Source organism: Mytilus galloprovincialis, chromosome 2 (assembly GCF_965363235.1).
Source record: "Mytilus galloprovincialis chromosome 2, xbMytGall1.hap1.1, whole genome shotgun sequence".
NCBI lineage: Eukaryota > Metazoa > Mollusca > Bivalvia > Mytilida > Mytilidae > Mytilus > Mytilus galloprovincialis.
In genome coordinates, this window is record NC_134839.1 from 42,501,546 (window position 1) to 42,645,724 (window position 144,179).

At 33.0% G+C, this 144,179-nt stretch overlaps 2 protein-coding genes and 1 pseudogene across 3 annotated transcripts; all 3 read left to right on the plus strand.

Moving 5' to 3' along the window:
• The first annotated feature begins 2,933 nt into the window (after positions 1–2,933).
• On the plus strand, positions 2,934–111,505 carry LOC143063632 (glutamate decarboxylase 1-like). Of its 2 annotated transcripts, none has more exons than XM_076235879.1 (14): positions 2,934–3,161; positions 24,555–24,730; positions 31,561–31,797; positions 40,597–40,687; positions 41,150–41,256; positions 41,768–41,883; positions 43,189–43,268; positions 48,270–48,441; positions 51,241–51,305; positions 64,040–64,118; positions 73,024–73,173; positions 86,822–86,926; positions 105,914–106,003; positions 111,076–111,505. In XM_076235879.1, exons 2-14 carry the CDS (start codon positions 24,559–24,561, stop codon positions 111,247–111,249), a joined length of 1,638 nt encoding a protein of 545 aa, XP_076091994.1. In that variant the 5' UTR covers positions 2,934–3,161; positions 24,555–24,558; the 3' UTR covers positions 111,250–111,505. The 2 variants fall into 2 exon arrangements, with proteins under 2 accessions (XP_076091994.1, XP_076091993.1); XM_076235878.1 differs by having other exon boundaries at positions 2,934–3,151.
• A 10,110-nt stretch (positions 111,506–121,615) lies between these two features.
• On the plus strand, positions 121,616–126,171 carry LOC143063634 (uncharacterized). The gene has a single exon (XM_076235880.1). It carries the CDS (start codon positions 121,625–121,627, stop codon positions 124,370–124,372), a length of 2,748 nt encoding a protein of 915 aa, XP_076091995.1. The 5' UTR covers positions 121,616–121,624; the 3' UTR covers positions 124,373–126,171.
• Positions 126,172–133,012: 6,841 nt separating this feature from the next.
• On the plus strand, positions 133,013–135,311 carry LOC143062258 (uncharacterized; annotated as a pseudogene).
• The last annotated feature ends 8,868 nt before the right edge of the window (positions 135,312–144,179 follow it).

Genomic DNA, 144,179 nt, shown 5'->3' on the forward strand with positions numbered 1-144,179 from the left:
GTCCTGTCGATAAACCAAAAGTAAGCCATGACATCTAAATGTGTGTTTGGGAACGTGGCATGAAAATATACCAGCTAGAAATACAAACAAATACCTCAATAAAACTAGCAATAGTGTGTCCTATTCTTAATATGTACCAAATATTCCATGTTGATAGAATCAAAATCAGATATAGGCAGTCACTTCTATATAATTGTTAATGACTGTTAATGACTCCATTATAGTAAATCCATCAGATTTTGGGTGTGTATTGATTGCTATTTTAGTCTTAGATGCATGATTTTGTTTTTTAGTTGTTATTAGCTTTGAAATAGCTGTCAGTAACTGCAGCGAGTACCATCAGATCTATTCATAGTATCTTTTTGTTGTGGGGATGTCACGTCCACTCAGTTTTTTGTTAGATGCATTTCTTTTTGTATCCATCTGATGAGTTAAGCCCTTTTTAACTGTCCCAGTTTAAGAGGAGGGGTGGGGCCTTCAAACTAGTTTCCCCCATCACATTTATATGTGCCTGTTCCGAGTTGGGAGCCTGTAATTTAGTGGTTTGTGTGCATTGCTGTTTTTTATATTTGATAAGATAATTTTTTGTAGGTCTTGTGTTGTGCCGTTATGAATTGTCCCAGGTAAGGGGTTGAGAGCGTCACCAAACTAGTTAAACCGCACCAAATTCTGTACGTGCCTGTCCTTATTCAGTGGTTGTCGTTTGTGTTTAACGTATTCGGTTTTTCTTTATTTTGTACAAAAATTAGGACGTTAGTTTTCTCGTTTGAAATGTTTAACATTTGTCATTTCGGGGACTTTTAAAGCTGACTATGTGGTACGGGATTCGTTCATTGTTACAGTCCATACGGCTATATATAGTTACTTAGTCTTCTTACTTTTATAATTATGATGTGCTTCTTGTAAGTTATACTTTATATCAGAATTACTTTACCTTTGAATTACTAGTATTTTACAGCAACATTTGTTTCAAAATGTATGATGATCTATGATACTCAAACATATTGAACTATTGAGAACAATATGTTGTTCCTTTATTCTTATATTTTCTTTTCTTTTATCAAAAAGTTAAATATACAATTTTAATACCTATTAACGGTATATGTTGATATTTCTATATAATTACAAATCTTATTTTTATAAATAAATGTCGAACGTTATGCATCATAGAGTTCATTCAATAGCACTAATGAAAAAGTCAAAATTAATGTGGAAACACAAGCATGTAAAATGAATGGAAACAAACAAACAAACATAAAAATATATATTATATTAGATATCAGCGAATGCAGTTCAATGAGGGAAACACAATCTAGTAACTGATATTGACACGACTTGTCCATAATACGGTTTAACAGTTTAAGCTTCCAATGTGTACATGCATTCGACAGCTGTCAGTAGTCCATTGGTATCGTGTACGTACTTCAACATATGTTGGTTATTGATATTCGCGCGCAATTCAATCCTTTCAAGTGACATTCGTTTTAGAGGTAAGTTGTTAATGTGTATATTATAGTATTTATAGATAAGAATGTGATTTTATTTCGCATGAGTCTGTAAGCAGAAACAAGTTTGGTACCCAGTGTGTGCCGTAATGCAAATAAACTTTGGCCGGCTGAGTTTATTTTAAGATAAGCGAGTCTACACTTAAGCATGGTACAAGATGTAGAAGTGGATATGGTATCTACTTAACACCGTATCAGAGATAACAGAGACCAAATGGTATAATCTCCAACAACAAATTTTTTCGAATAAATGAATAAAAAATAAAACAACAGCCATAAATTCCTATTAAAGTTTGGGAAATTAGATATTATACTTGATAAATTAAGATTTTATTTAATTCTAATCATTCAAAGGATATATTTGGCACCATTGAGCTATTCAAGTGCAATTTTGTTTTCTTGACAATTATTTTATTATCTTTGATATTATTTTGATAAAATTTGATTACAAAGTTGGTTTATCTATAAAAGTTCAAGAAAAATACAAAAATGTTTTTTTTTTAAATAAAAGTATACTTATTCAAAGAAATTAATCTGAAAAATTAATTGTCACTTTTTGTCCTGTGACTTTTTGTCCTACATTCATGTAACCATGAGACCTATGTATTTTTTTCCGTTTTTTTCCCATGAATTTAGGAAAATTAGTTTAAAAAAACAACAACTGCCAAACAAGAAGTACTTAATATAAGATTTAAGTACCCTCAGTATAGGTGTGGCTTTTTGGGTAATTTTGTTTCTGAATTTAGTCCGAACTGTAAATTTAAGTTTTTTTAACCTAGATTAATTAAATTTCTAAATTTTACAGCAATACACCAAACCGACCCATATCGACCCATGATTCAGTAACATCAATATATTACGAAGATAGCTGTATGGTTTGATGAAAATCCAAGTTGATTTGTAAAAAAATGTAATAAAAAAAAACTAAAGTGTACTATCTGAATTTTGTCCGAACTGCAAATTCTTTTTACCTAGATTTATTTAATCCTTACATTGACAGCAATACACCAAACGACATAATGACTTGTGATACAGTAAGATCAATATATTATCAAAGTAACTGTATAGCTTGATGAAAATCCAAGTTGATTTGAAAAAGTTATAAAAAAAAACTAAAGTGTACCATCTGAAATTTGTCCGAACTGCAAATCCTAGATTTTTTTACCTAGATTAATTTAATTCTTAGATTTGACAGCAATACACCAAACTACATAACGACCTAGGATTCAATAGGATCATTATATTACTGAAAAAGCTGCATAGTTTAATGAAAATCCAAGTTGATTTGAAAAGTTTATAAAAATAATTAAAGATGCCTATCTGAATAACAGAATTTAATCTTTTTTTTTCTGACTATTAATTAAATTCTTTAATTTCACAGCAATGAACCAAACTTCCAAATAAACTGGAATTTTGTAAGATCTATATTTAATTTAGTTAGATCGGCTGATTTACACCAGTCAAGACTAAATTTGAAGGTCCAGACTAATCAAGAACTTGAGGTTGAGACTGGTTAAGACTGAGAAGAGACTAGTGGAGACAGGTCGAGACTGATCGAGCCTTGGTAGAGACCATTTCAGACTACACCAAGATCTTCAAATACTGAATCAGACTAATTAAGTCAAGTCGAGACCTAGTCGAGTACAGTTAAGTACAGTTAAGTACTGTCGAGACAATGTCGAGACTAGTCGAGTAAAATGTGTGCTCGACTTTACTAGTCGAGCACAAAAACTGGTTAATTCAGACTCTGAGCAGTTTATAGTGAAATACAGCTGTTTCTCAAACCATGCCTCTTTTTTGGAGATTTATAATATTCATAGATAACTTGATTTGTTAACATACTGGTTCCCGGATATGATCTCTATGTTTCATTTCATAACAAGACATAACTTGGGACTGTTACCAGTATAAAAACATATTGTTGCAGTGAAAACTGAATTCGGAAGTAGGCAAAAAGTGGAGGTAGGAGTAGTACAGAATTTTAGTATAAGTTTAATTCCTCACAAGGTCAGGGCATATAAATGTTGAAAATATGTCGCACAGCCATATATTTTGACCTTTGAATAAAATAGAAGTTCATACCACATTTCCATTCTCAGATATATTTTTTTACGAAACTTCATAGTAAGAAGTGGAAGTTTTAGCCGCAAAGGGAGTTCTTATGGGAAATGGCATTGTCTATATTTACAGAAATGCAACCTATGAAACCGTATTTTTTCAAAAGTGATGAATTTCTAAGGGTTGTTAAATATTTCGCGGTGGTGTCTTGCCATGGCTTTGTTTGGACTTGTTTATTTGCTTTTGGCCTTGAATGTTTGTACCTGATAATTTTATTAACTATGTATTTGCATTCAGGTTTCGCAGATCAAATTTATTCGTTCATATTGTGTTAATTTACGTTCTCGATTGAGTTAAGCCTTCCAATTATATTTTATCGTGTGTTTTTCTATGTTGTGATGTTATACTATTGTTTTAGAAACAGGGAGAAGGTTTGGTACCATTTAAACGTTTAATCCCGCTGCAAATGTTTGCACCTGTCCTAAGTCAAGAATCTGATGTACAGTAGTTGTCGTTTGTTTATGTAATTTATACGTGTTTCTCGTTTCTCGTTTTTTTATATAGATTAGACCGTTTGTTTTCCCGTTTGAATGGTTGTACACTAGTAATTTTGGGGCCCTTTATAGCTTATTGTTCGGTGTGAGCCAAGGCTCCGTGTTGAAGGCCGTACATAGACCTATAATGGTTTACTTTTATAAATTGTTATTTGGATGGAGAGTTGTCTCATTGGCACTCATACCACATCTTTCTGTATCTATATAATTAGTTGTTTGGTAAATTCTGTACTATTTTACTGAACAACTGGATAAATACATTCTCCGAATATTTTGCAAATGTTCACAACGAAAATAAATGTTTTGTTTTACAAAAAAACTCTATGAATAATATATTCACTACATACGTACTGCTTATTGAAATATTATGTATGTACGACACATTGAAAAAGTCTTGGAAGATGGAGGTGGCATATTTACAAGTAGGTTCTCTCAATATTTGATAAAAAGTGAAAAAAATCAATTAGATCGTAATTTTTAATCCGCTAACAAATGTTCAGAAGGTGTGTTCCCATTTCGCCTTAGCTGTAAATTCTAGGTAAAAAAAAAAGGTTAAAAAAACCAAATAGTCAATATGTGAATTGTACTAATGCAAAATGTGAATTTAGATGAAAAAATTAAATAAATAACTTAAACCTGTGTTTTTATAACAATAAAAAACAACATGTAATTAGAGATTTTTTTCTCCTGGATTATTATTTTTATATTTATTTATCAAAAGTGACACTTTTTATGATTTAAAAAATTGTGAAATCAGAAAAAATCTACAATAAAACATTAGTCCGTAGGAAAGTTGTTTCTTTTATGCTTAATTCAATAAAAGTTTCAATTTTATGTGTTTTATGCAATTAGAAAACTCTTAATAGTTCACATAATAATTTTTACATTGTACAACACAAAAATTAAGAAGAAAAGAAAAAAAAAAAGTTTTCCCGCAGGCTTGTTTACATATATAACAGCAATTTAAGTAAAATAAATAAAATAATATTTTTTTTTTAAATTGTGTTAATTATATATAATAAAAATAATACATGGTATACTATGACTTGACTTCTTCAAGCTTGGTCCAAATTACCAATGATTAGTTCATTAGTTAGCTTTGTCTACATAACTACTGAATGAAACTCATTAATTGGTTTGAGATAACTCTCATTTGTCACATCACATAAATTGATGGCTTGCACAATTCCTTATAATTAATAATGATAATCGAGAACTATTCACATTCTTCAATTAAATATAAAAAGTGAGTGTTTCTACTCAAAGCACTTAAATCAAGTTGTAATAATATTGTACAAAAAAAAGGAAATCACATTTTAAAAGTTGTTAAAGAAGTTCAATTTCTAGGAATTATTTTTGACAGACAACTCACATGGAATAATCATGTTCAGAATATTAATACAAGATGTACACAAATTTTCAACTGTATGAAACTATTAACTGGAACGAAATGGGGAGCAACAAGTTATACTCTAAGACAAATTTATAATTGCTTTAATAAGATCTAAAATTGACTATTGTTATGAGGTATATAATACAGTCTCTGCATCTATAAGGACAATACTAGATAAAATACAAACACAATCTTTACGTTAATGTACAGGTTCCATAAAGTCAGTCTCGTTAAAAGCATTACAGGTGGAAATGGGAGACCCTCCCTACGATATTAGAAGAAAAGCGTTTATCGTAAAATCATATTTAAATATTTGTACATTCGAAAACAACCATCCAGCTAAAAAAGCAATTCAAGATACAGCTATTTTTGAATTTTATAGTAAAAATGTTTAGTGCAAACCATTTACATTAATTTCAAAGGAGACTTTTAAAGAAAATTATTTCTCAGGCCACTGCTGGTGGACGTTTCGTAGTTGTCGTTTGTTTATGTAATTTATACGTGTTTTTCGTTTCTCGTTTTTTTTATATAGATTAGACCGTTGGTTTTCCCGTTTGAATGGTTTTACACTAGTAATTTTGGGGCCCTTTATAGCTTATTGCTCGGTGTGAGCAAGGCTCTGTGTTGAAGGCCGTACATTGACTTATAATGGTTTGGCCATTATTATATTATAGTTCGTTTCTATGTGTGTTACAATTTAACGTTGCGTCGTTTGTTTTCTCTTATTTTTGAGTGTAAATTGACATTGCGATAAGACGTGTCACGGTACTTGTCTATCCCAAATTCATGTATTTGGTTTTGATGTTATATTTGTTATTCTCGTGGGATTTTGTCTGATGCTTGGTCCGTTTCTGTGTGTGTTACATTGTAGTGTTGTGTCGTTGTTCTCTTATATTTATGCGTTTCCCTCAGTTTTAGTTTGTTACCCCGATTTTGTTTTTTGTCCATGGATTTATGAGTTTGAACAGCGGTATACTACTGTTGCCTTTATTTACTTTTATAAATTGTTATTTGGATGGAGAATTGTCTCATTGGCACTCATACCACATCTTCCTATGTCTATATAGTTAGTTGTTTTGGTAAATCTGTACGATTTTACTGAACAACTGGATAAATACATTCTCTGAATATTTTGCAAATGTTCACAACGAATATAAATGTTTTGTTTTACAAAAAAACTCTGTGAATAATATATTCACTATATTCGTACTGCTTAATAAAATATTATGTATGTACGACACATTGAAAAAGTCTTGGAAGATGGAGGTGGCATATTTACATGTAGGTTCTCTCAATATTTGATAAAACGTGAAAAAATCAATTAGATCGTAACATTTAATCCGCTAACAAATGTTCAGAAGGTGTGTTCCCATTTCGCATTAGCTGTCAATTCTAGGTTTAAAAAAAAGGTTAAAAAAAAACAAATAGTCAATATGTGAATTGTACTAAGGCGAAATGTAAATTTAGATGAAAAAAATAAATAAATAACTCAAACCTGTGTTTTTATAACAATATAAACAACATGTCATTAGGGATTTTTTCTCCTGGATGATTATTTTTTATATTTATTTATCAAAAGTGACACTTTTTATGATTTAAAAAATTGTGAAATCAGAAAAAATCTACAATAAAACATTAGTCCGTAGGAAAGTTGCTTCTTTTATGCTTAATTCAATAAAAGTTTCAATTTTATGTGTTTTATGCAATTAGAAAACTCTTAATAGTTCACATATTATTTTTTACATTGTACAACACAAAAATTAAAAAGAAAAGAAAAAAAAAAAGAGTTTTCCCGCAGGCTTGTTTACATATATAACAGCAATTTTAATAAAATAAATAAAATAATAATTTATTTTTTTTAAATTGTGTTAATTATATATAATAAAAATAATACATGTTATACTATGACTTGACTTCTTCAAGCTTGATCCAAATTACCAATGATTAGTTCATTAGTTAGCTTTGTCTACATAACTAATGATTCAAACTAATTAATTGGTTTGAGATATCTCTCATTTGTCACATCACAATTTATGGCTTGCACAATTCTTTATAATTAATAATGATAAATTGAGAACTATTCACATTCTTCAATTAAATGTAAAAAGTGAGTATATCCACTCAAAGCACTTAAATCAAGTTGTAATAATATTGTACTAAAAATAGGAAATCACATTTTAAAAGTTGTTAAAGAAGTTCAAATTCTAGGAATTATTTTTGTTAGACAACTCACATGGAATAATCATATTCAGAATATTAATACAAGATGTACACAAATTTTTAACTGTATGAAACTATTAACTGGAACGAAATGGGGAGCAACAAGTTATACTCTATTTAAAGAAACATTTATTATTGCTTTAATAAGATCTAAAATTGACAATGGTTATGAGGTATATAATACAGCCTCTGCATCTATAAGGACAACTAGATAAAATACAAACACTATCTTTACGTTTATGTACAGGTTCCATGAAGTCAGCCTCGTTAAAAGCATTACAGGTGGAAATGGGAGACCCTCCCTACGATATTAGAAGAAAAGCGTTAATCGTAAAATCATATTTAAATATGTCTACATTCGAAAACAACCATCCAGCTAAAAAAGCAATTCAAGATACAGCTATTTTTGAATTTTATAGTAAAAATGTTTAGTGCAAACCATTTACATTAATTTCAAAAGAGACTTTAAAAGAAAATAATTTCTCAGGAAATAATGTAGCAATATATAAAGGAAGTAAAATCCCCCATGGCATTTTACAGCACCTATAGTTAACATGTATTTCAAAGATATCATTTCTAAAAAAGATTGGTCGATGCCACTGCTGGTGGACGTTTCGTCGTCGATGGTATCACCAGCACTCCCGTGTTGACATGAATATCAATCATGTGGTAATTTTCATAAATTTCCAGTTTACAAAACTTTGAATTTTGGAAATACTATTTAAAAAAAAAACAATAAAGCCACTGACGACAAAAAATCAATAATACAAATAATTCTAGATTTGTATTCTGAGCTATATATTTTTGATGGCTTTAATGATCAAGATTTTGATGACTATTTAGGGAAAATAGACTTAGATAAACTCAACGAGAAAGATTGGTCAGTTTTAAACCAATTAATATAAGAAGAATATCCAAATAATGTTAAAGATTTCGAAAACAATAAATCACTAGGTATAGATGGATTAGGTAGATATTTTTTTTCTAAGATTTTGGAATATAATTGGAGATGAAGTTGTTGAAATTGTAAATAATATATATTTAAAGGGGAAATTAACCGAAACAATGAGAATGGGTATAATCACGCTAAATTATAAAAATAAAGGGGATGAAAAAGACCCAAAACTATGGAGACCTATTAGATTATTATGCTTTGATTATAAATTAATCACTAAAACTTTAGCTAAAAGATTATCTAAAGTTATTAATAAACTAGTTGATTTAAAACAAACAGGAGCCGGTGAAGAAAAAAATATTTTTGATAATATTATCTCGATTTCGGATATTTTCGAATATGAATTTGAACAGTGTAAAAAGTTTCTTAACAGAGTTTTACCAAGAAAAAGCATTTGACAAGAATAAACATGTATTTAATATTAAAGTGTTAAAGAAAATGAACCTTCCAGTAGAATTTATAAGGTGGATTAAGATACTATATAAAGATTTAAAAATTAAAATTCAAGTCAATGGTCCGTTCACAGAAGAAATTTAACTACAAGACCAGTTAGACAAGGCTTCCAGCTCTCCATGAATTAATATGATTTAGCTATTGATACACTGACAAGTTCAATAAGACCAAATAAAAACATAAAAGGCATTAAGATTCAAAATTTAAAAGATCCCATAAAACTTTTCCAACATGCTGATGACTATACAACAATTACAACAGATATTTTAAAGACTATTACATATTTACCAGCCCAGTATAGTCAATACTTCGGTGTTGACTTGAATATCAATAATGTGGTCATTTTGATAAATTTCCTGTTTACAAAACTTTGAATTAATCGAAAAACTAAGGATTTTCTTATCCAAGGCATAGATTACCTTAGCCGTATTTGGCACAATTTTTGGAAATTTTGGATCCTCAATGCTCTTCAACTTTGTACTTGTTTGGTTTTATAAATATTTTTATATGAGCGTCACTGATGAGTCTTATGTAGACGAAACGCGCGTCTGGCGTACTAAATTATAATCCTGGTACCTTTGATAACTATTTACACCACTGGGTCGATGCCACTGCTGGTGGACGTTTCGTCCCCGAGGGTATCACCAACCCAGTAGTCAATACTTCGGTGTTGACATGAATATCAATAATGTGGTCATTTTTATAAATTTCCTGTTTACAAAACTTTTAATTTATCGAAAAACTAAGGATTTTCTTATCCCAGGCATAGATTAACTTAGCCGTATTTGGCACAATTTTATGGAATTTTGGATCCTCAATACTCTTCAACTTTGTTCTTGTTTGGCTTTATAAATATTTTGATATGAGCGTCACTGATGAGTCTAATGTAGACGAAACGCGCGTCTGGCGTACTAAATTATAAGCCTTGTACTTTTGAAAACTATTATGAATGACTTCGAAAAATTTGGTAAAAAAAATAAATAAAAACAAAACTGAAATATTAAATATTTGTAATGCCCCAGCAGAAGACACTTGTTTAAAGCTTTTAACTAAGGGGAGCGTTAAAACACTAGGAATTTGGTTTGGTAAGGAAAGTAAAAGTAAAAGTTTGCTACCAATTATCCATAGTATAAAAATACAGTAGATAAATGGGAAAAAAGAAAGCTAAATTTTAAACATAAACTTATTGTTAAAAAATCTTATTTGTTGCTAGAGTTGTGTCCCTTTACCCGAATATATCACACAAATAAATAGATATATTTATACTTTTTTTTTGGGGGGGGAAGGTGTCATTCGGAATATATAAATAAAAAGTCTTTATCACAAATTTATAATAGAGGTGGACAACAAATACCACATATAAATCTGAAAATAGATGCCATGCTTCTTCAAAGAGTAACAATTTTCTGACAAGGAAATACATCTGTTTGGACATGTTTTATGATACATTACTTAGATTATACATTAAGGGAAAATAATTTAGAATTAGGAAATAATAATAACAAACACACGATGATCTTACCAAGAGTTTACACAAAATTAAAAGCTCTCTTAATGAATTATAAGATTAAAATTGACCTACATAGTTTAAACCCCAAAAAATATTTATAAGAAAATTGTTGAAAATGATAATCATAAACATAAAATTGAAATAAAGTACAGCTATGTCGATTTCACAGATATATGGTGTAATATTAGAAATGTCAAAAGCAATTACCAGCAAGATTTTATTTATAGAGTTGTGCAGAATGCTCTTCCTACTAAAGATAATAAAAAAAGCGAAATTATAGTAACGTTTCTCCGAAATGCAATGTCTGTAACTCGGACAACGAATAAACAAGAAGAGTTTGTTCTACCCCACATATATAGATATAATTCGGCAACTTCTTACGGTATTTACATATCCAAAATTATTCGCTATGATGTGTATGCGTGACGTTTTTAGATTTCAAAGAACGAAATCTATGTATTACTAGTTAATTATTTAGTCAAGGATTTCGTTAAACTACACAAACCATATATGCAATGCTAAAAAGCATTTAAAACATGATTTCAGTTTAGAAATAAAAGTGTATGTCCCCCATACGAAATTTTACGTATCTATTATATTTTAGTTGACACTGTTTTCTAACAAGGACGTTCTAGCACCCCCCTCCCATTAGACTTGGAATTTAGCGGTAGGTGCTACTAAAGCTGGTCAAGGCCACATTGAAAACATTGTATCGTCATTACAGCATAATATATAGTTAGACGACATTTAAGTCTTTGTTACATTGTGTATATCTGTATACCATTTTTTGTGGAACTTTCTGTATTTAAGACACCACTGATTTTTTTTTAGGTAAGTAATTAGATATTTGGACTGGACTTGAACATTTCATTCAAAATTGAGTAAAAAACAACTGGCTTTTTTTTTTAAAATAAAATTTTGAATTGTCTCCCTTGAGGTTGGATGTGGGATATTTTGCTCGGAGAATTTTCTTGTGTTTTTGAAGCTTTCTACAAGGAATTTCGTCAACATATTTGGTGAGAAAGAACAATTTCGTACAAACACTATATTTCCACCTTTCATGATAAGAAATACAACTTTAAAATTAATAGATCGACAACACAAACTTTGTCAATGTGTAAAGTAATGAGTAGTGAACTGTTTTAATCCACCCGTTAGATTGTCTATTCAAAATGAACGGTGACAAAAGTGTAAACAATGAACCAGACTTGATATACACTGAATTACAACCCTGTTCCCTACAATGCAGTCAAAATACTTATATACAAAATAACTTTGATACGGAAATTACATCAAATAGCTCACAAGACATCGTCAGACAATTTCTTGGTTCTCAAAGCGAGCATATGGCAAACCCGTTTGATTATACCCTGTCTACCAATATGTCTAACCAAGACCCTGATCCAAAGAAATTAGTATTACAGAGCATTGAAGATCAATGTAATGGCCTACCCAAAGACACTTTCGTTACCCGATTGGTTCAATTTTGTGACAATGATGCAATAGCTCTAGAGCAACTACGATTACAATATTTTGTCATGGCAAAGCAAAGACTGGACTTTCCGTTTGCATCCGCAATTTTGAAAAAACGCATGCAACCAAAAACAAAGAAAGGCGAGCCATTGGTAAATAAGCTTGGTCGTGATTGCTTTTCCCTCCGTCTTGCAACTAAAGGCGAATTTTGCGATGATTTAAAAGAAGCTCTAAGTATTAAACCATCGTTAAGGGACACTCCTTGTGTGAATGACTTAGTCACATCTACCCCGCAGCTGTATGTAGATAGTTCCATTAGAGACACTTTGATACATGTCGAAAGTTCAATCATTGAATTAAAGATTGCCCACGAAAACGACAAGTCTGCTTTACTGTGTAAAATTGATAGTTTACAAAAACAAAATGTAAAACTTAATGATGATTTCACTAAGCAAAAGGAACGCATGAATAACATTCAAAATCAATTAAACTTGGCTAGAACTGCAAATAATAAATTAAATGATAATTTAGCATGTGTTAAATCGGAACTTAAAAGTGTGTCACTAAAGCAAGTAGATTTAGCTAACGATAACTCGAATACCACGGCAACAATGCGCTCAGCAAACAACAAAATAAAAGAAATCGAACTTGTTATTGAAAACAACAAAACGGCTGTTTCGAAATGCGAAGCTAGAATCTTTAAAGTATCTGTTGTGGCAAATGAAACAAAAACCCGTTTGAATTCTGAAACATCACGCATCACAAACATAAGTGATATCCGCTCAACAGGAATTTGTAGTGTAAAAAGTAAGGTGCTTCTGTTAAGTGACCAAGTAAAGGACGTCAATACCGCTTGAGAGGATTTTCAGACAAAAATTAATTCATCTATGACATCCACTAGTGAATTACGAAGACGCGTAGTTAATGTCGAGAAGAACGTCCAAGCGAGTAAACGTGAAGTTATGACTTACGCAGCAGCCGCAGTTCAGACAGCAGATAAATCTGTATCTGTTGTACCATTGGATTCTCCGATTAGGTCCGAGACACCTCGCACTTCAACTTCATGTCCGACATTACCTGCACACGATCGAATTCATGTATCTCAAGAGACAATATCTAAAACGGATAATCAAATTAGAAACATGTCAACTTCATCCAAAACAACGGACATTCAAGCAAATGACACAAACAGTATTTCGGTACATTTTCCAAGATCAGTATGTAATCCAAAAACCTCGGATTTTAAAGGTTTCACTCGTAAAAGCAGACGTGTTAGTCGTTTCTATATCGGCGGGATCGATAAATCATGTAGTTCTGAAGATAATATGCGATATTTTCTTTCCGAGTGGAATATACGTGTGACATTTTTAAGATATTTCAATAGACCATCAAAACGTACTGCCGCCGCTCAACTCAATATTGTAGCAGATGATGAACATCTGATAACTCATCCAGAATTTTGGCCCCAAGGTATTTACATGAAAAAATGGTTACCGAGGGAGCAATTCGCCAGTGAACATTCTATAACCCCTTCATAAGGATTGTTGCTAAAGAAAAACTTAATTTAATGTGTTGGAATTGTAGAGGTGTTTTTTCGTGTATACCGTTCCTAGCTGAAAGTCTTCGGATGTATAATGTAAATGTATGCGCCTTATCAGAACATTGGATACGTACTTTTCAGTTACATGTTCTTGATTCGATTGATAAGAATTATATCTCAATTGCAAAAGGGACTGACGAATTTAATCCTGAATTACTCACCTGCAAAGGACGTTCCGGGGTTGCATTACTCATATCAAAAGACATTTATCCGTTTACATCTTTAATTGAGGTTAACAGCGACAGAATTATCGGTATTGAAATAAATATACCAAACAGTGAAAAGTATTATGTGTTCTCTTTATACTTACCTGCAGTAACTCAACCGTACGAATATTTCCGTAACGAAGTAGATTTGCTGTTCGAACTGTCTTCCGTCTACGAAGAATTTGGTTCTGTGATTTTAATGGGGGACTTCAATTCGAAAATAGGCGGCCCGAGTTGTAAAATAAAATACGACGAAAGAAGTAAACTTTGTAAAACTTTGATGTCAACTCACAATCTTTGTTCAGTAAATATGGAATTAATGTGTAAAGGTCCTGTTAATACGTTCCAATCTTACGAAGATGGTCCTTCGACTTGTATTGATCACATCTTAATTAACCGTACAAAATTGCAACACGTTAAACAAGCTAAGGTTATTGACAATCATTCATTTAGCACGTCCGATCATCACCCAATATTATGTACCTTAGAAACGGAATTTTATCTTCATCATCCACAAGAGACTAGTGACCCAACTGTATCTTGGGAACGCGCACGAAGTACAAACTCTATAGAGGATTACACTTTTGCAGTATCAACAAATCTATGGACGGTAAATTTTCCAACTACAGCCACACCCGATGTGATTGAATATTCTTGCATAGTCAGTGCTATAAAGAAAGCCGAAAAAGACACTTTACCGTATAAAAAGTTCAATCGCCACTCGAAACCGTATTGGAATCGGAACCTTACAGTTTTACGAGACTCGATGCGTAGTATTCGGAATGAATGGATAAACAATTGTCATTGTCATGATACAAACTGTGAGTTTTTTCAAAAATACAAGTCTGCAAAACGAGAATTTCGTACAGCTTTAAGAAAAGCATTTGATGAATATGAAAGTAATTTAGCAAAAACTATTGAAAGTAACCTTGATATCGATCAGAAAACGGTTTGGACAATCATAAATAATCGAAAAAAGAAATCAAGCGCTTGTAGTGCGTTAGTGAAAGATGGTGTGACTTATACCGATCCTAAAAAGATCAACGATATCTGGCTATCTCATTTCCAAAATGTATTTTCTCCGTCGACATATACCGACCCGAAGCGTGAAACTGAAATTACCGAAAAAGTGTCATCTATTCGCAAAATTGTCAACCGTGATCAGAACAACATTACATTTAAATTATCAGATGTAAGTGAAATTTGTTCAAAACTAAAGAACAACAAAGCGTGTGGCCACGACGGCTTGTTTTATGAGCACATACGGTATGGCGGTAAATTACTTATAAAACACTTACATCACCTCTTCAACTTGTGTATCAAATGTGCGTACATTCCGAACGACTGGAGAAAGAGTATGATAATACTTCTTTATAAAAATGGAAACAAGCCAAAAACAGATACAAACTCATACAGAGGCATCTCGTTAGTGCGAAGTATCACAAAGATCTTCGAGAAGATGGTCGACTTGCTACTTACCTTACTGCGTACTGACTTCCCGAATGTCCAACAGGTAGCTTACCAAAAACTCCTGTCTAGTTTAAATGCTTCATTCAACCTTAATGAAGTAACTTTTCATCACATAAAAAAGAACGGAACAGTTATAGTTGTTTTATTAGACAGCACTAAAGCATTTGACACAGTACCTCCTGATGGATTACGTATTAAACTTTTTGAATATGGTGCGACCGGAAAATTATGGCTACTATTAGATAACATGTACACAGATTTATCAAGTGCTATTCGGTTTGGTGGAAAACTTTCGAAATGGTTTAAACTGAACCGTGGTGTGCGTCAAGGTAGTGAGTTGTCTGCCAAGTTATATCTGATCTTTATTAACGATTTGATAAATGAACTTGAATCTAGCAACAAAGGAGCATTCTTATATGACATTAATAGTAGTTCTCCCGTCCAGGCCGATGACATTTCTCTCATTGCCACAAATCACGAATCTGCTCAGAAAATGGTATCAATATGTGAACAATATAGCGAATCATGGAGCTTCTCCTTTTCACCCACGAAAAGCAAACTTCTTCAATTCGGCAAAAAACTAACAGGTCCAGATATATTCCTATACAACGAACCTATTCTATCAGTTAAAAGTGCAACACATGTTGGTATTTCACTAGACACTTCGATGAAAACAATGGATCGTACATTAAAAGCGTGTCGAACATTAAGAGCAACCACTGCGTCTGTGATTCGCTCTGGTATTCATCCTGCTGTTCTCAACCCTATAGGATGTGCAAAAATTATTCGCCAAGTATGCTACCCAAAAGCTCTTTACGGATGCGAGATCTGGGGCAAGCTGTCTAAAACAGAAACACTTATGTTAGAACGAACGCATCACTATGTTTGCAAGTTCATTCAAGGATTACCTAGACGGACAAGAACTGATATGTGCCTTTCTCTCATTGGTTGGTTAAACCTAGACAGTTTTATTAATGAACGCAAGTTACTGTTCTTCGGACGAATTTGTAATTTACCACAAAGAGCAATTTCATTTCGTATTCTCGTACGTAAACTTTTTGAACTCAAGTATTTCAATCAAGAGTACACCAATTGTGCATCGGATTTTTCAAAGGACTGTGTGGATATACTCTACAAATACCATTTATCGGACTATTTAACAAAGTTCATGGATAGCGGACATTTTCCGTCTCAGCGTATATGGAAGCGAATAGTTCACAGATCTATTTTTGAATATGAACTTAAGGAATGGCAACAACGTATAAATATAGATAGTGACTTTAACATTTTCAAGAAGATACATAAAGTATTTCAGCCTCATCCTGCATGGACAGTTGCATTAGACTTTCCGTATTTGCGTAAACAGGCAAATTACATAGTATCCCTGTGTTGTTTGGTCCACAATACGAACAGTGATAGTATTTTATGTGATAAAGGTGGTAAACTTTTCACCGACCCGTGTATTCACGCAATTTCTTCGTGTGATTATTTATCCGACATTCGAGATGAATTCTGGTGCGAGCTACTATGCTTAAACCCAATAACTTTCAGTGCCTTTCTTGGTTCCTTAGATGATGAAGATTTCTGTTACATTTTACTCTCATGCGAAACTGAATTTGAACTAGACTGTGAGCAGAAAAAACGTTTTAAATTTTTATGCGTCAAATATGTTTACAGATTTTGCAAAACATTTTCTCATTCCTAATTAACAATATGAATTAAATTCAAAGTTTTTTCTCAATCCGAATTAACAATGTGAATTAAGTCGAAAGTACTTTCAATTATTATTATTTTTTTTTAATTTTTTTTTCTCCGTTCGTGTGTTGTTTTTTTTTTTTTTTTTTTGTGTATTCAAATTTGTACATATTGTGTTATGCAATAATATTGTATTGGTATCACTATCTCTCCTTAGGGAGGCTAATAAAGATATATATATTATATATTCTATCTATTGATAGTTGTCGAGAATACCGCGGGAGTCAAGACGTCGCGTTTTACCGTTATGTATCTAGGGTGTACGTCAGTGTGCGACGTCGCCTTGGCAGTTATAATATAATGAAGTAAACGTCAAACTGTATGGTTGTATGGTTTTCTGTATACGATATTAGAAGTTAGACTCGACATTTATGGTGCCGTGACCAAAAGGGAAAATGGATACAAAGCTGAAAGCCGTTCGTTCCGGACACAAAGGAGCAATTACAAGACTTTGGAAGAATTTTGGAGACATACGAGACACTTCCGAAATAGAAATTGAGGACGTCACAGCTATTTTTGATTCCGTGTTACAGAAAAGGGATATTCTTAAAGATCTGAATGATAAAATTGTGAACGCAAGCTCGGATGAAGACGTGGTGGATGAAATTCAACAAACAGATGAGTACATGTTCGATTTAGATTAAAAAATTCGTCAAATTAGAAAACTCATTAATCCCTCCCAGTCGAAAAGTCATAATTTACCCGTCAATACTACCGTTTTTCAAGCTAGTAACGTTACTCCCTCTGATACACCCATGCATACCTTGATTTCACCTACAGCAAATAGTGTACCCGCAAGCGACTCCTCTCAATTGAACCTGCACGCCAATTGTTTCACGTCGACATCTCATGTACAATCGAATGCAGCCTCGTTTTATACAGTTAACCCCGCTATATCAGAGATTATTCCTACTACGAACCCGTCTATGCATATTCCAAGTTTACATTCGTCTTCTAGCACAAATAATCAGTACCACAAATTACCAAAGTTGAACTTGCCTACTTTTAAAGGGAATATTCTAGATTGGCAATCCTTTTGGGATTCATATGAGACATATATTCACACAAATCCAACACTCAGCGATGTACAGAAGTTTAACTACTTAAAGTCACTACTACAGGGAGAAGCGTTTCAGACCATATCAGGTTTTTCTATGACAAACACTAATTACGGCAAAGCTATTTCGTTGTTACAAGAGAGGTATGGACAAATACATACTATAATACAAACATACATGCAAGCTCTACTTGAGATTTCGCCGCCGATTTATACTTTAGTAAGCCTCCGCAATTATTATGACAAAACTGAAACTTACGTACGAGGTCTAGAGTCACTCGGACAGACTACAGACACTTATGGTTCACTACTGGTACCCGTTATTCTGAACAAGTTGCCCGCAGAAATACGCCAAAACCTAGCAAGACAACACGGACCGTCAAGTTGGAATTTGAAAGATTTGAGGAAGAGTATACTTAACGAAATTCAGATCATGGAGGCGGGAAAAAATACAGGTACATATCTCGAGTCTTCAGAAAGTCACTTCACAACCGCATCTACATGTACATTTCATACAGGAATAGAATCACCGCGAGTACACACAGCATACAACGCGAAGAGCCAACCCCGGAATATTACGGAGAGACCATGTGTTTTTTGTAAAGAAATACATACGCCAACAAACTGTACCAATATTAGTGATAGCACAGCCCGAATGTCTATCGTAATTTCGTGATAATTTATGTTTTAACTGTTTAGGAAATCATCATGCTAATGAGTGTCAATCGAAACGAACGTGTCGACACTACAAGCAGAGACATCATTCCAGCTTATGTAGTGCGAGTAATAATGTTAACAGCGAAGGTTTAGCGTTCATTACAAGCAATACAAATAAACAGATTCAATCTACACCCGTCAATCTTATAAATGACACTGAAAACCAGGAAGATACTAAAGTTTTGCATTCATCGACACAGATGCGTACAAATGTGCTACTGAAAACGGCGGTAGCTCCTGTATGGGCAGGTAATATATCTATGGATACGAATGTTTTATTTGATGAGGGTGCACAAAGATCTTTTTTAACAGAGCATCTAGCGAAGAAATTGAATTTGAGATCTGAAGGAATTGAAGTTGTACACCTATCGGCATTTGGAGAGGACAACACGAGCACGAGAGAACTACGCACAACCACCGTATTTATCGAAACCGAAAATAGTCGTAAAATTCCGATTGAAGTCCTTATTGTTCCTACCATAGCAGTTCCAATACATAATCATATGCGGTACGTTAACCGAAATATGGATTATCTGAAAGGATTAAGACTCGCTCACCCAGTTACCAAAGACGATTATTTTGAGATATCATTACTTATTGGTGCCGACCACTATTGGGACTTTATCGAAGACAAAGTAATACGAGGAGATGGACCGATCGCGATGAAGTCAAAGCTTGGATATTTACTATCAGGACCCTTACAGCCGGGAAGGGTACTTTCGTCCACGACATCCAGCATCTTAAACGTACTGGTTTCGAATAAATCAGAGGAATTTGGCTTAGAAGAAATTATAAAGGAACAGACACGTTGCCAAATTATCGAGAGAGTTGAGGAAGCAGAAACGACAGGGAAAATATCAAAGGATGGACTGAATGATACGTATCTATTGAACTGTTGTGACTTATTATGGACTGTAACGAAAATATTTGATTTATTGACTTACTTTCAAAAACCTATAACATGATACAATTTCATTGAAAGAAGGAACAGGTACACAGAAAAAATGGATATACTGTGATTTGTGTATACGAAATAGACTCATTGGGATTTAACCGAAAGATAACTAGTCTGGAAGCTAGTGACTGTGCTAAAGTTTTAAGTTTAAGTTTTGAATTTGAGAGACAGTAATTTTAATTCATTTTTTTTTCTTGATTGTAATTTAATTTTGATATTTACTTTTCGCCGCCCGGAGAATGTCGAGAATACCGCGGGAGTCAAGACGTCGCGTTTTACCGTTATGTATCTAGGGTGTACGTCAGTGTGCGACGTCGCCTTGGCAGTTATAATATAATGAAGTAAACGTCAAACTGTATGGTTGTATTGTTTTCTGTATACGATATTAGAAGTTAGACTCGACAATAGTCATGTGATAAGACATAGGTATCACAAGTTCAATATTATAACTGTACAATTAAACCATTGTGGTGACGTCAGCCTCTTCATTTACCGTGGATTCTTTTTCTAAAATCAACGCTTCCTAAATCCGTCGCTGAAATGGACTCACCAGATTATATTCTATTATTTCCTTTGTGTATCTAATTTCATTAAGGTTGAATTGACTAATTTACTGATTTATGTTCACAAATGGAATTATTTTAAAAACTTACCTTTAATTTTTGTAATTTCTGTATGCCTTCACTTGGAATCGAACCCGTCCATGAATTCTGTTAAATGTTACTGACTTCAACATATCGATGAAACCTCTGGGCTACCAATTGGTTACGATTTATATGTTTATCTTATATATATAAATGAATATATATACATCGGTTCAACATACACACAGGGCTTGTACCTTTATATATTAATAATAGCCAAACGTACAATATAATTTGGTAGCCACGAGGTTTCATAGTTAAGATAAATGAGGTAAAGTTTAGGTCTTGTCTGTTTAGGTTCGAATCCCTGAATTCTCTTTGTTGTCCATAATGTCTGGTTTTCCAGTTTTTGTTCTTGTTTTGTATGTTATTGTGGATATTTTGTGTAATAAAAGCGAGTTTGGTCGTTTATAATCGGATTAATGTTGGCTATTCCACGTCCACTTGTATTTCTGTCCATCTGATGAGTTAAGCCTTTTTCAACTGGTTTTTATAGTTCGTTCTTATGTTGTACTGTTATACCACTGTCCCAGGTTAAGGGGATTGGGATCCCGCTAACATTTTTAACCCCGCCACATTCTGTATGTATTTGCCTGTCCCAAGTCAGGAGCCTAGCTGTAATTCAGTGGGGTTTTTTGTTCAAATTTTACATAAATAACCGTTAGTTTTCTCGTTTGAATTGTTTTACATTGTCATTTCGGGGCCTTTTATAGCTGACTATGCGGTATGGGCTTTGTTCATTGTTAAAGGCCGTACGGTGACCTATAGTCATTAATTTCGGTGTTATTTTGGTCTCATGTGAAGAGTTGTCTCATTGACAATCATACCACATCTTCTTTTTTTATATTCCACATGTTTGAAATAAAAATGATTACATTCTTTTTGTCCATTATTGTTTTATAAATTAAAATAATATGATTGCATCTGTTTTACTACATAATTTTACAAATGTTAATTTGCAAATTCCTATGCTAGAAAATCGTTATGTGCCTAGAATTAGGCTTCGTGTTAAAAAATTTCGGAAACACACTTATTATATGCACTATATGTATCTTATTTTTCGGGTAATTGTCCATTTGACACATTCTCTATTTCAATTTTCAATTTTAATAGAAATGAGTCCGAATGGAACTTATTTTGTATAAACAGATAATATTCAGATAGCTGATAATATGAAGATCTTAAAGGGCAGACGTGTTGTGTAATAATGTATTTGTATTTTTAAACATTTATTTGTGATATTTAATTTATTGTAATGAATCGTTTGACACAATAACATGGTTATTTAAACTCACTCCGGGCTCATGGTTTCTTTTTCAAGAATCAACGCTTATCCATTGTATCTATATCACGTAGTCAACACAATCTTACGGAGAACAGAATTTTAGATATAAATTATATGTAAACATACGAAAACTATCCTTACATACAAAACGATTGTCATAATATTAAGTAAATTCGGAATACCATTGTAGAATTCGATTTGAAAACTGTCTTTTCACGAGGTAATTGGGAAAAGGCACACAGAGAAATTATATAAAAGTCTGAAAAACGAATAAACAAGAAGAGTTTGTCCTACCCCACATATATAGATAGCATTTGGCTACTTCTTACGGTATTTACATATCCAAAATTATTCGCTATGATGTGTATGCGTGACGTTTTTAGATTTCAAAGAACGAAATCTATGTATTACTAGTAAATTATTTAGTCAAGGATTTCGTTAACAAAAATTTCTTAAATATTTACTAAATTCTTCCATAGATACAAGATTTAGTTCGGAAGTCTGCCTGTACTTGTAAAATTTATTCCATATGGGATAGAACTTGCTAATGTCTACAGTGATGCTGTTTACTGGGCCTGTAAATTTACATTCAATGAGAGTAAACTAATCAATGTTGTAAATACACTTATTGTGAAAGGTTACTTATTTAAATGTTTAAATATTATTTTCATCTGTATAAACATGGATTGGGTTATCAATAATTAGTATTGCAAAATGTCATGTTTTTCTCTTTGACTGTTAATGATGTCTTTATCCATGGGAAGTTGAAAGAGTCCTAATAAATATTTCAGTCTAAGACACATGTTGTGTTTTTTTTTATGTTAGTTGTTTTTACATCGCAATGACCGTGAGGGCATTCCAATGTATTGTTGCCGACAAGATTTCCACCTACGTAACTTTCGTGTTTGACTGGTAACCTATCTATAAACAGATCAATACGCGGACATAATGGCGTGCAAAATAACATTCCTAATCGCTTGTTATAAATTCATTTCTTCAAGGAGTACTGAAAAAATATTTTTGTTTAAAATATAAATTATTAATTTGAAAATGTTTTGTCGTTAGAAACATATATATAAGTAAAAATCATTAATAATATATATGCACACGTACCATACGTACCGAAAAAATTTGTTAACGCATGCGGAATAATATGTCAAGAACGTTTTGCAGCAATCTCCAATGCAGAGTTATCGGTCCTTCCTCTCTATCAGCACTTGCACTGCACTATTATTAGAATAGTAGAATAGAATGTTTACAAATTGATGAAAATTATATATACATGTAACAGTTATATCACTATAATATATAACAACAAACCAGTGTACTACAATACAATAGTTATTACGGTGAGGTTGAATTTCCTGTCATTTATATATCATCCACGCACAAAATTGTCCCAAAAAAAATATATATGTCTACTTTAACCTCAGTTTTCAGGTATAGAGATGTGAATTTTATCAAAAAAGTGCGTTTGACCATCCACAAGAACTTGCGGACATCTTATGTTCAATACTTCAAATTAAGCCTTGTATCTATGATGAGTTTATTTACAACCACTGGGTCGATGACACTGCTGGTGGAGTTTTAATTCCCCGAGGTATCACCAGCCCAGTAGTCAGCACTTCTGTGATGTACTGACATTAATTATCATTGATTTGGTCATATTTATAAATTCACTATTTACAAAACTTTCTAATTTATCCCAGTCTTTTAATTTCACCTTTCGGTATATTGATGATGTACTGTCCGTAATAATAATAGACTCAGTGGTCACTTACATTTAATATATCCAAGTGAACTTGAAATTAAAGATACTACCGACACAGATAAATCTGCTTCATATTTAGACCTTTTTCTCGAAATAACTACTGATGGTAGGTTGAATACCAAAATTTATGACAAACGCGATGATTTTAATTTTCCTATAGTCAACTTTCCATTTCTGTGTAGCAACATCCCAGCGGCACCAGCATATGGAGTATATGTGTCTCAATTGATACGTTACTCTAGAGCTAGCTCAAAGTACGTTTATTTTGTTGAACGAGGAATACAGCTTTCTCAAAAGTTGCTAAGACAGTGCTATGAACTAATCAAATTAAGGTCATCACTCAAGAATTTTACGGTCGCCATCATGAGCTGATTGGCCATTATGACAAAAGTGTGTCAGAAATCATATCTGATATTCTTCCTCAGTCATAAGAACCTTCCATCATTACCGAACTGAACAAAGAAATAACACGACGGGTGCCGTATACGGTGCAGGAAATGCTTACCCTTCCGGAGCACCTGATTTCACTTCCGGTTTTTTGTGGAGTTCGTGTTGTTTGTTAATTATTATTTATAACTGTTGATGTAAATGTCCTTTGGTTTTGTGAGTCTTTGTTTACTCCTTGGTTTTGATTGTTATTGTCCTTTTAAAATACTAAGGCCTTTCTACCTCAGAAATAAATTACCTTAGCTGTATTTAGCAAAACTTTTAGGAATTTTGGTCCTCAATGCTCTTCAACTTCGTACTTTTATTTGGTCTTTTTAAACGTTTTTGGATTCGCGCGTCACTGATGAGTTTTTTGTAGGTACGTCTGGCGTAAATACAAAATCAATTCTGGTATCTATGATGAGTTTATTCAGTACTTTGATTGGTATTGGCTATTGAAAAAGTATCTTTAGAATATCAAAGGTGTCAACTTATTATGTATGAGTCAGAAGAAAAAAAAAACACTATCAACAGTATCTTTTTCCAGGAATATGGCCTCAGATTTATGGGAAAAAGTAAAAAAAAGATTTCGTAACACAGTTATGGAAAACACAGAGACTGGGAATTTGGTCCAGTCAAAAGAAAGTCGGGAGAGAATAAACAGATCAAAAAGTTTTGAACAAAATATAGACTGGACAGATTTGGAAAAATACTTTGCAAAAGGTAATATTACTTAAAAACAGTGTATAGATAACCAAAGATCAACACATTTAGGTCGAAATTCCTACACCTTTTTATAAAAAAGAATGATTTAGTCACTGATTGCACGATCATCATTAGTATTCAAAAGATGATTTAATAATGTTCGACACCAAATCGCTTGATTTTCCTTATTTTATATAGTGTTCAATGAAACACTAAGTCTATAAAACTAAGTTTTATATAATATATGAATAAACAAAAAAGTAGAAACAAAATATGCCTGAAAACTCGAAATAGAGTTCTCTAGTTTTTTTTATATGAGCGTCACTGATGAGTCTTATGTAGACGAAACGCGCGTCTGGCGTACTAAATTATAATCCTGGTACCTTTGATAACTATTTACACCACTGGGTCGATGCCACTGCTGGTGGACGTTTCGTCCCCGAGGGTATCACCAGCCCAGTAGTCAACACTTCGGTGTTGACATGAATATTAATAATGTGGTCATTTTTACAAATTTCCTGTTAACAAAACTTTGAATTTTTCGAAAACTAAGGATTTTCTTATCCAAGGCATAGATTACCTTAGCCGTATTTGGCACAACTTTTTGGAATTTTGGATCCTCAATGCTCTTCAACTTTTTACTTGTTTGGCTTAATAAATATTTTGATATGAGCGTCACTGATGAGTCTTATGTAGACGAAACGCGCGTCTGGCGTACTAAATTATAATCCTGGTACCTTTGATAACTATTTTCTTATGTTTGTTTTGTCTATGTATTTGCCATGACCAAAATTGTTGTTGTCTGTTTTTCAAAAAAAGTATCTAAATTTTCAATAAAAACTCATCTTATTCAACTGAAATCTTGTTCCGATATGGAATATGCCCAAAACCATGAGTTACTCTATCCTTGATAACTGCTCGGATTTCCGTCACTGGCTCTGTTTTTTTATATCTTTGTTCGACTTCTAAATGACTCGTATGTATGTAGAGCACTTGCTCTATATATATATATATATATAATTTAGTACGCCAGACGCGCGTTTCGTCTACATAAGACTCATATATATATATATATATATATAATCTGTATGTTGAATACGATTTATCAATTGTTTTTAGTAAATGACTTACACTCTGAATCAGTTCTTTGACTATAGGATATAAATAAAAATCCATTATCGCACTAGCTTTTACTTAAAAATATACCTCTTTTCTAGCCATACATATTTTTTTACAATGATACAAAACAGTCAATAATAAATGGTAACGGGAATAAATCTTCGAAAAATGTTGATTCTTGCATGTATAATCTCATTTAAAATTTGAAATACAGTAATATAAAAAGCAAAAATTCATGAAGTTGTAAAAAATTAAAGTGGTCCGTTTTTCATGATTGTTTAGTTTGATTTTACTTTTGCTCCTTGCTTAAGCTCCTTGTAATCATTTAATGAATGGCTATTATCTATTTTGAATTTATTGAACCATAAAACTAATTTTTGACTCTTCACATTGAATAATCCGCGAAGCGGATTATGTAAAATGTGAAGAGTCAAAAATTAGTTTTATGGTTCAATAAAATCAAAATAAATTATTTCCATTCATTATAAATAAATTTCTATAAAAAATAAGGCTTAAAGAACTTTTTATATTATTTATATTAACAATAACAACGTACACACATGTTGGCGTATAAATACACAACGTCAGAGTGGGCGTGTCGCCATCAAAATTGACAACATTGAAAATAAAACTAATAATTTTAACCAATCAGAAGACAGTAAATACACCAAATTTATTTATACACAATTTAATTGAAATACAATATGATCGGTATGTAAATAACGGTGCGTTACGTTTGTGCAAATTCGTCTTACAGTTGCGCGAAAATAATCCACGTTTGCGCGACAAGAACGCATTACGTTTGTGCGAAATTTACCTGTTGAAAAGTAACTACATAAATTTATTAAATAAAATTTTAAAAAAATAGAAAATAATTTGAACTGCCATCTTACATATATATAAGAAGATATGGTACGAGTGCCAATGAGACAACCCCCCATCCAAGTCACAATTTTTAAGAGTAAACCACTATAGGTCAAAGTACGGTCTTCAACACAGTGCCTAGGCTCACACCGCAGAGCAAGCTATAAAAGGTCCAAAAATTACTAGTGTAAAATTATTCAAACGAGAAAACCAACTGTCTAATCTATTTAAAAAACGAGAAACCACATCAACAAACGATAACTACTGAACATCGTCGTCAGATTTCTGGTTAATGATTAAGCTGTACGTACCAATTGTTCACCCATATACAAGTTTCAAAGTCCACTAGCATATTGGACATTATTATCCCTGAGTCAGGTAGCAATACACAGTTAGGAAAAAAAACTTAAAATTGACACTCAAAATTTTTAAACACCCTCTTTCCCCTCCTGTCTAACAAAGAAGGCTTTATATGTGTGTTATGCATGTATATACTTATAGAAAGAGAATCCTCCATAGATTTGATTTCTAATGGTCATAAGGGTGAACTATAATCCCTCTTGGGTGTAACCATGGCAACAATCTGCATTTCTTAGATACAAAATATAGCAAAAAGGGGGGTGAACATGTCACAAAAGTCTCCAAAATTTGGTCTAAAGGAAAATTTCAATCAATTACAGTGATACCTTTCCTGAATCCATAGGTTTATATCTATCAAGTGGTCCCAAAAAAATCATATGCTTATCTGCTCGTTTTTCCATAAAATTGAATTGAAAAGATCGAGCGCAAAATCTTTGTTGATAAACACTACAATAATGTATGGACCTATGAACGGTACGGATAGGAAAATACGGACTGTCAATCATATAAATGGCCTATAAAACATGTTAAAAACAATCTTAATGTTCATATAAACCCACTAAGAAGGCTATATTATTCTTCAGTTATCTAAAAATCAATTTTATTGTACAAAAACTTTCATATTTAAAAAATTCACAGGGGCCATAATGCGAAACTAAACTTCTAACTGTGTATTGCTACCTTAAGGATTAACATTTTTTTCCCCAATTCCACTTTAAATGGATTTCTGTTTACTACTAGCTAAAACGAGCAAATTGGCCTGCTAGTTTTGAAAATCGGTTCCGAAATAAATATTTTATGAAGGTTAGCAGTTGACACTGAAATGCAACAAAAAAGTGATTTTATGAAACATGCCATGTCAAAGTGCATTCTCTCCTTTTTTTGTTAAATTTCTAAAACTATACCTTCTAAGCCTGTCTTTTCTTGTTTAAAAACTTAAATTAACCTTAACAGTAGACAAATTTTACAAGTTAAAGCTATTTTAAAGCTCTAGAATGTCAATTTTGTTGTGTATTACCATACCACAGCCTTGGTTAAAATTTAGTAAATACTGAATTCATTTATAATAGCGGGAAAAAATTTAGGCTTAATTCATGCTAAATTGTGACTTTATACTTGCTAAAATAATAAATTTGATTTAGTCGCATGAAAAAATATAAAGCGTTCCCTTCTAAGGTTTCTACATAACGCGCAATCTTCTTTTCCAAGGGGTAGCCAATAAAGTTTCAATTTATGACGGAACCAAGTCTTTGTGTCAAAATGTCTATATTGGTTGCTAAGGACAATAAACAACAAAACTAACATATATTGTCATTCTAAAGGTTGTTTCTCCCTCAGAATTGTATCTATAGCCTAGTTATCAATAGATTTGTGGTATGATTTGTCTAAAAAAAAGCAATTTTTTGCTTTGTCAAATGCCATAAGGATTAACATTTTTTTTCCCAATTCCACTTTAAATGGATTTCTGTTTTCTACTAGCTAAAACCAGCAAATTGGCCTGCTAGTTTTGAAAATCGGTTCAGAAATAAATATTTTATGAAGGTTAGCAGTTGACACTGAAATGCAACAAAAAAGTGATTTTATGAAACATGCCATGTCAAAGTGTATTTTCTCCTTTTTTTGTTAAATTTCTAAAACTATACCTTCTAAGCCTGTCTTTTCTTGTTTAAAAACTTAAATTAACCTTAACAGTAGACAAATTTTACAAGTTAAAGCTATTTTAAAGCTCTAGAATGTCAATTTTGTTGTGTATTACCATACCGAAGCCTTGGTTAAAATTTAGTAAATACTGAATTCATTTATAATAGCGGAAAAAAATTTAGGCTTAATTCATGCTAAATTGTGACTTTATACTTGCTAAAATAATAAATTTGATTTAGTCGCATGAAAAAATATAAAGCGTTCCCTTCTAAGGTTTCTACATAACGCGCAATCTTCTTTTCCAAGGGGTAGCCAATAAAGTTTCAATTTATGACGGAACCAAGTCTTTGTGTCAAAATGTCTATATTGGTTGCTAAGGACAATAAACAACAAAACTAACATATATTGTCATTCTAAAGGTTGTTTGTCCCTCAGAATTGTATCTATAACCTAGTTATCAATAGATTTGTGGTATGATTTGTCTAAAAAAAAGCAATTCTTTGCTTTGTCAAATGCCATAAGGTAGCAATACACAGTTAGGAAAAAAACTTAAAATTGACACTCAAAATTTTTAAACACCCTCTTCCCCCTCCTGTCTAACAAAGAAGGCTTTATATGTGTGTTATGCATGTATATACTTATAGAAAGAGAATCTTCCATAGATTTGATTTCTAATGGTCATAAGGGTGAAATATAATCCCTCTTGGGTGTAACCATGGCAACAATCTGCATTTCTTAGATACAAAATATAGCAAAAAAGGGGGGTGAACATGTCACAAAAGTCTCCAAAATTTGGTCTAAAGGAAAATTTCAATCAATTACAGTGATACCTTTCCTGAATCCATAGGTTTATATCTATCAAGTGGTCCCAAAAAATCATATGCTTATCTGCTCGTTTTTCCATAAAATTGAATTGAAAAGATCGAGCGCAAAATCTTTGTTGATAAACACTACAATAATGTATGGACCTATGAACGGTACGGATAGGAAAATACGGACTGTCAATCATATAAATGGCCTATAAAACATGTTAAAAACAATCTTAATGTTCATATAAACCCACTAAGAAGGCTATATTATTCTTCAATTATCTAAAAATCAATTTTATTGTACAAAAACTTTCATATTTAAAAAATTCACAGGGGCCATAATGCGAAACTAAACTTCTAACTGTGTATTGCTACCTCATATAAAGGGAAAAATCATTGATTCCTGATGGATTTACTTTCCGTATGTAATCTTAATTAAGGCATGGAGACATTTCCTGGAGATGCACACAAGAAATGAAGAAACAACGCGTTACAACAATGGGCTAGAGTTTTTCCACAGCCATTACAATGATCAAGTTCATCCAGCCATTTACACATTCGTTGAGATTAAAAGTTCAGGCGACTACTTGTATTAAAATTTAAAAATATAACCAACCCTTGTGAAACGTACAGACAAAGAGAAACTAACCATTCAACAATTTCTGAAATTTCAGACTGGTAAAATATATCTTAATTCTATCTATTTTTTTAAGGATACAAGTACCATACAAGAACTCATATGTAGATGATTCCCGAAATGATATATTTTGCATGTAAACTGCGTTTTATTCATAACTATATATACTTTGAATGTCCTTTTAGGTGAAATTCACTGTTATTTATTCAAAACTTTTATTTTACATAAATTAATTGCTGTTCAATGTTTATACAAACAAATGTAGATTTGTTTAATATATGTTTATCAATTTATGAAATAGGAAGATGTGACATGATCGCCAATTTATGTTCAAAACAATAATCGAAAAATCAAATTACAGGTAAAAAAAACTCCGGTAAACTACAGGTAAATTCGCGCAAGTGTTATTACGATTTCTCGGCACAAATGTAATGCTTGTCATTTTCAAATCCGTGCAAATGTAGGTCGCCCGTAAATAATATTGCAACTCTTGTTTTTTCCATGTGTTCTATCATAAGAAGCATATGGAAGCAACGTCTTATGCCCTCAAGGTGTATTTAATACTTTCACCAATATATCGTGAAATAATTTCATTAGATGTATGTTTCATCATAATACGTAATTCTGATTGGCTACTCTGCAATCTCGCGATATTCCTTAAGAAACTGCATTACACAATAAAACTTATCATTCATGATGACACGAGGTCCCACAATAAAATGCACAGGTAAATTAAATAAAAACTTTATAAAAATCGTGTTTTCATGATCCTAGCTAAAAAGTGTAATTATAAGTATTGAATGCTTCTTTTTTAACTTCATAGGGTTGTAAAAGCGTTGACCGTGTGCACATTTTTAAAATGTACTTCGGTCAACGCTTTTACACCCCAATGAAATTACAAAAAGAAGCATTCAATTCTTTTATATAACTGTTTATCGTGCTTTTCAGTAACATATGAATAGTTCGATGCCAGACTCCCTTATGAAAGTATACCATGCATTGACTATGCTATTATATTTGTGTAAATTATATACATCTATTCGGGCTAACGCCCTCAATGTGAATCTAATAATTGGAGACAAAACGCGTGTTTGGCGTTCATAATTTTAATCCTCGTGATTTTATTAATATAGAAGGTTATTATTATTACTAAGGGAAGGAAAAAGTCTAAGTTTCCATATTTCTATAACCAATCAATAATTATTTGTAATGTCCATATCTGCTTAAACAGCGTTGACAGTGTATATTTATAGTATTTACATGTAGACGATACCTAAGTAAAATATCTGAAGGGTCACATACATTTTGTGTAAGTAGCGAAAATTAGATAAAACTATTTCAACAAAAAGGTGGTATATATGATATAATAAAAGATTTCGAATATTCGTCTACAATCGTTCTTCTTTTGTTTGATTTAGATATTGAAGCAGACAAAACTGGAGAGTTACGCAATCGATTCCTAAATGAACTGGTCAGGTTGTTAGATAACTACTTACAGTTGGAACACAAACGTACTTCCAAAGTACTCGACTTTCATCATCCCCATCAGTTGAAAGAGATAATGGAGCATTGTCTGATAATTGACAAGGACCCAAAGAGTTTGGAGGAAGTACTAAGCGACTGTAAAGAAACTCTTAAATACTGTGTTAAAACGGGTAAATTATCATTTTTATTAGTGGTAGTAGTTTTATTGTTATCAATGGTTTCAATTGGGTTGTTGGTTACTAATATTTGGTTTATCCAGTACCTTTTGTACTTTACCATTACCTACTAAACACATCGGTAAAGTCCGTATTTTCCTAAAAAAAATTATCTTTAATTTATTCATTCAGGTTAATATTCATTTCCCTGGATGTAGTATCGTATATTAAGGAGGTGTTTTTGTCTGTGTTTTATTATTTGAGAGATAAAAAGTAAAATAACAAAAAAAAAACGAACTCTGAGGAAAATTCAAATCGGAAAGTCCCTTATCAAATGACAATATCAAAAACTCAAACATATTACCCGCCTGGATAACAACTGTCATATTCCTAAATTTGTACAGGCATTTTCGTTTATTGAACATAGTATATTAAACCTGGTTTTATAACTAGCCTCTTACTTGTATGAGAGTCGCATATAAATCCATAATATAGAAAAACAATGTGTGAACAAAACAAACATACATACTCAGTAAAAATGTCAGGAAAATAGGGATACAGCAGTCAACATTTTGTTATAAACTTGTTTTGTATAAAGATTAGACCGTTGGTTTTCCTGTTTGAATGGTTTAACACTAGTAATTTTTGAAGCCCTTTATAGCTTGATGTTCGATGTGAGCCTAGGCTCCGTGTTGAAGACCGTACTTTGACCTATAATGGTTTTTTTTCAAATTGTGATTTGGAAGGAAAGTGGGCTCATAGGCACTCATACCACATCTTCTTATACCTATATATTCAACTGTATTATAACCCCTATTGTATAGAAAGCAATGAAGGGTTATAAACTTCTTGAGCACTCTTGGTTGGCTCGTGGCCGAGTGGTCTTGATCGTTCTACTACTATAATCACTAACACTGATGTTGTGTGTTCGAACCTCGCCCTTTTGGGGACACTTGACTCCAACCTCGAAGGTCGGTGGTTTTCTCCAGGCATTCCAGCTCCCTTCACTAATAGACACTGGTCGTCACGAAATAGCCAAAATTTATTGCTTAAAATTGGCGTTAAAATGTCTTTTTGTACTTTTAATGCATTGGGTGATTCGGTAATGTCTTCGTGCTATTGCCCCATATCGATCCTTTTTCATACACATGTATCCGGTAAATAAAGGCAACAGTAGTATACTGCTGTTCAAAACTCATAAATCCATGGACAAAAAACAAAATCGGAGTAACAAACTAAAACTGAGGGAAACGCATTAAATATAAGAGGAGAACAACGACACAACATTAAAATGTAACACACACAGAAACGGACTAAGCATTAGACAAAATCCTATGAGAATAAATATGTATTCATAATCGTTATGACTTTATATATAGACAGCTAGATTGTCAACTGATCTTCCAAAGACAACAGACAAATGATAGCTAAAGCTCTCCTGGCCTATAAAGTAATCAGAAGTAAACTGACTTGGCTTAGAGTACATGTCTTGTACAAGTTGTGATTTTTGGTATATGTTTTAACATGTACAAAAGTATCCCAGGAAAACCTTAGTGGTTTTTGGTACCACTTTTTAGAATTTGGGTCATCGATGCTCTTCGGCTTTAAACTTTATTTTTCTTTCTTTGTTGTTTTGATCTTGGCGTCACTGGTGAGTCTTGTGTAGACTTAAAGCACGTGTGGTGTATTGGATTATAAGCCTAGTGCCTTTTGATGGCTATTGGCATGTCGACATGTACTATTGTGGTTCTTGATTGTTTGTGTCTCTGTCCTGGTTGTTCATGCGTTTGTTTTCACTGTGGTCCTGTCATGTAATGTTGTCATTTTGGTACTATATTTAACATTGTCATAAAAGCGCGAGGTTTGGCTAGCTGCAAAACCAGGTTCAACCCACCATTTTTCTCTTAAAATGTCCTGTACCAAGTCAGGAAAATGGCAGTTGTTATCTTATAGTTCGTTTCAGTGTGTGTTGCATAGTTGTTTTTGTGTTTTGTTGCAATTCATTGTTTCTGTTGTTTCGTTGTTTTCTTCTTATAGTTGATGTGTTTATCTCAGTTTTAGTTTGTTTTGTTTTCTCTCAATCGATTTATGACTTTCAAACAGCGGTATACTACTGTTGCCTTTATTTATAACATTTACAAATGTATTGTCCATGTTATAATTTGTTCAATGCAAAAATACAAGTTATAACATGTACAAAAGTACCCAGTGCATGTTAAAACATGTACAAATATTGCTGAAAAATAGGTTAAACTTGTACAAAATTTGAAAATAAATTCAAATAAAGCAGAGGATACGAAATTTATAGAATAGTAAAGAACAATAATCAAAAGCTAGGAAAGTTTTTCGCTTAGGGAGCTACCATTTGATTTTTATGGGGGGGCTAGGATGAAATTTGAAAAAAATAGGCAGGACAGGAGTTTTGAGTAAAAAAAAAAGGCAGGATGAGACACTTACAAAAAAAAAAAGTCAGGACGACAATTTAGGTAAAAAAAGTCAGGATAAACTAAAAAAAAAAAAGGCAGGACCGAACAGAGTGAAAAATAAAAAGGCAGGACAGAGATTACAGCTAAAAAAAAAATGCAGGACAAAATTTTTCATCCTAGCCCCCCCATAAAAATCAAATGGTAGCTCCCTTAGTGCACAATGATCAAAAAGTTTTCAGAAATAATTTCTTTGATTCACGGCTTATGTCGGGTGAATGCATGTTTTATGCAGTCTACCATTGCCTACAGCAGTGTCACGTTAATTTGTTGAATATTCTTAAAATGCGTTTCCCCTATGACACAAAGAAGTTAAGTGGTTCAACTGATATTTTTAAGAACAGTTCGCTAAAATGTTGGATTATACCCCCTTTTTTATCATGCAAAATTTAAAAGCACGGTATCCTATGCATACTCTATGATAAAAGCGAGAGAGAGAAAATTGTTTTAGTAGACCACGCTTAATTATAATTAACTTTGGAAATATTGAGTCTACTCTTCAACATATTTTTCCCTCTGGCATAACTGATGTAAGTTTTAGACATCAAAATTATCATGTTTGCATAATTAATAAGATCATTGCATGAGTCGAATATCATTGTGATGTTTTGAAAAATAAATAAATTATGAAAATATTATTGTGGTAAATGACTTGTGTTAGTAATAGAAAAATATCTTTATTATCAAATTTTGTACAAGTTAAAACCATTTTTACGTAATATTTTGTACGAGGTACTTATGTACTTGTATTTTTGAATGGTTCTAGTTATAACATGTACAAAATCGCAACTTGTACACGAATCAAATAAAGTAAACACATGGTAATTCAAGTAAAAAGATATTTTGAAACATAAACATCTATAATCAAAACGTCATGGAACTTTATTGACAATGCAAGAAGATGCGGAACTACATTGTATGTAAAAACAAATGATTTTAATAATTGCTGGACAAATATTTGTTTGTGATTTGCTATAAAAATGATGATCAGTGTTTCTAGTTATCGTCGGAACGGTTGGCGGAAACCCTCTCTTTCTAGAAACATTTACGAATGAAAGAAGTTAGACTTTTTTCTAACCTGCATTTGCGTTGATAATTCATAATTATTGATCAGGTTGAAAATGCTACCTAAAGACTTACAGCCCGTAACAGAGAAGTGATCGAATTGATGTTTCTATACCGTCAAAATTAGCTACGTTATCGACAAACTTAATTGAGTAGTGACCGAAGTATTGGTACTTTAACGTTAAAAAGATTGATAATGCTGACAAACTTTTATGTGTCGATAATCAAGTTTAATACCGATAATATTGAAAATAATTCTAATAATATGAAACAAAATATGTTCATGCACCATTTCGATTGGGCGAAAAGTAGTCATTTCTTCAAAGTCAGAACAGAAAAAAAAGATTTATGGAAGGACGTCTTGATAGTATTATTTCCTTTACAATTTTACCCAAAACTAAAAGAAATATACTGGTAAACAATTAAAAAGGTGTTTGAAAGGAATGAAGTCCTTTATTTTTTCGGACTACAATGTGTACCGTATGTGTAATGGATTTGAATTCAATCAATAACTTTGAAATGTTTTCTCATATGTATACACAAAAGGGAGGACTGGTATTTGTACTTCTGTTAGAATATATCTTCGTCCGTTTCACATGCCAAACTTTTTTCTAGTACAGTTTAAACGGGAAAATTTTGTTGACAATTTTTTTTTTCATATGACAAAATATTGAGGCAGCAGATTTTTTAAGTCAAAATCAGGGTCAGAATATTGTTTTCTAAAAACTACCAGGCCCCTTCCTCCATGAAAATTAAATGGTCCGTGGCAAAAATCAAAAAACTTCAAAATTTGACCAGATTCTATTCTTAACTGTCGGATAATATACTAGGATAACATAGAAAATGTACTGTATGGGACGATTCTGTACTCATACTTCACGCGTAGTTGAGTACAAGTGTCCTCGTAGTGAAAGCACCCGACTACGCGTGCAGTAAAAAGTGTACTCTTACGTCGGATACCGGGCAGTTTCTTTGTTATATCTGTACTTTATCAAATACATGTACATGTTAATATTTACTTAATATTAAATAGGTAAAAAATATTGCTGAAAGCCTGTTCAGGGTTTCTTTCTTGTGTATGATTATATAATTTTTCACATGCCTGAACTCATTGACGATAATGTAAGGTTCTCTATTAGAAAAAAATGGATTTCTAGTTCGGGTTTGAAAAAGAAATTTCGCCTTTTCTTGAACCTGCTTTGTACATTTAGTTTAACAGATATGATCCAATGGAAATTTTCACATGGAACCTTCGGTAAATAGAAAAATGAAAAGATATGGGGTAATTCACAGAGAGACCACACTCCATCCATGAGAAAAACGGAGGGAATTTAAAAATCTAGAGGTCTCCACAAGGCTTTCAACAAGGGTGGAATCTCACTCCTTCTGAAGAGCCCTAAATCGCCCAAACGTGTACATACGTTTGGTCATCAAGAGATTCTGGTTTCTCTTTTTGTGTGTCATAAACATTCAATTCGGATTTGAATTTAATTTACCGAAACATTTCCGTACATTAAATCTTAGGACGGTCAGCACATTTCAAGGACGCAACAGATCGAAGTACAATTTTAAGTAGTACATAGATGTGCAATAATTCAGCTTCCTGTACATGTTCATGAAGTTCTAAATTTTGAATGTTGATTTCTTTAAAAAAACACCATTTTTTTACAATAAAAAATCTCAAAATGTCCGTTAACAATGAAAAAGTTTGACCATGAAAAATCACATATCTAAGAAAAGCAGTCGTTTAATTGATTATAAGAAAGTTTCAGTATATCATGTCAAATTTTTTAAATTTGAGAGTTTTCCTTTAGTTACAAATGTAGCTTCATGTCTGATGGTGAAATAAAAATGAATGTCTCAGAAAGTGGTGAATTAGTTTCCATAAATTACAGATGAATCGGGCCAAGCTTAGTAACTTACAGTAAACAGACTACTGTAACATTGACGCACTCGTCAAACTGTTTAAAAGATTTGTGTTTATGACCAAAAATTTATATACAACTTCATTTATAAATTAATCTGAATTTCATAGCGCGTCGTCACAATAATGAAAGTTATAAAAATAAATCTATAACCAGCAGATCTATACTTCTATAAAGAAAGTATTCTTGTACAAAAGGGTATTTATTATAAAATGGTCCTAACTATAGAATAGATAGTTTACCACAGAAATCTTAAACGGAAGTTTCGACAATTTTTAAACAGAAGAGATTTGAAAATAAATTTAACTTTAAATAAACACAGAAATAATTTTAATACCTCGAAGGTGTAAAGAATAAACCAACAATCTCAATCTTTAAAAGTGTCTTCATTGCACTAACCGACGAGTTCATGTTAACAGTAGAAACAGTGGATGTGACTCCAATAAATTCATTAACGTCTTCTCGAAGACGTTATTAAGAATTGAACGGTGGACAGTCTGCGGGCTGAAGGCTTCTTACCACCTGATTGGAAGATATTACTGAGACGTGAATAATTAAAGTTCGTTGATTGGTTGGAACAATCCAAACCTAGTAAATGTCTTTCAATCCCGTAGAGTATCGGATTTGTCCTCTCTATTTTAGAAATTAGATTTTGCCTTGTCATAAATTATGCATATTGGTACACGGGTAACTTTTATCTATAAATAGCCAAATCTCCTGGAGTTTTGTAAACACACACAACATTAAACGATACTCTACTTCATAACGTGTGACCTCACGTATGTGGTAAAATTTGTTGATTGATATGCAAGGCTATTCTGAATGAATTAATCTACAAAGCGAGAACACTTTCCATTTTCATCAGCTAAGAGACGGCTAGCTTTTTTAAAAAAGCTTTTATCATTGTAGTCATGAATATTTATCGCTGATATTAAATTGATAAAGATTTTATCGAGGTCGCACCAACTGTTTCTACAGCTAAGATCAGTTACATGTAACATCGTCGATTCGCTCGACGAAGCCATTGTTTATGACAGAACACACATTCTAGATTATGTATTTTTGTTTCCGTCAGTTCGAAAGTATTTGATCATTTCAACTCCTTTGTATTTCATAATATGTGTCATGAACAAAGACATATGTTCGATTGAATAATGATTTCCTCGTAACAAATGGTAGAAATTTCGGAGATCCCGTATTTGATCCTTTACCATTAAAATTAAAATGCCAATGACAGAGGTTGATTATAAAAAATGTTTTACTGTGTTAAAAAAACTTCGACTTAAACAATGAAAACTTACACGTTGGACATGAAATATTTTGTCGATGAAGAAAATTAAATTATGTCACTTCTGAAATAAGTTTGTCGATAACGTAACTTATTCTGACGGTAAAGAAACGCGAATTCAATCACTACTCTGTTACGGGCTGTACCACTCGTGCCAAAAAAAGAGGTGTCGGGCATTTGTTTTTATCACACTGCTTTTATAATATTAAAGATGTCTGTTTCCGTTCGATTCGGAACGGAATAAAAAATTTAAAGTGTTTAAATCACAATCGATGTTTCTAATCATTGTCGGAAAGACGACGGGAGGTCTGTGATCTTAAATAATTATCATAATCAATGAAAGTAGTAAAACTATGTTCTCTGACTTGCAAATGCTTCAAATTTATGATGATTTATCAGGACATGAGTGTACATTTGCAGGATATATTTTTTTCCGATGTTATACATTATTTCACTTTTAAATGGATGTCTGTTTCCGTTCAATTCCGTTAAACACCAATTCATCAGAGCAACTATTACTTTGCGGAACGGAATAACAAAGTTAAAACCAGAATCAATGTGTCTAATCACCGTCGGAAAGGACGACGGGATGTCTTGTTTTCTTAGATATAATAACGAATGAAAGGAGTTATACTTTTTGTCTGACTTGCCTATTTCATATAAATTATTGATCCTGTTATTGAATGCATATCTAAAACACTTACCACTCAATTTTACAAAGATGTGTAAGACAAAATACTGAATCGTACTGTCTTTCACATAAATATATGTTGCATTCGATTCTGTTAAGTACCAATCCCTGCAGTTGGGAGCAATTGGAACTTTTAGAAACGGAACAGAACGAATCATTGTCGGATTGGACGACGGGAAGTCTGTCTTTTTCGATATCATAATGAATGAAAGGAGTAAGACTTGTTTTGTCTTGACCGGCAAATGCCTCACATTCATGATCATTTATCAAGACATGAATGTACATCTACAGAATATTTTCCGATGTTATACTCGTTTTACATGTGAAGATGAGATTTAGTATACAATGGTGCCATCTGTATATTGAAACCCGTAAACATAGAAATCTACAGGTTTTTTTTTTCTTTAAAAGATTTTTCGAAATTTTGATAGATGCTCCTTATGGATACCTTATTTATAAATAAAATTCCAGGCCGTTCCGTTCCGTAAATGACCAATAGCAATGTACAAGTACCGGGCCACGTCAAAGGTTTATTACCAAAAATAGATCAAACAGGAAAGGTAAAAATTTACAAAGACAAATAAAAGAACACTTTAACACGTTATTAAGATGATAAACATCGTATGTATCCAGAACATATTTTTCAAGACCATCGTGTACTATTTGTGAAGTTGACGGAATATTTATCAACAATGTATTGATATCTTCTGATGAACCGTTTTAGAAAAAGGACGAAACGTTCTTTGACATTACTCTGACTCATCAACATTTTGCTCAGACATTGGTGACGTTTTACAAAGTCTGAATACTGTGGATTCATTTATTATCGTACACGTAGGTTCCAATTTTGTTGGATTGAGTCAGACATGCATTTTCGTAAATATTTTTCAAATTCTTTTTTTTTTTGGCAAAGTCTTCATATATTCTCTCGGAAAATTTGTTATTCGTTGAACAAGAATTTCGTGGTTTCTCTGTACCCACGAAATCAATGAAAGTTGGTACCCAACGAATATCAATTAATCCACAGTTGCAGCTGCACGCTCTTGTATATCTTATGTCATATAAAGTTCAAGTCTAAAAATGAGGAAGTGTCTGTTGTTTCTTTAATTTTTAGTTCTTGAGGATTTACAAATGAAACCCAATCAGAAACTTTGGATTGTTAATCAAAATAAAATCATCACTATCTGTGAATGTGAAATAAAATGATAAATCTTCTTTGCTATTCTTAAATCTGACAAGTGTCTGAAAAAACTCTGAATCAAATGGAAAAAAGAAGAGGCCGACAAAGAAGGTCGCAAAGTTTTTTTCCCCCATAGAAATGTCGACAATTTGCATTTTAGCATGTACAATATTACTTTACAGGACATCCTCGGTTTCTTAACCAGCTGTCTACTGGATTAGATATTGTTGGTATAGCTGGAGATATGTTAACGTCGGTGGCTGACACGAACATGTATGTTGAATATAAAATCTTATATCTTTTAAAAAAAAAGCAGAAACGTTGAGTTATTATCCAATTCGTTCATTCTCGTTTTTGTTATCAAAATCATCATTACTGTTGTTGTTTGGGTTTTTATTGTAACGAACACTATATTTCAAAGTAGATACCCGAGATAGATGGCTACACCAAGGACACTGAAAAGTAAAGGTATAGATAACCTGTTCAGAGATATGAAATAATTTCTAGGATCTTCCTTTTGACTTTACGGACATTGTCATCAATTTTATAATTACTCACTTGAAAGAAATGTTGTCACATTAAATCATTGTTAAATACATTTTGTCATATATATTTACATATTTACGATTGTTTTATTATATAACTGTCTGGTCTTTGCAAAATATGGTTCTACGTGTTCACATAAAGCACATATCTGTAAAATTGCTATATTGATAAATACTGTTTTTTACTAAGGTTCACCTACGAAGTTGCTCCTGTATTCACCCTCATAGAGGATACTGTTCTAACGAAAATGTTAGGCTATATCGGTTGGTATGATGGGGAAGGAATGTTTGCTCCTGGTAAGAGAATCAGTGATATCAGTTTAAAAAGTATAAAAGAGGGTATTACAAATTATTTGTAAAAAAGGGATAGACAATCCATTTTTACAGACAAAAATATATTGTTAAAAATAAAACTCAGAGAAGAAATATTGAACAAAATTACACAGAGAATTACCGATTGCACGATTAAATTTAAAACCATTATAAAAACCAAGCAAATGTCCTGCATAAAAAATAGACCATTCTTTTCAAATCAGAAAAGTGTGTTTACTAATACAGGAGGTTGAAGATTTCACGAACTACAAATCTGATTATGTGCAAATAGAACCAGTACAAGTGCTATTGTTTTTCTTGCCTTTTTATGGTTTTGCAAATGAACAAAGTGCAAGGAAACTTCTTCCTCGATAAATAGTTTGTTTTGTGGTACGTCTTTGAATGTTTTCTTATTGCTTAAGTCTTTTGGGAGGAGCTATCTCTAATAATACGTCTTTGAATAAATTTTTATTTTTTTATTTTCAACGTATTTTAGGAGGTGCTATCTCTAACCTTTATGGTATGTTGACAGCTAGACACAAACGATTTCCAAGTGTAAAATATACAGGGATGTCAAGTAAAGGAGATATAGTTATTTTCACATCCGAACAGGTAAAAATAGGTTACCAAAGATACAAGTAAGGAATATAACTGTACGTCTTCATTCAACTCACACTGTAACTGCTTATAATCCATATTTCATTGTTAAAAGTAATTAAATCTTCAATGATTTTATGCCTCCGAAGCAATTTCCTAGAAAAACTTCTTTAAAAAAAAAAATTAGAATGAGGATTAAAAGAATCAAACATTTTCAATGCGCCGAATTAATTGAGACGAACAAGAATTTGTTCATTTATCAAAACACACAAGTGTGAATAATCAGTCCTGTGTTAATGTCTTTCTAACGACGTCAAATATTTTATTTTGACTTACATTACAGCTATCCATCACAATGTAATTCTAGCAAGGATAAAACTCAGCAATCAGATAGAAGTCAATCAGTAAATAATCTACTTTTCCAAGCTAACATTCTATATTAAATTAATTAATTAAACTATAATACATTTAAGACAAATATATGTTTACCATGAAAGATATGCCCTCATGGAAAGATATGCCCCCGTGGAAAGATATGCCCCCGTGGAAAGATAAGATAATAAATATAGTTAACTAATACTGCAAGGAGTATGTATCGCTAACCTGACATCTATGTATTGCATAAAAATTTCTTTCAAATATAAAAAAAACAGGTTTTGTAATAGACCATGCAATTCCAGATATATTGAATTTTCCTAACTACTGGTTAAACTAGTTAACAATTTAGTGGAAGTACAAAGGTTTATCCCTAACGACATAAAACATCTAAAAAAGGTATTGCATTCCGCAGTTTTAAACTGATTGGGATCCTCAAATTGGAGTTGATCTTTTTGAGTTCCGACTATAAGATAATAATGTTGACACAAAGTTTTAGAAAAGTTCAAAGTGGTTAACACTGTCAAAAAAAAAAATCTTGTCAGATGAATTTCTTATCGGACATCAAGTCCTGGTCACTCGAACTTTCGTTTGAAATAAATTTTAAAGTTGGAACAAAGCCGAAAACTGGTGTGTTTTGCTTGCAGCTCTTAACCTAATGGTAACAACTAAAACATTAGAAAGTCAACTGGATCAAAATCATATGGTACCTGTATTTACTAATTAAACATTTAAAACAAAGAATAGGCACAATAAGGTTGGCTTAAGATTGGCCACAAAATGTCGTGAAATATTTGGGAAGTGGAAGAAACTGTAATGATATCAAATAGTCAAGTAGTGTGTCCAGTCACTAATGTTTTTAGTTTTTATTGTAAAAAATAGACTTTTGGGACTTATTTTATCATTAATTATTTCGTTTTAAGTTTATTAATCAGTATTTTTCAGAGTCATTTTTCTATCAATAAAGCTGCCATGTTACTTGGAATTGGTCAGGACAACGTAATTGCAGTAGACTGTGAATCAAAGTAAGAGTTCCACACCTCTACATGCAAGAAACAACTTCCATAAAATTAAACGAATTAAAAGGACCAAAATGAATAAAATTTAAAGTAGAAAGAGATTTTTAAAAAATACGTTCCGTTGGAATGTTAACAAAATACTTTACAGTGCAACGAGTGTTTATATATACTGGTTCGCCATAAACGCCACTTATGATATAGCGATATCATAAACAAACGGGTTACTGTTACGTAATTTTTGAATATTTCTCATCGTGTACATTCGGAGCCAACAATCACTGGTGTTAAACTGATCATCGTAATTGCAGTGACGGTGATCCCAACATGGCGGAGGCTACATGTAAAGAGGTAAAATCGTCTGTTTGTAATTTCTCCGTGTGTGTACACGCGATGTTTTAAATAATTTCTCAGCCGCTAGGTTGGTATGTGCGGTATTGTTGTATGTGTGTGTTCTTAATATCATATGTGATTTTGTTACCGAGATAATAGCCATTGAAAACTTAAGGAAGATCATCGTAACTCCAAGAATTTTGTGTTTTATGATAGCCGTAACTTGATTATAAGATAGTCGTAACTTAGACATATTTAATTTTTCACATAGTAGGTACGGGTTATGTTCTTCTCATATATTTCATGATAGTATGATACTAAACCCCTAACGGGAGGGATTGTACCTGATATTCATATGATGAAGACATAATCTTTCAATCAGTTTATTTGAGGTCTGGAGCTGGCATGTCAGTTAACTGCTAGTAGTCTGTTGTTATTTATGTATTATTGTCATTTTATTTATTTTCTTTTGTTACATCTTCTGACATCGGACTCGGACTTCTCTTGAACTGAATTTAAATGTGCGTATTGTTATGCGTTTACTTTTTATTTTAATTTTAGTTTCTTGTGTATAATTCGGAGTTTAGTATGACGTCCATTATCACTGTACTAGTATACATATTTTTTAAGGGGCCAGCTGAAGGACACCTACGGGTGCGGGAGTTTCTCGCTACATTGAAGACCCATTGGTGGCCTTCGGCGGTTGTCTGCTCTATGGTCGGATTGTTGTCGCTTTGACACATTCCCCATTTCCTTTCTCAATTTTACAATTGAAGTATTATCAAACATGGAATATAATATGAAAGTCATAAAAATTTAGTCTTAAATGGATATTTTTTTTAATATGTTTAAATAGGATTTGAACTATAGCTGTCATGATCAGTAACAGTTTATACTCTCAGATCTGTACCTAATGTCTTTGTTGTGGTGATGTGTAAGTAGCCGTCCACTTTCACTTTGTGTTTTTGTTATATGTATTTCTGTGTGTACCCCTCCTGGTTTCCCCACTTTAAATCACATGCATATGTAAACATAGGGAGGATTGTTGTTTTAACAATTATAGTTTATTTCTGAATAACAGTTATATTTTTTACCTTTTATTTTACCTGTAAAATTTTATAAATGATACAATTTTCTGCTATTAGATCAAGAAAAACGGACAATTTTTGTTATATTTGATATAGTGTTAAGCAGGAAAATGAAGTCAATTAGACAAATATATATCTTTTATTTTACCAGGAAATTTTTTATACATTCTGCTATTAAATCAAGGAAACGTGCAAAGGTATATTTTTTATTTTATAAAATTTAAGTAGAAAATGTATTGCATTTTGATCAATATAAAAAAACAGACAAAAAGGTGAACAAAATGTTTATTATTTTTCAACTTATCAACCAATAGTTTTAATTGTTGGTACATTCTGAAAAAAGGTAAAAGAATGAATTAAAGATAGGTATATATATATTTTTTTAATTTTAATAAATACATTGTACTCAAATTGAATATGAAAAATATCCAAGTAATCCTAACAAATAGAATATAAATGAAACTGGTAGTCTCTTTGACATATTCCCCATTTCCATTCTCAATTTCAACTGTACAGTATCCATGCAAGCTTTACAAATGACACAATTTGAACAGTAATCTGCATCCAAGGTAGCATGTTCTTCTTTGAAAAGAAACCAACAGTTGAATAACGAGACATCGCTCACAATTTCACCCTGAAACAGTATTTATTGATAACGAGACAGCACCAACAACGCAGCACATACAGTGTTACAAGGGGTAACTGTGAAAGGCAGCTTTATATACTTTACCCAGTGCATCCCATCGTCTCCCAGAGTTCTCCAAATGTGGTGGTCTGAAGGTTTAGATCAACAATATGTGCAAAGGACCGGCACAATTTCAGTAATTTGCAAAAGAAATAATAGTGATTCTCAGCATATTTTCCTCAAGGACCACCAGGGGGGGGGGGGGGGGGGGGGGGAGATAAGAACTGCATAGGAATTTTGAAATCATGATTTTTTTAGTTTTCCTAAAAGTTAGATTGTATTTGACTTTTTTCTGTGTAAATTTGGGATATAATGCTAAAGATTAAACTTAAAAATCTTCTGTTGCAATTACTTCAAGGTTAGGGTCAAATTTATGCTAGATTGACTGGACTATAAGTATTGGTTAACTTTATTCATATCATGAAAATCATTCAGAAACTGAATAATTGTTTTGTTTTTGAGTTGTACATGCAAGTTACATGAATAGATTGAATTGATATCAACTTATTGACAGAGAAAAAATATTTGAATTATTAATTATTTTCTTTACAAATCAAAATGGAATCCCAAAATAAAAATACCTGAATATAGTAAGAAACACTGATATTAAAACTATATACCTAAGTTGGAACAGACTATACTATTTTATGCTCATTAAACCTTTTGTCTTTTTTTGTTGCTTTCTTTATTAATAGATAATTGGTATAATTAAAAGTGGACAAACCAGAAGTAAATCCCATCTGATGAGATAAACTAATTTTTATAGTTTATTTTATGTTTTACTGTTTCAACACTGTCCCTTTGGAGGGTTGAACATTCAAAAAGTTTAACCCCACCACATTCTGTACATTCTGCCTGCACCAAGTCAGGAGTCTGTAATTCAGTGGTTGTCGTTTGTTGCTGTGTAACATTTGTTTTTCATTCATTATTTTGTACATAAATTATGCCATTAGTTTTATCGTTTGAATTGTTTTACATTTGTCATTTTGGGGACTTTTATATCTATGCGGTATGGCCTTTGCTCATCATTGAAGGCATAATGGTGACCTATAGTTTTTAATTTCTGTGTCATTTTGGTCTCTCTGGGAGAGTTTTCTAATTGGTATTCATACTACATTTTCTTATTTTTTTATGGATGCTTGTTTTTTTCTTTATAGTTGATGAAGACTGTAAAAACAATGGGAATATTGGAAAAACAAACTTTGATAGCTATTCTTGAAAAGGGTGATCTGGCAAAATTCTAGACAGCAGCATTGTTATCAATAAAGAAAGTTGCTGGGTTTAGGTGAATCTGACGTTTAGTGTTAGCAGTTTTCAATAGTGCAGAGAATGTTGACCTCTGACTTCTCTAGTAAAATTGCAAATTCTATTGGAAACATCACTCCATCAACGAGTTACATGTACTGTAGAGTGTAGAATGTAAATGATTTTATACCTTCTGTTTGTCTTTTTTGCATGCATTATTTTTTATATTTTTTTAACACTTTACAGAGAAAAGGTAATTAAAATTACTGTTTGGACATTTCAAATTGTTTTATAAATAACGTAACATTGTAGATATATTTCGTATAATTTTTTATATCAGAAAAAAATGTTTTTTTTTAAGAAAAAAAACAAGTGCATTAATCTAACGATTTAAAAAACTTTTTTGTTTATACTTTTATAAAATTTACTCATATTAAGTGTGCAAAAATTAATTCTTGTTTATTTACTAATTTACCTTCAGCTTCGTAGATATAATCATAATTTACGGTAAATGTACATCATGATGACAAGAATGCAATCAATCATTTTCCATGTTCACACATTATGTTGAAAAAATATTTCGATCACAAAAGCTGTTTACGCGTTTGTTGTTATCTTTACACAACTTTTCTTAATTAAATATTCTGTTAGCAGAGGGTTCTGAAAAAATCAGTTACTATGATCATAGACATGTTTTATACAGTTTCGATTATCTTTTAAGTTATTTGTCCACAAGTTACGACTATCTTCTTTTGGAGTTACGATGATCTTCCGTAAATTTGCAATGGCTATTATTTCGGTAACAAGGTCAGATATGATATTTAGAACACACGCATACAACAATACCGTACATATCAACATTAGCGGCTGAGAAATTTTTTAAAACAAAGCGTGTACACGGAGAAATTTAAAAAAAACGATTTTACCTGCTTTGGGCTCTGCCATGTTGCGATCACCGTAACTGCAATCACGGTGACCATTGTAACACCAGTGAACAATTATATGACTGCTGATATCTGCAGCTCAAAATCCCACTAGACAGTATTGATGCGTCATAAATAAAGAAGTTATACTGGGTAAAACACCATAAACACAATTTATGAAACTATTGTCACAATACACATTCATGCTTGATACTTATTTAGGCTGAACAAAGATAAAAATTTAAGAGACTAAATACACATTAATCAGGACGCTCATGAAAATCCTAAACCGCAACAGAACATATTAAGCAGAATATCAAAGAATCGCATTGAGAGAAATAACGTTAAGCTTCGATATACTATATATCTTTAAATATTTACCAAAGGTACCGGGCTTATAATTCGATATGCCAGATGCGGGTTTCGTCTACATAAGACTCATCAGTGAAGCTCAGATCAAAATAGTGATATACACTTTTGTTAAACGTTAATGTAAATAGTAAAAGTATTAGGTTTTTCGTTTTAATATAGGAATACTGAGTACTAAGATAATGAACATACACCAAACGTATATATATTTCACTCTGGTGTCTTAACGATATTTGATCGGGTAAATTGTTATTGAATTAAATAAAAATTTTAACCTAAAGGAAATCACAAGGAATAATTGACAACAAATTCTTTTAAGAAACTATAATAAAGTTATGATATGTATGAACTATATTTGTACTTGAAGTGGTAAAATGAAGGCAGATATCTTGCGGACAAAAATAAAACACTCGATTGCAAACCAACAGATTCCTTTGATGGTAAATGCGACATGTGGAACAACAATTCTGGGAGCTTTCGACCCTCTGGATCAAATTGCCGATGTATGTGAAGAGTTTGGGATGTGGCTACATGTAGACGTACGTTCAAATAAAGACATGCAATCTAAACTATTATCAACTCCATTTTTAATCTATTGAATATATTAGACGTTTTTTTAACACTACTTTTTCACGTACAGATGATTACTTTTTTCCCCCTCAATTTTAAGAATTTGTCCGTGTGTGGTATGAAAGGTTTGAAAAACGTATCTTTCAAACTTTAACATTTTATAAACATTGAAAGTACAATTATTGATATCAAGATATTGAACATTCATCGAAATCTCAAAGATGGATATGCTTAGAAATATACCTTAATTTTGTTGTTGGTAGTAAATATAAGGATGTTATAAAACTTGAAAAACTTGATGAATATTATTGTGAATATTTAGAAAACAATAATATTATTCGTACAGGTTCGATGAAATGACAAATGTTGAGAGATACCACAAAAAATCGACTAGTTGCTAATTTGTTGTATTATATGTCTCTGGTTCCAATATTTAAGTGGTTTATAAAAATTAAAACCATTTGTTTTCAAAATCTGTTGATAGTTCACCTGGCTTTAAGGCTTATGTAATAAAGCTTTAATTTGTCATCTTCTTCGGTCGTGCGTCCGTCTCTCGTCTACGGAAGCCAGTTAGTGTCACCGTGGATTTTATTTTTAAATCATTATAACGACTTAGCTAACTTGTTATAACGACTTAACTAATTCAACTCGTTATAACAGCTTAGCCAACTTGTTTAAACAACTTAATTTACTCGTTAAAACGACTTAGCTGACTTCTTAAAAAGACTTAGCTAATTCGGTATAACGACTTCGCTAACTCGTTTAAACAACTGAGATATCTCGTTTAAACAAATTAGCTAACTTCTTAGAAAGACTTAGCTAATTCGGTATAACGTCTTAGCTAATTCGTTAAAACAACTTATCTAAAACGTTTAAACAACTTAATTTACTCAGTTAAACGGCTTAGCTAACTCGTTTCAACAACTTATCTCAAATGTTTAAACAAATTAGCCTACTCGTTTACAAGACTTAGCTTACTTTAGTTGTTATAACAAGTTAGATTAGCTAAGTCGTTATAACAAGTTATCTAAGTCGAGTAAACGAGTAAGCTAAGTTATTTAAACGTTTTAGATAAGTTGTTTAAACGAGTTAGCTTACTTGTTTAAACGAGTTTGCCAAGTCGTTTAAACGAGTCAACTAAGTTGTTAAAACGAGTTTGGTAAGTCTTTAAAACATGTATGACGAGTTAGATTAGCTTAATCGTTTAAACGAGTTAGCTAAGTTGTTTACACGACATGGCTAAGACGTTTTAATGAGTTATCTAAGTCATTTAAACGAGTTTGCTTAGTCGTTATAACGATTCAGATAAGCTTAGTCGTTATAAACAGTTAGATAAGTCGTTTAAACGAATAAGTTAAGTTGTCATACCGATTTAGATTAGCTAAGTCGTTATAACAAGTTATCTAAGTTGTTTAAACAAGTTAGCTAAGTCATTATAACAAGTTAGCAAAGTCGTTTTAACGACTTAAAAATAAAACTCCACCCTGACACTTACCGGCTTCCGTACTCGTCCATCCGTTTGTCATCCGTCGTCTTTTGTTTGTTTTTTGTCGCCCGTTGTCCTTCAATCAGTCATCCATTAACATTTTTTTCCAGGTTCATCAACCAACATTTCCGACATGTCTTGAAATAGGACTGCACTTTTGGCTTAAGTCTCTAAAACTGAAACAGTTAGCGAAAACTGACCGGATAAAAAATGGCCATCACAACAATTTCTATCCAACAAAAAAAAAATAAAAAATCTGTCTGCGGCCGTTATTACCTTTTATAATTATTTTGTATTCAACTTTTGCAGTTGTTGGCCGCCAATGTGAAAACTGTAGGAGCTAGACTGAAATACCTGTTATCGTGAAAAATACAGGAGCTAGGTTAAACGTGTAATTTACAAAAATGTGCAGCACGACAATTTCTAGCAATCCTGAAATATGCATTTATCCAATTTTAGTACTTTTTGCTGTTATTTTGAAACTATAATAAGAGCTATGTTAAAAGTTTAAACTGCAAATCTTATCAGCATATCAATGATTATCTACTTTGATTTTTACAACCTGTTTTGAACCCTGAAATGTTAGTTTATACTGTTGTTTTTTTGCAGTTATTGATGTTATTTAAGAACACGATAGAGAGCTTCCTTAAAGTAAACAATGCAAACAAAAAATACAAATACAAGTTTTATTTCGGGAAAAAAACCCAGACCAGAAGTTAGGAATAACATTAACGGTACCAATTTTCCTGCACCAGATGCGCATTTCGACAATACATGTCTCTTCAGTGATGCTCGTGGCCAAAATATTTGAAATCCAAAGCTTATATAAAAGATGAAGAGCTATAATCCAAAAGGTCCAAAAAGGATAGCCAAATCCGTGAAAGGAATCAGAGCTTTGCATGAGGGAGACACATTCCTTAATTTATAATAATTTCTAACACTTTGTAACAGCGATTTTAATAGCACAAACAAATCCGTATTTTCATGCCAGTACCGAAGTACTGGCTACTGGGCTGGTGATACCCTCGGAGACTAACAGTCCACCAGCAGAGACATCGACCCAGTGGTAGTAATAACATTAACGGTACCAGAAAACAAGAGGAAAAAAATTACCTGTATCGCTCACTTGGTGAAAAAATCGTCTGTTTTCTAGTTATGACCATTCCTAGTTACCCTTTGTGTCGCTGATCAGTTTTGCAATTATCTTTCAAAAGAATGTAAACACGTTGTTTAAATATTCGAAATTGCAATAGTTTCTGTTCAAATTATGTTTTCATTACAGGGAGCTTGGGGAGGTGGTGCATTATTGTCTGACAATCACCGCTACTTGTTGAAAGGAATCCATAGGTAAATTTACATTTAATTGTCACATATGTTCCTTTGCACTTTTTTTTATAACATTATTTTTTGGGAAACTAAATATAATCTCGCCTGGAAAGGACCATTCAAAAAATGTAAATAGAGAAATACTACTTCGCCTGTCTAAATTTAAATTTATTGAAAAATGTTAGGTTCTGATGCAGATTCTGTAAAACAATATAATGAAGCTTTCTTGTCGAACGAGCCAAGCAGTCCATTTTGTTTTACTTGACTAATGTTTACATCTAAATTGTTAGTTAAAAGATATTGCTATACGTTGTAATTTAGTATTTTCTAGATTCAAAACATGTTTAACCATGAGGTCCATTCAAACCAACCAGACAATGTCGGTTAAAGTTTGTATGACTTCACAAATCATTAGCCTGAAGTCCGCCTGTGGTAACAGTCGGTATCAGAAGCTTGTCACCAGTCATGTTTGTGAGACGAGCTTGGCAATGCCATTATATTCACGAGATACGCTAACCTGCGTTCGTTGAAATGTTGCTATCACTTATCGTTTACCAGAGATTTCCAATAAAATGACATTACTCGACATAACCAATCTATCTGAATGTATCTCGGCCGATTGCATTGAACATGACGGAATGATGTATAGACAGCATAAATGTTTTGACTCGTTCAATACACATTCTTTGTATGAAAAAGATGTTATTCAATAAAAAAAAATCTGCTATTCTTATTATTATTGTATGAATAAATTTCAAAATCATAAAAATCCTTATTATATCTAAGGCTTAATTCTTTTAAGTTACTTTCAATATATCAGTCGTGTTTAATATCAAATGAGAACATAAAGATGAAAGTATCTATATAATTATTGGTTTGTTAATGTAAGACATAAGACATAAGACATTTTATTTCACTGAAGCCCCCCCCCCCCCCCCCCCCACACACACACATTGGGTGTGTGGGTACAACATGTTTTAACAAACAATAAAAGTGTGAACATATTTACAATACAACAACATGGTAAACAAAGGTGCAATAATAGTAATATAATATAATATGTGACAGGAAGTACAAGTTATAGTAACATGATTAAGCACATGTATTAAAAGGTTTTAATAACATTTTTGCAAAACTTGCTATTCCAGTAGGTGTTAATACATCTCATGTATTCATTAGTTCTTTAAATTTTAAAACATTTGGGTTATTGCATATATTTAAAGGTACAAATTTAGCTGTTAAATTGTTGAAAAAGGTACATTTGAATAAGTAATGCAACTCATCACCAAGTTCATTAGCATTAAAGGTTGTACATGGAAAAGTAGGAAGATAATAGATGTCTCTCCTTGTACGTATCCACCTTATATTATGTTGGGGGAAAAATTGAAATAAAAGATAAAAAAAAAAAAGAAATGATCACTTAGATTTGATTAAATTCTGACAGCTGTTCTATATATAATAATCATTTATCCCGTTAACTGAGATAGCAAAATAGTATGTAAATTGTTTTTGTGTCGGGATGTATAAGTACCCGGCCAAGTCTACTTGTATTTTTGTCCATCTGATGAGTTAAGCCTTTTTCAACTGATTTTTATAGTTCGTTCTTATGTTGTACTGTTATACCACTGTCCCAGGTTAGGGGGAGGGTTGGGATCCCGCTAACATGTTTAACCCCGCCACATTATTTGTGTATGTGCCTGTCCCAAGTCAGGAGCCTGTAATTCAGTGGTTGTCGTTTGTTTATGTGTTACATATTTGTTTTCCGTTCATTTTTTTACATAAATAAGGCCGTTAGTTTTCTCGTTTGAATTGTTTTACATCGTCTTATGGGGGCCTATTATAGCTGACTATGCGGTATGGGCTTTGCTTATTGTTGAAGGCCGTACGGTGACCTATAGTTGTTAATGTCTGTGTCATTGTGGTCTTTTGTGGATAGTTGTCTCATTGGCAATCATACCACATCTTCTTTTTTTATACTTCAGCTAAATTTCGAGAAAAAAAAATATAATTAAAAATGTAAAGGTATACATGTAAAAATCTGACACTATTAGTGTTAATTTTGTGTTGTTTTCCTTTGTCACAATTGAAAATTTGGCATCTTGATTTTATTTGGGTTTATTATATTTACGTTTTTTAAAGGTAGCTTTGTCAGCATATAAAGTGGTTCTATTGTGTTAAAGTGAAATTGTTTATATCATCGTCTCATTTGTTCCTGTTCGAGTATTCTTACATGTATATTCTAGAAAGTGTTTTGTCTTGAGTTAGTTCCAAACGAAGCCATAATTGAAGCTTGTTTCAACAGCATTGATTCGCATTAAATATACTATATCCAAAGTGTATGCACTGTAAATGTTGATATGTAACCTCTCATACTTTTATATTTATATTAAAATTTACATTGCATACCAAAATAGAGTTTGACCCGGATTTAGTGGTTCACTAACTATGGAAATGTGATAATGTGAGAGGACACGGTGTCTAAAGGCCACATATTCTTTTTTTAGATATTTAGAATATACATATATGGGGCAATATGCGCAATTGATTTTCCATAGGCGGTAATGGTAACGTTTTCTTCTGTAGCTCAGTGGATATCGTAAACTTGGATATGTATGATGGCTCGTTTAAAAGCTAAGACATTTTTTTACATATTATGTAGTTCAATTTTCTGGGTACGAAGTGAGATTTGTATTTCAGTAAATTAACATACCCCGAACATCTTTTCTTGATGCGGCTCCTCGAGGTTAAAATATCCCTTCCTTCACAAGTCCTTTGAAAATGTTATACTTTGTATACATTTAATAGCTCCATAGTTTTTACACATTTATTCTATGGTCCTCTACTTTCCAAACTAACACAAATGGTTAAGCTTAGTCCCATGTTACAATAGAAACATGTTTGATATCGCTACACAGACATTTTTTGTTTACACAAAACTTTTAAGTTTTTCAATTTGAGGCGCATTGATAATATTGACCCATATAAATATATTTATAACCATCTCTTTGGTCTTTGATGCGCGCTCGCATCGACAGTAGCTTGAATTTTATTTCTAATGAGGCAAACGATTTGAATATAAGCAATCCAAGCCTTAACTTGTTGAAAACATTGCAATGCCAATGGACAATGGACGGGAAACAGCAAATCATAATCGCAAAATAGTTTTCAGCGTTCACAAATGCAAACCAAAGCGAATTTCAAATAGGTTTGATTTCTTGATTGATTGCTTTTGAAGAAAAAGTGCATGCATATTCTGGTTTAAGTAAAGCGAAATAATTAAATAATATAATACACTCGGTCGGCCAGGATAACAGCATTCATTTCAACCAAAACTAGAAAATGAGACCACGTAAGAAAGGGTCAAATATTTTCTTGTAGTAGTCCTCCCATGAAGACTTGTTTAAAATTGTTCTGTACGTGTAATAATAACTCTTCTCTAACATTTGATTAAACGTACCTATTTTGACTGGATGTAGCAGTGTATTAATACATCCAAGACAAACAAGCGGGCCACTGTTTTTAGCATAGGTTGTATTGTTTAATTGAAGATTTTTTTTTATAGAATACATATTGTTACATCCCGCAGATTTGTAGAATTGTATCATGCAATATTGATATTTTCCAGTGCGCAAAAATTACTGACGGAATTATATGTACGACCAAAATGAATTTTAAACAGATTTGGTGATATCAAAGTTTACAATCATCTATGTCTTTGAACTTTATTATACGTTTGGGTGGTTTTGACAAAATGCATGGACTATAATAAATTGGTGGACTATGCAGTATGTCTTACATTAATCAATGTCAGTAAGAAGTGAACATCAGTTTGTCCTATATGAATGCCAAGTAATTGTTGAAAATGACGTCCAAAACAGTAATTTGATTAAAGAAAGTTTGACTATGATTTTGTTTAATTGATCATAGGTAAGGAGTGTGTCAACGGTGTAAACGTTTTGAGCCGTTGTCGCTCTGCATTGTATAATATGAAAAGCACAGTAAATGCTTTCTCTTTATCTTACTTTTTCAATGGTAAAAAACTTGTTGAGGAATAACCTCATTGCTTCAATGGAATATACGCCACTGCTCAAGTGTGGCTAGTCCTGGGTTCGATCACTCCCCTAATGTGGTTATAGAACTATAACATGATCCACTTCTGCTGTTGATTATAGTTTAGGTCCTTTTTTCAAAATCCCAGATTTGCATCTATGATCATCTTTTATTGAAGACTTATAATCTTTGTCTATGATTCTTACCTTACAAATTGACTTCAATGATCTTTATAGTAAAAACCAATTCGGTAAATCTTATAAATTGTTTATCAATGAAATAGATAAAATATTATATCTATACTTTTTAAATCTAAAGACCGTTTTTTTGTTCAAGTAATAAACGTATAACCAAAGAAAGCTACAAGTCAAACTTATATAAAGGTATATATACTTGATAGGGTATACTGACAATTTCATCCTTTTACAGTGTACGTTGATTACTGTTTCACACAATAAGCAATTAGACAACCTAATTAGTTCCGGAACTATCATATGCGATTTCCTTTTAGTCATGTCATTATATATATGTAGGAATCAAATATATGGTGGGTTCCAAATCTATGGCTGATTCCTAATCTATGTTAGATTCCTAATCTATGGCAAATGTGACGTCATGCCGTCCCAAATCTATGGCGGATTTTTGTTGTTTCCAAATCTAGGGCAGATTTTTTTGCAAATATAGAACAAGGCAGTACATATACTATCAATGACTTATCATAAACAAGCGGAAATGAACGACAACGGGATTATGTCTATACAAATTTGTGAAAAAACATTCTGTTATTGTCAACCAAATCATGATGGCAAACAAAAACAAATTGTAAATGATGAATTCATATACCTTAATATAGACTTCAAGATTAAAACGATGTGTCCCGTAAAAGGTAAGCACTTTCTAATTGGTGCATGGTATCAGTACCTGTTTAACCCATTTATTAAACATAACTATTAAATCTCTTAACAATAAAGAAGCGGCAGTTTTTCTTTTTTTATCAAATATTGATTATAAATAAAAATGAATAGTTTGAATTTTGAAATGATATTTATTTCATTGTAAACACATCTTTTTTTATTTGATGACGATTTAAATTAAAAGGGTATCCGGTAATTTTATCTTTCACTTTATAAACTTTACCAGCCGTAGACAGTAAAATAATACTATAACTCCTTTTCTAAAACATTAGGGACTGGAAAAAAAGGGGTGCCCTTGTTCACCATGGGCTTTGGCCGGTGCAGAACATTGTGTGCCTCTTTCGGTTAATATAATATATTTCATTCCTTTAAACCATCCGCAAATTGTTATCGAGGGATCTACCTTTATTTGGAATGGTGTTCAAATCTATTGATTTCAGCATCGTTAGCAGCGGCGATGATGAAATATTGCGATATTCAATTGTGACTTATATGTTACTCTTTGCACGGCAAATTTCTCACATTAAAGATCTGCAATAGATTTGGAGAAAACAAAAATCTGCCATAGATTTGATTTGATTGACTTTTGTAACGTCACATTTGCCATAGATTAGGAATCTGCCATAGATTTGGAACCCGCCATAAATTTGAGTCCTACATATATTTGTCACATGTTACCTATTACCTTATCTGTACGTTCTGAATCTGTCAGGCGCACCACCAAACGGTGTATTTGGGACATGCTTTACACACGGGTCATAATCACAGGGTTGATACTACTAAATTCATCATTGTCACATTGTTTCCTATTGTAGTATTTTAATCAAGATGACTTTATAAAATGACAATACGAATACTAAAAATCTATACTTATAATAAGGCGAAGGAACAGTTTCCAATTTGTAAGCCGACATAACTTAAAATCAGCGAATCAAAGAATTCAACTTTTGCCATAGATTAGGAATCTGCCATAGATTTGTAACCCACCATATATTTGATTCCTACATATATATAGTGACATGACTGAAAGGAAATCGCATATGATAGTTCCGGAACTTATTAGTTTGTCTAATTGCTTATTGCTGAAACAGTAATCGATGTAAAAGTATGACATTTTCAGTATACCCTATCAAGTATGCATACCCTTATATAAGTTTGACTTGTAGCTTTCTTTGGTTATACGTTTATTAGGTGAACAAAAAAACGGTCTTAAGATTTAGTAGTATTATAGACAGGGCTATGAATCAATCAAATTAAGATCATCACTCAAGAAATTTTACGATCGCCATCATGAGCTGATTGGCCATTATGACAAAAGTGTGTCAGAAATCATTTCTGATATTCTTCCTCAGTCATAATAACCTTCCATCATTACCGAACGGAACAAAGATATAACACGGATGCCGTATACGGTGCAGGAAATGCTTACCCTTCCAGAGCACCTGATTTCACTCCCGGTTATTAGTGGAGTTCGTGTTGTTTCTTATTTATTATTTATAACTGTTGATGTGAATGTCCTTTGGTTTTTTGAATCTTTGTTTACTCCTTGGTTTTGATTGTTCTTGTCTTATTTATAACTAATATAGGACAATGCTGATGATTAAAAATTACTCCATCCCAAACCCTTTTGCCAAATAATTAATATTAGTACAAATAATTTAATATTTCCGGGTCAACGGGTTCAAACAGAAAGATTTTGAAAACAGAGAAAAACGTGCATTTTATAATCAGCACGACTTAATCAGATGACAATACCAATACTAAAAATCCAGGCTAAAATAAGGCTTACACGTAATAATTAGACACTGTTATTCAGTCACGGACACGCGATATCTCGGATGTGTTCTAGTAAGTAAATATACTTTAAGGAATATAAAATATTTTGTCTTTTGAGTTTGGACTCATATAGCATTCCCGTTATAAAACAAAACAACACAGAAAAAATCCGTAATCGAGCACACTTTTAAAATACAACCTATTTAGGGATTTCTTTATTTCTATGTTTTGAGATAAATGGAAAGTACTCAAGTAGCATTGTGACAAAAAAATACAATAGTAATCCATTGTTTAATACTTTATTAACTACCAGTTTGAGCAATACGTTAACGAAAACTTTATTGAAGACCGTCCCTTTATCATTGGTTGCTATGAGACCTGTTGTTGATAATTGCTCTCCTTTATCTCCACGCTATTGGTAAATGTAAGCACGCCGAAGAATTTTTCATTTGTTTATTGTCTGTTTGTGGATAAACATCAGATAAGGAATACCAGAAAACAAAGTAGTTAGAATTGGGCAGTTAGTAAACCAATAAGTTCAATTTCAAAGCTTGCGGTTATAAGCAACCAGTCTTTATAATAGTTGCAAGCTACCGGGTTGTTCCGAAACTATAATTTCCTACGAGATTTGTAGAAGTATACCTTGGTATTGCTAGGTGGCTTTGGTGTTTCGGAGAACTGGTGTCTCTGGGACTATGGGTTTCGGAAACCTGTGGTTTGGAAGCTTGGGTCTCAGCACTTAGTTTCTTAAAGGTTATCATCTAACAAATAAGTTAAGACATCCGTAGTCGTAAATAATACTGTTGTTTCTGTGTAGATTATATTAAAAATTAATAGGTTGGTCTCGTAGTTAATACTAGTAGTTCAACAATAAAGTTGTTACTGAATAGATCGATAGACAGATAAAACAAAAAAGAACGAACATCGAATTACGACATAAATAAGTATTTAAGATATAGAATAATGGAGCAAATCATATTGAAAAATGATTTGCATAATCAAAACCATGAAAGATATATAGATTGTAAGATAAGGGATACGCGTGTTTATACGTGATCGGTAAAAGTTATGGCGGGAATCAAGGGAACCACGTGAAAATGAATATGTTTGAGTTTTTTTTATTTTTAAACGCCCTCTGTCTGTCCGGCGTATCATGTCGCACCGTAACTCGACGGAACAAGTTATCAAAATTTAATGAAACTTTACATAGATGTTTCTTATGATGATCAAACGATCTGTATACTTTTTGGTGAAAATAAGATTAAAACTTTTTTTTCTTTATGCCACATAAATTTGATTAGCTTAGACGTTTTTCTTGTGTATATATTGCTCCAATCGATTCAAACGCACGTGTGATCAATCAATTTGTTAATTAAAGGTCAAAAATCGGAATGCTAACATGAAGTTTTGTATATAAACTCATCAAAGATACCTGGATTAAATTTTATAATTACGCCGACTAGCGTTTCGTCTACAAAAGACTCATCAGTGACGCTCGAATCCAAAAAAGTTAGAAAGGCCAAATAAAGTACGAAGTTGAAGAGCATAGAGGACCAAAATTCCTTAAAGTTTGCCAAAAGCAGCTAAGGTAATCTATTCCTGAGGTAGAAAGCCCTTAGTATTTCAAAAATTAAAAGTTTTGTAAATAGTTTATTCAGATCATTGCCGAGGAAAATTAGTTATTAAACATACAGTTATATGAAATGGGAGACAAAAATAAAACATCTTTCGTTAGATGACCACGATCTCATCAGTACTTGTTAGAGCTATTGTCATTCCCGATCATCGTTTCAACAGCCATAGTTCGAGATTAGTGTGGCGTGCAATAGCACGATTGGACGCTGTTGTCCGACGGCCCCAGCTTGTGTGGCAAAACACCCGTTGGACTCAGAGTAATCTCGGAATACAACAGACATAGATAGAGCTATATGTCTTGAATGAAATAAATATTAAATTCACATAAGTTTATAAAAAACGACAGATCTATCCTATTTTGATGTAGAGGAACATTGTTTAGCAAAGGAAATCGTGCAAATTGCAAAGTAACAAAGCAATTAAACACGTAATAATAATTGATATTTCATTATTGAATTTATGTGTGAAATGTATGTATAATTAAACGAACATGAATTATTGACAGTTGATCGGAACTGAAATACACATGGTTAATTTTCCGGCATTAAATGTCTTATCCCGGACGAGAAAAGTCTGTAATTCTTTTTCTCATTTAAGCCAAAAGCTGTTGCTGTATCTCAGCCTCATTATAATTCAACCAATCAGAATCTATATGTGATAAGTAATTTATTCAAGATGGCATGTATTTCGACTGAAACTAATAGCTCCGCACCGTGATGCGTGACAAGTGCTGTTGACCATCCACAAGAACTTGCGGTCCTCCAATGTTCAGTACTTCAGTACTTTGATTCTTAGAAGTAACACAGTTTAACATGTACATAAAATTCTAAATCGCAAAATAGAGCACCGCCTCAACAAAACTCATTTTCAGGAAATAAATTTTTAAAAAAATGGCTCGCTCGCCACATATTTTTTTGAGCTTTTGTCCGAAGAACTAAAAGTCAAATATGTGTGGCCTTACGGGACTTTGTAACGATCTATGATTAATGCTTAAAACTTTGCACACTTGGTTATATTAGTCTAAAGATCTGAATACTTTTTGATGATGATTCAAAATTTTATTTTAGAGTTATTGAGTTTTTTAGAAAAAAAAGGGGGGATTTTCACACGTCGCGCCGTATCTCAAAACATTTATGATTATTGCTTAAAAATTTACATACTTCGTAGTTATATTAATGTTTAGATCTGTATACTTTTTGGTGATGATTCAAAATTTAATTTAGAGTTCTTGATTTTTTTGTATAAAGAGGAGGATCCTCCCTCCGCCTGAATCCCGATTCCCTCACTCCGGAATATTCCAGACAGTCCGTATTATTCCGGAGTCGACATGAATCCCGATTCGGCATTCTTGTTCTTGAGTTTTTTGTATAAGGAGGGGGATTTTCACATGTCGCACTGTATCTCAAAAATATTTATGATTATTGCTTAAAACTTTACATACTTCGTAGTTATATTAATCTTAAGATCTGTGTATTTTTAATGATTATTCAAAATTTTATTTTAGAGTTATTGAGTTTTTGAGTTTTTTGTAAAAAAAGGTTATTTTTACATGTCGCGCCGTATTCCAGAAACTATTTATGATTATTGCATAAGACGTCACACACAAAACAAGACGACGAAAAATTATAGAGTCGAAACATCGAGTTACTTGCGTATGTCATTTTATTGGAAATCTTTACTATGATAATTTCGTGACGTATACATTCAATTTTGTTCTGCTGTATAGCGTTTACACGGCTGGTAATCTACACACGCAGAACATTTAGTTCTGCAATGAAAACCGTGAGAGGATTTTCCGGTTGTGCTTGAGTCGAGTAATTGTCACCGCTTCAAAAGGTATGTACATTTCTAAATCTCAATTTTCTTATTCAACTGACCAAAATATTGAAAATCAAAGAATGCTATGCTGTGGTGAATACTTTAACGAAGAGATACATGTATCATTTACTGTTGTACGTAGAGTTGAACTCCTACAAAACCAGTTGACCCACGAGAAATTGCTTTAAAAAGTGACATTTCAATTTTGAAATGGTTCTATTTACAAACCTACAAGTTCAAATTTTTTTTTTTTTTTTTAGGGCAATGGGTATGGATGTTGTTTTTGGCGGCGTGAACGCTGTCCGGTGTTGATAGACGTCTTAATAATTCCAAAAACTACATTTTTTCATTAATTCATGCGTGAGGGGATCGGTTCTGATTGAGGACATCGTGAATGCGTGAGGGGAAGTACAAATTATATCTTTATATTCAAGCTATGAGTGGTTGATCATTAAAAAACACATAATAATTATTATGTATTATTATGTGTGCTTAGAAAAATTTATGAGATTGAATTATGAAATAAATTGTGGGAACCTAGATTTAATAATATGTTTCACGAAGAATAAAAACAAAAAATGTTGTCAACGATAACCAAAAATACTGCAGAGATGTTGGGGAGTATCTCATTCGTCCTAAAAAAGGTAGAATGCAATGTTGTTTAAAGGAAAACGTCCACTCTGTACTAATGAAAAAAAAAGAAATTTTTTTTTCCTTTTCCCTACGTCTGAGAGTTTATCTAAAGCACTTTAAAAACTTTATATTCTTCCTCAAGGTCTTCCATCTGGTCTTTCTCGTGGTCTACTACGTGGTCTTCTTCTATGACTTCTTCGTTGTCTAATACATGATCTTCCTTATGGTCTTCCTCGAGATTATCTTGGCTTTCATCGATGTTCGTGAATAATGAATTCTGTATATCTGCCTTTTTTGTTTCGAAAATTTCGTGATTTTAGGTGAACAGATTACGTCTAATATATATAGGTGTTGAAGTTTTGATCGGCGATATTTTTTTCTTAAATATATGTGGTGATCTCTGTGACGTATATTTGACGACAGGACTACTCCCAGAGGGTGTAGTTCGCTTTGAGTGCTGGGATAACTTGTATCTCCAAGGCTATTTGTAGAGAGTTCTTTTCCTTCTTCCTTTGAACAATGGCATTTTCTGAAATTGAACAAACAATTAATAGTTTGATTTTATTGAATCAGTGATCAGTTTACATCTATTAAAGTAAAAGGATAAATCTGTGCTTTTTAATCAGCATTGATCACATTTATTGAGTCAACAAAAGTCACAAAGCCAAAGATTAAACAAATATTTGTCCTTCCCCTCACGCATTCACGATGTCCTCAATCAGAACCGATCCCCTCACGCAAGACGTAATGAAAAAATGTAGTTTTTGGAATTATTAAGACGTCGTTTGTTTTCTCTTATTTTTGAGTGTAAATTGACATTGCGATAAGACGTGTCACGGTACTTGTCTATCCCAAATTCATGTATTTGGTTTTGATGTTATATTTGTTATTCTCGTGGGATTTTGTCTGATGTTTGGTCCGTTTCTGTGTGTGTTAGTTACATTGTAGTGTTGTGTCGTTGTTCTCCTCTTATATTTATGCGTTTCCGTCAGTTTTAGTTTGTTACCCCGATTTTGTTTTTTGTCCATGGATTTATGAGTTTGAACAGTGGTGAACTACTGTTGCCTTTATCTATCAACACCGGACAGCGTACACGCCGCAAAACAAACAACATTCATACCCATTGCCCGAAAAAAAACTAAATGTGAACTTGTAGGTCTGTAAATAGAACCATTTCAAAATTGAAATGTCACTTTTTTAGGCAATTTCTCGTGGGGCAACTGATTTTGTAAGAGTTCAACTCTACGTACAACAGTGAATGATACATGTATCTCTTTGTTAAAGTATTCACCACATCATAGCATATTTTGATCAGTTGAATAAGAAAATTGAGATTTAGAAATGTACATACCTTTTGAAGAGGTGACAATTACTCCACTCAAGCACAACCGGAAAATCCTCTCACGGTTTTCTTTGCAGAACCAAATGTTCTGCGTGTGTAGATTACCAGCCGTGGTTTATAGTTTCTCCTTTGAACTTCGTGTTTTTCAATACAAATTCAGCTTTCTGCGGAAGAATGTTAAATAAAACAGCATCAACTATACCGCTGATTAATTTGAAATTCAGCTGACGCTTAAAAATGTGTAGATATTTCTCTAGTATAATGGTTCGTTAAGAACGTTCACCAAACATGTATTAGTATATAACCAAAGACAATTAAAACACGCAGTTTACAAGTAAAAATTACTACTTAAACTAAAGCAGATCGTTGTGAATAGTTATCAAAGGTACCAGGATTATAATTTAGTACGCCAGACGCGCGTTTCGTCTACATAAGACTCATCAGTGACGCTCATATCAAAATATTTATAAAGCCAAACAAGTACAAAGTTGAAGAGCATTGAGTATTGTTAAAATTGTGATACTGTAATAAAATTGAATATTCACCATATTAATAGCATTGTTGATATATAATACTTTTATTTGAAGGGCTGATTCTATGACATGGAATCCACACAAGATGATGGGTACGCCTTTGCAATGTTCAGCTATTTTGTTGAAGGAAAAGGTAAAACTGTACCAGATAATTTAACATTTCAATTGAGTATACTCAAACTTTTAGTTAGTTGTTTATGTGTATGTGTCTTCTCTATATCATAGTCCATCAATCAATAACCAGTTATAGTCATGAGATATAAAATAGCTTATTGAAATTACAGTGCTTAGTCTGCTTTTTTATTGTCCACAATGTCTGACAGGTGCTTTATAGAGTTTGGTTTAATTTGGAACATCTACTTACATTACAAACTCCGCGAATCTTACCCCGATAACGAGGATCGAGAACAACTCTTACCAACGTTTTCTCTTAAAACATTTTTTAATGATCTATTTTTGACCAGACTTTTAACTTTCCCTGGTCTTTTTTTTTAAACGGAGTAAATCTTAACATACACAAGAGGCTGTCGGATTGACAGCAAACCGGATTTGTCTGCATAAAAATGATATTTTGCAAATCTGGACCCCCAAACAGGACTAAATACACAAAATTAATGATTTTTTGCAGGATTCAGAACTGGAAAGGCCAAGTATCATTTTTCGCTACAATTCGTTTACAATTCAACAACGATAAAAACTAAAATCTCGAAAATCAAACATGACCTACTTTAGTCACAGGAAACAAATTTATAAATACGAAAAGATTTTGTCAAAGCGTTTCAAGTTTTTGCACGGACAACGCTTTAAGTATCGCTTTTCGCTACTAAAGAATGTTCGCTACTGTGTTTCAAAATAACAAGCTTTAAGAAAAAATTGTTATACATTGATAGTGTATTAATAAAGGAACTAAAAAAGCAGAAAAAGGTGAAGGTTCAGTGTTCTTGATTTCGAGATATAACCCATTGCCAATTTGGCGGGAAATAATTTTCACTAGACTCTTGCTACATTTAACATTGTCAATCGTTTTATTTTAAAAGAATTGTGAAAAAATAACAGGATTTTAAAGTAATTTCAAAAATGGCTTTTTAAACTATACGAAATAATGAATGGAAAAGTAGAGGTTAGCGTGGTTTTGTAATGGCAATACATGGATGAAACCAGAGGATTCCGACTATCCGGCAAAAATTCAAAAGCCATATCCTTAAAAGTCTTCAATTCAAAAACGATAAAAGCTGAAAATGTGAGAATCGAACTTGACCTTCATGAAGTCATGGGAAACAACATACATGTATTTAAATTTGAAAAGATATTTTTTAAGCGTTTTTAAGTTTTTGCACGAACACGGTTTGACAGCCTGCCTGCTCGGCCACCCAACCGACGTAAATCACTAAATTAATAACCGATAAGGCAGTTTTAATCCGGCGTTCACACAGTGCCGATTATTGCTCAAGTTTGCGATCAGACAGAGCTTAGACACGAAAAGTAAAAAAAACCAGATTACTAGCCTCAATGATCCGGAATGTCCTATTATTGCCTGAACGCTGTATTATACATTCGTAATGCAGCGTTCACACAGTTCTGATGATGGCTCCCGTTTGAGATCAGACAGCACTGAGACACGAAAAAGTTAAAAAGTCGGTATACTATCATCATTGATCTGGAATGTCCTAACATAGACTTAACGAAGTCGTATACGTTCGTAATAGATTCCTACGGATCGGAAGTGGTCCGGAGAGGTTGACCAAGCAACCCGACAATTAGGTGCGTCCCGTAACATTCGAGGAAAGTTAGTCCATTTCGTCTAGTCGAATAACAATCGTGACTATGTCGTGACAGATTCTGATGTATCGGATTAAAATCGTAACAATGGTCTGTGTTTCCTGGATAGTGTCCTGCGGAACGGGATGGAACATTGCTGTGTGTTTGCCGATTGATTTTGTAGATGATACTGTCATCGGCAAACAGTTTGAGCTTACTGGATGATAGGTATTCTGGTAGGTCATTGATGTATACGAAGAATAATACTGGGCCCATAACTGTTCCTTGAGGGACACCTGAGGTGACTGGAGCCAGGTCAGATGAATCTCCATCGAGGACAACTGTTTGTTATAATTAAGTATATTTGAGTGTTGTTGTTGTTATTTGCTGCAAGTTCTTGGATGAATGAAATGAGTTGTGTTTCACAAGATCTAGACTGACGGAAGCCATGCTGGAGGTCAATACAGTATATTGTTCTTTTCAAGATGGTTGATAATGTGCTTAGTGATGATATGCTCCATAAGTTTACAGGAAATACATGTCAGTGATATAGGGCGGTAATTTTCTGGTTTATATTTTCCCCCTTTTTTGAATACTGGTGCTACGTTGGCGTGTTTCCAGTCTGTTGGTGTAATGCCAGTTTAAGTGATTTTTTAAAGATAGCTGTTTGATCTTTGAGTTCTTTTAATATTCTGCCGCTGATGTTGTCTGCGCCAGTTGCCTTATGTAGGTTTATGTTATGTAGGAGTTTCTTGACACCAGGTAAAGATATTTCTAGTGGTGTTATCACGGGGTATGAGCTAGGACCTTTGTCTGGAATGGTGTTATTTGATTCAATTGTAAACACTTATTGGCTTTGTGTGCCTTTTACTTTGTATCTGCTATTAGCTGTCCTTCTTTTTTCAGTGGTGCTACACCGGTGTTCTCACAAGGACGGCAGTAAAATTTCGTTAATGTGTGACCTTAGCTTAATGTTTTTGCTCGACTGAAATCCAATCATTTCCCGATCAACGTTAACCTGTTCGATATGTGATCCAGATTATCTAGACCAATGTCCGATCGTTTCATGATCACTGCGACCACTACATTTTGTTCATCCCAGACCAACTCGACCAATACCCGATCTCTACGCGACCACATTCGACCTCTCTTCGATCTCTACTCGGCCATACACAAGTATACATTACTGCTACACGATTCTCTCAAAATGTGTGCAGCTCTGATTAACACTTATAATTTTGATTCTGCGAAAATATATTTTAACTATTTAACTTTTATCTTTACTCAAATTCCTCCATGTACAGTACGCGTCTGTAATTTTGCAAAGAGGTGTAAAATATTTAGAGACAAAAGAAACCAAAGGAACAATTGCACTTAAAGGTCGAAAACAAACCGACACAGTCATAGCGAAAACCGAAAGCCGACGAGAAGACAAACAACAGTCTACATAAAACAACATAGAAAACTAAAAACTTAGCAACACGAAACCCAATAAAACCTTGGATGATCTCAGGTGTTCCGGAAGGGAAGTAGATCTGTATTTTGGCCCAAGAAGGGTTTTCAAATATGCATGAAAGCAATTGTGCATAAAAATTCATTATTAGACAGCTGATGACTAATTTAGCCTTCAAAGTTAGTTTTTAAGAATATTAATATTATGTTTTACCTGTTTAATGGGTAATTTTTGTTTGATTGTCCGTATTTGTCGTATGTCCAGAATTTTTTGTAGTATAAAAATATAAAGATGTGGTATAAATGTCAATGAGACAACTCTCCACAGGACACCAAATGACACAGAAATTAACAACTATATTTCACCGTACAGTCGAATGTTTACAAACACTTTTTTTCATACGCTTATTGACGCAATATTTATAAAAAAAAAAAAAAGAGAGACGAAAGACAAATAACTTTTAGATAGATATATGTAAACATTTTCAGAAAAGATATTCTGTTTTTGGCCAAATTTTTTACCAAACTGCCCACACAGTAGTCGCCGTGTCAGCCCACTGCATCACCTAGATTTATCGGGGCTCTTTGCTGTCTACTATTTATTGTTTGTCTCCTACGCTCTCTTCAAGCTCCGTCACAGCTATTAACCGGTCTCTCTGAGCTCTAACCACTTTGCCAAATAATCCAACTGCTTCATTTCCATGTAGATCTTTTAAATGTATAATTTTACTCAGAAAATGCCCCAGCTTACATATAAGAGTCATTACCCAAGAATTGTAAAAGTGACGCACCATATGAGTATATATACTTGTTTGGTTATTAACGTGCCGGACGATATGAGTATTTGGACCATATAGGTATTTTTTTCGCATATGGTTCAAATACTCATATGGTCCGGAACATGTATACGTTTCATAAATTTGGTTGAGGCAAAATAAAATTCGAGAACGGAAACTTATTGTTAGGACGCACGTATACGTACATACACACGGACAAGGGTAACACTTAATCAGTGCCCCTCCGCTGCAGCGGGTCATATACAAAAAATCAGACGTTTTTTTACTGAAACTGTACATTCCCGACCAATGTCCGACTATCTATACGATCCTTATACCATCAAGTCGATCTTGTCAAGCCGTGATCAGGCTGAGATCGAGTATATTAGATTTGGTCAAGCAGTCGGGTAGAAGTCGTATACATGCCCGATCAAGAATTTTGTTACGTGGAAATTTGGACAATCGGGATCATCGAGTTGATCTAATCGGCAGTGTGAAACTATTTTTACATACTAAAACGTATATCCAAATTACATTTAGCCTGAAATTAACATTTAACAATGCATGTGCTCGATAATAGAATTTCGTATGTATTTCAGTGTAGACGCCATCTAATTAACTATCGAGATGTACTCCGTAATCTGCCGATGGTCAAATAACTTGATATATACATAAACATAAATATGAATAGATCGGCGACCTCGTGCAAATAGATTTTCTAGTTCTGTTTGATTTCATGTTATAGGTTAAAAACAAAAGATAACAGTCGTTTTTAACTGTAAAGAAATTGTTTTTTGTGGAGTCAGTCAATGAAATGGCTCACTTTATCCTAATTCAAGGTAGTATGTGTGCATGTGGTTGTTGATTTAGTATTGGAAATGAGGTATCTTTAGATATTGACTGATATAAAATGGAAGTCTTAGACTTGGAATATCAATTTTTTGTATATATATATTAAGATGAACTTTTCTGAAATTTTAAACTGGCTGTTCAATGTTTAGTTGTCAATGTGTTTTTGTGGAGTGTGGTTTTCTAGTTCTTTCACCTGGTCATTGACTTGCGATTTTGATTGCTAGTTCTCTATATAACTTATTTAGATTGATATGAATGTTTATATGTAATATTAGATATATGTTAGTTGAAACATATTTATTTATAGTGGATTGGGAAACAAGTTTTGCAACTTATATTAATCCCTTTCCACTTTGCGGGTGCAAGTGCTGCCTTGTAGCGGCATATTGATATATTAATATATTTAATTTCAGTGAAAATGATGTTGTTGTGCGTTTATACACCCATGCTTTTAAAGTTTAGTTCACTTTACTTGTTGAAAATTAAAACATTTACAAATGGACACGACTCTGGAGGTGTGCCTATATTGGCAGAAGTTATAAAATTCAAAATAAGCAAATAAACACGTATTAATAATTGATATTTCAATATTGAATTTCAGTGTCAGCATATGCATTATAAAACGAACACGAATTAATGACATTTGATCGTAACTGAAACACACATAGTTAATTGTCCGGCATTTGATGTTTTATCCTGAGACGAGAAAAGTCTGTATTTCTTTATTTAATTTAAGCCAATAGCTGTTGTTGTATCTCTGCCGCATCATAAAGCAACCAATCAGAATCTATATGTGATAATTCACTATTTCAAGATTGCGTGTTTATTGTCTGAAACTAATAGCTCCGCACTGTGATGCAAAGTAAACATCGATATATGATATTTTTTCATAATTTATTGCGGTATCTCCACATGGTGTCTTCTGGTTATTCCTACGTTTTGTATTTTACTATTCTGGCTATTCCTACATGGGAGATTAGTGGAAGAACAATACATGTTGTTATTGCAAGATATTATTTTGTTTTAGTCATTAGTGTCTTATTGGGTCAAAGGTAAGTTTACCTGTGGAAATTAAACAAAAAAATATTTGTTTAATGTAAAAATTTGGCTTTTTGAATTCATGCATTAAGTATTAAAATTAAGTGTTTTTAATATAGTGGAATTTCTAGAAAATAAAATTATTTAAAAGAAAAGGAGGTAAAAGCATTTAAATGTCTGGAAAAATATTTAAAAGAAAATTAATAAAAAAAAAATTATAACCCACACTTTCAACTTCAGCCTCAAAGAATTTATTAATTTCTTTATTTTGATAAATTTTGATTTTTTGAAATGATTTTTTGAATCGAATATGATATCAAAAGTAATGCTAAAAGATAAAATATAGATAAATGTTTAAATTGGCCAATTAACTTTGAACTGGTTTACAGTTTCCTACCCAATAAAGGATCAGCAGATACGAAGCCACTTCGGATCAATCTCCCCATAAAAGAAAACATTAAAGGTAGCTTTGTCCGACATTCACCAAATTGTTCGAAGAGCTGCAGTTTTGCCATTTTTACCACCCAATTTGGAAACAGGAGGACATCAGATGATGCAGAACACACCAACCCTTATCTTTACAGACTATGAAATCTACTTTCTGGAAGAGAACAACCAAAGCCTATATATATGGAACCAATAAGCACCAGAATGTCCTAAAACACAAAATGGGGCGCACTACGTTTGCGCGCATTTGGGGATTAAAATGTTTTACGTTTGCGCGCAACTTTCGATTACATTTGCGCACATTCATTTTACAGGTAAAAATATAAATAAAGATTAAATCAATTTGTAATTGACTATATATTATTTTTATTTTCATAATAAATATGACTATCAATTATTAATTTTGAAAATATTTCTAAATTCAAATTATATATTGTTCATATTGAATTCTAAAACCAATTATAAAGTGATCATTATAAACTCCGTAGTATAGCTTAAGGCATACATGTAACTTCATTGTGAATATTTTAGGATGAAAAGTGTTTCAAATAATAGTGTTCGTTTTTAAAATTAGTAAATAATTTAAATTAGTTTGTGAAGTTACACCAAGGTACAAACATAGTGTTTCGGCACGTACCGACATGTAAAGTAATGAATTTATCAATATTTGTACCTTTATTAAAGATTAGCTATGTTTAAACATTTTAACATTTTCATCTGTATATATTTCTAGAATGTAGTGCTTATGCATAATAAAGCGGACTTATCTTGCTCGAAATCCCACTAACACCTCATCGTTGGTGAGCAGGGGACTAAGACTAACGGAATGAGTACTTATTCTTGTAAATAATTGAACAAGTTATAAATAAATAAGTATTAATACCTGTATTTTACTTGAGTTTACCTGTCAAAAAATGCGCGCAATTGTAATCAAAAGCTGCGCGCAAACGTAATGATTTTTGCGCGCAAATGTAATGGTAATGCGCGCAAACGTAATGCACCGAACTATCTAGAAGGTTGGCATAGTAAACTAAAGAAGTTAGTAAAGGCACAACACCCAAAAATCTTCAGCATGGTAAAGTTGTTGAGACAAGAAGATGTCTGCCTTGCTCTCACACTTATGCAGGACAGAGCCGATGGGAAACGTGTTAAAAAAGAGAAAATACAGGGAAATAGATGACAGACTGCAAACACTAAAACAAGGTTACAGAATGAGCTTACTCCAGTCGAGTATGGAGATGCTGCTACTCATCTTCTGCACATTGATTATGACTTTGTATTTTCTTGTATGTTCAATTATGGGTAATGTATTACTGTGTGGGTGCTATGCTAAATGTCAATTTAGTGAACTTTTGGTGCAACACAAATTAGAATTAAATTTTATATTTGAATTGATATTATTTACTTGTACATATTAATGTTTGCACCGAAATAGTTGTAATAGCTTGTGAATTGCGAAGAACATTATGCCTATAAGTTCATAATTGTGCTTTTGAACATTATTTACACAAAATGAGCTATGAAATTAATAAATAAAATATTAAAATTAAATACAAACTATTCTTTTTCTTTATTTTCCAGAAGATTTACCTAGATTTAGATAGTTATCATAAAATTCCGGGATCTCCTACATAAAATTTTAATATTTTACCTATAAAATTCGGGCAGAATCAATTTGCGCCAATTGCAGTTTTGAAAAGGTATTTATTGCGCCACTCTCTTTTATTTTGTTGGTATTACTTGCGCCAATAAATGAAATGAAATTGCGACACTTTACCTGTGAATAATTTTTTACCTATATCATACATGTACTATAATTAACCTTTCCACTTTGAGATTTAACTGAACACTCATCAAATTTAAGAAAACTCACCAAAAAATAAATTGTTTTGTAATAGAATATTTTTTCACGAATCAAGATGTCTGATATACCATTCAAAAAAATAGTCTGATAGAGAAAAACCCGGTCATCATCATTGAAGAACACAAATTCCGTCAGGTATTTGTAAAGAAAACTGGAGAATAAGGTGGAAATGTACAGTTAAGTCGTGTTGTGCTAGGTTTTTATTCACAGATGAATCGTGTAAAATTAATTTGAATGGAGAATTAGATCATATTCATGAAACAAATGTCCAGAAATTTAAACGTTAAATTTTGAGAACTGTCTGCAAAAGAAAAGAAAACTGCATCCGGCTTTACTTAAAATTCAAGCAGAATTTCACAAATTATTGGATGAATTGTCGTTGTTACAAACAAAGATGATGACTTTGTATTGTGTAATCATTTAGTTGTTATATATAAATAAAAATAAATAAAATTGGCGCAATTAGATGACTATATTTTTGGCGCAAATGATACCTATAGTTTTGAAAAGAAGTATAGGCGCAATTAAGTTGTGACGCAAATGAGTTACTTTTTGGCGCAAAAAGATATCGCCCTAAAATTCAAAATGTAGGAATAGCCAGAATAAACCTGCCATACAAGTCGACATAAAATATATCGATAAGTGTGCAATAACGCAACAGGTCAATAGCAACAACAACATAAAAAGATACCTATACGTTCCGTTAAATAAGAAAGTTAATCAAAGAATTGAATAAAGAATATTTAATAACAGCCTATACCTTGATAATTAAGAATTATAACTGCAAATAAGGAGAAAATCTAAATTCCCATAGTGTGATATATGTTATTTTTGGTATAAAATCCTTTTAGGGTGTTTTACTGGACGTCAACCAAACTGGTGCAACTTACCTATATCACAAAGACAAACATTATGATACAGGCTTTGACACTGGTGACAAGTCTATACAATGTGGACGTCATAATGATGTTTTCAAGTTATGGTTAATGTGGAGATCAAAGGTAAATATTTCAAATGTGGATACAAAGTTTTCCATCCTCGAGGATACTTAACGATTTGGACATTGTTTTCAATGGTTGTTTCTATTTAAAAAAAAATGATAAACTTTTGTATTTCTTTCATCAAAGGAAGGGATATCAGAATTCGCCACAAGAAAATACCACATAGTACAACGAATCACTAACCATTTACACCCGACTAATCTTAAAAAAAGAAATAAAGAGTGCATTTTTTTCTAACACATACGATGCAAACGGCTAAGCTCGCACATGATTTGATCATTTGTTTCTAACGTACGCTTGCAAAGTTTACATAAACTTTGACAAACTATGCACTCGTTACAAATGCGTCTACAGTTTGTCGTTTGTTAGTACAAATGCTACATTTTGTTTTAACTTTAACCTGATTAAACGATGTATTTGTTTCTACGTTTGTAAAAAGTCTGTTTATCAACAACATGTGCATGAAATATTGAAAGTTCAAACAGGGTTAGTAAAATGTATTCGTTTCTACTTTTTAGTAGCGTTTAAAAAACAACAACAAACACCATACAACGTTTACAAAATTTTGGTTAGAAAGAAATGCACTCTAAATGTAAAATACAATGGATACGCATTGCTTTGTTTAAAAGATACCACGAACCTATTTGTACCATTGTGTTTGTAATACAAACTCGTGCTAAAAACGTCTTTTCAAAATAACAGTTCATTGATCATACTCCATTACTAGGGAGTTCTCATAACCACCTAATAATATTAATTGATTCACACTAAGAACTGTTACATTAGATATATGTGCTGTTTGGGGGTTGTAGACAGCTACCCCGTGTTTGATATGTATGCTCTTCTGTATCTTTAAAGCTATGGCTTATTTATTCTTGAGATAACTTCTTTGATGTGTGCCACATCATTCTGTCAATTCTTTGTCAGTTTGTGAACTGTAACGTATGGTGTGTCAAACGCTGCAATATTCACAGAAAATAAAATATATGTACATTAAATTAGATATTATTGCTTGTAAAAACGAGCATGATTGTGTTCATAAAAACAAAATATGTTTTTATAAATATAGATAAATGCATAACAGATAAATATTAAACCAAATAATTGTCCATAATAAACAAATAAGACAGTATTCATGAAAAAAGATACCATACCAGGACTGAGATTTTTTATTCGAAAAGTGTTTAGATTTACTACATGTAGCATAAGGTCCTCCTTTTTTGTACCCTACAGAGGGGAAAAAAGTTTTTAAAAAATTGCAATTTTGATATTGGATGATCTTGGATGTATTATAATATTATTTATTATACTTCACATTTAAATGCCAGATTATGATTGGCTATTACGAGGGAGACAATTTACTCTATTCAATGGCTGAGCGGGAGACAATATTTTGAATGTCACCCTCTCGTGCAGACCAATCAAAAGTCGATAATTTAAAAGCACAAGGAATTAAATTCACATCAAGTTATTAAAGACAATGTTTAATTCAAAGTTTTGGATCAGAAATTTTCATTGACTGTCAAAATGGAGAAAAAAAATCTTGATTTTTCAAATACCCGTAACACGTTTTTATGTACGTGAAGTTATAGTAAAATACTTTAAATTTAAGATTCAACAGTAAAATACAATAATAATCTGATATTCAGTATCATAAATTGAATAACACAAAAATGAGAGGGTGAGAGAGAATTGCCATGGCGGTCGAGTTACATCAAACTTTCTGGTCAGGCCGGGTATGTGGAAATAACGAATAATTCGAAAACAAAATAATCCAATAATTTGTAGTCTTCTTGTCAAATAAATATACACGTAAATTCACTAAACTATTTATTAAAATTCCATTCCAGGACACTATTTACATTATATACAGTTTTTTACAAACGGCACTCTGTATAAATTCGGCAACAGTGTCCAATACTGTTCACTCACAAAAACCAAACATAGTGTCCAATACTATGCGGACAAAACCACGCAACAGTGTCCAATACTGTGCGGACAAAACCACGCATCAGTGTCCAATACTGAGCGGACAAAACCACGCATCAGTGTCCAATACTGAGCGGACAAAAACCACGCAACAGTGTCCAATACTGTGCGGACAAAATATAAAGAAATAATAATAATTCCGAAGCTATCAGTAATCTGATAAGATGTATCTAGAAATTTAGTGTCTAGAATAACAATAAAAAAATGAGCCTAGCTTATATACACATTGCCACCAAAAATGCACCAACTATGCACCAATAATTTGACCTAAATACTACTTGTTTATCTGATCTAAATTGCCACCAAATATGCACCAAAAATGCACCAACCTATTCATACATAATAAAATACTACTTAAACTAACACATGCTAAAAGGCTATGACCTCTACGAAATCAGATACATTACAAACTACTGATAACTATACTAGCTATGATATAAAAATAAAATGTAAAAGAATGAAATAAATGACTTAAACAGATAAGAGAAATACTGACATATTTACACTCTATCATTATGTTGGTACACTTTTGTCTCGGAGTAACAGCTATGAGTTATTTAAGAAATAATTCATGGGTTGGCCCTTTATGCAAAATATTTTACCCTGAGCGATAGTTTGTTTACAATTTTTGGATAAAAAAATAATTTGTTTTTGACCCTGAGAAATAAAAAATGTTAGTTTACCCTCAGCTGCCATTAAATGAAATGCTAAAATTGAAAGAGAAGAATTGTTTTCACCAAAAAATTGATTGTTTTTCGCCAAAGGCGAAAAAAAATAGTTTGTCTGGAAAAAAATCCATAGCCCCATTTAATTTTGACTTGTGATCTAAAACATAATTGTTGACTTAGCCCCCAGAAACTGCTATGAAATACTTTTATATAAATATAAAAATGCATAGGTTTTTTTAGTGTTATTATTATTTTTTTCAAATAGAAGAAGAAAAATATTACTGAGTCTTTTTTGTTCTTATTTATTTTCAAGTTCATGGTTAGCACCATTTATTTATTGGTTTAGTGTTTTTTTTTTATAATTTGAGTCCATTCATTAGAACTAACTTGCATTGAATCAATAAGACAACATGTATTGTTATATTTAGTTTGTTCATACAAGGAATGCAAACTAATTTCCTTTTATTTAAAATAATGAAGATTTTACATTCAGAATACTTTCATTATGATCTCTTTTAAGTTTAAATGAAAAAGGTAGGACCAGGTATCAGTAATGAAAAGGAACTCCTGCTTTTTTATCATTTTAATCCTGTCTTGATCATCCACTCTTCGTGAATATTTTGACTACCCCTTGTATTAATTGAGTAAAAATTTATTTCTGCGTTATAATAATTTGGTTACAGCAGTAAAAATACTTACCAAAACATAAGTATTAGATAAACTCTTGGAATATTAAATTAGTATTAAATAATAATCCCTATTATGGCAAATAGGACACATAGGGCCTATTTCACCAATACTGAGTTCTGAAAAGTGATAAAATGTGTTTCTCTATTTTTTTTGCACATGTTTACAGTATCAAAATATATTTAATAAGATTATTTTAATAATATCCACATGTAAATAACAGCATATGGTGCTTGATATAACAATAGTTTGTGCATGATAGTGTCAAACAAAGGGACATAACTCGTGAATTACCGTCGGTTCCGCTTCGTCAGAAATATCGACACATCGAAGTGGCTCATTTGCGTATCTTAGCGTATCAAGTGGCACGAATTTGACATATCATAATCCAAGTTATGTCACATAACATAATTTAAATTCTGCATAGCTTCCCGAGAAGTGAAAGGGGCACTAGTTGTCAAATTCATGGTCACCGATTTGACTCAAATTCTCATATTTGATTTATAACAATGTAAAACATTTATCCAAACTATCAAAAGTCTAAAATAAACAGTTTACAAAGCATGGGGTAGATAATATATAGGTTCGTTTCGTGTGTATTTTAGTCCAGACGCCATCTAATTAACTATCGATTTGACCTCAGATGACCATATAAGCGATGTAAACATAAATAAAGATATGAATAGATTAAACCAACACGTACAATTGAATTTTTATAGGTCTGTTTGATTTTATTTTATAGATTAAAAATAGATGTTTCTCATTGTTTTTAACCGTATAAGAATGATTTTATGTGCATCGAACTAGTAATCAAATGATTTACCGTAGTTTCACTTCATTGTTGACATTCTTCTTCTTTAAATAACCAGTACACGTACAATGCATGCGTTGTCAATTTCTAGCTAGGGGTTAAATTGAAGTTCACATGAATACGGATTTAAAGAGGTCGACTCATTCACTTGCAAGTGAATAACTAATGTTTCTTAGCGTAATTTGACAAAATTGAACCTTTTTGGCTGCAAAAAGCGAATTGTTATTTCACTATTTCACTTTCATTATTGATTGAACAGAAAAAAATCAAACTTTAGATTTTTTATATATCTCGTAGCTAGTGCCCCTTTAATTACGATCGATAACCTTAAAATTAATCATGCATGCAATTTTAGCAGACTTAACAGGATCAGCGATAAGATATCAAACGTCTATTTATAGAACCGAGTGATGATAGATGCAGACAGAGATAAAAAAAAATGAGTTTAATCCATAACTGAGTTTAGTTATATATTTCTTATATACTCAAGAATGTTCACCTAAAAGGAAATTAGTTTTAATTCATGCAAAAAACTACAAATTCAAAAAAACGGGCTTCACTTTTTTTGGTAAAAAAATGCCCATATATGGTAATCACATGACTCCATTGTTGCTTTAAGAAATGGGGTCAAACCGGGGTCAGCTTTTCGATTGAAAACGTTTGAAGGACGTCATGTTAGAGGTAAATATAGTTACATAGTTTTAATCATATTCCTAGAAATGTTTAAGAGGTCAGATAAATATTCACTCTTACCCCGTATGGAATCTACTAACCATATACATTAGTAACAATTCCATCCGATTCTTCATGCCTTATATAGCATGTACTGTATTACGACGCTAGATTAAAACTGACGAGGAAAGGAAACACCGTGGCCACCGAAAGCTTTTTTTTTTCTAGAGCCTAGGTGGTCGAGTGGTCTAGCGCGTTGGGTATAGTGCATTGTTTTGTTCTTCTCTCGCCGGGATTCGAACTCATGCTTCTCTAATCATGGCACCAAATCGCATTGCACTAGACCAATACTAGTATGCTCTTACAAAAGAGCTTTCGATGGCCGGGTGTTACCTTTCCTCGTCAGTTTTAATCTAGCGTTGTAACATAGTACATGATGTATAAGGCATGCAGATGGAATTGTTACAGATCAGCCGAATTATCTATTGTAAAGGATCCTTCAAATTAATGTAAGTTGCAGTCACAGAAATAATGTTATTATAAGTACGTCTGAACCAGTGACGACTCTACACCAGATTTTATCCATCGGATCATTAGCAGTGAGGGTGATACAAGGTTGAGAATACATTCTGTATATATAATTCGTCTAAACATCAGCCCAAAAATGTTAGATCTATAAATTTGTGTAAGCATAATGTTTCATTGCATATTATAGGATAAAACGCCTTTTTAAAGGAATTTATTGGTGTATAAACTTAACCAATTTTATTCACCAACAAATAATTGTCCGAATGACTTTTGTGATATGTTTGAGAGTGACTTGGTTCAGTTTATACACCAAAAATTCCTGTAAAAAGGCGTTTATCCTTGTAATTCTTAAAATAGGAAATAAGGAATTTATTTTTCCCCAGACGTAAATTGTATATTTGTGTCATTGAATAGGCCTTGCGCATGAATACATTTGTTGGTTACCGCAAAAATATGTACTCCATGAAATTTGTTTTCTGATTTGAATTAACTACAAAAACTCTTTGTCATCATTCAAAATGAAAGTTTTGTGTTTATAATTTAATTTAACGATTAATGCGAAGTGAAAGTAAATATTCTTCTCAAGCGGATTGACGTTATTTTAAAAGAAACTAGAACACACCCGCGAAATCGCGGTCATATACAGCTTGTAAACTGTTGTAGGATGATTTTTTGTAAAATATATCATAACTGGAGAATTTCTTGTAAGGTATCAAAGCCCTCTCCCTTTTTTCCAAAGTCCGTTATGTGTTTCCTTTCTGTTAAATTCAATTATTTTTCGTGTTTCTGGCCCTATACCACAATTATTCTTCCCCTTTGCTACAATGCATTTTTTGGTAAAAGTCAAATTAAATTAAAAATTTGCACCGCTTCAAACATGAAATAAATGAAACTTATAGACCATTATTATTCTAATAAAATGTGCTTCTAGGACAATCCATCAGTGCTTTTCATTTTGAGAGCCCTATTAACATGCCAATGGTAGGATTTGAATCTCGTATAAATGACTACGGCTCATTTGAGGGGTGGTCTGAGGGCCCTGATACCGAAATCCCGGGCTTAAAAACATGAAATCCCGAGGTTCGTATTTTAACGAAATTCATATCCCGACATCCCGAAATTAAAAAAAAATATTCTCGATCCCGTAAAGATCAATCCCGAAATCCCGAGCTTAAAACACCCGATCCCGACGTCCCGAATAAGTTCCGCCTCCCTCTAATCTCTACCCTACTTTCATTTTGGCCAAATCACTACTTTCACTTTCAACAATAATTTTTATGCCCCATTTATGGGAATTATGTTTTCTAGTCTGTTCGTCCGTTCGTTCGTTTGTCCGTCCTTCTGTCCGGCTTCTGGCTAAAGTTTTCACTTTCAACAATAAATGCGTATGCCCCATTTATGGGAATTATGTTTTCTAGTCTGTTCGTCCGTTCGTTCGTTCGTGCGTCTTTCCCGCTTCAGGTTAAAGTTTTTGTCGAGGTAGTTTTTGATGAAGTTGAAGTTCAACCAACTCGAAACTTAGTAAATATGTTCCCTATGATATGATCTTTCTAATTTTAATGCCAGATTAGAGATTTTACCCCATTTCACGGTCCACTAAACATAGTAAATGATATTGCTGATGTGGCATCCGTATACTATTGACACATTCTTTTTATGCACCACCTACGATAGTAGAGGGGCATTATGTTTTCTGGTCTGTGCGTCCTTCCGTCTGTTCGTCCGTCTGTCTGTCCGTTCGTTCGTTTGTCCGTCCTTCTGTCCGGCTTCTGGCTAAAGTTTTCACTTTCAACAATAAATGCGTATGCCCCATTTATGGGAATTATGTTTTCTAGTCTGTTCGTCCGTTCGTTCGTTCGTGCGTCTTTCCCGCTTCAGGTTAAAGTTTTTGTCGAGGTAGTTTTTGATGAAGTTGAAGTTCAACCAACTCGAAACTTAGTAAATATGTTCCCTATGATATGATCTTTCTAATTTTAATGCCAAATTAGAGATTTTACCCCATTTCACGGTCCACTAAACATAGTAAATGATATTGCTGATGTGGCATCCGTATACTATTGACACATTCTTTTTATGCCCCACCTACGATAGTAGAGGGGCATTATGTTTTCTGGTCTGTGCGTCCTTCCGTCTGTTCGTCCGTCTGTCTGTCCGTCCGTTCGTCCCACTCCAGGTTTTTGGTCAAGGTAGTTTTTGATGTAGCTGAAGTCCAATCAACTTGAAACTTAGTACACATGTTCCTTATGATATGATCTTTCTTATTTTAAAACAAAATTAGACTTTTTGTCCAATTTGACTTTTGACCCCATTTCCATGGTCCACTGAACATAGATATTAAAATTACGAGTTTCAGGTTAAAGTTTTTGGTCAAGGTAGTTTATGATGAAGCTGAAGTCCAATCAACTTGAAACTTAGTACACATGTTCCTTATGATATGATCTTTCTTATTTTAAAACAAAATTAGACTTTTGACCCAATTTGCATGGTCCACTGAACATAGAAATTAAAAGTGTGAGTTTCAGGTTAAAGTTTTTGGTCAAGGTGGTTTTTGATGAAGTTAAAGTTCAATCAACTTGAAACTTAGTACACATGTTCCCTATTGCTTGATCTTTTTACTTTTAAGGCCAAATTAGATATTTTACCCAATTTCACGGTCCATTGAACATGGCAAATGATAATGCGAGTGGGGCATCCGTGTACTTTGGACACATTCTTGTTTCCACATGTTTTACTTATTTCAATATATATATGCAACTAGTATGACCCCTTAGATAGTAAATATTTCAGAAAAAAGTGGACAGAATACAACGAGTCTCTGTATATTATAGTAGTATAATCGTAGTTTACAGGTTGAAAAACGCAAAAACATAATTGACTTTAAGGAGGTATAATAGTTGTGGTTCTTGCGATCTAAAAACCATGATATGGAGAACGCTCTGATTGGCTTATTCATATATTTTTTGTAATCGTTGTTCTCATATCCAGAAATCAACGCCACTTTGCTTATTTGAATATTATACAAAAGAATCGGATACGGGTCACTGAAATTATGTTAAAATGATAGGGAATTTTGAAAAAATGTCTGTTTTAAATTTAATTTAAGTGATAGACAGGTTGCCGGGGCAGAAAATAAATATACACAACAATATACACCATTTAAACGAAACATAATGACTGTTGTTGTAAAAATCAAGGTTCCTGAGCTATTTTAAAAATCGAAGCGAGAGGCTTTTAACATTGCAGTGTAAAACACAGGCTAAAATGGCTGAAACGTCAAATTTGCAAACTTCGTGTTGAAAATTGGCATACAAGGTCATTAGAAAAACAGGTTGCCGGGGTGAAATTTGAAACTTGAATGTCCAAAGAATACGCAAGTCCAAACCTTGTATGTGTAGTCGTTGAACTCTAGGTTCCCACGTAAAGTTTAAATGTCCCTGTTTCAAGAAGAATAAACTCACGTAAACTCGAAAAATTCACTAAATTCGCGTTCATTGTTTTGATTTTGATCGCCTGACAACTTTACGGAAATATCAGAGTGATTGTAAATAAGGACTCTGTGACGGACAACTTATAATATCCGTGTTTTAAAGATTTTAATGATATCAAGTCTATCAAGCCAGTTCAGTTCAAACTATTATCACGTGGTACAATTCTCATTTACATATTATGAATATCAATTAGCAAAAGCACTACTCATTTCTGGCTATGTTATGTATGTTTAAAACCGGAAGTCTTATATATGACTAAAAGTCGGTCTGATAACGGAAACAATATCCGGACACCTATTATGTCGTTTTTCTCCCAAAATAACTCAATCTGAATAATCATAAGAATGGATGACAAATGCCACTATGCATGTTACCTAAAGAACACAGATCTATGCATGATGATTAATTTATTGTGGAAGGAAGAGAAGCGACACACTTTACAGGTTGATAAACGCGAAAACATAATTGACTCTAAGGAGGTATAATAGTTGTGGTTCTTGCGATCTAAAAACCATGATATGGAGAACGCTCTGATTGGCTTATTTATATATCTTTTTTGTAATCTATCATAGTTACGATTGGTTGTTCTTGTGTATGTTTAAAACCGGAAGTCGTATATATGACTAAAAGTCAGTCTGATAACGGAAACAATATCTGGACACCATTTTTGTCGATTTTCCTCCAAAATAACTCAATCTGAATAATCATAAGAATGTGCATGTTACCTAAAGAACACAGATGCGTGATGATTAATTTATTGTGGAAGGAAGAGAAGCGACACACAACATGAGGTATTCTCGTTTAATAGTATAGATGCTTCTAGATATGCCTTTACTACACCCTGATCCATAAATTGCCATCTGTTTCATTGCATATTGTAGAAGAACAACTGTGTGAGGTTTGCTTACTCTTTGTAGTGTTGGTATTTCATATGAAATCCATTATAGTAAATACTTTTGCGAGTACAGTCAATCACAATTTAAAACAAACAAAAATAAGATGTGGTATGATTGCCAATGAGACAACTCTCCACAAGAGACCAAATGACACAGAACTTAACTTAACAACTATAGGTCATCGTACGGCCTTCAACAATGAACAAAGCCCATACCGAATAGTCACTATAAGCATGTCACAATCAACCGAGTTCTGATAGAGCCCATTCTTTAAATTTTCCAGGTATATTTTTTTTTAAGTGCCTTTCACGTGTATGCTTATATCAAAACGAAGATGTCTATTACATGATAGTATGAAGTGTTCTAGATCTTCATTTTCCATATACAATCTTCAATTCACCTTAAATAAAATGGAAAATATATACATTTAATAAATACATTTATTTATGGGGGGAAAATAATAAAAATAAAAACTACAATGATGTAAAGTGTGTGACCTATTGGAATTTTTAAAACAAGAATAAAAAGTGATTTAAAACACTGTAAGTTGTCTAGCGGCTTTTAGGTTTAACTAGCTTTAAAACCAGGGTTTTCCGTTTTGAATTTTCCTCGGAGTTCAGAATTTTTGTGATTTTACTTCTTTTGTGGACAGTTGTCTCATTGGCATTCATACCACATCTTCTTTTTTATATTACACATCATATAATGATGTTTGCACTTCATATAATGAAGCTTGCACATAATATAAGGATATTTGCACATGATATGGTCCGAGTAATCAGTTATTTCGTAGTGCATTTCTTTTAGACAACTAATGAAAATTAAAAAAAATCCACCTGCGCTTTCTCATAAATATTTAAAATAATAGAAAACTTCATCGGCTCTAACTCAAAATATGGCCAATTTCATCTTAAGGGGTCTTGAAATATTTTGACAGCCTCCAAAGTGCTAATTTTAAACCTTTTTCAGCTGGACCAAATCACTACTTTACTTTAAAATCCATGACAGTGTAATTTCTTGCTATTTGGGCCATAAAACATGAAGAAATATATTTGGAAGAGGTATTAATAAATGGCAAGTAACATACGGTCCACACTAGGGACTATATTTGGACCATATAAGAATATTTGCACATCATATAAAGGTGTTTCCACATCATATAATGACAAATGCACATCATATAAAGGTTAATGCACAGCATATAATGAAAATGGGCATAGCAAGACAGTTTTGGCGTTCCATAAATATAGCGTATATTGAAGTGCATTAATGTAACAATAACGGAATATAACCGTAGATACAAATACAATGTATAATTGTAACATCCGTAATTAGTCGGTTCCTTACCCAATCCTGCAATCCGGCATCTAATCAACAATGTACAAAATGTAACAATGTAACTGTAGCCAGTGCCTTATAAATTTCATGAGTCTTCGAATAGTTCTTTTTTAAATTAAGATTTGACTATTGTAGTATCACACGGAGAACACTTTACCAAAATCGATTACACAAAATACGATTTTCGTTCCGTATCGTTAGTGCCCCCTTTAGACGGTGATGTTCCATGATCCCTTATATTCGTAACTCATTTGATATGCCCATGTCTGTAGTGACGTTTTGAAAAGATACAAACGAGACAATCAAAAAGCATACGAAGGAAAAAAACAGACATTACCATAACAAAACAAATTAAAACGATGGAAAGACAGACAACAGTCTAATAAACACTACGCAGAAAACTAAAGACTGAGTAAAACGAATGTCCGCATATATCACTGGTCACTTAATTTTCTGTATTATCTTTTGTGGAAAATGGTTTTATTTCAAATTGTTAACTTATAGCGTAGGAGACTTAACATGTTCTGATGTTTTATTTTCGGCTATGTCTTATGTATAGATCAAATCATAATTGACTTGGGAAAATCCCAAAACCGTACGTACAACGTCCGTTTTGAACTGCTTATCCTTCAAGAGCATATGTTTCGCTATTTCATTTTACTAACCGGGTTCGTGTTGCTCACGGTTATGTTGTGATCCGTTGTTTTTCTTTTCGTCTCTTTTATTTGCCATGTCTTTTTTTGTGTGTCTTTTTTCTTCTATTATAAGTTTGTTTTTATAACAAACTTTGTATTTCCATTCTCCAAATATTGACCCATGAATTTTATATGTTGTAGTGATACGATTAACTTAAAAAACATATAAAAACAATCCAGAATATACCAATCACAAACGTTGTTGCAAATTTGACTTTGTGACGTCAAACAATTTCCCAAAATGCAATTATTGCATATAAATTAAAAAAAAATATATACACCTGAATAAGAAAATATTGCATTAAATTGGCAAACTATACCAATTGAATAAAACAAAAATGCATTTGAATGACAAATCATATATATTGCATGAAAAATATTGCATTTGAATGACAACTTATACCATTTAATTAAATAAAAATTATTGCATATAAATTTTAAAAAATATATATATACACCTGAATAAAAAAATATTGCATTAAATTGGCAAACTATACCAATTTAATAAAATAAAAATGCATTTGAATGACAAATTATATTTTATTGCATGAAAAAATATTGCATTTGGATGACAACTTATACCATTTAAATAAAAATTATTGCATGTAAATGAAAAATATAACTTTTTTTGCAACCAATGTCATGCCATAGTGAACATATATTTGTATGTGAATATTACAACGGTTGACACACGATAGTTTCGGCCAGAATATAACTATTAAAATTCTGAATTTCCGATCCTAAGGTATTTTTAACATCTGGAATTCTTCTCTAAACTATTGCGGAATCCAAAACGTGATATTATATTAACTAAGCTTCCAAACTATTGTAATAACTATGATGTCTTATTTTTCACTCTACTCGGTCCTGTCTTTTTTTATTAGTTTATCCTGACTTTTTTTAAGCATAAATTGTCATCCTGACATTTTTTTTGCCAAGTTGCTCATCCAGCCTTTGTTTTATTCAAGACTCCTGGCCTGCTTTTTATTCAAATTTCATCCTAGCCCCAATATCACCCCTTTCCCCCTCAAATAAAAATCAAATTGAAGCTCCCTGAACGCAGATAAAAGTGTTATATGTAATCGAACAACTCAAAAGATCTTCTCAGAATACAAATTAATCATATTTCTGTATGTATAATTTGTTGTCTTTATTATTATTAAAAACTTTATACACAGTTACCTGTGAAACACTAAAAAAAAGTTTACATAAAGCACCTTTGATTATTATGATGATTCTGGAATTATAATACAAGACAAAAGGAAAGTTTTGAGCATCTATGATTGGTCCAGACTGAATTTTTCGGCGTAGTATTTGCTAAAATTAACGTTTTGGCTAATCTCTTTCACCTTCATGTTTGTATATTTTAACTGTACGATAGTAGAGGGGCATTATGTTTTCTTGTCTGTGCATCCGTTCGTTCGTTCGTTCGTTCGTTCTTCCGTCCGTCCGTCCGTCCGTTCGTCCGTCTGTCCCGCTTCGGGTTAAAGTTTTTGGTCAAGGTAGTTTTTGATGAAATTGAAGTCCAATCAACTTGAAACTTAGTACACATGTGCCCCATGGTATGATCTTTCTAATTTTAATGCCAAATTAGAGTTTTGACCCCAATTTCACGGTTCACTGAACATAGAAAATGATAGTGCAAATTTCAGGTTAAAGTTTTTAGTCAAGGTAGTTTTTGATGAAATTGAAGTCCAATCAACTTGAAACTTAGTATACATGTCCCCTATGATATGATCTTTCTAATTTAAATCCTAAATTAGAGTTTTACCCCCCCCCCCCCCCCCAATTTAACGGTCCACTAAACATAGAAAAGGATAGTGCGAGTGGGGCATCTGTGTACTATGGACACATTCTTGTTTGCATTCTATTTTAGGGTGATGCTGGTTTTAAAGATCAAATTGATTTGTTTTTCACATTGTCAAAATATCTTGTCGGTGAAATAAAGAAGAGACCACGTTTCCAGCTTGTTTTGGAAGAGGTAAGACAATAATCGCGATTGTGTACACATTATTTAATAAGTAACATGGAAAATGGTATATAAGTCACACGGAAAAGTAAATCATTTTAAGATACTGTAAATTTAATATTTTTCCTGAATACCTTTATCGCGTTTATCGTTTTCTATCCGAATTTACAGTGATTAATCATTCTACTCGCAGCTTTCTGATTTTGCTAATGTATCTATATGTTGTGTACAAGATTTTGTACATGTTATAACATATACAGAAATATTGTACATATTCTAATTTTTACAATGCAAAAATACAAATTATAACAAGTACCTCGTACATATTATAACATGTACAAACTATTGCTAAAAATTGGTTTTGTACAAAATTTGAAAATAAAGATAAAATTCTGATATTGTTATTAGACACAATAAATTTTCATATTTTTTATTTTATTTTACATTTATGTAAGTGGGGTTTGTCAATTTTGAACCAGGGGCCTGGGGCCGTGTCAATGAAAGTACCCTAAGATATGTCTTTATGACTTTATTTAGGATGGTCTTAGGACGTGTCTGAGACATGCCTTATGGTGTACAATCAAGCTATCGTAGGACAGTCCTAACTACCGTTGTCCTAAGACCATCCCAAACATTTGTTTAATCGATAAAAATATGTAGAGAACATTATAAAATTGACATGTATTTTTATTGTATTTCAGTAAATTTGTAAAGGGAGAGAGGTTGCATCTTTTATGAAAAAAATTAACACATTTTTTTTTCAAGTTATACTAATAGACTGGTTATTGTAGACTATGTAAAAAGTATAAATCCATTTCAACAGGCGATATTCGTGCTGCGATTTATCTATTTAAACCAAAGTTTTGTCCTATGGTCCACCCAATTTCATTACATGAACAGTATAAGCCTAAGTTAAAAAAGAAATCAAACTTTTCTGCAAATTCGAATTAAAATGTTTTCCACATTTTAATTATTATTGCACAATTTGGTAAGATGCAAACAATGTTGCTAATGATGATAGAATTATCGATCTTCCAAAAAGGCAGCACGAATTATCTTAAACGAGCGTAATAATATGACATCGGCAGACATACTTTTTGGAGAGCTACCATTGATGCCCATTTCATATGATTTTGTATAAAGAACAGCAGTTTAAGTTTTTGATGAACTTCACCAAATGAATCCGGAATAGCTCAAATCATTTATAAATATGCACCATGTAAGTTTTAGAACACCTAGACAGAATACAATTGAGAAAGGAAATGGGGAATGTGTCAACCCGACCATAGAGCAGACAACAGCCGAAGGTCACCAATGGGTCTTCAATGTAGCGAGAAACTCCCGCACCCGTAGGCGTCTTTCAGCTGGCCCCTTAAAAATATGTAAGACGTCGCGTCCGGTGTTGGTGTTAGTTTTGGTAACATTAATTTGACGTTATTTTTCATGCATTGTATAAATAACGTCGTACTGTACTTTGTCGTTAGAAGATAAATTTTGCTATGAAATGATTCATAATAAATACTGTAAATCTGTCCTAGGACTTAGGAAAACTGCATGTAATATTTCAGCCAAAACAGAACTGGGCAGATTTTCTATGGCTTCATTTATTAAACCACAAGTTATGCTATATTTCTGTAGATTTCATACCCATGATATTAATCCTCTGTTAAAAGAAGCCTATGAATTAAATAAGTCCCTGCATAATGATGGTTTTCATAGTTGGTATACATTTGCTCTAAATATTTTTAAAGAGACTGGATTAAATGCTGAAGATTTTGAAACTTATGATAAACCATACAATAAAATTAAATATTCCTTAAAGATGAAGTTTAAACAGATATCACATGAATTTTATACAAAAAAAGTCTTGAATAAACTTTCTTCTATAACAGACAGTTCGAAATTATTTCTATATAGTCAAATAAAAACTGAGATAAAAATTGAAAATTATTTATTAAAAGAATCAAATTTTAAAACCAGACAATTAATTTCTAAACTAAGGGTTAGTGACCATAACCTAGAAGTTGAAATGGGAAGATATAAAAATGTACCCAGAGATCAAAGGTTATGTAAACTTTGTAATAAAATTGATGATGAATACCATTTTTTTCTATATTGCAAACTAAACTCAACTTTAAGAGATTGCTTATTTTTAAAGATTAATAATATAAATCCTGATTTTACAAATTATCAACCACTTTTAAAGCTAAAACAACTTTTAAATCCTAAATCTGAGCTTTTGACAGAAATTGGTGACTTTATAAAGCAATCTTTAGAATTGCGAAAATGAGGTCCATGTCCATCAAAGGTTACATTAATTACCATTTATAACTATGTTTTTTTTTATGTTTATATTTGTAATTCTTCACTGTCTGTATTAAATGTTGTATTTGTGTTTGCTTGACCCATATGGGTGTATTTTTGCAAATAAAATTATTATTATTGTAAATTTAAGACGTCGCACGATACTGGTGTCACCTAACGTTGTACACACTCAAAGACGTAAGCCAAAATAAAAACGTTGGAATGCATGTTGTTCAGATGGCTTTTTACAAAAAATTTTAAAGGATTGATTTTTTTTTCCTAAGAAAGGATTAATTGTTTTTTCTTAGATAAAAGATGTTAAGCTTTAGTTTTACTAACAAATTAAAAATAAAAAAGTAACTTGAATTGAAACCATTTGTTTTATATACATTTTAATTATAAAGGCAATCGATTACTTTTTCTATGAATAAACTATGCACTGCAAATTCACTCATCTTTGCACTCCAGAATGTCAAGGCGAAAGGCCTACGGCTTATCTAGCATGTTAGTTCTGCACAAATATATGCAAGGGAATTAGCGGGAACAATTATTATTGCTGTTTTTTTTCTATTAATTTGTATTATAGCGGATCCGACTATTATAGTCCGGAAAACACTTCAGTTCCGCGAGAAAATCTCTCCCAACCCCTTCTTTATGAATCGGTAGAGCTTCCACATAAAACATTAATTTTAAAGTTTTCTTATTAATTATGCGGGGTTCACACATTGCCGATTATTACTCCCGTTTGAGATCAGACAGCGATACGACACGAAAAGTGAAAAAGTCGGATTAGTATCCTCAATTATCTGGAATGTCCTATTATTGTCTGAACGCAGTCGTTTTAGTTCGTAATAGATTCCTACTGGTCGGGAAGGGTCCGAATAGTTCGGCAAAGCACCCCGACAGTTAGGTGCGTCACGTAACATTCGGGGAAACTCAGCCGATTTTGTCTAGTCGTATTACAATCGTGCCTATGTCGTGACAGATTCTGCTGTATCGGATCGAATTCCTAACAATGTTCTGTGTATTCGGGACGGTGTCCTGTGGAACGGGAATGATCTGGAGAAATTTGTTCGAACGGATAACTTCCGTCAGCGTCGGTTCACTGTCTTGTCACTATCTGATCTCTGTCGGATTACATTCGGTAGAATCGGGACGCAGTCGTGACAGACTCGGTCGAATTTTACCTGGCGAAAGATACAAATCGGATTAGAAGCGGATTTAGAACGGGATTATCGGGATAAATTCGATTGGAAACGGTTGAATATCGACGCTTCCTGAACAATATCTGATTGTTGTCGTGATTAAATTTTTAAAGTTTGAATTTACATCCACGATTCATAGGATCTTGATCAGACTTTTGATAAATTTTAATCGGAAATGGTCCTGTCAAGGACGGCAGTAAAAATCGTGAATGTGTGACCCCAGCTTAAGCAACAAAATAAAATAGCCGTATTCCAAATCGTCTGTGAAAACCGCAATAATGACAATTAGACGGAACGTTAGAAGTATATTTTATTAAATAACGTCAAAATCGTATGTGGGGACATTGTATCGGACATTTTAGTTTTATCTGATATCTCGTATATTATATTTAATTTATGGGAATTTAATATCAAAATAGAGCTAATTTTTTGTACTTTTATCCATTATAATTTGTTTTATGTAGCGAATGGCACTGTATTAAATAAACATCATGAAAAAACAGAAAACGTAACCATACGTTTAATTTAGTTTGAAGGGGACAAAATGTCGGACATTGCTATTCAACTCGAATAATAAGAATTTATTTTAAAAAATCCTGATTATTGCATGAGGCGAAAGTGTGATCTTTGTACAAAATACTAGTATAAGAATTATTTACTTTCGACATGGGGATTACTCTGAAATTCCCTTTTTTGAGACAATTTAACAAAAATTACGGCAACCTTTCGTGCATGGGACAAATAATTTGTATCATCTTGATCCCTTTTTTTTATATATTTCCGTCTTTTCGAGAGAAAAAAATCGACATTAGGGAGCTACCATTTGATTTTTATGGGGGGGGGGCTAGGATGAAAAATTTTGTCCTGCATTTTTTTTAGCTGTAATCTCTGTCCTGCCTTTTTATTTTTCACTCTGTTCGGTCCTGCCTTTTTTTTTTAGTTTATCCTGACTTTTTTTACCTAAATTGTCGTCCTGACTTTTTTTTTTTGCAAGTGTCTCATCCTGCCTTTTTTTTTACTCAAAACTCCTGTCCTGCCTATTTTTTTCAAATTTCCTCGTAGCCCCCCCATAAAAATCAAATGGTAGCTCCCTTACGTCATCGCCCAATTATGAATTGCTTGTTCTAGACAAACTTTTATATCGTTTGGTAATAAAATTTATATGTTTTTACGGTATTCAGACTTTCACAAAACTAAAAGTGTAACGCGGGACAAGGAAATCATATTGCAAAATAAAGGTTTTATTGAGTTTTAATTAATGAAAATGGTCTGTTACATATACAAATTGCAATAATTTGAAAGAAGAGTTTAAAAGCTTTAAAATGATATACAACACTTTATAATATCAATTTTTATGTTTAAAAATTAATAAGATGAATGTGTCTTATCCGTGATTTTACCAAAGTAGCACCAGTAGCGTGCGACGTTTTTTCATTTCGTGCAGCTCACGGCATAATTTATATGAGCGGATTGCTTGACTTGTTACGTATGGAACCAAAAAGCAAAAGTAGCACATATTTCGTAGGGAGCAGTTAAATAAAAACAGATAATTAATTTATTAATATAGTATCCCCTTGGAGCAAAGATAGTTTCTCTTTCTTTTGATTGTAACTGTCTTTTTTGCTGCTTTCTTTTAGCCACTTTTGATAGTTTATGGATAAAAATGTAAGTTGAAGCGTTTGTTGCAATACCTGTGTTGATTGAGTATCAATTGTTGAAAGCAAATTTAAAATTTACAACAACAAAAATAATTTAATCTTATTTTCCAACTGCATATACGAAAGGAAATCTAATCTCAACAATGAACAAGTTAACCGATACAGTTATTAATCTTAATTAGTTTCGATGAAAATATGTTGAGAAATTGTATAAAAAAGATTCATAAAAAAAAGTTATGATTTTGCATGAGATATTTGCCACGCAGTGCACTCACTACATGTCAAATCATAGAGAACGTAACTTCAAAACGAGTAAAAAGTATGGTGTGACATTATGACTTGACAAAAGTAACCGCTGACTGTGTCGTGTATACTTTCGACATATAGTAGAAAATGGGTTCAAATAAATCCCTGGAATGTATTTTTTATAGTTATATTGTATTTTTTGTGCTACTATAATTTCAAAAATTTCCCCTCTAAAACTGTAGTATATGACTATATCCATATTTGTAACAAAATGTAAAAAAAAACCGCGGCGTTTTGTGACATTTTGACTAGACACAAACAAAAAGATCGCGTTTATTTTCTTTTTATTATTTTCCCTTGAAACTTCTACAAATTTTATTTTCATTCACTTAAAAAAACATCTTTACACGCTTAAACAAAATTTCAGATCGTAGAAAAGACCGCAAATGCCTATTGTTTTTCATAAGGCACTTAATTAAGAAATACGCCGAAACGTCAAAAGACAGCAAGTGTGACATTTAAACGGACTTGATAAAATTATCAATTTAGGACATAAATTATACAATATTTCCTAAAAGAAGACATAGAATATTTTATATTTATTGTACAATTTTGACAGAGGAAGAGTGGATATGTAAATTGTGATTTGGGTCTGCAGCATTCGTTCGAATTTTGAGGAGCTCTTTATAAAATGAGAGATTTGAGTTTTGTGACAGAAATTAAAAATTCCAATAATTATAAATTCTGCCACGATACTTTGAAATATTGTAACAACACTTTTTATTTTTTAACCTTCTTATATACGGAATAAAATGATGTCCTATTTTCGGAATAATCTATTTAAATTATCACTCTTAACTTCTCCCGTATCCATATCTTTTTACTATTTTCGACTTGGCCACAAAACAAAGTCACACCTGTCCAGTTAACGGTTACGTCATAAATAAAACAGACGCCATCACCGTGTATCATCGTACAGCGGATATAGGTACTAACCAAGCGGGCGTGAGCGATTTTGATCTTACACGGTAACGAAAAATCTTTGTTTTGTTCACATAATATCAATGTGCACTTCAATCTAAACATAATTGCTGTTTTAAGAAATGATTTGGTCGTAGGTTGATGATTAGAGATGTCTCATTATTTTCCCAAAACAAGAGGGATTACTAAAAGCATGTGCAAATACTTGTAAAAGAAGTTGACCCTCGTCTCATCCGATATAATTCTATACTCATTGCAACTCTTTTTCTGATAGAAGGTCAATGTGTGTGTGTGTGTAATAAGTATAGCTGTTTCAATAATTGGCATTGAAATCTTTCATACATATGTTATTTTTCGATATTTTATCCCTAAAGAAGCGTTGTGTACGGTGTTTAGCTGACCACATAAACCTACGGTGCATAGTTAAGTTGTTGTACACCGTACACAAAAACTTTATTTTCATACTCGTTTATTACCCAAAAGGTTTCAAGGAATGAGTAATCACAGGTAGGTTTATGATTGGTAACTATTAATGTTGCCCTGTATTAGGTTTCTTTCGGATAAAACATATAATTGTCTCAACAACTGTATCGAAATTGAAAGTTGGTGTTGACATTCACAACTATTTGCGCATGTACAAGTTAATTGTTCTTATTAGAATATCAAAGTTGTTTTATGAATAGGAAAAAAATCAATGCAAAAATTATTTGGGGGCAGGAATTTCAAATGTTGAGAAATGTACATTGAATATTGATAAAGCAAAACAAAGATTTTCGTTACCATGTAAGGTCAAAATCGATCATGCCCGCTTGGTTAGTACCTATATCCGGTGTACTGATGATACACGGTTGCCATGAGCTGCTTTTTTAGGGATATAACTTTTTTTATATAAATTTAAACACTGACAAGACTAGCTCCAAAGCAACGGGGGTCATTGTTTGCGGTGTTACTTGTCCACACGCGCAAAATCAGTTATTAGGGATCATTCGAGTTACAAAATGAAAATAGTGTATTTATTTAAAGGCATATTCCATGTATACTCTTAATAACGCACATGTTGATGTATACATGTATATAGTGATCAATTCCGAAACTTCGAACAAATGCAATAGAAGCGAACTGGAAATAAAACGTCGCATTATCACCAACACCGTACGCGACGTATATACTAGTACAGTGATAATGGACGTCATACTAAACTCCGAATTATACACAAGAAACTAAAATTAAAAATCTTACAAGACTAACAAAGGCTAGACGCTCCTGACTTGGAACAGGCGCAAAATTGCGGCTCGGTTAAACATGTTTATGAGATCTCAACCCTCCCCCTATACCTCTAGCCAATGTAGAAAAGTAAACGCATAACAATACGGACATTCAAATTCAAAGAGAAGTCCGAGTCCGATGTCAGAAGATGTAACAAAAGAAAATAAATACAAGAGGCTGTCACAACGACAGCAAACCGGATTTATTTACATTTATTTGTGTCCTGGCAATATCACAAGAACCATTACTGATGAATGGTGAAAGTGAAAATCATCAATATCAAATTTGACCTCCATTTTGTCATCAGTATCAACATTTTGAAATAATAATATTTGAAAAGCTTAGATTGAATGGTTCATGAGTAAATGCAACAACGTGAATGGAAACGCTATTTTACAATCTTTCAAGAACCATAACTCCTGAACAGTAAAAGTCAAAATCGTCATTATTGAACTTGACCTCCATTTTGTCATCAGTAACAGCATATTTAAATTTCGGAAGCTTTGGTAGAACAGTTCATGCATAAATGCACGGACACGACTGGAAACTCCATTTTTCAATCTATCAAGAACCATAACTCCTGAACGGTAAAAGTCAAAATCGTCATTATTGAACTTGACCTCCATTCTGTCATCAGTAACAACATATTAAAATTTGGGAAGCTTTAGTAGAACAGTTCATGAGAAAATGCACGGACACGACTGAAAACTCCATTTTTCAATCTTTCAAGAACCATAACTCCTGAACGGTAAAAGTCAAAATCGCCATTATTTAACTTGACCTCCATATAGTTGTCAGTAATAACATATTAAAATTTTAAAAGCTTTGGTTGACCGGTTCATGAGTTAATGCACGGACAACATTTGATTGCCGCCTTTCAAGAACCATAACTCCTGAACGGTAAAAGTCAAAATCGCCATTATTGAACTTGACCTTCGTATAGTTGTCAGTAATAACATATTAAAATTTTAAAAGCTTTGGTTGAACGGTTCATGAGTTAATGCACGGACAACATTTGATTGCCGCCCGCCCACCCGCCCGCCCGCCCGCCCGCCCGCCGTACATCCCCAAATCAATAACCGACATTTTTGTCACAAAAATCCGGTTAAAAATGACAATAATACATAAATAACAATAGACTACTTGCAGTTTTAAAACTGACATGTCAGCTCCAGACCTCAATTAATTTGATTGAAAGATTATGTCTTCATCATATGAATATCCGTGAGGCACAATCCCTCCCGTTAGGAGTTTAGTATCATACTTTCATAAAATATATGAGAAGAACATAACCCGTGTCATGCCTTGTTATATGCTTATTATTTTTTTAAATCAAATTGAATACTAGAAACGATACTTGTTGATATCTGGAAGTATTTGATGGATCAAATTTGTCTACAAACTTAAAAAAACGAAACAAAATTGAATATTTAACATGTATTGAAGATTTTTATTTTTTTTAATTAGTTTAATTGTACTTTCAGTATAATAGTGTAATATTGTATTGGTATTTTCATTAGTTGATTTTATTTCGATTAAGGACATCGTGACTATCCTAAGACACCTATTCAAATATCCTAAAATTAGGACCAAATTTAGGACAAATCATATTTTAGGAAACTTTTGTTAACTGACTTAGGACTAAGGCGTGTCCTAAGACCACCATAAGACACGTCCTAGTCATAAGACAGCTTCGTCGACAAGACCCCTGTTTTTTTAAAGTATCTTATGACTACGAAATGTCTTAAGATGGTCTTAAACAGAATAGTTTTCATAATTAATTAGTAGCTTTTGAAACACATATCCATGGATTTATGAGTTTTGATCAGCGGTATACTACTGTTGCCTTTATTTATGGGTCATTATAAAAAAAAGTGCAAATTTCGACGAGGTAACATTTTGAAAAATGATGTCATTGTTCAATACATTTAAATGTGTTCCGCTATTCTATAGTATGGTAGCAACGATATTCAGAAATATGCAATTAGAAAAATGAAGAGTTCCTTCAATTTTAACAATTTTAGGTCATGCTGACAGAATCGTGTCAATGGTGTTACCAATTTAAAGCATACATTTAGCTACTAAATATTATTGTTTAACATCAAACAACTGTTCCAATTTGTTGTTTAAGTTAAAATTACGACTTATTGACATTATTCATATAGCTGTGCATTCTATTCAAAAATAATTTCAGAATACATTGTTGTAAAAAAGTTGGCTGTCCTAATCATGGCCGTTGTAAATACTAAAATATGCACCTAAATGAATATATGTGAATTGTGAAATTAAATGATAATAATATACCTAATTATTCGTACACGACCTAAAAACACTTATATTTATGAATGAAAATTAAAAAAATGTCGCATTTTTATATAGTAACACCACTGACCCTTCAGTAACTCCAACCGGACACAAAAGTATCACCATTGACATCACATTTCAAATGTTACCTTTGTTAAGTTCTGAACACAGAGCCAAGAACACCGAGTAAAAGAAAAAGATAAAAAAAATAATTCTTAGGCTAAAATATCTCAAATTATATAACATACCATCAATAACTAAAAATGTCATAATGTTACTAAATAGTGTCATTAATGTTACCAGCATACATCAGTTTGTGAAAACTTTGTATATATGTAGTCAACACATATTATTCAGTATTCTCTCTTGAATTATAATTATGATTTTCCACTCAGAAGGCAATAGTACTAAAATACTTTCATGTAGTTGAGACTTAAAGATACAAGTGGATAGCCAGGATAGATTTTACAACGAAAAACAATGTAGAGGGAAAATTCCTCTATAAACAATACCCTATTTTCAAAGGAGACGATCGAAATTTAAAACTTCAAAATGACACTCAACTAATGAAATGATCTTAGTATTTATCTTTTAAAAGAAAAGAAGAAGATCTTATTTATTATAAAAAATAAAATCATCTAAGCTTACTCGTTTAAACGCCTTAGCTAACTCGTTAAAACTCTTCCGTACTAAGCTAACTCGTTTAAACGACATAGCTAACTTGTTTAAACGACTTAGCTTCCTCGTTTAAACAACTTAGCTAACTTTTTATGACGAGTTAGATTAGCTTAGTCAATGGGTCATTATCAAAAAAACATGCAAAACTATGTTATTTGCTCTTTTTCAGACACAGACATGAAAATATATAAAAAAACAACACTTGTATATGTTAGATATGAACATTTTGTGATACACTATATACAGTTTACAGAGTGAAATGTTATAAAAACATCCTTCATGTTTTCTTAAACCCTTGGATATAGCAACAATTAGCTGTTATTTTGTTTTATTATAAATCCTTTCAGACATGAAATAGGACTGTTATTCATATCATTTGTTATTAGTATTTATCACTTTTTATTGCATTTTGAAACATACAAACATTTTTTAACGATTTGGGAGGTGTATGTTGGTTTTATAATAAAAAAAAATCACCAAAAGGAAGTCTCATTTTTGAAGTCAATGGTGTAAGCAAAAAACAGATTGGTAGGGTAAGAGTTATCTTTCAAGATTTCAGCATTTACAATAGTTTCTCCCTTGGCAATATTACCTGTAAACATGTTATGCAAAAGAAAACAAACATTTATGTTGAAAATTTAGTGAAAAAATCTTCAAATTAAGTAGAAGCTATATCGTAATTGGAAATAGTGTCCATGGTGTACCCTTTATAAAAATCATTTTCCGAAAGATTTCCCGAAAACGCCAGACATACGCCAACATACGTTACTTGAACGCCCGATAAACGCTTAGGTACGCTTCTCGTACGTCCAATACACGCGTAAAGCTCGTTGTGCACACGATACAGATATGATTGACATTTTGAATGCATCCAAAATTACTAGCGTATTGGAAGCGTACATAAATTTTTAACATGCCCGGCGTACGTCGGAGCTATACGCTAATGTGTGACGCCGGTATTAGCAAAATTTTGTACATTTTTTGTTATAACATGTACGAGTTAGTTGGTTTACTTTTGTAGACGAAATGTGCGTCTTGCGTGCATATGAAATTCAATCCAGGGATCTATGATGAGTTTATTTACAACCACTGGGTCGATGCCAAGGCTGGTGGAGATTTATTTCCCCGAGGGTATCACCAGCCCAGTAGTCAGCACTTCTGTGTTGACTTGAGTTATCATTGATATGTTTCATAATTATAAATTTACTGGTAACAACATTTTGAATTTTTGAAATACTAAGGCTTTTCTACCTCAGGAATAGATTACCTTAGCTGTATTTGGCAAAACTTTTAGGAATTTTGGTCCTCAATACTCTTCAACTTCGTACTTTATTTGGCCTTTTTAACATTTTTTATTCGAGCGTCACTGATGAGTCTTTTGTAGACGAAACGCGCATCTGGCGTAAATATGAAATTTCAATCCTTGTATCTATCATAACGATGAGTTTATTTACAGTAAGCCGAACAGACGATGAGTATAACGGGTCACGAAACCGTCAGTCAGTCAGTTACTTTTCACATTTCGGGGGGATTTTTAAGGTAAAGAAATATATTGATACCTTATACTTCTACTAGTTGTGCGTGTTTGGAAACTTTAACAAACACAATGAGACAAATGTACTAGGTGTCCAAGTATGAAATCTCATTTTTGAATTTGGTTTTGCTTTTTTACCTTGAAACTGAGATCTAAAATTTATTCAGATCGTGGTTTGGTCGCGGTATGAGCGGCATTGAAATGTAAATTTTTGTTGTTTTCACGATGTTCAGTTAAGTATTTTTGTGATTTTACTTTCAGACGATCGCACCTGTGGAGGTTAAAAGTATGATATTTTCGCTAATATAAACAAACACGTCTGTTCAGCCATAACTTTTAATAACAACTCAAAGAGCCCACGGCGACGTCACTGAAGTCGCCAACGTCGCCAATGGTAATGTAAAAACTTAGGAACGTCGTAATCCCGCGGTAATCTCGACATACTGGGGGCCGCAAAAAGTGCAAATTATCTTAAATTTCACATTAACTGTCCATATTTGTAAATAAATCAAATTAAAAAAGTCTCTATCTCCATGAATGAACTAACTTGAATTAACTAAGTTCTTGTTCACATAAATGAAAAATTGAATTAACTTCGAAAGTCCTTTTCAAAATTGTTAACTAATCTTCTTCATCATGTTCGTCTATGATTGGTAATTCGTACGCTTCCGTATCTTTTTCCGGACCTTGGCACTTGCTAATCGTCTAGATTGAGTACTTCTGTGTGTTGTGTTTAGAGAGGTTTTTATATCGTGTTCCTCTGGTTTGTGCGAAACAAGAATGCTTAATATGTTGGTACATATCAATGCGTGTTCGCTTTTGTCCCTTATTGAACCGGAAAGTAAGAAACCTAACTTTGACTTTACGGCGGTTGGACCATTTCCTCTTACGACTTCATTCTCGACTAAGTCCCAGTAGTAGTCTGCTCTGATTAATAACGATATTTCGAAGGACTCTTCCTGTGTTACTGAATGTGCTAACTTAAGTCCCCGTAAATAATTCAGTCCTCTGTTGATGTGGCGAATATTGTTCTGCAAAGGTACGGCAATCATTGGTACAATTAGAACGTGTATCGGTATTTTCTGTCCTGCATTTGATTCTACGAACACTGTTGATTTATCTAAATGTCGTACGTTTTTGTTTCTATCTCCAAATGACGATAATTGTAGAATTTCAATTCCCTCTGTATGTAAATTAAGTTTTCTTGCTAAATCTTCGGTCACAAATGATCGCTGTGATCCCTCGTCAAAAAGTATATGGGTATCTATACATAAGTTGTCTGACCATACTGGTGCGACGGCAGTTTTCAAAAGTACATGCGTGCGTACGTCATTTGACGAGGAGTGTAGAATTGTAGTGTCCTCTTCTTTCTGATTTGTATCATTTACAATATTTACAGATGTCTGATTCAAATTTGGTGAGTTCTGTAAATGTCCATTGCTAATAGGAAAATTCGTATTATGTGGGCTGTCATTTGCATTTTGCTGGATATGTCTGCTGGTGTCATTATCATGGGCAATGTTGCTGTTAAATGGGTTATCGGTACACATACTTGTGTGATGTCTTTTATTGCAAATGTGGCAAAACTGATTTGAATAACATTCGTGTATACGGTGTGTACCTAGACAGTTGAAACACAATTGTTCGCGTTTTACAATATCAATGCGTGTTTCTAGATCAGATACATTCGTGCAATGCGCTGGTGCGTGTAAATCGTGACAGAATACACAAGGTTTATATTGCAAATTCTGGTGTGTATGTCTCGTATCTAGAGTTTGGTTTGGTGGTTTTATCCATTTTGTCCCGGTAAAGAAAGACGATGCACTTGGTAAATTGTTAGAAGTTTCAGTGTCTTGTCCCGCGTCAATTATGTTTATTTCATTGCAAATACTTTTCCGGAGGTCTCGTAATAACCAGTTTTCTGTTCCATGTTCACGGGCAAGGTTTTTTTTAATTTCTCCCGGTAATTTATTCAAAATAATTGGTACAAGTAGTGTTCCGTACGAGTCTTGTGATTGGCCTAAAGATTCTAGCCCTCTTACATAAGTTTCCATTTGATCATAGAATTGTGTCAAACTGACAAGATGGTTTCGTGGTGATGGAATTTCTAATAATGCTTGAATGTATGCTTGCGTGATTTTGTGTGTTTGTCCGAATCTCTCCTTCAATAAAATAATGGCGTCTGCGTAGTTTGCATTAGTAAGTGCAAAAACAGCTATGGTGCGTAATGCTTCATTCTGTAACTGCGCTTTGAGGTAATTAAATTTCTGGACATCGGTCAATGAAGGGTTTATATGTATGGCGCATTCATACGAATCCCAGAAAGTTTGCCACTCTAATATATTCCCTGTGAATATCGGAAGTGAGAGTTTGGGTAAGTAGTGATTCTGACTGCTTGAGGATGTATACGAATTTATATTAGTACTCACTGTGTTACTAGCTTGAGAGAACGGATTTTGTGACGACTGCGTGCATGAGTTTTCGGTGAGGTTTGCTGAGACGAACGGATGAGAGTCAACATTTAATATTTGCGATGAAGTATCACTCTGACGTGTCTTTGATGTGGTATGAGTATCTTGAATAAAATTTCTTATGTGTCTTATTTTTGTTTCTAACGTAATACAATACTCATCTGAGTCTAGAATTTCACTTTCAATATCTTCTGCTTCCGCTAGGTTGAGTATCTGCTCATTCAAATTGTTCAGTATCTTTTGCTTCTGAAGAAGGTTTTCAAATGTTGCGTTCAATTCTTCTGGATCGAAATCTGTATCTTGCTTCGCTGCATCTATCTTCCGAATAAGTTTTGTAACAGCACTTCTGTTCCCTGATCTTATCGACTTGAGCTTGCTTAAATCCATTGGTCACGGTACCATAAATGTGGAGGTTAAAAGTATGATATTTTCGCTAATATAAACAAACACGTCTGTTCAGCCATAACTTTTAATAACAACTCAAAGAGCCCACGGCGACGTCACTGAAGTCGCCAACGTCGCCAATGGTAATGTACAAACTTAGGAACGTCGTAATCCCGCGGTAATATTGACAGCCCCATGCTCTAAAAAAAATTCAGATCGTGGTGAGGTCGCGGTATCAGCGGCATGAAAATGTAAATTTTCGTTGGTTTCACGATGATAATACGTCCTCATTACGCTTCTACAACGTTCTCACCACGCTTTTACTACGAGTATCATGATCTTACCACGCTCATCACGTTCTCACTACGACTATACCACGAGTTATCCGATTCCAACACGATCTTACCACGCTTCTACTGCGATTATATCGTGTTCCATATCAATACTGTTCCATTCCTTCTATTTCTGAAGGTAGAAGTAGAGGCAGATGGAGCTCTGATAGTAGCGAATCCTGATCCAACTGAGAAGTCGGACCGACCAATACAACCTAAATTACCACCTATTGCTGGTCCCTCAAGCTCAAATGACGATATTTTAGTAAACGATAGCAACACAATCGTCAAAATTTGCATTTTTATCACAGATCGTAGTGCGATCGGGGCCTAGTGGGACTGAGGTATTACGTCCTCATTACGCTTCTACAACGATCCCGCTACATTTTTACCACGTTCTCACCACGCTTATTATGCGACCTCACTACCATTATCACGATCTTACTACGTACATCACGTTTCACTACGACCATATCCGATTGCAACACGATCTGACCACGCTTCTACTGCGATTATAGCACGCTCTTGTGCCACGATCATACTACGATCATACCACGTTCAAACCGCGATTTTACCGTAGCTTTCAGCAATAACGTCAACATCGTGTTCGATATAAATACTGATCTATTCCATCTATTTCTCAGAATTCATGGAAACAACATATTCATGCCACCAAAATCTACCAGAAGTCGTGGGTGTGGTGGTAGGGGTAGAGGTAGAGAAAGAGGGGACTCTGATACGAATTCTGATCCAGTAGAAATGTTGGACCGACCAATCCAACCTGAATCATATGTGTATATTGCTATTTTTCTTCTTAACCACAAGTCAGAATGCTCTAAGTATACCCAGATAAATCCTTTTATATTCCGATATAAATCCCTTAACCTTTTTCACTTAAATATAAACCATATTTTACCAAAATTTGCTGAAATACAATACTTAATTTCGGAATCCAAATCAAACACGCACATTTTATGTTTGAGTTAAACATTTTTGTAAAATAGTGTCAAAAATAAAGAGATTAATATTCTAGGGTACAATTTACACAGAAAAGTCAGAATTGATAAATATGGGGGTGGGCTTTTAATTTATACTTCAAAACAAATAAATACGCTTCGAAGGAATGATTTGGAAATGCAAGAAATTGAGTCAATGTGGATAGAACTTAATAATGATAATCAAAAGCATATTTTACTAGTTTATGTATATAGACCACCTAACAGCCATGCTGACTGGGTTACTAAGTTTGAAACCATGTTGGTAAAAGTTGACACTGAAGATAATGAAACTATTATTATGGGAGATTTTAATATGGATGTAATGTCAAGCAAAAAAAACATCCTAAGTGGACACACATCAAAAATATTTTCTACATGAGTCAGATTGTTACAGACCGTGCTATACTGTGAGATCGCACCATGATCGTCAAAATTTGCATTTTTATCACATATCGTAGTGCGATCGTGTCCTAATGGGACTGAGGTATTACGTCCTCATTACGCTTCTACAACGAAAGATTTAGAGATTTTTTATCAAGTGTCCCAAACAAGTCCTTAGGTGCTACTTCTCTAAATATCTTAAGACATTTTATTTCCAGGAGACCATGTTTGTGAACCTCTACTGGATCAGTAACAAGTCCATCAGGAATACATCCTAGTTCTGGCCAAAAATTGTTAACCCAAAATCCAGTTTTTTCAACTTCAATGTATGGGGTTTTAAGTTTCATATAGAAGGTGTAGTCTGACCTTGCCTGGTCTTCATTCTCTACTCCATACATCATATCTGGTGAGCTATACTGATTTATTCCCCATATTGACTTACGAATAAAGGCTTAAAATCTTTTCATGTTTACCTCATCATCACCAGGATAATTCAACAGATTTCCCAGATTGTTGACCTGTTTGGCTGTGGGCGCAGTTATCCTAAACCATCGACTGTTCATGCCATTCATTAGATTCAGCTTGTGATTCTGTATTAGTTATCATATATAAACAAGCCGATTGATAATGGACGTTTTCCCTTTTTATGTTGTTGAAAAGATCTACTTGGGAACTTAAAATTCCCTCTCTTTCTTTGGAAATTTCATAGTCTTGGTATGATGTTTTCAGTAAACTTTCCCACATTGAACTCTTTCCTCTACTTATGCCAGAATATTTCAGATTTGTTACAAAACAGTTGAGATTCTCATCATTTGCACTCCTCATTGACTCTGGCCTGGGATCAAAATCTGAAAGTTTTATTTCTTTTGATTGATATGAAGTATATGCTGCTTCACTGACGGGGTCCTGTGACTACGTTTTCCACTCACAGGGTTTACTGGTCACATACTTGTGCATCATTCACATATTCCTTGCAGTGTTTATCGACCAAAAGAAGAACTGCAGCAACATGATTGCAACGGCCTAATGCAGAACTTGCACATGTACAGCTTGCAGCCAATACAGCACTTTTCAAGTACGACCTGACGACGTTCATACTACGTTTTGAGTTCTACCCATGCTCATTGCCATTGTCACATCATTTATATAACTTCTCTCCGGGTTTGTTTGTCTGTATGTAATTTGGACCTCATTTCCCTAATTTCCAACAACTCAACCATTGTTAACTTATCTGTATCATTCCCACTATTGTTCAATAAATTATCTTCATTTGATCTTGATGGATCAGCAATACGTGTGATTCCGGTTGGATTGGTTGATCCGACATCTTCACTGGATCAGGATTCCTATGTAAGACCGCTGTGATTCCAACTATACCGCTACCACCATTCCCACGACTTCTGGTAGATTTTGGTGGCATGAATCTGTTGTTTCCATGAAATCTACGTATTAATGAGAAATTGTATAGCCGTTTTGTCACAACGTTAGCAACACGTAATTGATATCATGGTCGGGTTTTTAATTTTATATCATACTTACTTGTTTCCAGTTTAATTCGAATGAAAATAAAAATATAAGTTATAATATGATCAATGTATGAAAAGGGAAAAAATTAAGTTTAAATTCAAATGCTGAACAAATGAGATTGATATAAAAAATATCGGGAGTTTTTGTAAGCATATTTGTTTTATTTAAGGAACGTTGTCTATCTGCAAGTTTTAAATCGTCAAAAGTAGCATATCTTTTACACATTGTGAATTATGAATTTAATGCTCACTATTTTCAAACCAATAATGGATAAGCTTTCAAATAAAGCATAATTCCATCCTGCATCATCCAATCAGGAGCCTCAAAGTTTTTTATTCTGAGTACAATCTGGGGGTAAACAAAAAATGCGCTCTTGTAACCATCTGGCCTTGTCTTACTTAAGTCTTTTTTTTTTGTATCCTTGTCTTTTTTGCTGGGAAAATAATTTAATCAAAAACTATAAGGCCAAATGCAAAGATCCGAGAAGAGAAAAAGATAAAAACGCATGTACGATTAGTGTATAAGGTTTGCCAATAAATGGATACCACATCATTAAGTGGTCAACTTTGAACAAACTATAAACCTTATAACTCATGTCATTTTCTGTAAATGTGAGAACACACGATCATGATTGACGTACTTAAAACAATTTGTAAGTTATCGTAGACTAGATTCTTCCGTCTTAAACCTGCAGGTTTTTTTTAAATAATAGTCTATTTTTAATTTTCAGATAGAAGGGCCAAATGTATGTTTCTGGTATATACCTTCGAGTATTGTCATAACAGACGAACACGATGAAGGAAAAACACACCTGAACAAGGTCATTAGTTAAACTGTTTACAAATATTTTGTAACTATCTTTTTCCCTTATTTTGTCATCATCTTTTTATTTTCTCTTACTGAGCATGCCTTTTGTTAATATATTAATCAAAGTGTTAATAGAAAATATCCAATTTTTCATTGTTGTTAAAAATGCATTTTCACACTCTTAGTATTTCTTCTTGAGGTTTATGACACAGGCACTTGTTTCCATCCATACGAAGGTCGACTATCCATATAAATAGAAGAAGGTGGCTAACGACTTTTTTTAGGTCACGACAGTCTCCGTTTCGGACGCTTTTAGTACCCTTTAAATTTTAAAATGCAAAAAATCCCTACCTTATATGAATCGATTCAGTGAATATTTTCCGTTGACACTTACATGTAACTAATTTTATATCCCCCACAGTGTTCCTCTGCACGGTAATCTAAATAAATCATAATTCACTAGACCATGGCGATAATTTAAACAACCAACTTTTCAATGTATCTACTTCTGGTCTCGGTCAGAATGTTATCTTCTTAAAAAAGAAATCATTCTGTAAAATAACAGGGTTATTATTTTCATTATCAATATATTTTTAAAGATGATACATCGCCGAAATAAATACGTTTATCGTTGTAATTAAAATAATCAGAAAGTCAGAAAAAAAATTGAATGAACTCGATAATACTAGAGAATGCCGAATGAATATGGTAACTGTAGAGAATTTCATCGATCTTTTATTTTGGAGATAAAAAACACATTGAGATTCATAAGAATAAGGGGAGAGAAACCCAATGGAAAAAAAAATAATTCACTGCGATGTCATTCGGAAGTAGATAAATTAAAAAGTTGGTAGTTCAAATTTTCGCCATGGTTTAGTGAACTATGATTAGATTACCGTAAAGAGGAACACTGTGGGGATCTAAAATTAGTTTAATGTTAACGGAAAATATTCACTAAATTGATTCATGTAAGGTAGGGATTTTTTGCATTAATTTATAAAGGGTACAAAAAGCGTCCGGAACGGAGACGGTCGTGACCTAAAATAAAATTCGTTGGCCACTTTCTTCTATTTATATGGAAAGTCGAACTTCGTATGGATAGAAAAAGTGCCCGTGGTTTATGATCCTTCTGTAGCCATGAAATTACGAAATTGTCAAACTGCAATAGTATCAAAACAGCAAAAATGTTAAATAATACAGATGGACCATTTTGAACATAAACTCAGGGGAAACTTCTTGCAAAGCACTATAGTCCAGTCAAACTAAGATTAAACCTCAAACTAATTGCAACAGCAAATGTTTTAGTTCTAATCTATAGCATTATGCCCTTTGTTTACACAGAAAAAAGTCCTATAAAATCTAATATGAGGAAAACTCAAAATCAGCCTTTTTAATTTCCTATGGAAATTAACATTGGAAGGGGAGATAACTTTTGCAAAAATGAGTCTTTTTTGGTCAGTTTGTGGTTGTTTTTCTTGAAATTTATGTAAAGTATGATACTTTGATGGGGTTATAAGTTTGCATTTGACTAAATTATATAATCTTCTGCTCATGAAATGTACAAAACCGAAGTGCTATGGGTATTTTTTTTTTCGTGCATTTTTCATTAAAGAAATTGCAAATTTGAAGCTTTGTGACCATTTTGAAAAAATAATGTGAAAATTTGGTATTTTTTATTTCTGTATATTATATTTTTTCAGCAACTTACTTATCTAAAAAAACTATACATGTTTAATTATTTTTATTACATTTGAGATTCTTTACCTTGACATGTTGAAAAATTCAATAAATGGTCAACTAATAAATTACAAAATCTAGATTATAGCTAGATAAAAAATATGAAAACACCTTTAGAGTTGTTTGTTATACTCTAAAGACGGCAAAAAAATAAAAAATCAATACATTTTGATGAATAGAAGCGGTAAAGTTATAATTTTGTATCAATTTTTATTGATATTTCTGCCTTTTTTGCAAGAGTTATCTCCCTTTTCAATGCAAATCTCCATAGGAATTTTAAATTGTGATTTTTTTTAGTCTTCCTCAAGTTAGATATTAAGGGAATTTTTTCTGTGTATATTTGGGGTATAATGCTAAAGGTTAAAACTTAAAATCTTCTGTTGCAATTACTTTTGGGTTAGGGTCAAATTTATGCTAGATTGACTGGACTACTTTTATTTATTGTTTTATTGCGTTTAATATAAAAAGGTGATTTTGTGGCAAATATAACAAGAGTTTTGTAGAAAATCCACAGACTTTAAAAAAGACAGTTTTGTTATAAAATTCTAAACATAGATTACTCACTTGTTTTTTCTATGATGTGCTAGCATTTTTTGTTTACAAAAGGTCCTTAACAACCTTCAAATTCCAAAAAAATCTTGCTGAGTCAACAAAGTCAACCACACCCTAGAAGATGTATTTGAATTGGTCCATATTTATATTTGTTTTATCTCAAGTCATATCTTAATTTATAAACTTGTCTAAAAGAACTCATGGCTAGCACCGAATTGCCAAATATGAGAGTACAAGGGAAAAGAATGTGGATTTTCTATAAAATTTCCATATGTTTAGCAGTGAATCAACACAAGGATACATAATCCGTCTGTCTTTTCATCTTGTAAACATATTAATTCATGAACACTTTTGCTACATATTCCGTTTTGGAAGCCAATTTCTACTTGAAATTTAATACCAATTCGTTATGATCATCCAGGGTAAGTGGAAATGTGACTTACAGTTAAAGATATGTGGGGGGGAGGGACGTGCGTGTGTGAGTGCGTGTTCGGCAAATTATTAAAAAATTACAATTCTTTTGGAATGCGTTTCTATATATGCAATTTGCCATATGCCTAGGTCACACATTCACGGATTTGAGGCCGGATTAGCTACGGATACTATCCGGCATCATTCGTGGCAATCTGTATTAGTCCGTAGATATCCGTGTTGTTGTCGTAGTCATACGTAGTAGATCGTAGTAGTACTTGTATATCCTTGACAATTTTTGAACATGCGCAAAATTTGACCACGGATCAAACGACAGTAGTTACTCCGTACTAAACCTTACAAGACCGTACTTATCCGTTTTAGTCCCTATCAAAACTGTATTGATCCGTACTTATTCGTAGGCCCAAATGATGCGACGGTTAGTTTAGGAGAACTACGTATACTATTACGGTTACACCACGTATTGGTAAGGATACAATACGATTTGTTACGAATGTGCCACGTAACGGCTGGTTTTTATTACGTTCTAATACGGATAGCTAGGTATCAGCCAGGGTTCTAAGAGTCTATTACGGTTTACTACTTTACAACACGACAAAATACGGAAAACTGTTGATTCTTTTATTTTCGTTGGTACCAATGTTCGTGGATTGTGGAAACCTCGAATTTTCGTGGATATTTGATGTCAAGGTTATGCCAAAGTCTGGATAAAACTTTATAGAAATTTGTTTTTCGTTGAACATTAAAATTCGTTGTTCACCTGTACCCACGAAACCCACAAAACCCACGAATATTTGTTCCAACGAATAATAATGAATCCACAGTATTAAGTCTGTAACGTGGACGGCAGACTGACATAAGGTTAGCTTCTGTATAAATACTTCATACCTATAGGGTCCTATTGCTACTTATTCTGTGTCTGGACGTTGAGGTATACATTATACATAATAATTATCCAACACGAATAATCAACAACTCCTGCTTGCAAATAATTGGCTGGAATTGGATATTATGGCACAAAATGATAGGGCAGGGTCGAGATACTTGATGACAGACGTAGAGGTGACAGGAGGCAGAGTAGATGGTAGCCTAGTAAAGACGGACAGATAAATGATTTATTTAACAATATCGAAAAATAATCTCAATTAACTGCCATATAGATATGATGAATAACAAGTAAATTATAGAAATATGACGGTTCGTGCTATTCCGTTTCAGACCGTTCTCATTCGTACTAACCCTTACTTATACCGAAGTAAACCGTTGTTTATCCGCAGCACATACGTCACGACACGTGTCGTTGCGTACTAAACCGTGTAATTTCCATATTTTACCGTGTCTTACCGTAAGAACCCGTATCACTCATGTCGCCAAAATCAACCCCGTCCTTCATTATCCGTGGTAGTAACGTCAAAACCCGTAGTCATACCGTTGTGCATCCGTATATGATCCGTATCAGACTACGGAAACTCCATTTCCGGGATTATCCTTGAGCATTAATCCGTAGCGGATCCGGCGAGGTGATCTGTGAATGTGTGACCTAGGCAATACACCCATATCGTCCGTTCATTCTGCTAAAAGTCGATTCTTTCGTACTTGTACGACGTGCATTCGCAATCATTTTTGCTTTTGAGAGTCCACCAGTCATAGACCTAGTTGTTTTTTAAAGCTAAGATTCTGTTCACCTAAAAATAAAAAATGTTGAAAGGTAATCATTCACTCGGGGGTCTGCTTCTCTAAATGTTTCTCTGTGATGCCAACTACCCATGAGAGATAGTTTGAATGAGCACATGTTCCTGTCCAATATGAACTTTTTTGCAATTAATATAAACCAATGCATATGTTAACTAATGCAGATGTCCAAAACTTCTGCCAGAAAATTGGGAAAATATGTTTCGCAAATGTAATTTTATGATAACAAAAATGCAAAGTTCACAAATTTCATAATTTTCAATTACATGTCTTTCTACCAATTGTTTATAATTATTGTTAAACGATGATGACTGATGTACCCATATTTTGACTATTATATTTATTGTGTCTGTTTATTTAACGCATCAATGTAAAAATATCGGAAATTGATGAGACTGTCATTAAAGTGAGAGGGTTAGCGCTATAGAACCAGGTTTAATCCACCATTTTCTACATTTGAAAATGCCTGTACCAAGTCAGGAATATGACAGTTTTTGTCCATTCGTTTTTGATGCATTTTGTTATTTGATTTTGCCATGTGATTATGGACTTTCCCAATTGATCTTCCTCTAAGTTCAGTATTTTTGTGATTTTACTTTTTTTTTATAAAGGTTTTTTTTTTTTATTCATGATTGTTTTTTTTTTTCTTTATTTTTCACTTTTTTTCTACAGGTTGCACCGAGTTTGAAAGCCCTTATGATGGAAAAGGGTACAATTATGGTCACTTACCAGCCTCTTGGAGATCTACCAAACTTCTTCCGCATAGCTATTTCAAACCCAGCAATACAAAAAGAAGACCTCGATTTTGTTTTAAATGAAATCGAAGAACTAGCTAAATGTTTATAAAGATATCCCAAATAGAATTGCGATTAATGATACTGTCACTTAGTATTGACAGACAGATTGTTGTCATGATACAAAGAAGTGTTAAGAATATACATGGCCTACTTTTTTAAACTTAAAATCTGAAATGATTGTTTAGAACCATTTTATTTCGATTGTTGTATTTTATCTAAAAGTCATATGAAACTTCATATTAAAAAGAAAATATGCATATGTTATTATAACTAAGTGCTAGTTTTTATTAAAAAAAAAATGAATATATACATATACTTTTTTCCCAAGAAAATTCTATAATTTGTCAAAATTAAGAATATATTTACTTTTTTTAATTGTTTGCTTCCAGTCAACAATTCGCCAATAGGTTTTCCGTATGCAGTGAATTCAGCGTGACCCTTTTCTTTAAAATCCGGTGATCGCAATACGCATGGACCTGCCATTAAAATAAACTATTATATTATTGTACATGTTATATGCTCAATATCCATGCTCCTTTTTTGATTGTTTACTAAGGTGACAATCGGGCTTCATAACAGACCGAGAGAATTTTCTTGTTGACGATTATACGATATGAATGCGTAAAACAAAATCGTGCACAGAAGCACGGCCGTCACTCGGCTAACCGAGAGATTGGTCGATTAATCTATATTTAGTATGCGGCTATATGGGCGGTTGGTCTGTTAATCGGGTTGACTAAGTCAGTAAATCAGGTATCAAACAGAAAGATTTTGAAAGTAGAGAAAACTGTGCATCTTATAATCAGCATGACTTTATCAGATGACAATATCAATACTAAATATCCTGACTGAAATAAGGCTTACACATAGTTATATACTTTAATTCAGTCACGGACCAGCGATTTCACGGGTGTGTTCTAGTACAATGTATCCTTAAAATCAAAATCAAAATCAATAACATTGCTTTATTGATAAATAATATGAGTCAAAAATTATATATTATGAGTCGAATATTTTTCTTTTCAAAGAAAGATTAATAAAGTTTTTATTAATAGAACACATATCAGTATAATTGAACTATAGCACATTATGTCATGACTCATTTGCATAATCCCTTAATGCAGGCAATTTATAACTTGAAGTTTATTGTTTTCTTTTGTTTTTATATTAAATCTAGAAATAATCCAAAGAATTGTTAGCTATAGATGGGTAAAGCAATAAATTTAGAGTTCTCTTTCTTAGAACCATATCATGCTACTTGTATGTGAATTTGCACTATTATTTTGAATATGAACAACTTATCTATAGGATCTGGAAATGTTGATGTTTTTGAAGAAAAGTATAGATATGATCAATTCATGTCTTGTCTAAAGTATGTTATTAATACTCTCATAGAGACTTGGAAAGGTGTTGATGATACTTCAACCTCAATTTCAGAAATAATTTTCTTGGTCACTATAAACAATGTAAAAAGTTAATAAAAAGAAAGTAAAATCAATTTAAAAGGAAATATTTAGTAAGCTTTCAGCCCTTAGAGATACAGACCCTAAACAATATTGGAAATGATTAAAATCATTAAGACATGAGAACACTAATAATAGAGTTGAGCTATAAAAAAAAAAGCTTTTGAAATACACATTTAGTCAATAAACCGGCATTATGCGGTATATTCTCTGACCTGGTATTCAAACAGAAAAAGATCTAGAAGCTATATTTGAAGCCGCATAATGCCGGTTTATTGACTAAATGTGTATTTCAAAAGCCTTTTTTTTTTTAAAGTATTATAGGTAATTATTAAAACTATTTAACTGTATTCAATAATTCAGATAGTGAAGACCCTTTTACCGAAACAGTCTGAGAACTTTACCGACACTGAAACTGACAAAGCAATGTTTTAGACTGATATTATTACTGGCACAAATACCAAAACTGATGTTGAATTGAATGGTTATGATTCAGCCGACAAGAATGAACAAACCATTGGGTTAGAAACAGAAACAATGGTACTTGAATTAATTTAAGTGATGTTAACATGGCTAATGAAGCAAGTTTGACCATGACCACTATGGATCATCGTCACCGGGAATTGGGTACTAACGAAGCGGAAAGAAAAAATAAATTAACAAGTCTAGAATTTCTTTAATTTAGTTCATTTCTAGCGGTTTGGTGAGGGTATTGCTTCTGAAACGATTTACTGATATATAAAGCTTAACTTTTTAAACCAATACGTAGCAAATAAATACAAAATTTTGTGTTATACTCCAAAACGGTGCACTTCGTACCAGAATTTTTCGAGATCAATCGTCCTCCGTCCCATCGTGCTACTGTTCACGTATTTACAGTACGGCAACTTGTTTTCCAACTGTATGTCAACTTGATAGTTTTATTATATGTTTATGCCGTCCTTTTCAAGACTTATAACATTATTTTTTTTTTAAAAGGACCGCATATACATATAATAAAACTAAAAAGTTAAATAATTTAATTATAAAAACAAATATAAATATAACTCGCCTAACAGCATTGTAGATCATAGTACACGTATCATACACAATGTTTTGAAGGTTTCAATCATATCCCCTTATATTCTCCTATATGATAGTGAAGGTAAGGCTAGTTTTTTTTCAGTCTCTCTGGATAACTTGTGTCATTGAGACCTGGTAGTTGTTTTTTTACCCTTCTGTGGACTCCTTTTATTTTATCAATATTGTTTTTCTTGTATGGAGACCATACTGAACTAGCATAGTCCAAATGAGTTCTGATCATGGTTTTATACAATGCTATGAATGTCTCAGTACCCAAGTATTTGAAAGTTCTTTTGCGAACTTCAAAAATGAAGTTGGCCTTATTCAAGTTTTCACTCTTTAACCTTTGCTATTGTATGGTTTAGTAGACTGTGATTTGTTGAGTGGTCAGTGTTATTTGATTTCTTACATATTTTGATGTATTTACATTTTTCAGGGTGAAACGTTAGTAGCCATTTGTCAATTTTCTTCTTTTGATTATTGTCCTTTATTATTTAATAGATTTCAATCTTGCATGTATATTCTGCTTTATTACAATTTTCAAATTTTGTACAGGTTAAAACCATTTTTAAGCAGTATTTTGTACATGTTATAACATGTACGAGGTACTTTTGTACATGTTATAACTTGTATTTTGGCATTGTACAGGTTATAACATGTACAATATTTTTGTACGTATTATAACCTGTACAAAATTCCAACTTGTACACGACATATATACATATATTATTAATATTAACTTGACTTGTTTAAATTATTTCTCATGTATTATCGCTATTTTGTGCATTTTTCCTTTGATCTTTTTTTTGTGATAATTTTTCATATCATGCTCCTCGCTTTTGATGAAAAATTATCACTACAAACTAAGGAGACACGTGGCGTTGCTAATTAAAATGGACATGAAATTGACAAAATCGTCATAGGTAAAATAGCGATAAACAGATTATCATTGGTCATCTCAACTCGATTGCTTTTCTCGTTGAGATGATCATCGATATTCTCTTTAGTTTACATTTGCAGCTCATCAAAATTCAAAAAGAACACCTGAGCTCTAAACTGGAACCAATTAAGGAACCGGTCCGTTTGGTACATTCAAAGAAGACCAAAAATAAATTGGGTGTGAACACAAAAGAGAACCCCAAATATAAGCTAGCGTACAATGTGAGGACAATGTTCCATTTTCATCTTGCCATATCGCACCAAATAAATTAGGCATACCCACTTACTGCCAAAAAATCCCCACCCCGAAACCCCATTGAAACGTATCTTGTAAAACTGTTTACGTTACTTATTTTGTGTTAGCACGCTTTGATTCGTATGTCCCATCATTTCTATATACATTGCTTTCTGTAGCACATCTAATATTAAAGTGCATTACAGTGTAAATACTTTATTTTAATATCATATAAATCATGTACAGATTTGTTTTATACATATTTGTTAATACTTGGAATCACTGATGCTCAGTGGCAAGAATTGTTTTATACTTGCAATCGCTGTCAGTCTGATGCTCAGTGCTAGTTTTTTTGTTTTATACTTGGAATCACTTATGCTCTGTGCTAAGTTCCTCGGAGGTTTTCAAACTTTCAAGCTTTATGCCGATACCAATTCATAAAAATCTGGAATCAGCATTTTGGAATATATTTAGTAGAATCAGGTAAGGCATCCACTATGATACTAGTATACTATAATTTATTAAGAGAATACATTTCGAAGTGGAAAAACTAAATTTCTAACATGGGATATAACTCAAAATTGACTTTTGTCGTTTTAAACATTTTATTTGCTTCATTTACACAAACAGGGGAATATCCTAAAAAGTGTATAACTGGTAAACATTACCTGTATTTGCAGTCTCCAATAGGGTTGTTTCCAGATCACCTAAAACATTCATGTTCAAATTTGAATGCTGCCCCATAAGAACACCTGCCTAAATTGTAACCCTTGTATGGTTCTGAGAATCTTTGTACATGTTTAGATTCATTATTGACAATATTTTGGACAAACTTTGATCCCTTTTGATCCGCCAACTGCATGATTAGTATCTGAGTTAACAGATCTCTGAGGAGTATAGACGTACAATACCCACAGCTCCATGTCAAGCTCTGCCAAAAGACGAGTGAGGACATCTTACGAAGGCGATATTGTTCAGCATATATGCCATAATATGGACCAACCTGAGCCATCCCATCTTGATGAAGCTAGTCAAACGTTGTACATATATTTCAGGAACTCTTGCCCTTCATTAGTCCATTTTTCTAGCATTATATCCATAAAATTGATGAAAGCAGATGTCCATACGTGTAAACTTATGATAGTGCTATGTTTTTGTGGAGTTCTAGTTAATAGCCCACCTTTTACTGAAAGATCGACATTTAAAAAGGCTAAACTCTTTTACAGATTTAAGTAAATCTTGTAAATCCAAGATATTCTCTGGCCCACATTTTCTCCTTAATTCTTACCGGTTTATATGCACCTATAGGGTAAAACACTGGATGTGTACACTGGCGTTACATTTTCGTGTACGATGTCGAAAGTAAGACCCTGTGAATTACCTCTGTTACAATCACTTAAACGTATTGTATTGTTAAACATACCGGTAGAAACTATATCATATATGTTGTCAATTTTTGGTCAATTCTTGACATCTCAGGTTGGTCACTGTCACTGGCCAAAGAAATACTGTCTGCCTAGAGCCGCCTGAAATGGTACCGTCTCCTTGTGCGTGCTTCCCGATTGTTCTGGTAGGGTCATTCCTCCTTTCCGTTCTGTTGGCTCTGTTGTATGGTCTGACAGATCCTCTCTCCTATTTTGGTATAACGTGTCTTCTTTGTTGGTTTAATAGATACTGCCCTGTTTTCTTCTTTTCATTTGGTGATTTTCCTGTAGTCCCCCTTGGTTTTCTTTGTCTTTTTGGTGGCTTCATGTTTGTCAGCGAATAATTCTACTTCAATTTTAGTTAACTAGGTTGGCAGATTTGCACTTGTTTGATAACGCATGAATGACGTCACGAAATGACGTACTATGGATGTGATTAAATAAGGAAACAACTAGGATTGATTCCGGAAAAACGGAGTTAAAAAATTTATTAAAACAGTTTATCCTAATATGATAAACTTAAATTATCAAAGATCAAACCTGCTTCATATTATATACATGTCTCATGGGCAATCAACCAATTTTTGCTTTCGTTTTAATTAATTATGTCTCATGTGCGATCAAACCCTTTTTCGTACCATAATAGTAAGTGTGAAATGTGAAAAGTGTTGTATGATAAACTTAATTAATGAGTTATATCACCGTATGCATATTTTTCAATTACAAGGGGAGAAAACTCTAATATATTATGTAAGTGTACCCTTTAACCCAAAATGTATGTGTAACGACATGTCGCAACTAACAATTTAGTAAAAATATGTTGTCGATAACTTTTGTACAATTGAAAGAAGTGAGAAAAAGCCAAAATCAAAATTTAGAATATGACCTTAACCTTTGAGCTTGACCTAATTTTCTTATTTTTTTATGGACCGAGTACATCGAATATATATAAGACCCTAGGTCTCTATCACTTATGGTTTACCAGTTACAAATGCATAAGAGGAAATAACTCACCTATGGCCGGGATTCGAACTCATGCTTCTGCTCAGATATCCTGGCACCGAATCGCATTGCACTATACCCGACGCGCTAGACCACTCTACCACCTAGGCTTGGTTATTTATATCAGCGAAATTCTTTTGAAACAATTATTCATTTGCATCGTGTGTCTTGTGAAATGTAATCTTTATAGTTAACGTAATTAAAATGTAATTGGTAACTGCAGATGCAATTACTTCTAAATGTGGATGCCACACAAAGATAATTTCACACAACATCCCTAATTAATTTTGTTTTCTCTTGTAGAACATGCTTATGCATGGATAATTATGTTTACACAATTAACTTTGGGTTTAACTCTCAAATGCTTTTATTTGTCTTCCGTCAACAATTGATTGATGGATTATTTGTGTTTTAACGCCACTTTTAAGCGCCACTTTTTGGACTATTTTTAGTGGCGGCCAGTTTTTATTAGTGGAGGTAGACGGAGTGCACGGAGAGACCACCGACCTTCGAAAGGAAAACTGATAATCCTAGTCAATTAAGATTAGAGTCGAGTACACCCGCACATGCGAGGTTCGAACTCACAACCTCAGTATTGAATGGCTAGTGATAACAGTAGTAGAACTACTTGGCCACCAAGGCCTCCGTCAACAATTGATTAACTGAAAGTAGTAGCCTTAAGAAAAAGTAAACGGACTTCAAGAAAAAAAACGTGTATACATTACAAAAATGCACACTGTTTAAACTAATAAAAAAATGGCCGTTCCGAAAAGAGTGAAAAATAAAAATACAGGACAAAATTTTATATGCCCCCACCCCCCTTATAAAAAATCATCTAGTAGCTCCCTTATTGAAATGTCGAAGTAATGATTAACGTGAAAGTAATCAAAAAGTAAAAACAAAAATTTTGATTCTCACACATCTCTTCAGTGATAAAGATTTATCTTCATTAGATTCTTTTATCTGATTTTTTATCATGAAACCATCACCCCTGTCGTAAACATCAGATTAAGCTGTTAATTCTGCATCGAACAAGACGAATCTGCATACCTGTGGAAATGAATGAAACGTCATTATAAATTGTCTTTGCATTGACTGCATGCACTTTGTGTAGAAATTAAAGATTAGCAGATAAACAGATAGCTTGTAATTAGCATCATTTTATAAAAAAAAAAAGCAGCACTTAACAGTCTGGGTGGTAAATATATGCGAAACTCTTACTTTGCAACGCTTTTAATTCAAGAATAGTTTTTAAATTGCAGGGTTTTTTCATGACTATATGATCTAATCACTATTCTATTGAATATTTAAGGGAATGAATATGAAACTGTTTGTATACATATAGTATCTGGTTTATGATTTTTTTTATTATTAATTTGGCTTTTAACTAGCTTTTAGTTACTACGAGTACTCTCAAATCATACTTTCGTGTTAATTTGACCTGTTGATACTATTTGTAATGCATTCTTGTTATCTAATGTTTACTTATTCAGTGTTATATCTTGTCTCAATATTTTTTTTCTAAAATATTTAACACTTTTGATAAGTGTTTGGTACGACGATAAATATTCATTTCTGTTCTCGTACTATGAACAACAAAATTATTTATTTTGTACAACAAAACAACCGTACGGGCAAATCTAACTACAACATTATTTTTATTTACCTGTGTACGTTATTTTATTTGGCGGCATTGTGTTAAGGTTAATATGATTGTCTGCTTGAATTTTTTTTCATATACCCTCCTGTTTGATTAATTTCGTATTTACATTGTGTCACAGATCAAATTTACTTATTGTGATTTACACTATTGTTTCACGGTAGGGTGAAGGTTGGCGCCTTTTAAAACGTTCAAACCCGCTGCATTTGTTTGCACCTGTTCAAAGTCTGAAACCTAATGTTCAATGGTTGTGTGTTTCATAATTTTTGTTATTTAGATATATATGTATCTAAGTACGTCTCAGCCAGTGACAACTCTGACAACCCAACAATGTTAGATCTGTAAATTTGCTTTCTTTAGATCGTCTAAACATCAACCGAGTTATATATATATATAAATATAAGTGCCTATAAATAGCAGCACATGACATACAAATCTAAGGGAGTGTGGATTAATCAGTACAGAGATTAATTCAATTACACAAATAAAATTATAGATTGCCTAACAATGTAATTTTAACACACTATTTAGTATGTAAATATAAGAATGTTTAAAATATTTACAAAATGATGAAAATAAACGCAATATTTCGCTAGACCAACTAAACTGGACCCCTGTTGTGTTCACTTATCGCTACACTGACAACAGGTATGGCCTAAATCCCGTGGTCAGAATTCTGACCACGGGATTTGATAATTCGACGAGACTAGTGCATCATGTGCTATGTTTATTATGTGTTATACTGATAGGAAATAAAACAAGAAATTAGCACATTTATAACCCTACTGAGTTCTTAGCTTAAGGGAATAAAAGATACCGGCTCAGTTTGTCAAGAACATGTTAACACTCTTGTTTGTCATTTATCTGCGCTACTACCATGGGGTTAATTAACAGATACTTATTTATTTTGCGGCATCACAGTATTAACATTTGAGGTCAATTTCCTATCACTATAATTGGTCAATTTTATTAGCGAATCGTTGAATTTGTAAAACTCGTCCAATTAATGCCAATGTGACAATGGCACCAACCCGTTCCTTCGGTGCAAAGCTATAGATAGAACGGCGGACCAGTTTATAGACCAACTAGCTTTATCAAGCGTGCATCTATCCAGGTGAAATGTAGATATATATAGGATCCTACAAATTATCTACATGATCATCTACATTTCACCTGGATAGATGCACGCTTGATAAAGCTAGTTGGTCTAGCGAAATATTGCGTTTATTTTCATCATTTTGTAAATATTTTAAACATTCTTATATTTACATACTAAATAGTGTGTTAAAATTACATTGTTAGGCAATCTATATATATATATATATATATATATATATATATATATATATAACTCGTCTAAACATCAACCCAACAATATTAGATCTGTAAATTTGCTTTCGCAAATTTTTGGTTCTTACCTCGCCGGGATTCGAACCCATGCTACTGTGATATCGTGACACCAAATCGCCTGCACTGCAGCCGTCCCGCTAGACCACACGACCACCTGGGCTCTTAAAATAGAGCTTTCGCTGGCCGTGTGTTACCTTTCCACGTCAGTTTTAATCTAGCGGCGTACTTCAGTACTTGATATATAAGGCATGAAGATGTTATTGTTACAGATCAGCTAAATTATCTATAGTAAAGGATCCTACAAATTAATGTAAGATACAGTCACAGAAAATAATATATATATATATATATATATATATATATATATATATATATATATATATATATATATATATAAGTGCCTATAAATAGCAGCACATGACATACAAATCTATGGGAGTGTGGATTAATCAGTACAGAGATTAATTCAATTACACAAATAAAATTATAGATTGCCTAACAATGTAATTTTAACACACTATTTAGTATGTAAATATAAGAATGTTTAAAATATTTACAAAATGATGAAAATAAACGTAATATTTCGCTAGACCAACTAGCTTTATCAAGCGTGCATCTATCCAGGTGAAATCGGATGTAGATGATAAGAAACTTTTGCAGCTCAACGTCTATGTTGCACTTAACTGCCTTTAAAATAAGAAAATTTTGCAGCTCAATGTCTATGAGCACTTGAATTTAGCTGCTTTGAAAATAAGAAAATTTTGCAGCTCAATGTATATGTTGCACTTGGATTTAGCTAACTTAAAAATACATAATTGGTAGTTGAAGTTAGCAACGTCCATTGGCCAATATTACGGGATAAAAAGGACGATGCTTTGTTTTAAATTATTCTTTATCTTTCCTGTATCTTTTTTCGTCTTTTTCGTTAAGACCATCAGGTTCTAAAGTGTGGAGTTGGTGGATCCAAAAGTTTTCTCTTCTCCTTCTCGCCGTGGTGTCCCACTCGGTGTTGACTTCTATAATTTGGAAAGTAACATTATCAAAAGGATGTTTCCACTGGGTCTGTGTACACAATATTTTGTTATGTAACTTGCAAAACCCAGAATGTTAGTATTTTCCCGCGTTTCGATCAGTATAGCGGGAAAATGTTGTATTCTCGATATGGGAATCGTCAATTTTCGGTAGGCCGAAGAAAATCTATCCAATCAGAGGACTGAGTTGTGGTCATATATACGGTGTTTTTTCTGTGGTAGCTTCACTTCTAGCCGTCGTATTGACCGTGTAAACCAATGGAAGCCGAATTACAGCAAGTTATCCAGACAGAAGTACAGAATGCCGTTCAATCCACACAGGACCAGATGTTGAACAGTATGACGACGTTACTGGATTCACGTTTAGAAGGGTTCCAAAGAAGGATACAGGACAACCAGAAAGTGCTGTCGGACACACAGATAGCTAGGATGGACGAATCACTGACCGACAGTTATAAATTCCGAAAGAGGGGGAACGAAGAACAACACAAACATAACCAGAGAGTGTACGCCAAAATCAGACATGCAGAATTTGAGACGGACAACTTGACGCAGTCCAATATCAACAGTGCAAAAAGAAAAATTTCAGAAGGTATGGACTTGATAAAAAATCGACAAAAGCTTATCAAACTTGCCGATTCTTCAGACGCGGGTTGGCGCGTGGTAGAAGAATACGTTACCAACCCACTCGCTGAAGATTCCGAGGACGAGAAGAAGATGTACAAAGCGCAGAGTAGAGCAGAAAGCAAGCTGAAAAAGGAAAAGTTAAAAAGACGCCCAGACCGCAAGAGCGTGCCATACACACAACAGGCCCCAGCAAAAACAGCAAATTCGATCCCTGTGAACGTTAGTGGTGGATCCAGGTCTGATGTACGACCCGGTAGATGTTTCTATTGTAATGAGTACGGGCACTGGATTAGGAATTGTCCAAAGTCTGCTGCTGAGCAAAAACATAAGATAAGTATTGATACTACTATATGTAAAATTGATAAAGTAGAAATGTATACTCACCCAAAAACAGATCTAGCATCGGGTGAACTCTATTCAATGAGGAATGTTAATTCAATAACACAGACATCACGTGATGTCCAGTCAATGAGCAATACACATACTACTACTATAGTAAACTATAACGGTACAGGTGTAGGTCATTTAAAAGAGAGCTTGAGCGAATGGAAGAGAATAGGTGCCACGGATTTTGTATTAGATATTATAGCAAACGGGTATAAAATTCCTTTCAGCACCATTCCATGCATGGTTGAATTACAAAATAACAAATCAGCAAGAGACAATCCCGAATTTGTTAAGAGCGAGATTGAAAAATTGCTAGAAAAAGGATGTATTACTCAAGTGTCTCGTAAGCCATATGTAGTTAATCCTCTAACTGTAGCTCATAATAGAGGTTCAAAACTCAGATTAGTATTAGATGCAAGACATATCAATCCACATGTAGTTAAATTTAAACACAAATATGAAGATGCAAAAACTGCTAGACAATTATATGATCAAGGAGATTTTGTATTTTCTTACGATTTAAAAAGTGCATATCATCATATAAGCATTTTTGAAACAGATACTACATATTTAGGTTTTAAATGGGAGCATGAATATTATGTGTATAATGTGTTACCTTTTGGGTTGTCAACCAGCGGATATATTTTTACAAAGGTAGTCAGGGAAGTTATAAAATATTGGAGAAGTACGGGTCTAAAAATTGTCATGTATCTAGACGATGGTCTCGGCGGGGGCAAAAACATGAAAGAGGCTATGTTAGCGAGTGAAAAAATCCATTCCGATTTGGAGAAATTTGGGTTTGTTCTTGCATCAGAGAAGTGCAATTGGGTTCCTATTCAAGGTCTAGACAGGTTAGGTTTTCATTGGGATATGATAGAAGGGGTTATAAGAATTACAGAAAAAAGAATAGAGAAGCTTTTAAGAATTTTGGAAGTTTTCAAGATACAATTTCACTACGGAATTAGGCTTTTCCGGGTGAAATTTATTGCAAGTCTTGTAGGACAGATCATATCAATGCAGCCTGTATTAGGAGATCAGGCACGTTTAAGAACAAGGTATTTGTACCAATGTATATTGCAAAGGGCAAGTTGGAACGCCAAAGTACTAGTTAGTACGGACGCATTCGAGGAGTGCATTTTTTGGGAACATAAAGTTGAAAGCTTTAACGAGATAGGATCTCGGTTAAGTCAGTTGACTTATAATGTACCACAAGATTATTATGTGTTCAGTGATGCATCTGGAACAGGTTTCGGTGGTTTTGTTACCACTGGTTCAGAGGACGAACCTTTGGAAATGTTTGGTAGTTGGTCAATGGCGGAACAGGCCGAAAGTTCGACCTGGAGAGAGCTCGAGGCTGTAAAAAGATTATTGATAAATTTTGTCAATATCCTCTGTGGTAAGACTATCAGAGTTTTCACAGATAATCTGAATATCACACATATACTTAATATTGGTAGTAGGAAGATGGTTTTGCACAAGAACGCTTTGTTCGTTGATAAATTTTGCAGAGAGAATGCAATTAAGTTGAGCTTGGTTTGGTTACCAAGAGAATCAAACCAGAACGCAGACACTTTAAGTAGGGTAACAGATTCTGATGACTGGGAAATACAAGATGAGATTTTTCTGTATCTAAATCACGTTTGGGGTCCACATGACATAGATAGGTTCGCACATAATTACAATGCCAAGTGCAAGCATTTTAACTCAAAGTTTTGGTGCCCCGGGACTGCTGGGATAGACTCGTTTACATTAGTATGGGGTGGACATAATAATTGGATAGTTCCACCACCAAGTTTGATTCCAAAGGTTATTAATAAGATTAGAATAGAAAAATGCAATGGCACTTTAGTCATCCCAGAATGGACATCGGCACCATTTTGGCCTATGTTGGTGGATCGATTTGGAAATTTTAAGGATTTCATAGTTGACAGAAAGTTTTTTCAAGGGGAAAATCTGACTAAAAGAGGCAGAGGGCAGTGCGGAGTATTTTGACAACAGTGTTTCAAATTTAGATTGATTGCTTTAAGAATAGAATTTTAGTTTTCAATATACTTATGACGTTATTTATTTCAACAGGGATTACATTAGACAACACAGTGAAGGAGGCCGTCCAGGACAGTGGTATAGAAGTTGGCAGTTATATGTACGAGCTTTATCCGAAGATGTGTGAACTGTTGATAAACTCTAAAAGTGACAATACCGTTAAATCATATTTTAATTCTTACAAACGATGGGAACGTTTCATTACTTTACAAGGACACAAATCTTTGCCAGCTCATGTTGCACTGTATTTAACACATTTATTGAACAATAATTCTACTTGTCACCCTATTTCGAACGCAGTGTATGGTATAAAATGGGCACATGAGATAAATGGTCTAAACGATCCTACATCAAACACTTTTGTAACATCAATTCTTGAAGCATCTAAAAGAGTAGCACCAAAAAAGACAAATAAGAAAGATCCAATTACTCCGGAAACTTTAATCGAACTTTGTGATACGTTTAAAAATTCTTTAGATTTACTTGTTATAAGGGATTTGGCAATGATGATTTTGAGTTTTTCAGGATTTCTTAGATATGATGAGATCAGTTCGTTACGCTTTTGTGATGTAAAAGTACACGAATCTCATTTAAATTTTGTGTATCGAAAAAAGCAAAACAGACCAATATAGGCAAAGTTCCGAAATCTTGATTTCCAAGGGTAATTCATCTGCTTGTCCTTACACTATGTTTTTAAGGTACACTAGGTTAGCAGGTTTCAGTGATTCTTGCCAGCAAAATTTTTATTTGTTTCGGCCTATTTATAGATCTCGTAATACATGTAAGCTTATTACTAAAGATAAAAAGCTAAGTTACACGGCGGCTAGAGAGTCCATTCTTGAGAGAATTCGAATAATTTGTCCAGAGGGAAACATAGGTCTTCATTCATTCAGATCCGGTGGGGCCACAATGGCGGCAAACGCCGATGTTAGTGACAGATGCTTAAAGAAGCATGGTAGATGGAAGTCTGACTCTAGTAAAGACGGTTACATAGTAGATTCCACTGAGAAACGTTTGAAGATATCTAAGGTATTAGGCCTATAGATTACCCCTTTCTTTGGTTTTCTATCACGTACGACGGGCTGTCGGCAAATTTGAATTTGTGTTTGAGTTTCATTTCTTTTACTGCCATGTGTACAAAGAATGTGTTGTTGGTGTGCTGTCAATGGCAGAAAAGGGTGTCATTTGTGTGTCTGTCGTCTGTAGTATAGAGAATACTAGTATTTTCCCGCGTTTCGATCAGTATAGCGGGAAAATGTTGTATTCTCGATATGGGAATCGTCAATTTTCGGTAGGCCGAAGAAAATCTATCCAATCGGAGGACTAAGTTGTGGTCATATATAAGGTGTTTTTTCTGTGGTAGCTTCACTTCTAGCCGTCGTATTGACCGTGTAAACTACATTTTTCTAAATGATGATATTTATCTGTTGTACATTATAACAAAAATCTTGATTTTCGAAAACAGTTTTTTAAAATGACGAGGTCCGACGTCATTATCCTGAGATAGGCTCGAGCATTGATTCGGGCACAGGTTTCCGTAATACGGTTTTTCCTGGTCGGCCTTGGCTATCAATGAGGGGTAATTTTATTAAACGCACAGTATACAATATTTTGCTGTGGTTGTACATAATGAAATGATTGGTAAATAAAATGCAATTTGATTACTGATTTATATGTCATAATTATAGATGTATTATACAATTATATCTGGCGTCCATCACGTACGACGGGCTGTCGGCAAATTTGAATTTGTGTTTGAGTTTTATTTCTTTTACTGCCATGTGTACAAAGAATGTGTTGTTGGTGTGCTGTCAATGGCAGAAAAGAGTGTCATTTGTGTGTCTGTCGTCTGTAGTATAGAGAATATTGTATGCATTCTTCAGTGTCGATGTGGCATGCAGTATGTTGGCGAGACAGAACAGCCATTCAACAACGCATGAATGGTCATCGTAGTGACTACATCTGCAAGCCCGTCATTTGAGATCACCTAGGTACGCCCAAGCTGATCTAAAAAAAACTTACAATCACCATCATAGATCACAACGAGGATTGGTCAAAGGCCGACAGACTTGCTCGGAAAGATTTTGGATAAGAAAGCTCAGGACAGTTTCCCCAGAGAGCATTAATTAAAAAACATAGAAGAGTCACTTATTTTCCCTGCCATCACTAATTTTCCTGCCATCAATTGTGTCCAGTAACTCCGGCTTCCGTACTGTATTCTTACACTTTTCAGGAATTTTTGTATTATACTAGTTTTAATTACAGTTGGCAGGGATGTGTAAATACGCAGCCACGTTCAATTACTTACCCTTAGTTAAATTTATTACTCATTTTTCTTATCATCAAATTACTATATATTTGGGATGTTTAAATACGCAGTCTCTGTTGCGATTGCTCTACCGTTGTCATATTTTGAATATTATACCAGCTTAGGTCGGCCAGGACTGTTTATTTGAACTGTATTTCCACGCAGTTATTTTAACATTTCAACTGTCACCACTTTTGGAAATTTAGAGTTGTGCCAGTTCACATCGCAAATAACTATTTTTAAACGGTCGTGAATAAGAAAAAATACTACCGTGGTTCAATTCACAAGGGTTCTTAATCCTTGCATCTCACAAAAAAAACGTGATTGATATTTAACAATAATTTAATTTTGGATGTAACCCGTCTTCTGATTGGATGACGTTGTTATGTTTATCAGCTAATAGACATAATTTTGTCATGTGATCGTGACATCATCAACGTTTTTTCATGGTTTACTCTGGTTTAAAATGGATTTTAAAATTAAATTATAAGAAAAAGTGTGCACCACATTTTTGATGTTATGTCTTCGTAGACAGAAAAAATATTACATGTAGTCATTCCTTAAATAATATCATAACAAAGTTAATTACTATCATAATGCCAATTATTTTACACTGTTTTAGTAAGTCTCTGCGTGGTATGATAAATCTAGTAAAATGTACAGACTGTTATTACTAGATTTATTTCACTTGACTGGGCGGAGTTTAACCGGTTCGCTCATAATAAACCAGTCCATCTATAGATAGGTGTTATAGGATAAACTCATTAATGAAGTGTCCAGTCATTGTTTTGTAAATTCTTTTGATGACACTGATAGGGAATTAGAAATCAGTAATAATTATAACGGCAATCATCCTTATCACACACATCTTCAAATAGACTGTCCTTATACAAAATAAAACGTAAGCTCCGCCCGATCAGTTAAAATAAAATTGGTAATAAGCCCAGTCACACTGTCACGTTTCAGCTATCCCGTTTTGCTACGTTTTCAAAACGTAGCGTAACAGCAATATACAAAGGGAATCTTATCAATCCGTACTTAAAACAGCTATATACGTAGCTACGCGTGGATTGATACGTGATCGGTCCCGTTTGTAATGGTCTGCACACTACGAACGTGACTAAACGTAAAAACGTAGTAGAAACGTAAAAAAACGCAGTAAAACAATAGGACGTAGAAATACGAAGTAGAAACGTACCCGATACGTACTAAAACGTATTTGATTCTAATCACTAGGTGTTATTACGGTTAAGTACGTATCTGCCATGTTTCATAAGGTTTTTGTACGGTATATTACGCTTCATGGTATGCAGTACTAGGTTTCATGACGTTTTTCTAGGCATGACTACGTGTATTTGCGTATTACTACGTATGTTTATCTTCTTCTACGTGTAATCAAACCAGGTGTATCCATATTTCCGGCCAATTGCTAAAATATTCTTCAATCTAAAAGCAAGATGAACAGACAAAGGATGGAATTGACAAATTGTGGATAATTGTTACAGTTATTTCAATAAACCGTTGTCAAATCTATCCCAGCACCCCGACTCCATAGATCTTAAGGTGTTTCGGTCATTTCCATCGCCAAGACCCCAAGCCACTGCATGGTGACACTTGTTAAAAAATACTATAATATTTTAAGGGACTTGACAACTCGTGATTTATTTGACTAATACATTTCTATACTTTTCTTTCTGTTTTTCATGTCTATCAATTTCACAAACACAGTATAATTGCAACATGTTACTTGACCAGAGTACTGTGTCTTTCAAGTTTTTATGCCTAAGGAAAGCGAAAAAGAGGTCTTTTGATCAATTTTTTTTTCTTTTTCGTCATCTTTTAATTTATACTAGTGTTTTAAAATATTGTTCTTCATGTGTGTTTTCTCTCTTGCAAACACTGTGGAGAATACCAAGGAAATCGATTTGGGTTTAACCATTAATGTGTCAATTCTTTGATGTACCGTCACTTCCTGCATAACAGTTTTAATTTCATTTTTTTAATATCCCTTTAATAAGGCGTTCAGAAAATATTGCATATTGTGTTTGCAAATCTACTGGAAGCTTTTCTCCATGACTTTTTGGAATTATACTTTTCTCCCTCTCTGTATCTCTGTTTTTTATGAATTTTAATAATTAATGACGCCGTTGCATAGGGTAATAATTTAATGTTGGATGTAACGCGTCTTCTGATTGACTGACGTTATTTTGTTATCAGCCCATAGACATAATTAAGTCATGTGACCGTGACGTCATCAACGTTTTTTAATGGTTTTCTACGGTTTAAAATGGAATTCAGAATTAAATTATAAGAAATGACAGCAATATTTTTTCTGTCTATTCGAAATAACATAAAAAATTTGGTGCACACTGTTAAATAACCCGCTACGCGAGTTATTCAGTGTGCACCAAATTTTTTATGTTATTTCTTCATAGACAGAAAAAGTATTACAGTCATTCCTTAAATAATCACATCGTAGTGACACGTAGTGACACGTAGTGACTGCGTAGAATAAACGTACAAAATCGTAGGAAAACGTGCGGAAACGTACATTAACCGCAGTGAACCGAATTAGAAACGTACTGACCCCTTGTAATACGTACTGAAACGTAGTACAACGTAGTTTATACGTAATAAAACGTATTAAAAACTTAGTAGAACGTGTCCCGTGTATTTATCGAAAAACCGAACAAAACTTAACAATACGTAGACGACGTATAGAAACGTGACATAACTTAGTAAAACGTACAGACCGTTAAAAATTACAAAATAATATATGAAACGTAGCATTTCTTGGCGTACTAAAACCTAGCTGTCGAAACGTGACAGTGTGACTGGGGCTTACGTTTCATGTATTTTTTTGTCATTTTTAAACGGTCCGTACGTTTTACTAGGTTATGCTAGCTGAGAGTGTATATTTTCATCTACTATTTCAATATACATTTTAAATCTAGACTATTGACAGTATTGTATTTAGTACTTGGGAATGTACATAATTTTCCCGATGATAACCCTTTTGCAAATCCCAATTTCTACAAACCAGATGACTTATGCAAGTTGTACAAACCAATCGCAATATAAATTTATGCATTCAGTTTGCTTTATAATCTGGGATTCTGCATGCATTTACTTTATCTATCATATCTTTGAATTTTATTTCCTGCAAGGACCTTCATGTTCTCAACTCGTTATTGAAGTTGTTTGTACTCATGGTAGATGTTAATTGTATAGATAAATCTAAAGTCCAATTTCCATGTGCAATGAAACCTCTGGTATGTTACTGATTGGAACATCTTATAAAGAGATTTTTTTTTGGTCTCATAAAATATCTCAAATTTTAAGGATTTCCTGATTTTACTTAAATTGATTCACATATTCCAAAGGGGAACTTGGTTTTGCCGAAGATTATCTTTATTCAGAAATTTTATGAATACTTGTACATACCCTCAAAATAACCAATTTATATAAAAAGGTGTGTACTAGATAAAAAAAGATACCAGAATTAAAATGATGTTCGCCAGACGCAAGTCTACAAAAACGCATCAGTGACACTCGAATGAAAAAAAAGTTAAAAGGCCAAATTTATTACAAAGTTAAGTAATCCTTAAAATTATTCCTTGGGTAGACAATCCTTAGATTTTCCAAAAGGTCAAAGTTTATTATAGGACTGTGACTCAAAAAAGAAACAGCTTAAAGTCAGCATACTGTAAGTAATGATGACCGTACATAAAAGTCACATGTCAATCTCTTACAGCCGTGTCCTAAATTTAAATAAGAAAAACGAAAATGCGCATTCCCGAGTGAAATAATTACAATTTGAATTTTTGAGAACGCAAACCGATAGTTGCGTTTGAAATGTGATCTATAATGTGAATGAATCAAGACGTGTAGGATAGTTGGGCACCACAGTGAATACAATTTTCAAAACCGTACCATACGGTACAAATATGTAGATGCTATATAATAAGGTTAAACTATTAAAACAAACAAACAAAAATAGGGTTGAAATTTTATGATAAACATACTATCCTGTCAGTAATTTTTTTTCCAGAAAATTTTGAATATATATTCATGTAGTATCAATAAACACAAACGTCAAGTATTTAAGAACAGACATTTTATTAATCAAGTGAATCTATATTTAAATTCTACCATTCCACTATATGAATAGATTACTATACAAAATATAAGCAAAGACTTATAAATCAATACTTCTACAGTACAAAATAGTAGCAATCGGAGATCAGACGGAGATCGGCGGAATATAACGACTGACATTATTCGGGTTAGTACTTAATTAAATTTTGTTATGATTATTGTAAATTATTACTGGAACTTTTATACTATTATTATGTTTTTTTGTGAGCTGCAAGGATTTAAAATGTTTGTGATTTAAAAACACAGAAGTATTTTTATTCATGACCATTAAAAATTAAATATTTTATGAATTTATCTTACTTCCCGTTTTATGGATATGTTACAATACACACAAAAAAATAACAACTAAGAATTGAATGATTCTTTTTGTAACTTCATTGGGGGTGTAAAAGCGTTGACCAAAGTAAAAATGTGCGCACGGTCAACGCTTTTACATCCCTATGAAGTTACAAAAAGAATAAAACTGAGAATGGAAATGGGAATTTGTCAAAGAGACAACAACCCGACCATAGAACCGACAACAGCAGAAGGTCACCAAAAGGTCTTCAATTCAGCGAGAAATTCCCGCACCCGAAGGCCCCTTAACAAATATATATATACTGGTTCAGTGATAATGAACGCCATACTTAACTCCAAATTATACACAAGAAACTAAAATTGAAAATAATACAAGACTAGCAAAGGCCAGAGGCATTCGGGCGTGGCAGAGGCCGCAAATATAGTCCTTCGCCTGATAATGAATTTATGTTAAATGATAAAATTTTAATAAAAACTTCAACTGCAGTTCCAATAGGAAATAGTTTATCACCTGAAATAACCGATCTGAGAGTTTATGAAGTCTTAAGTTATTTTAAGGACTTTCCAACATAAACAGAAAATAACTAACCTCTATAGGTTTATTGGACGATGGCCATTTTATTTACAACGAAATTACAGATGATGCAATGCATTTTAGCACAATTGTTTGAACATGCTAACAGGCACCATGCACTATTAAAAATTACATTCGAGAAATCACAAACTAAAATGCAGTTTTTAGATGTGTAACCTTTGATCATGTGTTGGTATTCAAAGGCCAAAGATTTAGAGAAACAGCAAGACATTTCGGGAAAAAAATTAAAATTATCAGTACTTAGAGAGATCCTCGTGCCATTCATCCTCTACTTACAGAGGCATAATTAAAGAAGAAATGCTTTGCGTTGAGAGATGTACGAATAATCCAGTAGATTTGCAAACACAATATGCGTTATTTTCTAAACGCCTTATCAAGAGGGGATATATAAAAAAATGAAATTAAAACTGTTATGCAGGAAGTGACCGCAAAACAAAAAAAAATGATATATTAATGGTAAAACCCAAATTTGTATTACAGCCGTCTATATCTATACTGTGTTAAATTGATAAAAATAAGGGAAAAAAGAAAAAGAGTAAAGAAAAGTATAAGCCAAACAGATCACGAGGTATCGAGCCCCTTATATAAATTACAATATGTTTTAAATAAGTGTCACCATGTAATGGCCTGGGCTCCTGTTTATTCTAATTGGTCTTAATATATATATGTTCGAAATACCTTGTGATCTATGGAGTTGGGGTGCTGGGATAGGACTTGACAATGAATTATTGAAATAACTGTGTAACAATAATCCATGATTTGTCAATTCCATCCTTTGTCTGTTAGACTGACAAAATATTGTAGCAAATAGTGGTAAATGTGGATACACGTGGTTTGCTTATACGTAGAAGAAGATAAACATGCGTAGTAATACGCATCGATACGTAATAATGCCTAGAATAACGAAATGAAACCTAGTTAAGCGTACAATGGAGCGTAATAAAAAAACTTATGAAACGTGGTAGATATGTACTAAAACGAAATATTATTAATTCGTATATTTTAACTAATTTGATTCGTTTAGGGATAGTCACATGTTAAACTATATTTTCGAAGGTAGATAGAAAAACGGCGGATAGAAAAAAGTGTATTGACCAGCAAAAAGCATATTGTACGGTTATTTTTAAAAATTTAAAAACCAATATACTTAATGACGCATTCTCACACACCCAATCAAATGCTTTTCTGTATTACTTCCGGTACAATCACAAAAAGCAGACGTTAAAGATAAATGGCCACAAAAAGAATATTCGCATCCCTCGATGACGAAAATAGGGAAAATTTGTCATAAAACGTAGATTAAAAAACACAAAGAGGCAAACAAACACAGCTATTAATGGTTTTCGGGAATACTTAACAGAGAATAGCCTTCCCCTATATTTTGAATCTTACGATGATGCAGTTTGACGACGTGTTAGCCAAATTTTACATGGAAATGCGCAACAAAGATGGAGAAATGTATAAAAAGTCGACCATGCAATCTTATCGTCAAGGCTTGCAACATCACTTATCGAAAACAAGGGATATTGACATACTCAAAGGTGATAATTTCAAGAAGTCAAAAAAAGCATATCAATGTATGACAAAGGAGCTTAAAAGACTTGGTATGGCAGTTGTGGAGCACTGTCCAGCAATTGCTGATGCTGATATGGAAAAGATGTACATGTTTTCTATAAAGATTTGGAAAGTCCAAAAATGCTCCAGTACAAGGTATTTATAACAAATAATGAAATAGAGATATCTTACATTGTCATTTAGAATTTGTAAAAAATTTGTTAGAAAAGTATGAACAGGTGAATTTTATTAAACTTAAAATTAATAAAATGGACAAGTAAAACTAGGAATTGATCAAATTGACCTGTAACCGGTAATTTTCTTGCGATATGTTTTATATACAAATTTGAAAATTACAATTTAAGTTTATATCACAATTATTTTATTGATGTTGATGTACATACAATATCCTTTAATTTCAGGTATTTGTGGACATAATGATTCATTTCGGACGTAGAGTCAGGGAGAACCTGACAACCTTGACAAGACAGGACTTCGCAGTACAGCCAGAACCAGAGGGTACACTTTAGTTTATGTTTATAAAACCCATGATGAACTAACCAAAATCATCAGACAGATAGTGAAAAGTCATCCGATGGTAGGATGTATGAAATCAAAGGTATAATAAATAGTAATGTCAAAATTAATATGAGGCGGGCAGTACCTGATGACCTCCAAAAGGTTTTTTTAAGATTTGTATATATCAGGAAATTATTCAAGTCTTGAAGATAAAGGCTGTCAATAAATCCAGGGGAAAACACTAATTTTGGGTGAATCTACCCTTATTGTCTTAGTCGGGGTGAGAAGTTTGGTTTATACTTCTAGTTGAATAAAAAAAAATCTTGTAAGTGCAGGTACACAACTCGCCATTTCTCCCATATTTATAAAATTACGTAAAAAGCTGATATCAAAAAAAGCGTTTTTAGTGATAGTTGAACACTAGAAGCTGAAATAAAAAATGAAGAAAAAAAAACAATAACAACTTATGATAAAAAAAAATCTTGTCTTTACTCTCAAGTCCTACAAAAATGTATATATATCATTTCTTACTTATTTTTCTGTTTCGATATATTATTTGCATATCTCATATTTGTTTCTCAATATAGACAATATTCTTTTTATTTTAATTTATTTGTTTTTTCAGGTAGTGACCGATGTCCAGTAAGGTCGTTTGTAAAATATATCCGCCGTCTGAATCCAAATTGTAATAAACTTTTTCAACAGCCAAAGTTAACAGCTAAAGATGGGATACATTATGGCAACATTCCCCTTGGACACAACAAACTGGGTATTTATATGAACGAGATAAGCAAGGCAGCCAATCTGTTAAGAGAGTATACCAACCATTCATGCAGGGCTACAACTGTCCTCATTTTAGATGAAGCACAAATTCCCAGTAGACACAATATGAGTGTCACTGGGCATAAACCACAGGCATATTTAAAGACATGTAGCGGTAAAACGTGTGAAAAAAACACCCAAAAAAATGATGTCAGATACATTAAGTAAAAAAAAACTATCCAAAACATCAAAAGTTACAAAACCGGCCACTTTGTCTTCAAATATTGATTATTTGTGTCTTTCACAAACTAGTGTGACCGTTGAAACTGAGGCAATATCAACTACCTCATTTGGCTCTTTCAATTTACAGCCATTGTCTGACTCCCAAACTCAAAACCTCATTAATCATATCATTCCTGAATTGGCAGCTGATGATCATGATGATAGTATGGATGATTTATTGAAATCCCTTGAAGTTCCAAGATGTATACCAAAACAGTCAAATTCAGTTGATGCTGCTAGTATTAACCAGAAAGCTATGCCAGTTCCAGTATTCAATAACTGTTCAAATATTACTGTCAATTACAATTTTATTCAGAAGAATTAATGAAAAACAAAGTGTATCAGAAATTTATTCATTGCTAAATTGTTTAGTCTACTAAGAACAATAGTTAAATGTTTCAATTGTATTTGAATTGTTGGCATATTATTTATGAAAAAACGTTTAAATTTCATGATATTTTTTCTGTTGGAATAAATAATCATCACAAATTTCGTTCAATATGGCCAAAACAAATATTACATCTTATAGGAAATTTCAAATATTTAGAAAAGAACAGATTTGGTAAACAAGTCAAAGAAACAATTAATATACTACCATCAAGATAAAATCTTTAAAAATACGTATTCTAATGCACTGACAATATTTGTGAATTAATAATATAACAATTGTAGCCTTTGTATGAGGTCGATACAGGATATATCGACCTTAAGAAGTATATATCCTTGCATCGACCTCATACAAAGGCTATAATTGTATAATAACACCTAGTGATTAGAATCAAATACGTTTTAGTACGTATCAAGTACGTTTCTAATACGTATTTCTACGTTCCTTCTACGTTTTACTGGTCTTTTCTACGCTCCTACTACGTTTTTATTTTTAGTCACGTTTGTATCGTGCAGACCAATACAAACGGGACGGATCACGTATCAATCCACATATTGCTACGTATATAGCCGTATTAAGTACTGATCGATACGATTCGCTACGTATATTGCGGTTTCGCTACGTTTTAAAAACGTAGCAAAACGGGATAGCCGAAACGTGACAGTGTGACTGGGGCTTTACAAAATGACAAAATGTTACATGAAATGGAGCATAATTTCTTAACGTACTAAAACCTAGCTGTTTAAACGTGACAACGTGACTGGGGCTTAACAGGAATGTATGTTTTATTAGTTTTTCCTTATAGCATGTTTGTACTATGGTACGGTTTTGAAAATTGTATTCAATCAATAAATTATCATTGTGTTGACCAGCTATCCTACAAGTCTTGATTCATTTTCATTATACATCACCCTGTTCACATGCACGCACACTATCGGTTTGCGTTCACAAAAATTCCAACCGGATAAAATGTCAATAAATCCGTAGTCAAAACCCTTGAGGTAGTAGTTTGACATCCGAATTCAACTATTAGATTGATACATGTGATGACACAAATGCATGTTCTTATCGAGAGTATTAGTGCGTATGATATAATTTACTATTTCTTGCGCAAAAATACCACGTTCATGTATAAATATTAATTTCTCACACGAACGCGAATTTTTGCTTTTCTTTTATAAATTCAGGACACGGCAGTAAGAGATTGACATGCGATATTAAGCGCGGTTATCATTGCTTATGGTAAATTGACCTCTAGCTGTTTCTCTTTTGTTTTGTTTTTTGAGTCACTGTCCTTTCAAAAACTTTGACATTTTCGAAATGCAAAAAAAATTCTACCCAATGAATAGATTACTTAACTTCGTAATGTATTTGTATATCGTCTGGCGTGCAACATGTTTATCCTGGTATCTTTTAATTTTTACATGTCTTTTTAAGTAAATTGGTTCCTTTTGAGAGTTTGTTCAGATATTCATAAAACTTCTGAAAAAAAGATATTCTCCAAAACTAAGTTTCCCTGTAGAATATTTGGATTGGTTTAAGAAAATCAGGAAATCCTGGAAATCTGAGATGTTGTTTGTGACCAAAATAAGTCTTCATATAAGAGATACTAATGAAGCTGGTGTTTTCTACTTTCAAGAAATATATATATCACCTTATTACAAGTTGGAAGAGGGTATCACCAGCCCAGTAGTCAGCACTTATGTGTTGACTTGAGTTATCATTGATATGTTCATATTAATAAATTAACTGTCAATAAAACTTTGAATTTTTGAAATACTAAGACTTTTCTACTTCAGGAATAGATTACCTTAGCTGTATTTGCAAAACTTTTAGGAATTTTTGGTCCTCAAAGCTCTTCAACTTCGTACTTTATTCGGCTTTTTAAACATTTTTTTATTCGAGCGTCACCGAGTGATGAGTCTTTTTGTAGACGAAACGCGCGTCTGGCGTAAATATATAAAATTTTAATCCTGGTATCTATGATGAGTTTATTTGCATGCCACAGTGTTTCACTTCACTTTAAATTTATCGATACAACATCTACCATTAGTACAGACAAGTTCAATGACGAGTTGAGAATATGAATGCGTCCAGATTATAAAGCAAACTGAGTGATTATGTTTATACTGCGATTGATTTGTGCAATTTACATTATACATCCGGTTTATAGAAACTGGGGTTTGCTTTGATTTAGGATTATAAAAAAATGATGTACAATACCAAGTAATAAGTGAAATAAACGATCTTTAAAATGTATATTCAAATAGTAGCTGTATAAAATTAAATATTATTGACAACTATTCAACTATGCTTTTAACTGACAAGAATGTACACACTATTCTTTCAATTCAAAAGCAAACAAAAACTCAGCAACAATCTTTTGGTTTTCAGTAAGAGGTTCTAGGTTCACGTATTGCTTTTCTTTTTTTAAAGAAAGCAACTTGTTTTTGTTTGGGTCAGGAATATGGCAATTACAATACTTTGTCGCTATAAAAATGTCTTTTCAGTTTTTGGAAGCAAATTTTGATTCTCGATTTTTATAAATTCACCTTAAAAGATTAAAATATTTCTTATTTCGTCTTACGTGTAGCAACATAATTTATAAAAACTGACTTTACATTTAATGTTTTGTTTCTTAAATTTTAGACTCTTAGGGTGATAACCTCATCCAACTTCATTATAATCTTTTTTTGATTTGATCTCGTTTCCTTTTCACGGCCATTACTTTATTCTGTAGCTCAAGTTTATTGGTAAAAAAACAAGTGGCTAAAAGCTGTATTGTTTTAACTGTCACCGTCCATTCGTTTTGTAGATAATTTTTATTCATCATCAACAACGATAAATTGCTGATAAGCAAATAACGCACAATTATGACGGACAGTTTCGTCAAATTATTTTGTAACAATACTACAAGAACTATTAACTCATAGCATATTTATTAAGTAACATGTATTGCAAAAAAAAAATGAGGATTAACGTAAAATTAACGAGTCTGGCTTTTTATCAATTCTTAAGATACGTTTTGCAGATGCTGTTTCCCTTTGTTATGATGAAAGTAACAGTATTAAAAGAAGGCTGTTGTCATAACAAAGTTATTGTATTCTAAAGGGAACAAAGAATTACACGAAAATGTGGTAAAAAGTTTTTTGGTTTTGTTTTGTTTTGTTTTTGTTTGTTTTTTTGCCATTTCGAAATCTGTTTAGACTTGTTTTTACCAGTATCACTGCTTTTAAAGAACCTTTGTCTTGCTTGTGGACTAGTGGACAATTGATGAATCATATCCAAGAATCATTTGTATATCGTGCCATAGGCATTGCCAAAGGTATCTTATGCGAATTCGTATTTTGTAATGAGGATACTTCGAAAAGGAAAAGATGCTGTTCGTTCCATAGCTAGCTCGAAATATTATAGATAAATGTATTGATTATTTTGGTAAAAAAATGATGCATAAATATTTTAGAAAGTGATTTTATCAAACATTAATTTTCCTACAGTTACACCTCGGATAGGTCGAAAATTGATAATTTAGTGAAAGTTGACAAAATCATCTGAATTTGCTCCCCATTTAGAGGTTGTGGAAAAAAAACTCGACAAAATAAATTTTCAAGTCAGAAAGGTTATTTTTTGTTATAAAAAAGGGTTTAAAAATAATCGTTGAAAAAATAGATTTTAGATAGTAAAAGTATGGGTCAACGTGCTATTTTCCAGGCTATGAGTCGTTGAAAATTGCCAAAATTATATTTAGATGGTTCATGAAAAAACACATTTGTGTGCATAAAAAAAATTCTATGAGACAGAATTTTTAAATAAATTGCAAGAAGATAGGTTTTTATAAAATGTTTTAAGAAAATAAAAAGAAAATATGGTGTCACCGAACTTGTTTTCTTGCTACAGGTAAAAATTAAAAATTTCCCTACCATTCTAGTATACACTTTTTACTAAAAGAGTTATCTCCTCTTAAAAGGCTTATTTCAAAATAATAATCCTAACATCACAAAATTGGATATTTGTTAAAATATTTTGGATAATACAATAAATCATCAAGTTTTCTTTATATAAATAAACAATCTAACCATTCAATTGCAAATATGTCTCCAAATATGCAGATTTGGGCAAATGACTAGACCGATTTTGTACTGAGATTGTACAATCCAAGAGGTCGGTATGCCATGAATCTATCTTAACACATGGCAAGAGTAAAATCTCTTTGTTCTTACTGTGCTATAATCTAGATAATGCACAGCAAAGGTGTGCATTAACTACCTCAGATATACCGCACAGTTCAAATCTATTTTTACTATTATTTTAGGGGCGGTTCCCGGATTTTGAAAGGGGCGTTATTCTATCAAATTAAAAAAAAACAAGAATGTGTCCATAGTACACGAATGCCCCACTCGCACTACCATTTTTTATGTTCAGTGGACCATGAAATTGGGGTCAAAACTATAATTTGGCAGTAAAATTAGAAAGATGATATCATGGGGAACATGTGTACTAAGTTTCAAGTTGATTGGACTTCAACTTCTTCAAAAACTACCTTGACCAAAAACTTTAACCTGAAGCGGACGGACGAACGGACGCACAGACAGACAGACGAACGGACGGACGGAAGAACGGAGGCACAGACCAGAAAACATAATGCCCCTCTACTATCGTAGGTGGGGCATAAATATCACCGAGTGTAGCGAGACTAAAGACAATATTGACGATTTTAAGCTAAAACACCCTATTTTGTCCAATCCAAGGGTAAACGATCCGTTCGCCCCCACCCCCGAATCCGCCATCTGAACGAATTTCGAATAATTATTCCTATAAAGAGACTATATTTGGATCGGATTTAATGAGGACCATATTAAAGTTTGTTTTAAAACTGGGTGATTAGCTGGAGATCAATCAGACTTCATTTAGATGGACGTGTCTTAAAAAGTAATACAGTAGATTAAAAGAAATGGGGGGGGGGGGGGGGGTTGCGGGGAGTAAAAGGTTTTGAAAGAGAAACATATTTTCTGTTTATTTAACCTTTTAAATTTAGGTATTACAACATCTTCCTCGGTTCTTTTAAGCATATCCTTGAGGGAAAGATATTCAAAAGCAATTAATCTTATTTAAACTCAACAACCCTTGCAGTTATGTTTTTTTTTCAAACACCGATTTGAAAGTACACAATTTGTCGACGTCGACTTGCTAATATAAATGTAATGACATCGTAATAAGAAGTCGACATGATGAATTCAACGTGTTAATTGATTAAGTCGACAACTTGTTTATTTGAGATGAGGTAAAAGCACGTGACTATTTTGGAAAAACATAGGTCTATTTTTACATTGATTTCCATATTTCGTTTGTTTAATGTGCTTCGGTTGTGTGAGTTATTTTGTATGAAAAGGCAGTCAAATATCAGAAAAAAGTACTAAAAAATAACAATATGTCGGACAAAAGGGGAATATACCCCCACTATTTAGTCAGGCCGTTTATTTTCTCAAATGGAATCAGTATAATGATGAATTCGTGAAGCCCTCAACAGAACCTTCTGTTGTATGAGATTGCCGCTTTCAGTGTAAAATTGTAATGTTGACTATAAAAAGTCAATTTTTCTGTAACATACAAGATTTGCAAAATAGTGTTTTTTTCTGTAGATGCTTTATGTTGATCTATTGAATCAAAGCATCTACAAAAAAAAACCTTTTTTTTAAATCTTGTATGATCTAAAATATTAACTCCTATAACAATTCATGGAGATTTACAAAACAGTTTTAATTACTGCAAAAACATATTGTCCTGTTCACTAGTATCTATGTAGAAACGCAGTAAATTATATCGAAGGAAGAGAACGGGGAGGGATCCGCTAGCTAAAAAAAATAAGGAGATCAGCAAAACCTTTACCGTATAGTACGCTATCATGAAAGAATCCGAAATGACATGCAAAACAACATCGGCGGGAAACCTAACAATCTAAATGACGAAGACGCCGACGCCACTACTCGATAAAGTTGTGAGATGTGATGTGACAACTAGCTACCAGAGTTTAAATCAAGAGGATGTCAGCAATCACAGGCAGTCGTACGGCCTTTAACAAATCGTATAGTCGGCTATAAAAGACCACCACGTGGAAAAGTGAAACAATTCAAACGAAAAATGTATCGGCCTTATTTATAACAAAACAATTTACAAAAAACAAATATGAAACACATGAACCAACGGCAACCATTGAACTACAGCTCTTGACTTCTGACAGGCATATGAAGAATGTGGCGATGTTAAACATGTATGTGAGCGCTCAACCCTAACCCAAACCTGGGACCACCGTGTCGCAGCACAACAAAAACCATAAAAAATAAGCTGTAGCTGGATAACTCAATAGATCGGTATTACTGGCCAATATAAATTCAGAAAAATCCGGCGAAGATCTCGAAGAGTGAGCTGATCCTGCTCAAAGTGAGTCACCTGTCGTGTTATTCGTGAAATTACAAACCCAATGATTTGGTCGAATGCGGTAGGTCATCCTTGAGGAAAAGCGGAAGGAATTATGGTTACGACAATTGGAACATATATTATCCGTTGTTTCCCTGTAATTGAGTGTGAGATGATTAAAAGTGTTCCATTTGTTGACAATAAAGTACTTGTCATTTGATTTGTGTCGAGCCTGCGACATTAATGTCGCGGAAGTGAGACAAAGCAAATCTTTATTCAGTCGTCGGTATTAATGGCGTCGGCGCTTTCGTCTTTTAGATTGTTATGTTTCTCATTTTTTTTTTGTTCACATTTATCATTTCGGGATCTTACATAGCTTACTATGCGGTAGGGGTTTTGCTCATTGTTAAAGACCATATAGTGACATAAAGCTGCATACTTCTCAGTGATTTGGTATGTTTTGGAGAGATGTCTTATTGGCTATCATACCACATCTTCTTATTTTCATATAAGTATAAAGAAAGAATACGTGGTATAATTGTCAATGAGAAAACTCTCCATAAGAGACAAAATGACACAGAAATTTACAATTATAGGTTACCGTACGGCCTTCGACAATGAGCAAAGCCTATACTGGCTAGTCCTCTGTAAAAGACCCCGAAATGATAAAGTAGAACAATTCAAACGAGAAAACTAACGAACTTATTAATGAACAAAAAGTGAACAAAAAACAAATGTGTAACACACCAACAAACGACAACCACTAAATAACAGGCTCATGACAGTGGGCAGGCACATACATATAGCATGTGGCGGGGTTAAACATGTTAGCGGGATCCTAACCCTCTCCTTACCTTGGACAGTGGTGTAACATTACAACATTAGAATGAACTATAAAAATCAATTGAAAAAGGCTCAACTCATCAGATAGATACAAATAGAAATAATACACAGAGTGGACATGGCCGGGAACTTGTATATCCCAACAACAAAAAGACACGAAGCACAATTCTGAGAGTTTTGTTTTGCAGTTAATAAAACTTGTTTGTCCTGATAAATTTGTAAATCTCCATTTATGTTATAAACCGTGTATAGTTGTATAGGAGTTATCTTTTAGATCAAGATAAAGCATCTACAGAAAAAATCTTTTTTTTAAATCTTGAAATTTTTAGAGTCAACAGCATTCTCAGGAAAAGAGAGAGGGTTCCTGGGAACTTTCACGAATTAAGTATAGTACTGATTCCATTTGAGAACTGAGGAAAATAAACGGCCCGACTAAATGGTGGGGGTATATCCCCCTTATGTCCGAAATATTGTTATTTTTTTGGTACTTTTTTTCTGATATTTGACTGCCGTTCCCCCTTTTCATACAAAATAACTCACACAACCGAAGCACATTAAACAAACGAAATATGGAAATCAATGTAAAATTAATAGACCTATATATGTTTTTCCAAAATAGTCACGTGCTTTTACCTCATCTCAAATAAACAAGTTGTAGACTTAATCAATTAACACGTTGAATTCATCATGTCGACTTCTTATTACGATTTCATTACATTTATATTAGCAAGTCGACGTCGACATTGTAATACAATTATTTCTTCATCATTCCGACAAGTTGACTCCATATGTTGATTAGATTCCAGCTTATAACACACAATATAACTTATAATTCCGACTTATAAGCAACAAAATAACTTTACAAGGGGTGTACCATATGCGCTTCCATATAAAAGAGAACAAAGTGGGGCACTATTGAACATTCAACTATGCAACAAATTGTTTTGTTGTTTCTTTTTCAATTCTTCTTTTCCATGATACTTGTGGGAAAATTCAGGTTTTGTTATCATTTATTAGGGGATTAAACTATGTTAATTGATTTTACTTTCTGAAATTTTGTTAAATACAAGTATTCAAATTTCATCCTTATGACACAGCGTCAATGTGCATTGTTTCGGGTAATTTTTCTAAAATATTCTTCTGATGAATACAGAAAAAATCGACTATACGTTCGACAACTTCCTCGCATATTTTGTAAACTCTCCATACTTGACCAAAATATAAACATGTTGCAACCAGACGTTTTTAGATCTCACACATCCTTACTTTAAAGTGTGTTTATTAATCACCAATTATCCAGATTCTTTTATTAATGAGGCACTTAAATCTAAAAACCATCCTCCCCCTCCAAACAAACAAACCTAAATACACAGTTTATACCTAGCTTTGTGAATTAATATAATTGTAATTTGAGTACTATAATTAACAGTTGAAGCAACAAATAACATCTGGTTGAGCCGGGGCGTAGTACGCTGATTAGGTTTTAATTTGAAGTACTACAAAATAATCCAACTGATTGATGTGTTCGCTGACAGAACGGTAATCATTTTATAAAGATCAAAAACTTAAACACCCTCAAAAGATTGAATGATGTGTATTACTATGTTGGGGAAAGTCTTTTTCGAATAAATGATTT

Coding starts and splice junctions, on each gene's coding strand:
- LOC143063632 (XM_076235879.1), top strand. CDS start 24,559: ATGGCCTCAGATTTATGGGAAAAAGTAAAAAAAAGATTTCGTAACACA. Junction 41,257..41,767: donor GGAAGGAATGTTTGCTCCTG/GTAAGAGAATCA, acceptor AACGTATTTTAG/GAGGTGCTATCTCTAACCTT. Junction 73,174..86,821: donor GGTTAATGTGGAGATCAAAG/GTAAATATTTCA, acceptor ATTCTATTTTAG/GGTGATGCTGGTTTTAAAGA.
- LOC143063634 (XM_076235880.1), top strand. CDS start 121,625: ATGGAAGCCGAATTACAGCAAGTTATCCAGACAGAAGTACAGAATGCC.